Source organism: Durio zibethinus, chromosome 10 (assembly GCF_047325235.1).
Source record: "Durio zibethinus cultivar Kanyao isolate XHJ-2024 chromosome 10, ASM4732523v1, whole genome shotgun sequence".
In the NCBI taxonomy this organism is placed as follows: Eukaryota; Viridiplantae; Streptophyta; class Magnoliopsida; order Malvales; family Malvaceae; genus Durio; species Durio zibethinus.
Window position 1 is genome coordinate 5,819,345 of NC_143171.1, and position 143,414 is coordinate 5,962,758.

The following is a 143,414-nucleotide window of genomic DNA, read 5'->3' on the forward strand; positions in this document are numbered from 1 at the left end:
CCACGTATTTTTATTCTTTAACCAAATCTAGGTCAACCCTATGGGCCTTTTCATTTTTCTCTAAATTGAGTTCAATTTTCAAGCTTTAGAGATTGATTTTAATTGGCATGATGACTTTTGTCCCAAATGCTAGGTGAAAATGAGTCTCTCTATAGGGAACCTTTGTGGTAATCCTCAAGGCCTATAGTACTTCAAGAAACTTGTCGACCTACTTGCCTTTAGCCTTATCCAGTCTCTTTTTTAGAGTTATTAATATTGTCTTGTTGGCTATTACAACTTGGTCATCAGATTGGGGATGAATGATCAACGTGAACCTTAGATCAATGTGAAGGTTGGAATATCAATTTTTGAATCTCGAATTTTCAAAATGTATACCAAATTTGTAGATTATATATTTTTGTAAAAATTTTCAACTTGGGTTTCCATTATAGTTGTTAGGGCCTCGGTTTCAAGTTATTTTGTGAAGTAGTCTACTACTATTAGAACAAATCTTTTCTGCCCTATGGTAGGGGTAAATGGTCCGAAGACATCCATTCCTTATTGTATGAAAGGTTAAGGATGTGAGTTTGGTTAATGAAAAATGTTGTACGTTGGTAAATCTTTGGCATTTGTCATATCTTTTCACTAGGTCGGTTGTATCTTTCCTGATAATGGATCAATAGTAACCCTACCTAAGTACCTTATAGGCAAATGGCTAAAATCTGATGTGATTTTTACATATACTTTCATGAATTTCTCTAAAGACATAATTTATTTTTTTGTCATCCACGTACCTTAGGTAAGGTAGGATAAAACATTTTTTGTATAGCTTTTCGTTGATTATGGCATAATAAAAAGCCTTTTTCATCAAGGCTTTAGCTCAGACTTTATCTTTGATAGTTCTCTTGTGGTCAAATACACATTGGTTAGAGTCATTCAAGTTTTTTTTTCTTGATTTGTTTGACCGATTTCTCTTCAATGCTTTTTTATGTTAGTTTTTCCACTAGGACTTAGCCTAAATTTTTCATTATCATCCCTAAGGCTAGCTTGGACAAAGAGTTAGGTAGTGTGTTTTTTAATCTTGATATTTTTTCACCTTATCTTTGTAAAAGGTGGTCATAAAGGCTAGTGTTTTGTCTAAGTATTTTCATATTATTTCTTCTATAGCTCTAAACTTACCATTTATCTTGACGACCACTAGTTGAGAATCACTATATACAATTATGAGCTTTACATTCAACTCGACTATCAGTCTTAGGTCAACTATTAATGCCTCATACTCAGCCTTATTATTAAATGCTTTAAGTCTTAATATAAGGGTGTATTGATATCATAGGTCTTTGGGGCTAATCAAAATAAGGCTAGCTCTACTGTTATGGTTGGTAGTTAATTCATCGAAAAAAAGTTTTCACATCTCTTCTTTTTTTACTTCTTCATTTTTTCAAGCCACTCATCAGTTTGAGCGAACGTGCATTCTATGATGAAGTCCATCAGGACTTAAGATTTTAGGCATAACCTAAGAAGAAATATACAGGTCGAGTTCAATAAGTTTTACTGCCTACTTGATTAGTCTGCCCAATAACTTTAGTTTCTTAAGACTTGCCTGAGTGGTTGATTAGTCAATATGTTAATTGTATAAGCTTGAAAGTATGGTTTGAGTTTTCATGCTGACGTGATGATTGTGTTGGCCAACTTCTCTATCATGGCATAGTGTATTTTTGACCAATACCTTGCTTACAAAATATACTAATTTTTTCTTTTTTTTTTCTTTTCAAATCAAGATTGAACTAATAGCTTGATCAGTGGTAGCCAAATATAAGTATAATGTCTTGTCAAACCTTGGTTTGGAAAGGATGAGTGAAGAAAAGAGAAACTTTTTAAGCTCATCAATTACTTTTTAACACTAAAGGGTTTATCGAAAGTAAAAAATGTTCTTGAAGATTTTGAAAAATGGCAAGCATTGCTCTACCTACCTTAACATGAACTTGTTTAAAGTGACTATGCTTTTGGTTAACCCCTTTACCTCTTTCATTGAGATCAATGCTTTCATGTCCAAAATGGCCTACACCCACTTTGGGTTGCCTTTATCCCTCTTTTATTAAACATGTAGCCAAAAAATTTGCTTGACATGACTTCAAAAGTGCATTTACTCAGATTAAGCCTTATCTTGTATTTTATCAATGTATTGAAGATCTTTTCTAAGTCTTTTAGGTATTCAGTTTGGCTTTTGCTCTTCACTATCATGTTGTCCATGTATATTTTCATGTTTCGACCAATCTAGATTTTAAAAACTAGGTTGACTAACCTCTAATAGGTTGCTCTGCATTTTTTAGGTCAAACGGCATAACCTTGTAGCAATATAGGTTTTTTTTAGTGATTAAGGCAATTTTGATTTGATTGTAGCCAAGTAGGCATCCATGAAACTGTGAAGGTTGTGTACAGTGTTATCATCCACCAGTCAATTTTTGTCAGGGAGAGAAAAATTATCCTTTGGACAAGTTTTGTAGAGGTTGATAAAGTCAACATACATTCTTTAATTTTTATTGTGCTTCTTGATCATGACCACATTAACTATCCACTCAGAGTAATAGGCCTCTCTGATGAAACCTATCTATAATAGCTTGCTGACCTCTTTGTCGATAGCTTTTTACCTTTTTAGAGCAAAAGTTCTCTTTTTTTGCCAAATTGGTTTCATGTTCGAATTGGTGTGCAACCTATGGACTATTACCTCATGGTCAATTACTGGCATATTGGATGGTGTTCAGATAAATAGGTCAATATTATTTCTCAAGAGTTGGATTAATTGCTCTTTATATTCAAGTTTAATTCCAATTTGCATATATTTTTTTGAGGTATTCTCTCAAAATGGTACAGACATAATATCTTCTACTGTTTTAGATCGATTTTCATCTATCTCAGATCTTTGACAATTGCTTCTTTATGCTCAATTAGAGCAAAATCATTTCCTGCGAAGATAAATCCTAACATAATAGTTAGTATGTTGTTAGTGAAATGATAAGCAGTGAAAATATAAAGTTGAACAAAAAACATATTTTTATTTCAATTATTTCTTTGGTCGGGCTATTAATTAGGTCCTACTGACATGTATATGTTTGTACTAGCTTAAAAGCTCAGTTACTTGTAAATTATATTCAAAAGTTGAAAAAACTTATAAAAGTGTAGTCTATACTAGAATAGATTTAAAAGCTTTGAACAGCTTAAGAGCACGCTTTTTTCAAATAAGTTTTTTGTTGTTGTATGGCTTACTTTTGCTTTCTTGTTTCTCTTTTATCTTCGTTGCTTTTTTCTATTCTTCAATCTTCTCAGTCTTAACCAAACTATTAATCTGTTTCCCAGTCTTTCCTTTAATCATCATAATATAACATTATCATACTGTGGACTAGTCTCCTTTCACTTTTCCAACCCCAAGAGACATTGAAAACTTTACTTTCAATAAGGAGTTGAGCTTATGAGCCGCATAACATATTGACTAGGTCGGACCAATATGATGTTGTAGGTGTATGAGACATTAGTGACCATGAATTCTATGATCGATGTCATTGTCTTCAGTTCTGCTCCCAATGAGATCGATAATTTAATAGTCCCTTTAACTGGTACTTGCTCATTTTTAAATCTGATTAAAATCATGGTGATCAGTTGTAGTTGGTATTTTTTAATTCTCATCTTTTTCATGGTGGCATGATACAGGACATCGATCAAGCTTCCATTATCAAACAAGATCCTTTTGATCATATAATTGTATACCATAGCTATGATCACTATCGCATCATCAAAGGGGTATTGAATTTTTTCTAATCTTTTGAATTGAATAAGATCAGTTTATCCTTCTAGTCTTTTTCTTTCTTTGTCAAAAAATCAATGGCTATAACCATACCCTGGTTAAACTTCTTCACCTAGGTTGTTTCTCATTGTAGCTTCAACATTTATATATTTTTTTGTCATAAATAGGAGGTCAACCAATATCTTTGGTGGCTTTAAGGATAAGTAAGCTTAAGCTGGTACTCTCTATCATTGAGTCCATTTGTCAAGGTGGCTACAACAACCATCTACTTTAGGTTTTTGACCTCTAAGTCTTTCACCTATTCATTTATGCCTTTATGAATTGACATCAGGCTTAAGATCATTTTCTTGGTTCTTTGATTGTTTACAAACTAGAACATAAAAAAGTGATTGAGCTCTTTAAATGTTGTAATTTACTTCGGTTTAAGGCTACTGTACTAAGATTGGGCGATCCCTTTGAAGGTGGTAGCCAAACCTTTACACATCAAGGCCTTATTTGTACTTTACATTATCATGTTAGTTCTATAAAGTTTTAAGTGATCAAAAGGATTAGATGTACCATCATAAATTTTCAAGGTTGACATTTTAAATCCTTTTAGGGGCATAGCTCTGTCAATCTCTTCGAGATCTCTAAAAATTTAAGTTCATCCTAAAAAATAATTGCATTCCTCTTTAGCTCTTTTTCTATAACCCTTATCTGAGCCTCTGAGTTTCTACCCAGTTGGGGCTTTAATTCGGTTTGTTTTTATTTTTAGGTTGTGACGTGTGTTGAATTACGGTTAGGATAGTGGTGGGTAATTAAAGTGTCATGTTCTTCTTCCCTAAAGGCTAATGAAGCTTTTTTTTCCTTATTGCATGATTGCTTTTCCTTGGCTTGTCGGTTAAGGTGATCAGTTCAAGCATATTTGAAGCTTAGGGTGCAGTTATGGTGTGCAACATTTATTTTAAGGCTTGTATCTGATCGACTAAGGCTTCAAATTGTTTCATGGTTAGAACGATCTATTGTGGGGTAGGTTAGTTTACGGGTTGGCTATTAGGTGTTTCTATTACAACCAATGTGGCTGTCTCTCATTTCTAAGTGGCTATCTTTTTGGGTGGCATGTTTCACAGCTTGACTTGAAGAATGGATAACTCTTACCTAGTGCACCAAATGTTTGTGCCAAGCTTTAAACTGGGGGTAAACCTGAAATTATAAAAAAAAAAATGGTGAGAAACAAAGACAAAGAATATTCCCTACATTTGCTCTTCAGCGTGTAAGTCAATGATCAGTGTGAAAAAGGTCGAAAGAAAAGAAAAATAGGATGTTGAGAATAATCTGTGTTTTTTTATAGTCCTAGATGTTCACATTTATAGGTAAGAAATAGGAAACATTTGAGGGAGAAAAGTGATGTGGCCAAGCTGACGTAGCCATGAACATGTCAAATTGACCTGAATATCCAAAATTTCCTTGGTTGTCTACTAGTAGTCTTTAATGAAGGGAAAAAATGCGGTTGCCCTTTTGACCATTAAATGACCTTAACAATAGAGATTATGTGGAAACAGATTAAGGAAAATTTTGAACTAGACTTGGTTTCATGGAATGCTTTGGTTTTCGGTTACTGTTTTAATGGACTTGATAAAGAAGCATTTGGGGTTTTCAAGGAAATTCAAGGAATAGACATAAATCACTATTCTCACACCTCTTATCTTTATTCCGTGCATGTTGATACCAAAATTGTCAAAAAAGCAGTTGTTGTTTTTCATGAATCGCTCTAAGTTTGGAACTTGACAATATAATAGTTTTAAGTTTAATTTCCTCATCTATTCTAGTAAATAGCATAAATCTACTAATGGTCGCATGGTTAGCTACAAAATGCTGGACTTTTAATTTCAGTAATTAGAAATATATAAAATGTTAGAACTTGGAGTTTGAAAAAATATGAGAAATTAAGGAAAGGTTTACGACGTGTAACAATGTCACTTTGCTTAATGTTTTCCCTCATCACTTGATTAATTGGTATGCATAAAAGTTATTAGCGATATACCTTGAACATACAATAAAACCCAATGATCGACTATGTTTTGCATTGATGAAATCTATCCACTAAGTATTCACTGACATTAGAATAAAATTATATGATTTGATTATAGAAAATTTGTTGGGCTTTTTCTGGCTTTTGTTTCATGTGCAAAATATTTCTACGTACATGATTTTTTTATTATTTCTCTTCCAAAAATCAAATGAGTTTTATTTATAATTAAATAAAAGGTAAATTCCATATAATTCATTTAATTTTGAGCCAAATTCAAACAAGTTTATTAGTATTAAAAATGAACAACTCACCCCAAAATTCTTAACTTTATTAATAAATTTTGCACAATTATAAAATTACCCAAAATATTAACCTAACTAAACCTAAGTTTTTTTACAAGTTTTTCCCTTCATTATTTTTCTTTTCAACCTTTTTTTTCTTTTTTTTCCAAATTTTTCTTCAAATTTCTTTCAATTAAAGACCATCTCAATCACCTTCGTCTAAAGTTCTTTGGATTTGAGCTAATTTTACCGTTGTTAAAATTGATTTTCTCTCATTCTAATTACTATTTAGGGCTATTTTGTTCAACCTATTTTGTTTTGATTTCAATTGGTAAGTTTTTCATTTCATCTAGCATTTAATACCATGATTTAACTTTTGTTATAGCTTTCAGCTGTTGTAATTATTCTCATTTTGATATAATTGTTTATTTACTTTAAAGTTTGAAATAAAAAAATATAATTTTGTTCATTTAAAGTTTGAAATAGTTTAATAGATGCTTTGTACTTGATTATTGTGATTTGTTTGCCATTATCTTGAATTTTCAACCTAACCCAATAACCCTTCTCTATTAAAAAATTGTTTATTTATTTTAATAATACCAAGTCAAATTTATGCTTTGACGTGAAGTAAGACCAAAACAAGATGTGGGTGCAATTTATGAAAGTTAGAACTAGAAAAAATAGTATTAATTAAACAATTGTAAGAGCAATTGTTTTGTCTTTTAGCGTTGACCATTCAAAAAGAGAAACTGATGGAGGTTTTAGTCATAAAAAGGAAAATTATACAAAGGTCTTTAAAGGGGTAATGGGGAAGCAATTTGTAAAACTGGGGTTTTGCATTTGCTACAAAGAATCAAAACTTTCACTGCAAAATTAACCTTCCCCTTTTTATTCATTGTGAACACACTTTCAAAGTTATCTATGTAGGCCCCCATTTATATGTGATTTTGCTTAATTTTATTATTTTTCTACATGCATTTTTTTTTTGTTTTTAATTTTTACACGGTATGATTTTAAATAATTTCTTGATATATACTCCAATTTGCTCAAATGTGTGGATTAAATTTGGAATTTAGGGAACAAGTTATTCAATTCTAAAAGCCAAATTAACCAAAATGGTGAAATTTGCAACTACCAGAGGTTAAAGCTTAATATACATTTTATAAATTTAATAAACCAGATGATCATAATTTCAAACAATTTAAAGCTTAGTGGTCCACAAAAAAAAAAAATAGATCAATAATTCAGCTAAAATTTTATCACAATTTCACATTCTTATCAATAATGATGGGATATATTTTTAATAATAAATTAAAATTCTATATAGAGACTTTAGACTTTTAGAATTAACCAAAAGGTGGTTAAACATAATGACCAATAAAGAGCTTGTTTGTTGCTATATGGATTTACACATTGTTGAAGTCTATGTATCTTGTTTGCCTTTTCTAATAGAAAAAAACTAAAATTTTATTGGAATGGGATCAAAGATGAAAGATATTCTTGTATAAAAAAAATGCTGAGATGATTATTTTTTTATCTTATTTATCTTAATTTAACTTTACCTTATTATAAGAATGAGGAGAAATGAGATTAGGGACTATGATGACTGCAAAGGGATGTTTTTGATGTTGTGAATCATAATATAAAATAAATTATAAATTAATAATATAATTTTGTTCATTTTAAAGTTTGAAATAGTTTAATAGATGCTTTGTACTTAATTACTGTGATTTGTTTGCCATTGTCTTGAATTTCATCTGAACCCAACAACGCTTATTCATTAAAAAATTATTTCTTTGTTTTAATAATAAATTATTGATGGCAAGTTTGAAATAATTGTTAATGATGAGTTCAAAGTTGCATGACTTGGTGGTTCATTACAACTCCAATATTCAAGTGATCGAAAATGTTGATACTGATAAGTATTTTTTCTTGGAGTTGACAAATGATATATTTGAAATTATCATGGATGATTCCATTGTTGGCATAAGAATAAGGATTTGCACATTATAGAAGTCTATGCATCATGTTTGCCTTTTCTAATAGAAAAAACTAAAATTTTATTGGAATGGGATTAAAGATGAAAGATATTTATGTTTAAAAAAATATTAAGATGATTATCTTTTGATCCTAATTTAACTTTACCTTACAATAGGAATGAGGAGAAATGAGAATGGGGACTGTGATGACTACAAGGTGATGTTTTTGATGTTGTGAATCATAATATAAAATAAATTATAAAATAGTAATATAATTTTGTTCGTTTTAAAGTTTGAAATAATTTAATAGATATTTTGTACTTGATTACTATGATTTGTTTGCCATTGTCTTTAGTTCTCAACTGAATCTAACAACCCTTATTCATTAAAAAAATATTTCTTTCATTTAACAATGAATTATTAATAGTGAGTGAAACAATTGCTAATGGCGAGTTTAAAGTTGCATGACTTGGTGGTTCATTACAACTTCAATATTCGAGTGATCGAGAATGTTGATACTGATAAGTACTATTTTTTGGAGTTAACAAATAATATATTTAAAATTACCATAGATGATTCCACTGTTAGTATATAAATGAATATATGCATTTGAGGTCAGCATCCAAAGTTAGAAGAATTGTAAGAGTTGAAAAGTGATGATGTAATGCAATTATTCCAAATGCATGAAAGTGCAAAAAAAATCTATATTTACTTAAAAATTACTCTAGCAATTCCTTTTAATATAATGTTCAAATCAATGAGTTAAGGTAACTTTTTTTTCACATCTACTGTTGATATTGTTGATAAGTTATGATCTATAAAAGCTGGTTAAAATGGTAATAGTATGGGGAATGATAAGAAGTCAAATATAGAAATACGTACTAGTAGTTCACATCATGTTAGATTTGATTTTGACAATTGAATAACTAAAAATGAATCCAATAGTGAATTTAAATTGAATAATGATGAGGAAGAGCAATATGAGTATACTAGAGAGGATGTGGATTGGATGGCTGAAAGTGGTGATGAACATAGTGAATCATATGGTAATGACAATGTTGAGCTTGAAGATATGGTGGTGTCTGATAGTAATGATGAGTTATTTGACCTTGATAGTGATGTTGAATTAGGGAATCATGAAAGTTTTGATTCTGATAGAGAGGGTAAGCCAATTGATAGGGCTATAGAAGGAATACCATATTCAATTAATGATTTTAGAAAAGCAAGGCTTATTAAAGACATATTATTTTATAATGTTAATCACTTTATAGAAGTCCTTACAGACTATGTCATTCAAGAAAGGGTACAGATAGTAAATGTTAAGAATGATAAAACCAAGGTTACAACATATCGTAAGGCACATGGTTGTAATTAGAGAATCCATGCATCTATTGTTGTTGATGAAAAAAATCTAAGATAAAGATATGTGAGGGTGAAGACACTTGTATTAAAATGAGTAATAACCATAGTGCTACGTCTAGTGCTTAAATAGCAAAAAATTTAAGCTCAAAGCTGCATGTTGAACCAGATATGTACTATAACTTGATGCAACATGAATTGAATGAGAATTATGGGTTAATAGTTAATCCAAAAAAGTTGTATAGAGCTAAAAAAAATAATGGAAGAATATCAAGGGACTTATGCTAAGTCATATCTTCATTAATATGCTCAAATGGTAAGGGATACCAATCATTATAGCATTGCTATCATGCAATTAGAAAAGCCTGAAATTAGTATTAACCTTACTTTTAAAAGCTTTTTTTCTATCATTCGATGCCATGAAAAAAGGATTTATTAATAACTGCAGACCTTTCATTAGTGTGGATGGTTGCCATCTAAAAAAGCTTTATAAGAGAGCTTTGCTAACAGTTATAGCACTTAATGGGAATTGTGATCTATTTTCTGTTGTTGTTGCAATTATGAAACTTGAAAATAAAGATTCATGGGGATGATTTTTATAGTCATTGAGTTTTATTTTTGGCGATTTAAGCAGTCCACTGACAATAATGAGTGATGGCCAGAAAATATGTTATATTAAAATTTTTTCATATTTATTTCTTTTTTTTTTCTTACAATCAGTTTTGACATTGATTATTATTGTATGGTAGGGATTAGCTGAAATAATGATAGAAACCTTGCCAAATACAAGTTAAAAAAGGTGCTAGGCATTTGTATAGTAATTTTAGACAACAATTTTCAAATTTGGATTTGAAAGTCAACTTTTGGACAGTTGTCAAAGCACCTAATATGTGAGAATGGAATGAAGCAATGGGAAAAATCAAGAAAGAAAATAATGATACATACAACTAGTTGATGGATAAACCACCACATTTATAGGAAAGACATACATTTGATCTTACTATGAATAATGACCATGTTACAAACAACATGGCTAAAAGTTTCAATCAATGGATTAGTAGTGTTAGAGGTAAACCAATCTTGTCTCTCCTAAAAAATATTAGAATTAAGCTAATGAAAATATTTCATGATAGATATGAGAAAGGTTGTATATGGGAAACATAAATTACTCTAAAAATAAAAAAAAAAACTTGATACAAGCAAGCATAATGGTAGGTTTTGTAAAATTGTACCTGTTAGTAAGCATGAGTTTAATATGTTCGAAGGTGGAAGAAGTTTTGTTATGAACTTGCAAGTTGGAGTTTAAAGTTACCTTTATGGTTTTTTAAAGATAATAGGTCTACTATGTAATCATATAGCAGTTTACATAATTCATAAAAAAGCTGATATTGAATTGTAGTGTCATAACTATTATCCTAAGGAAACTTTCATGTTGGCATATAATGAGTTCATTCATCCTATCCTTAATATCACAATGGCTAAATTTAGAGGTCAAGTTGATTCGGTTGAACCTCCATTACTTCATCGTATATCTGATAAATGTAAAAAAAATAGGAGGAGAGAACTTAGAGAACCAAAAGCTAGAGAAAAAATGCAAGAAGAAAAAGTACTATTAGTGCACTTTTTATCTCAAACTTGGCCATAATAAAAGAACTTATCCAAGATCTACTATCAAAAGCAATAAAAAGGTAATTGCAAAGATAACGTCTTACAAATTTTACTTTATTAATTATGTTTGATTACTTTATACCGTGTTTGATTTTTTAAGTGAAGAAACAAATCAAAGGTGCTATATTAAGACCATAATCTATTATGAACTCTTCAAGATTGTATGTTGCTACTACTAGTGGAGGATCAAAAGTTGTTAGTAAGGGATCAAAAGCTAGTAGAAAGAGATTAAGAACTGCTAGAAGGGGATCAAGAATTACATCTATGATTGTAAATTCTATTGCTACTCTCGTTAAATCTTCAACAACTGGTTTAAAGACATAAACTACTTTTTCAAGTGAAAATCAAATGTATGGCGATGAAAGGGCTACTCAAAATAGTCAATATGCATACTAATCTTTAAAATGGAAGTATGTAACTTTTTGCCAATTGCATACTTAACTTTTGGGATGTAACTTCAAGTTAACTTTTGAGATACAAATTACTTTTGTGAAGCACATACATATACTGTTAGGTTACTTATGCACATGTACGTACTGACAGGACACAAATTTTTTTTTTATTAATTCAAAAATATAGTCATAGCTAGTTGATTTTATTATTGTTTATACTTAGTTAGTTGCTTGTTACTTATGCTTGGATTGGATTTGTAGGGTGGTAATACATGTTTAAAGAGGAAATTCTATCAAAATTTTTGAAACTTTTAAAGTACAATCAATTGAGGGAAATGGAAGATAAAATGAAACTTTAATCACTTTAAAAGTTGTATCAATTAAGGTAATAGAATTAATATATCTTGTTAGACTAACCAATTACCCTAAACCCCAACTGTTAACAACATCAAAATGATAATTTGAAATAAAATTTAAGATAACAATATGCTAACAACATTAAAATGGTAATTTGAAATAAAATGTAAGCTTACAATAGTAAATTAGCAAGCTACACAACAATTTCGTATTAATCTTTGTTTAACACTAAACATTACTTGTTAATCCTAAACACTATTTGCTAAAATTAACAACTAAAATAACTACAAACAAAGCAACAACAATTGTTTTTAATAAGTTCAAAGCATGCTCAATTTTTTTGCAATGCTCTCTTATAGCTTCGACTTCATTCTTTATTTCTATCATAAAACTTCTAATCTTTATGATATTTCTTCTTATTTCAATATCTTCTTTGGTATCATAATATATATTGATCAGATGCCACCATTAAAAAAATCCACAATTCCTTTCTTAATAAATAAAATTGTGTCTTGAATAATTATGTTTAGATTATGATAACTTTACAACAGCTCTTTGATCACATCAACTATATTTGTTTTGAAATTGAATATCAAAATTTTGTGCATGACTATTGCTTGAAAAAGGCATAGCAAAATTCTTTGAGAAATTTTTTCTAACACTTGGTGAACAATTACAAATAACCCCATAAAAATAACATGTAAATAGACCAAATATTATCAAAAACCATAACAGTAAAAAAACAAATATATATTTTTAACATAACAGAATAGGCCCTAATTATTTGATGAACAAACACATGGTAAACAACATATAAAAAAATTAAACATAAATATGCAAAACAACAAAACAAAACAACATATAGCTTCAACATCTTCATTTGTCAACATAAGAAAAAACTAAGAAAAGTTAGAATCATCACACTTTTTCAGCCATATAGATTATGCAGTAGCTTTTCAATTTTGTAGTTTCAACATCTTCATTTGTTGGGTTATTGGTAAACAAATATATTGAGTATTCAAAGGTAAAATGGTTTCAATCTTAAAGTCTTAACATATTAGTTAATGGAAGACTAATGGTAAGATTTATTTGTCATATTTATTTCAAATGTTTGGGGCATGTTGTCTATTTTTTATACTAATGGACTTGTGTTGAATTTGAATCAAATTTTAAAGACTTAGATAGAATTTACCCTTAAATAAAAATTTTTCTGTACAAGCATGATTGTCCATAAAGATGCTTATTTATATAGACATCATTCTTTGTAAGACACAACTTTTAATAAATGAATGTCTTTTAAAGAGATATAACTATTCATTATCATATGTAATTCATATGATTTATTATTTTGAAAATGTTCCAACAATCCCTCACCATTTTCAAAATAAACGAAATCTTTAATAATTTTAGATTTTTTTTTTTTGCATAAATAAAGGTATATTTTGGTTTAAACTTTCATTTAGTGAAAACAAGTTAAAGTTAACCAAAATTACATGATAAACTATGTTTTGAACTAGTTATTAGGTTTAATTAACTAAACTTATCTCACATTAAAAACTTCTACACCCAATGAATGTTCGATATCTGAAGACACTATTTTTGACTATGTATTTACATCCTCTTTTAATGAGTACTGTTAAAGCCAAGCCTTTGAACTCTTAAAAGTGACCATACTTCACACTCATATAAATAACTACTATCAAGTGTGTTCTCATAACTATAAGACTCTAACATATTTATGTTATGAGTTTATTAGAAGTATAACTTCATCTTTCTCTTATCGTTATGAGTACCAAACACTTTGCTTGGAATGAAAATATAAGATTATAGTGCTTACAGTCACATATAAATGGTGTATTTTGGGTTGTTAAACTCAAAACTTGACGTTATACCAAGCATTTAGTTGAATTTCTATTATGGGTGACTTCATGTTATAGGCTTAAACCTCATCCACAAATTTTCAACATAGCTATATTAATTTTTCATACCACATGATGAAATTTTAACTTATTTTATCTTAAAGATTTATAAACCAATACCTCACCATGTATGTATATCCATTATTTAAAGAATACTCTTCCTATAGTAATTTAACTATTATGAATATAAATTTTTTTAGTTCATAATGATCACTTTATCTTTATTCTTGTCATGATGGTTACATTTGTCCATTTTATATATTCCTTGATATCCCAATAAATTAATGCCATTGCCACCAAATGTGTGAACCATACATCATATTAATTTTTTCACCGAGTAAATTATTATAAAAAGGCTTCAAATCACTAGGTGAAACAAAATAATCATATTGTTATATTTCATAGCTTCTTATCATAATCAATTTAAAACTTAAAACTTATTGTGTGTATATAAAAAAATTAACATGACTTTTGTCAATAAATTACACATGTACATAAGGATATTTCATATATCCTTTTATAATAGTCATATTAGAATACTATTAAAGGTTTATCAAGTGACTATAAAATGTCATACATACATACATACATATATATACACATTTTACCATGGACATTATTAATTGTTTTATGCTTTTATCAAAGATATATCCATCACCCAATGGGTCATAATAATATTTTAGATATAATAAATTCAAACCTTACTCATAGCACCAATATACTTATGCGCAATTAGAGTCCGTTAATATTTTAACTATAATTTCAAGTCTTTTCACAGTCAAATTTGTTGTATAACACTATTCAAATAAAAACTTACAGCAAGTTCACAATGATAACTCATTGAATGGCCAAATCTAAGGTTTATTGCTTTGAAAAGCCAACATCATTATCTAGCCCACATATAGTACATAATCATCACACATCTTTGCCACGAAACTTATGCGTTTTTCTTTTAAATTCTATGCACATAAATGTCATATATCATTACAATTATATAAATCTTTGTTTGCATTCAAACAAACTTTATGTATTTTTAGCAAATCTTGCTCATGTTTTCCATGGAATTGCTTTCTTTCTTTTATCATTCATAAACATGGAAAGTTGGCATTGATACTTGGGATGCTTTTACTCCATTGACTTTTCTTTCAATAACTATAACCTTTGGAAGAGATCTTTTATGTTTACCTCTTCTGGGCGAGATAAAGTATTTAACTCTACTTTAGATGTCATAGCATTTAAAGCATAATTCTTTATTTGCTAATGAAAGAGGGTCACAAAAATCGAATATCTCCATTCTAACCAGTCATTGGTGGTGTGACAAACTTTCAACTTAGCAGTTTGCAAATAGCTATTTTCCTAAGCATAAAAAATTTATCTCCATAGACCTTAAAAATAGTCATGTATTAACTGGATGATAGAGGATGAAAATGCTATTTCCATCATATCTTTCTTATACATATAAGAAAAAAAACTTCATCCTATTAATTTTTACATCAAGACTTACCATAATTTTGTATCCATTCTAAGGAATTCTTGGAATTCTCAATTAATTAAATTTCGACCCAAATTATAAGAAAAGATAAACATGAAATATGATTCATCCAACAAGAAATTTCTTGATTTTATTGTATTGACATACATTATTCCATGATTTATTGACCCAAAAGAATTCATTTAAATAAATAAAACAAACATGAATAAATTTTTATTTTAATCTTGAAGATATTGTCTTTATCTACCGTCACTTTCTTCAATTTCGTATAAACTTACAAAAATAAAATCCTAAGATTGTAGGAACATAGGGTTTGGAAAAACGTGAAAAATTAAGGAAAGGTTTCAAGACATGTAACAGTGACACTTTTCTTAAGATTTTATTCACCCCCCACCTATGCAAAAAAGTTATTGACAATAAATCTCAAAGATACAATGAAGTCTAATGATTGATTACGTTTTGCGTTGATGAAATTAATCCACTGAGTATTCAACGTCATAAGAACAAAATTATATGATTTAGCTATAAAAAACTTGTAGGGCTTTTTTTGACTTTTGTTTCATATGTAGAATATTTATACGTAAATGATATTTTTTGTCTTATCTCTTTCAAAACCAGAAGAGTTCTATTTATAATTAAATAGAAGTCTCTTTATACAAATATAATTGTCCATAAATATGCCTATTTTTATAGATACCATTTTTTTGTAAGATAACTTTTAGTAAATAATTATGTCTTGTAGGAAAATATAACTATTCATCATCATATGTAATTCATATGACTTATTATTTTGAAAATGTTCCAACATAAATATAAATATAAATATATATTTATAGCATAAATCTAGCAGCTTTTGTGATGGCCTATGTGATACACATGAACTTTGACAATGATGTGGTGATTAGTAAAGATCGAATAAATTTATATGCAAGATGTGGAAACATTATAGTTGAGCGTTGCAGTTTGACTACTTGCTTAAAAAGGATGTTGTCTCTTGGAATGGGATGATTAATGGATACAGATTGAATGGTGATGCTAGAAGTGCCCTCGAACTATTCTCAAGAATGCAACTTTCAAGGGTGAACCCTTATGCCATTACTTATTTAAGTCTTTTTATCAGCTTGTAACTTGTAGCCATGTTGATTTAATTAAGGTAGGCCAGAGCGTATTGATCAATTCTATGGTTGAAGATGGGGTATCTATAAGAACAAAGCATTATGCTTGTATGATTAACCTTGAGGCTAGGCAAATTGATCACTTGTATGAAGCTTATGATATAATTCATAGACTTTCATTTAAACTTTCTCTAGCTTATAGGTACACTTGAATCTTTGTTACGTGCTTGTAAAATCCATGGGAATGCTAAACTTAGAAAGAGAATTTTTCAGATGATCTTTAAAATATACCCATAAAATTCAAAATCTTATGCTTCACATTATCTATGTAATAGTTAAAAAGTGGGAAGATATCAATATAGTTAAGTTTATCAAGGAAGGAAAACTACTACAAAAAGTCTCTGGTTTTAGTCTAGTTAGAGATTAACATCACAATTAGCTGTACTTTGAAGTATGCTAATGGTAAATGGATGTCAAGGTGAGTAAACAACACCACGTGACCATGTTGAAGGTGATCCACAAAGCTCCATGTGAACTAACAGTAGCTAAGAAGACAATTGTCTGACACAAATATGCTAAAAGTAAATAAAGGTGCACAAGTTAAAAAAAGGCTTGTCGGAGGTGATCTACTAAATCCTATGTGAACAAATGATAGCAAAAAAAAAAAAATCATGATTAGCATTTTCTTTAAGGTTTATAGAAGACAAAACCATGTTGGTCTATAAAGGTGATCCACAAGCTCTATGTGAACTAATAGTAGCCTAGAAACACCATGATTAGTAGTTGTCTCATATTTAAAATATGTTAACATTAAATGAAAGTCAATCCAGGCCATTTATAAAGTGATCTCTATTTTTCACTGAGCGTCATGTGAACTAATGCCATCAGAAGGCTTGGTCCAAAAAACAGTTTATTTTTCCATTGTTTAGAAGATTAAACAGCCCATGAAAAAAGGAGTAATTCAATTCAAATTGCCATATTTAGAGAGTTAAGAAATAGTTTTCGAGCTATCAACATCTACATTCTTGGACTAAGTTGAGAACAATTTTTGGGTTAACCAAGCCATTATTTCTTTCTAAAACTAGTAAAGTAGAAACAACCCATAATAGGAAATGACAGTTGGAGGTGAAGTGGCGACATGATATGATAAGAAAAAAGGTAATAATGATGCAACCTGATGAAAAAAAACAAAAAGCAAATGGTTACATTTTACAACACGGATTAAATGGGCAAAAGTGGTTAGGGTAGAGTAAACAGTTAGTTCAATTAATTCAATTGTAAAAATCAGATAATCGAATTAACCAACTAAGTCTATTATAAAAATCAAACTGACCAATGTATTTAAGAAAAACTGAAAAAATTAAACTAAATTAAGCTTATTGGTTTCAATCAGTTTACTTAGGTTAGTCGGTTTTGGTTTTTGTTTCCTATGTTGAACCTTCAACGTAATTCATGTAAGGGTTGTTAAGTATTCAAATACTCAATGCATAATCCAATAAGTTCAAACATTGTTAACAATATTCAAATAAAAATATAAATAAAATATAACATAAACACAAACTTAAATAACAATCCATAATTTATCTAGCACTAACAATCTATAACAATCCATAAACATAAACTTAATTTATCTAGCACTAGTAGCAATAACAATACTCAATCAATTACAATCCATAAAGTTCACGTCTCAAATAACATCAATTTATCCAGCAGATAACAACAATACTCTTTTCTTCCTGATTGAGGTACAAAGTGCAAACTAATGAACCATGATTGCATTACCTAAAAAAAAATAAAAAAATAAGAATAAAATAGAAAATAAGAAACTCAAACATGCAAGCCAGAATTTCGAGAAAACAATGATCATGCCATTACCAGTCAAGCAAAATTGGAAAAGCCATTAATTATAATTTATATTCAAGAATGCCCACTGCTAGGCGTGTGAGCTTTCTCAACACTAATCACAAGGCAGTGAGCTCCCAACCATTTTCGACCAATTAGGCTGAAAGACTCAAGCCGGTATATGCGATGTTCTAAAATTTTAATTTTTATTATTATTTTTTATTTTAATCGAAATTTACTCTGCCCTAAAAATGGCCGGCGAAGATGTAAAAAGATCAAAGCCTCCATTTTCACATGGAATGGTTTTGGCGGAGAAAAAAAAATGAAGAATGAAAGGGATGGTTGGAATATACGGTCGGACGAGGTATCAAACTTAAATTAAACCTCTGTGCTTAAGTTCTGACAGGGGGCACCAACATATTACTATACCATGACATCGGAGTACCACATTGAGGAGGCGAATGTCGGCTGGGATCGATGTTGGTGACTTGACCTCATGGCTGATGGCAGCTCCAAAGCTTTTGGCTTAATATGCCTGATTCGACTTTGTTTGGAAGACTTCAAATTCATTTTCAAATTTGATTAATGCCACTTGATTAATTTAATATTTGATTAAGCCAATGAATATATTACTTAAGTCAAATGACGAGTCAGGAATTTCATATAACAGCATAGGCTGCGCTGTCAAGCACAAGTTGAGCCACGACATATTTTTCTGGCAAAGCCGCTTAAAAGGAGCGTGCCTGAAGATGACGCAAGCGAAAAGATCATTTATGGCATTAACTGGCCCCAACTAACCCAAATCCTTAAAAGAAAGTGTCTCACGTGCCTCAATTCGCGTGTGAGTAACTTACAGCTGGCATTCCCTCCCTCCCTATATAAGCATTTTCCCTCGACAGAGCGCTCTTCTGTAGTTGCAATTTGCAAATCCAATTCAACAGCTGTTAGTTTCCCAAAGCACCTTTTACGTCATGGAAAATTACAACAAAACCCACCAAAGAGCTTTGGCATTGACTCGTGATCAGGAACATGAAATCATGGTCTCTACCCTTATGCAAGTAATCAACGGAGGACAGCCTTCCACGTCTGTGTTAAGTTCAGGTACTAGGACCAACAATGGGTTTACTTTTAACGACACGTGTCTTCCACTGAAAGTTAACGGCTATAATGAATATTTCAACAGTATTTTCCCGCCAAGCCAACAACAAGAAGTACAACCAGTTGGAGTCTCAACAAACAGGAACAACTACAACAACAGGAAGCATTACAGGGGAGTACGGCGCAGGCCATGGGGGAAATGGGCGGCGGAGATTCGAGACCCGAAAAGGGCAGTTCGGGTTTGGCTGGGGACGTTCGACACGGCGGAAGTTGCTGCCAGGGCTTATGACAGGGCGGCTATTAGGTTCCGTGGAGATAAAGCAAAGGTCAATTTCCCATTATCAGATTACAAAATGGAGCAACAAGAAGAAGAGGGAGAAAAGAAGAAAGAAACTCAGGAAGAGGAAGACAAGAGCAATGGAGAAAAAGGAGAGAGTAGTAAAGAAAAAGATGAAGAAGCATGGGAAATATTTTCAGAGAAGGAGTTAAGGGAGCTAATGATGATGGATTAATGGCTGCTACCTTCCTCCCCTGTATATAATTTTGGCATATAATAATTAATGAAATAAAACAAAATTTTGGTAAGTTTACTCACTTTTGTAAGGGAGGCAGCGGGGACGAGGATTAATGTAAACTGTTTTTAATTAGTTTAATAAATCACTTCTTAGTATATAATGTTTGTTTACGCTAAATGGATGGAAACATTCCTTTTTATGTATGGGTAATTACCAAAATCATGTTTCAAATTCTAAATTCTTAGACTATGTAAGCGTTATGCTTAAGGAAAGCAAATCCCACTAATTCACATGTTCTAGAAAAAAAAACAGCAGGTTAAGAAAAGGAGAAGAAGCAGCCGCAGCAGCTGAAGCGTAAGGTACGAGCATGCCACGTGTAAGGGAGCTTTGCTGACTGAATGTCTCAAAACAAAGTATAGGTGTCAGATGAAGGACTGCTTCTCTTTTTTTTTTATTAATTTCTTAGCATGATGCACGTACAAAGCGTGTAAAGATGTAGGGATCAAAGCGCAAAGAGAGGCCGACAGGTCTTACTGTTTGACTCCTCAATTTTCATTCGAGTCTCCGCGTAACAGTTGATTAGAAGAAAAATATTGAACTTACTTTCCAGATTAAATTGTTGGATTACAGATGGTTGACAGTACACATTGCAATTAAAGAAAAAGAGAAAATAATGAATGAAGGGACTTAGATGGAAAGAACATCAGTTGGATCCTTCATATATAGAGCTTTAATACATGATTAAATCCCAAAGAGACATTTATGTACCTAACAAAATTACACTTTAAGAGTGTTCGAGCAACGAGTGAACCGATCAATTCATCGAGAGCCCCTTTACACAAAAACACTACATCGCGTCCATAAGGCCAATTGAAACTAACATACCACCCCAAAAGACCAAATATCCATATCTTCCTAACTAGAAAACTCAAAACCAAAACTGCTCTTCACCAACCGGTAGTGCAATTTTTCATCAGGAAAACTCAGTACTCACCAGTCCCATACTAACCCAAGCGATTTTCCCAGAAAGATGAAAAAAAAAAAAAAAGTTGCATCTGGTGAAAAAAAATGCTCCGCTCTTTGATTTTCTCTTTCCACTTGAGTCCGAGAAGCTTGTTTTTCCTAACATCATGATGACGTTGAAGTACCATTATTGGTCTGTTTAGCCACATAAATCTGCTTCGTCTTTAAAGCGGGAAAGTTCTTGTCTCCACTCATGGATTGGTTTCTTCCTTGGAAACCCATTCTACGATGGGTCCATTCACTGGAGTTGTTCTTGTGCGAAACCCCACTTCCTCTCTGATGATTATACCCGGAAGAGTTACCGTAATGCTGGAAAGATGATATATTCTTTTGCTGGGAAGACTGAGCCTTGAATGCAGGATTTGTGCTCTGGCCATTACTTTTAACACCACTATTGTTTTGGACATCAATCTTGCCAGCATCTGCAACTGTGGTGAGGGACGGGCTCTCAGCAATATGTTGTGCTGAAGCTTCAGTAATGGTGGAGCTAGATGGTTCCACCAACCCTAGTTCATCAGGCAACTGAGTGATGGTTGCACCAGTTTCCACAGGAAATTTCCGACTGCTATTGGAGGATGTTGATGTTCGGGACTCAGGGAACCTGTTGCTAGTCAATGGCTGGTCAACAGGAGAACCCTGACTGAACTGAGAAGGTAGTACACCTTCTGCCTGTTGCTGCAATGGCATTGATGGTGCAACAGACTGCAGAGGTGAAGCAGGAACATGAGACCAATGAGCTTGGACCGACATGTCTGGAGTGGACTGAAGGAGAAGTTTCAAGATATGTATTAGTCAGATCAGAGGAAAAGTGGGGCAAGAGAAAAAGGAGAGGGGGATTTAAAGTCTAAACTGTCATAAATCCAACAACACATGCCAAAACAAAAACTCTGATAATTCTTATCATCCGCCTATCCAATAAAATCCAGTTTAAAAGCACTGATGACTACACCATATAGACCACAAACTTTTGAATAGAAAACAATTTAATTTGGGAAAAAAGGACTAGGACTCCCAAATAAAAAGCACCCTGGTGATAATTCATGATGCTGGCAGTTTAATAGCTTTAGGTTTGCTAAAACTTTTACCTGGAAAGGAGAAACATCAAACATAGCGAGTGGTGATGCCATGGGCAGAAGAGGTGACCCAGGGCCAGGGGCAAGATGCTGGATTTGAGCAGGCATGTTGTTAGAATTACACTGCGAAACTGCCATATTCAAATTGTTCATATCTCCTTCACCAATTGCAGAAGAAGCAGGGTTGTGCTTCCAGTCAGGTTGCTTTCCAGATGGGATGTAGGTTGTACCCATGAAACTTAGTCCAAACTGTCCAACTGGAGCAAAATGGTTGTACACAACCATATGTGGTGGGCCTTGAACCCCGGGGATACCTCCAGGTGGGGTGATAAAATGGCCAGTGAAACCTGTTGGAGGACCATAGAATGAATCTACTCCAGAATGGCATTGTTGCCAGGTTCCTAAGGCACCCAAAGGAGGTGTGCTACTCTTCTGGGACTGCGATTGGGTAGATGAAGATTCCTCATGTGGTCCAAAGGCAAAGATTGGACCCCCCATCATAGGATTCATTTCATAGAAAGGGAAGTGAGAAGGGCCTCCTGGAAAATGAGAAATCATCTGGCTTGAAGAGTTCTGTGGATGAGGTATTGGTGACCATAAAGAAATTGGTGGGTTCTCAACAGAAAGATCCGCAGGAAGAGAAACACTGAGTGACTCTTCTGCCTTTGATTGACTTGCTAGCTGCCGACCACCATCATCTGCAAAATAGTTGAAAAAAAAAAAAAAAGAAGCCAACACGGTTATTAACATCTACACAAGCAAAAACATAAAGGGCTCTTACTGTGATAGCAGATTTTTTTGTTAACCACCTGTAGTGATAACATCAATGTCTGCACCTTCAAAACCTTTATTATCTGAAGCAGAAACAGTGCAAGTACTCATTCCATTCCCTAAAATCTCATCACTAGTTATGGCTGCAACAGCAACAGCTGAAGCAGCTGCTTCAGCTTCAGCTTCACAGTCTTCCAAATAAACACAAGATTCATTTGAGTGTTTCTCTTTTTCAAAGAAAAGGGAGCAATCATTCTCTGTTGCAGAAAGATTGTGGGGGGTTTGGATTTCTGATCGAGATGGACCTGGAGGGCCAATCCCATGTGAAACAGCACGGCTGCTAGGAGGGAGAACTGTCGAAGATGTTACTGCTCCTGTATAAAGTGATGATATCATTCAGATACAAGGCAACAGTAATTCTAAGAAGCTAAATAATACCAGAAAGAAAGAAAACACCAACCGAGTTTTATTTTCTCCCCAGCAAGCAAAGAATTTACTGGACTTGCCACAGAAGAAAACGACTTGTCCTTCAATAATATGGATGAGGATGGCATGCTGGGGTCAGCAACTGAGCTAGTGCGCTCTCCAATAGGAGCACAAGTATCAAATTGAACAGGCTTCATAGCATCATCAAGTTGGGTCTGTGTCAGTGCCATTACCTACAAGATGCAACCAAATCAGTTTCGGACTATCTCAGATTTATAGTCCAAATAATTAGAAGAAAGAATACCAGCATCTACAAGCCCAATAATTTAGAATAAACTCAGACAAAAACATAAAACTAAATAAATAAACCCAGAATAACAAGCCTGAAAATACATGATGGTTCAATCATAATCAATCTAGAATGGAGAATATAACAGCCTGAAGTTAGAAGGTAAAATGATACAAAACAAAGTCAGCAACAGATTAAAGTTTGCAGCACCATAGTATCAAATATGCCTATATGCATCCTGGAAACACAACATAACAAAGTGCAGCAATACACAGACACAATTGCATGCAGATGTGCACAAACACATATAAAAAGATAAATCCAGGCACCACACATACTGAAGTCTAGTCCCAAGTTAAAGATGTTCAAGTAAGAGAACGAAAGCAACCATAAAAAGTAGGAACTGAGCATGTTAACAGGGAATGTATGTAAATCAAACTGATTCCAAAGTGAAGATAAAATTAACATAGGCACTAGGAGCAATGTTGTCAGATCACTCAGAATATAAAACATGGGGGAAAAGGATTCAATATGAGAAGATGCACAAAAAGGCAAAAATGAGTAACCATCAGAACCTCATGAGTCTTGCAGATCTACTAAAAACAGAGGGCAGTATTAAACTGCTACCAAAAGTTACTAAGTAAATGCAGTTATTCATACCTGTTGATTAATGCATGAATTACTCCACGATCCCAAAGATGTCTGAACATTATCCAGAACCTTATTCTTGCCCTCAAACATGAAGTCTGAAACCATGTTTGGTCCACCGCCTGAGGCGGCCGGTAGGGGGGTTATCTGGAGTGACCTGTAGAAAATATCAGATTTAGCAATCTGTATGCATATTTTTTAAATGTACATTAGCCATTTTTGGAGAGGTATATACTTCACTGCCTGTGTTCTTATATCAGCCTGTACATCAGTTTTAATAGCAGGAGTACCAATTGGGGCCAAGGGTTGGGATACTATAGTTGCACCAAATCCTGCAGAAAATTCACTATTTGCCAGATTACGTCCCTCAATGGCAACAAAATCAGAGGGAACATTGTCCATTACTTCTCCACTTCCTGAAGCAGAAATTCTGTTTAAGCTTCCTGAGACAGTGGAAGTTTGTGGAATTGAACGAGCTTTTCGTGGTGGCTGTCATAAAAAGAAAATAAATGATGTTAAAAGACATGGTCTTATTGAACTGAAAAAGCAAAAAGAAAGGGGAAAAACATCTTATTGCAAAGTAAGTCATGAAAAAGTTTTAGTTCAAAGTGCATTACAACCTTTGCAACCCGGGACTTTGCTTTAATTTCTTTTTCTCTCTGCTCGCGCCTGTCATTCAGCATTTGCCTCTTTGATCTAACCTGAATGAAATCATCTTCATCACTGGCTGCTTCTATTCCAGGTTGCTCAAAAACCCGCACAATGCCACTTTGCAAAGAAGCATCCACATCTTCTTCAATATTCCTCTTAAGATTACCTTCCCCTGGGTGTGGGATATTCTGATTCCTCACCAATGATTCTTTTCTCAATCCCTTTTCATTCCTGTTCCCAGAATCCATCTCCCAGGAAATGCCCAGAGCTGAATTTGAGCATTCTGATTCAATTGTCCGTTTCGATTTATTCACCACAACTTTCCTCACCCCAATTCTTTCAGAAAATCCGCTACTCCTTCCATTGGCAATTGAGCTTTCATCCAGCCCTACTTGATTGGGGTGGTTTGAAGAAGCCATTGCAGAAGACTGCTTCTTATCAGAATTTTCCCTAATTCTAAACTCTGTTGGAGGACGCCGGGGCCTCCTTTGATATCCAGTAGACTCTTGGTGAGAGGCCTCAGAAGCAAGAAAAGGTGATCTTAAGTTGGAACCTTTAACCGTAAAGACATACTTTTTCCCCCTATTACTATAATTTTGGCCCCTTAATCCACTTAAATCTTTCTCTTTCAAGACTGACTGAGATGATATCAGAACAGTTTGCAGTTCACCTTCTGATTGTTTACTAGACATAACTTTGAAGTTTCTACGAACTGAATTCTGGTGCCCCTGGTCTTCTGAAGGGAAACCTGACTCGGACCTAGTTCTGCTATCACCAATATTTGATATCTCTACATGACCATGCTCTGTCACAACGCTTTTTCTTCTTTCTCTGGCTAGTGTGGAACTTTCCTCTTTCAACACATTCCCGTGTGATAAATCCATGGACCTTGGAAGACCTGACTGATTATCCAAGAGAGAAGAAACTTTGTTTTTCATCAGATTATACCCAGCAGTGTCTTGACTAGGCTGAACAGGCTGAGGGACTCCAGGGTTCTGGTTCATGGAGAAGTTGGCCGGAACATTGGGCTGGACAAAAGACAAAGATTGAGGAGCCAATGGCAACACTCCCTGGGAAATAGGAGATGTATACCTTAACTGACCAAACTGAAAGAGAGGAGGTTGTGATGGGTGCATTTGGGTGAGGGATGGGCCAACCTGAGGATGCAAATGAAGAGGCATCTGTATAGAACCAATCTGTATGGCTGGAACTGGAGATGGTATTAAAGAAGGACCTGAAAACAGCCCAAATTGGAGCTTAATAGGTACTTCAGCCTGATTAGGAACAGAAGAAGCAGTAGGCATGCCACTCTGACCAGAAGATGACTGGGAAGCCATGCTGACAGAATAGGGGAGGTTATGCTCTGCCAACACACCAGTGCTACCAGTAGCTTCCACATTATCCATTAGCTCAGACGCAGCTGATGCTTGAGGTGCAGTATTAGGCTGAATAACCAGATCCTGCATTGGCTTCTCAGTTTCCCGAAAGATTCTAGAAGGACTATCTAAACTCCCTTGGGAAGGAGCATCCATGGACGGAAGGGTTTTTCTATCAGTATGCATCCCATTGAAAGATACCTTTTCTTCTACAGAGCCAACAGAAATCTGTGTTGTTGCATATGCAGAGTCCTCCTTCCTCGAGCTTCTTTCAAACTCATCATTTGGCATGCCAACCTCAACCCCCTCATTGAAACCTAAGACCAAATTGTCCATCATGTCACGCGACTCCTTATTCTCTAGATGCATTTCATCAAACTGTCGGGTCATGTCAATATTGCCATCACCTCCTTCATGCACGTCATCTTCTTCCTGGTATCCATCGTCATCTTCGTCATATTCTTCTTGCCCCTGCGACCGATCATTGTTATCAACAGTCCATTCCTCGTCATCACCAGCTGAAATAGAGCTTGAGGCAGTCCGAACATTATCTTTCCTAGCTTCAGTAGATAACAGAAGGGGTTCGGACCCCTCTGACAAGTTAACCTGTTTACCCTCTTCCGCTGATAACACTGTAGAATCTCCAGACTCATCCAAATCATCATGAGAAAGATGAATTGGGGAATCTGGGGGGCTTGAAACAGATAGGGATGACTGTGAGTCACACCTTGCTGCATTGCCATCCACTTTCTGCGTTTCATTATCAGTATTCTCAGGCTGAGTATCTATAATTACATGCTGTCCAAGATCATCTTGATGACCACTATCATAAACTCTCTCAATGCCAGATGCACCTCTTGTTGCATGATTGTACCGTATCTCATTCTCTAGGAATGTTGATGGACCAGGACGCTCATTCTCACCTCTATATGAGGTTTTCTGAATTGAAGACAAAGATGGAGGAGGTAAAACACGAGGCTGCCTCACAGAACATCGTGACCTCCCAAAGGAATAAAGCCCATCAGCCTCAGGGTTGTGATAGAATCTTTCAGGGTAAGGTGGATAAATATTACCAGGAGAACGCTGGCCCCATGTCACATCACCATAATTCTCAGCTAGATTCTCATGGTATTCAGATTCATTTTCAGCATTTCTGCCATAATGATCACCATCCCCAGAAACGTTCCACCTCTGACCCTTTGTCTGATCAAAATCATCTATATGGAGTTCTGGAACCCCTGCTCTATAGTAGGGCCTGGAAGACACGTATGGAGGTGCTCCATTAAACTCTTTCCTTGGAAATGGTCCACCCCCAATAGATCCATCACGCCTTGGGCTATGGTGCCCACTCTCCGTCTCATGCCCAGCGAAGGCTGAGCTGTTTCCATTCTCAAATACATCTCTCCTCCATGAATTAAGGGGCTTACCTCTATCTGAAAATGTAAAAGAAGCATTAGAGAATTGAGACCTAGAACTCATTTCAAAGGGTCTGTTGCGACCAGAAGAATCAGAAGATGCTGAAGTTGTGATTCTTTCCACCATCCTTTCACCATCTTCCCAATCACCCACATCTGTTGCTTTTGATACATCTCTCTCTTTTGCCGTCACCGGAATTTTCTCATCTGCTCCAGTAGAAAAATTACTACCACCCTTCGCTGCTTCAGCCTGCCTCTTGGCAATCCTTTCCTCCAACTCTAAGAGTTTTTGTTTAGCAGCCTGCTTTCTCCTTTCCTCCTCCATAACAATCCTGCGTTTTTCCTCTTCTCTGGCTATTCTCTGTTCTTCTGCCCTTCGCAAGGTTTCCAACCCCTCTTGTTCTGCTCTCCATGCAGCTTCCCTTGCTTCTTCTTCTAACCTTATCCGCTGCTCTTCTTGTTCCCTTGCCAACCTTAGTCTCTCCTCTTCTTCTCTACGAGCTTGCTTCAATGCTCTTTCCTGTTCTTCAATAATTCGCTGCCGCTCCTGTTCCTGCATCTTCTGCACCCTCTCTAGTTCAGCCTCAAATGATTCCCTGACAGGGTCATGAAAATCAGTTTGTTTAAGCATATCCTTCTTCCTCTTAACGACCCCAACAAGATTTCCAGAAAAAGGATCCCGTACATCAAATTCAGAAGCCCCAAAGTCCTTCATGAAAGGGTCTTCTAGATAAGGATTTTCATTCTTGGACAAAGGACGTTTCTCCCTACTGAAATTTAGTATAGGATCATTAACAGGAAGTCCTTTACCACCCAAAGGAAAAGACGGTTTTGATAAAGAGCTATTCTGGAAACAATCAACTTTGTATCTATTGTACTTTTCATTGCCATAACGCTCCCTTGTATTCCTCTCAAATTCTCTATAATTAAATGAATCTGTTGAGTGGTTCCAAGCTTGTCTTCCTCCAGTTCCATAACCCACATCCTTCCTTTCAATATCATCCCGAGCATTGTCTCGGAAAGGGGAAGGAATGTACTTAATCTCCTTTTCTCTATTCATACTTGAAAACCTTGTGCCAATATTATTTCTGTCACTTGCAATCTCTTGAGAACCAATTCCCTCTTTAGGAAGAGGGGAAGATGCTCTCCATGAATTTCCTTCCCGCCCTTCTCTGCCTGGTAGTTTTGCATCTCTACCATAAAGGTCCAATTTAGCGACTTCACTGGAAGGAGTTCGTCCAGTTTCATTGTCACTCTGTCCCCACCCGTCAAAAAGACTATGTGCTGGTTTGTGTGGCAGCACACCAGCCCTTGGCATATCAAAATCTTTATCCCAGTAAGCTTCACTTTTCAAATACCCATGATCCCTCCCGCGGTCTACAACCTGACCTGTATCACGTTCATCATCAGCCCAATCAGATCTTGGGTTCAAGCGAACCAATGGAAGTGGCCCCGGGAAGTGCTCATCCTGTTTCCTGCCTGGCGCAAATAAACGAGAACCACCTACTCCATGACCTTCACCACCATTCTCACTCAATCCATTGCCAACAGCAATTCTTCCCGACTGCAATTGAGGACGCATATCAATAACTGAACTCGAGCGAGAACCATCCCTATGCTCATTAGACAACTCAACTGCCAATTGCTTCTGTTTCTGATTCAAACCATCCTTCTGTTTCTTTTCAGCCCCGGATACGACAGGCAAAGCTGCTTGCAACGAAGGAAAATCCTCTCCCCTCAACACTGTCGCTTTATCCAAAGGCGGAAAACCTTGAGATGAAGCAGGCACCGAGGACGTTGGTCCTGCCACACCTGACCTAGCCGAAGGCGGCAAATAAACACCACTACTTCCCCTACTGACCCCATCACCAGTATTCAAGCCCTGATCAAACCCATCATTGACATGATCACCACCCCCAACCAACCCTTCTTTCTCCTGCAGAGCAACTGTAACGGGTTTAGTCCATCCCATCCCGGACGAAGTAGGCCTTGGCCCACTCCCAGAAATCCCTGCACTGGCAGGCACGCCACTGGAGCCCAACGAATCAAACCGCTCATGTTCCTTTCGCAAGGATGGTAAATTCAAGGGGGGTGGAACAGATAATTTGGGCCCAGCCTTTTGGGAGCTACGAGGCCGTGAAAGAACCACCATTCCTCCCCCTCCTCCACCGCCAGCACCCGGTCGTGCCCGATTTGACCCATAAGAACCCGAATGATGTGATTGGTACAGATGTTTAGATGGTTGTTGGCCATAGGACTTGTTCAAATTGACTGAAACAAACTTATTCCCAACTCCGGAATTTGCCATCGGAGGGTCCGACCCGAACTGTTAACCTGTTCGACGGCCGATGATCCCCGCCAAAGCATCAAAACCCTAAGCCTAGATTTCACTTCCCTCAGCAGATCTCTCGTAGCAAATTGATGATCAGATAATAAAATCAATCCAAACCAGCAAAACTCCCTGATCAAAATAATTTTTTAAAAAACTAATAAATTGACAAAATAGATCAATCTTACTGTAGGTACGGAATGAGAAGGGGAATATTAAATGGCTAGAGAGAGCGAGAGAGAGATTCTAGTTTCTAATTAGGGTTTATGCTAATTTTTATTTTTATTTTTATTTTCAAAAGAAAAAAATAGAAGAAAGGGGCGTGCAGGTTTAGGACTTACCTCTGGGGCGTAGGCTAGAGACGGCGGCAGCTAACGTGCGCCGCACGAATTACAAATCAAATGCCTATCAACTCCGTACAACAGAAGAACACGAGCAGCGAGTCAAAAAGCAGGAGAGAAAACATAAAAAAGGAATGGTTTCTTTTTTGTCCCCTCTATTTATATTTATTTATATTTTAGCCCCGATTATTTATCGCCTTTGCTTGCATGTGTTTTACCGACTTTGAAAGTGCATATATGTTCTTTTTTCTACACGTTCGCTGATTGTACTTCGGACCGTAGATTACTAAATTTCGGTTGTTGGTCGAAAGTGTTTATTATTGTCATTTTTTTAAAAATATTAATGTTTAATTTGATAAACTGAAAAATTAAGTATTAAATTTGAATTATACAAATTATTTGATATTTTATTAAAAATTAAAAATTGAATATAAATATATACGAAGGGATTAATTTACATAATATAAATTTTTTTATTTTGTATTTTTTTAATTATTAATTTCAATAAATCTTAAAAAATGAGATTAATTTTTTTTTTATTTTTATTTGTTTCTCTCATTTATTCGGTCTATTAAAATAAAGGATTACAAAATCTGTAAAAAAATTTTTAGTTTTATATTACGTAAATTGATCCACATTTGAATATATTATTTGATACTTGTAAAATATTAAATTCTGAAAATTTATCATTTCATTTTTATTTTTATTTTTATTGCAAATAATGAAACAGTATTAGTAGGAGATAATAATTCAATAAAATTTCAAAGAAAATTTTACTCAACATTTTCTGTATTAAGTGATAAATAAGTTTATATCTACTTATCTTATTCAATATTTTTTATTAAAAAAAATTAAAGTGAATTTTAAAACGTGTTATCAACCATATTGAAAGAATTAAAAGTGTTTTATTTTCAATGTAATAAAAATTTTCAGTGGTTTATAAATAAGACCTAAGTTACATTAATCTAAAAAAAAAAAAAAACTAATTAACATAAACAAACTATGCATCCTATTATGCTATGCTCTTTTGTTATCTAAGAAACTTTTTCCTCTTTTATCAGTTTTATTATAGAGGTAAGATACTATTGATTTATGATTGTTGGATAAACTATAGATTATACCCAGTGATTTGAGGCACTATGAAATTGTGCTTTTTTAATATTTAACACATAACTTCCTTGCAGTGTGTTTTCGTTAGCAATCCTTCGGTGCCCTTATTTTTTGAGTTGTCTGAACTTCAAGTGGTATGCTTCTTCCTCGATTCTTTCCATTTTCCTTTTCAATTTCTTTTCTATTTCTCCATTTTCAAACATTTTGACGTGGGTGAAATTTTTACTTTTAATCCTTGAAATAGCTTAGGTTAACAAAGATGCCCAACGGTTTGCACTTTACATCAGGGATCAGTAAATATTGTTGTTCCAAGTGAAAATGGTAATCTATGGCATTGCTGGTTGCATTTTAGAACTCTTTACAGCATTTACGGTGCTCAACATATCATGTAGCGGATGAGTTGTTGTTGGGACATTGACATTGAACATCATTCATGTAATAGTTTATGGCAATCTCGTGTTTTTAGATATAGCCTTCTTACCATCTTTGCATACTCAATTTGGAAAGGGTTCAAGTGTGCATCCAGGAATGCACCCCCCGCAGCTTCATGATTCTTATAATTTTCAGTTGCAAGGACCAAAGCCATCTTAGGCGGCATGTGGATCACCAATGGATCCCAACATGGTATGATTCATACCTTCAATCGTCAGTGAAAATTGTTTAGATCACCTATCCAGCACGATTCAATTTTTTTTCATCCTACTGAAGCCTTTAATCCCAACTAGAGCTTAAAGGTTTGGTGGAAAATCAACAACACCATTGCATCTCTTCTTTCCTCTTATGCCTCTACTATCCTTTTTCTTTTTTTTTACCCTCCAATGTATAGTGTAGATAGGAGATTACCCTATGTCTTTTTTTTGTTATTTATAGTTTTCATTTTTTATTTAAAGTTTTTCATATAACATTATTATAATTATATAATAAATCATTTATATATTTCAATAAAAATTTTAAAATGTTAAACGTTAAATATATTAAAATATATATAAGAATAATTTATTATTATATTTTTAGATTAATATTTTTAATAGTTATTGTTTCTTCTAATAATAATTTATCTCACTGTTATCACTATTTTTATATTTAAATTTATATTTTATCATTATAATAATTAATTTTATTTCTATGATTATTTTTAATTTTATTAAAATTAATTTCACCGTTTATTCAAATTAATCTTTATTATTTCTTTCCTTGTAAAATGCAGTTCGAAAGATTTATGGTTGGGCTGGGCCGCCATGTAATAATTGTTTGTCTGCAAGTTTCAAATCGGTCGTCCTTGAATTTAAGGATTAGCTGATTTAAGGCCCCCTGATATATATTTAGCTAAAGTCATGCCATTGGGCCGCAGTTCGAATGGATGTTGGCTTTGCCCCACTTGCCATAAGCAAGGACTGTCAGGGAACAAATGAGTAGCTATGCAAAGAAGAGGCTGAGAAATTGATTGCAATGACACTATGATGTTCCATTTTCATTATGGGCCCAAAAACATTAGCAATAAAAATAACTTAAGGGGTAAAAAATTGCACTCAGATAGTAGTAGTAGATTCTATGCTTCTTTCTTTTTCTTTCTTGGCCATTCATGCATTAGGTTTATGCTTCTCTAACCTAACATTAGGTCTTTGATGGCCAAGCTTTATCTCAGGACCCATTGATCATTTGCCCATTTTCTAGAGAAATTAATTTTGTGCGTCTCATTTGCCCTGCCAGGGATATTTGAATTACATTCCCTAGATCTAACTACTTTACAAATTTTGAGAGTTTTATTTAAAATACTTTTTTATATAGCTCAACACTTTCATGTTATATTATAACTTAATTTATTTTCAATATTTGAGATGATTAAGGATTGAATTTTGATTATTAAAATTAAATGTTTAGTATTTTATAAATAAGTTATATTATGACTTTCGTTACCCATATAAAAAAAAATCAGTAGCTTATATTACATAATAAATGTTAATAACTTAATATGATGGGAAGCACTAAATATGGAAAACAGAAATATTCTTCTGAAAAGAAGAAGAATCAAGCAATATTAATTCATTTGAAAGCTCTTTAAAAAGGTAGTTACCCTTACTAATAAGTTTTCCATAGGTTAGATTAAGAATATGGAAGTAACGCAAGATGAAGGAACTTATCATCTGTTTAATTCATTAGCTCTAATCATTGTAAAAAAAAGAGCCATGGCAGATATGTTGGTGAACCAACTCCATCCTTATCTCAAACTTCAAAGTATTATAGAAGCTTTAAATGAAGGCAATTCCCTTCATTAAGTAAGTAAACAGGTCGGCATATCCCAACATGTAAAAGAAGGAAATATCTTAGTTTGTAGTACTGATGCAAATTTTTGAAACTAAGAAGAAAGGTCAAGACAACAGGAATAAGTTACTGTGGCAAAAGAAAAGAAAATCTAAAAGCCCCAAATTATGATTGAATTAACTATTAAAATACAGATTAAGATTCCCTAAAATTTACTCAAACAAAACAGCAGTGAAGGAGGGGGATCAATTGGCTTTTGCCTGGGATCTCATGTGGCAGGGTCCCAACAGCAAGAGCTTTGGAAATTGGGAATTGAATGAATCAGGGAAATTGTGGGTCACCCTCTTTATAGCTAGAAGTTTCAATTGGATATCATCAGTCAGTCAAGAAATATCTTTCCCATTTTGCGCAATAAGAACCCATTTTGAGGGAGTTCCAATCAAAGAAACAACTTTTTTTATATATGATAAAGGACTGAGGCCATGTCTAATAGAGGGGAAGAAAGGAGACAGAAATGACTCTTGCATTTGTATAATATTAAGAGCCTTTTCTTTGTCCCTACACCATGCTATCCTATTTACCAGCAATGGAAAGATTGAAAGAAATCAACTAACCCAAAAATCAAAGAGGGGTCATGGCCTGGCTGTTGTGGCCATTTTTTCGTGGTCCCTATTGCTTTATTTGAAGACCATGGTTTAATTTGTAGGCGCCTACGGTCGATTAATTAGCAAGAATGATTATACATGAATAGGGACCATAAAAGAATGATTAATTTCTTGGTTGATATCATGATTCATAAATGAAATTATAAATATAAATGCTTTAACTCAATATAATTGTGACATTTCTAATCAAAATGAATAATATTTTATAAATTAAATGTATGTCTCAACGAAAAAATTTATTTATTTTTTTGTTTTTAGTTCTCTTAATTTGTCTCGTTTTCAGAATAAATAATTCACTCTATAGTGAAACAATAGGTGTATTTTTACTCTCATTTGCTGGAAACAATTAGCAGCTCTCTTATATTGTAATAGTAATACATATACAGTAGATACATATTTGGTACGAGGAATAGAAATATACGAGAATAAAAAATTTGTTAATCTAATAACCATTCATAATTACTTTTATAATCATTAGAAAACAAAATTAAAAAATAAAAATAATTTTAAAAAAAAATAAAAACAAAAAACATTTTCTTACACCAAATGGAATTTTTTTTCTCTTTTTCTACAATTATATTTCCTCAAATGTAATTTTCTTTTCTAGTTTTATCACCATCGATGGTCATGCCACAAAGAAATAAAATATAATATATATATATAATTAAGAAATGAAAATGGTAATTGGTAGCCCATAATTTGATCACATTTTACACTCATTTGGGGACATGCGGGGGCTATAGATAATGAAGACCTTGGAACGGTGCAAAGTGCCTAAAATGAATAGAAATATATGAATGAGATATATATGTCAATAATGTAGGAACTAAGGGGTCCTGAATTTTTCTTGAATTTGTCAAATACTTTCACCAACAACAAGCAATATCCATTTAATTAAAAATATTCTTCCAGCTTTTATTTAATGAAAGATGATTACTTTGGATTATGGATGATTAATCCACTCATATATACCACGTTTAAATATACCAACAGAAGATTTATTCTAAAAGCTTCACTCACATGGAATAAAATAATTATAATATAAATATATTATAAAAAAAAAAATCAAGTCTTCAGCTGCTTGGCCGGCCAAGTAAGCCTTAAAAAAGACATAGAACCCCATCCTCTCTCCTCCTATTGATGTAGGGCTTTATCCCCCTTGAAACCAAAAAAAAAAAAAATGAAAGTAATTAAGATATCAATCAAAAGGATGGCTTTATGGATAAGTTTGTTCGGCTTTATGTAAATGTTGTTAGAGTAGTTATTAATTGGTGTTAATCTTGAATACATGATTTTTGTGAGTATAACACGTTATCTTGATTTAAAGGATTGAGTAGTCTATATTTGTATATATTAGCCAATCATTGAATTCCAAATTTAATGTACCTTAAAAAGAGTAATATTAATAATATTAAATTAGTTATTCATTTTATATGACCTAGCTCCATATACACACATACAAAAGGAAGAGAAAAAAAAAGAAAGGGAGAAACGAAAGGGATAGAAGCTAGATTTAAATCTAAGCAGATAATATATTCATATAGATGATGATAATATGAATATATAAAAGTAGTCAGAATTATAGAAATAAAATTGTAAGTGATTTTTTCCCCTCAAGATCTCATCCATGCACAGTCGTCTCATGGCAGGCATGTTCGATAAATGGCCCTCCACACTAAGCATGCAATGCAAATGCGAAGAGCAAAATTTTGTTCTAAAATCCCAATTCCTCCAACTCCAAAGCAAGAAAAATGAAAAACAAAGGCATGCAAGCTTTTGTAAAAGCCACGTGGGAAACCCTCATCATTTCGCCCTCCAAAATTTTACTCAATACTTTCCGTCTCTAACTTGACTTTTTCTTTTTGTTCTTTCTCTCGTCATTATTGAGGGATTGCCAATATTATCATTGATTTCTTTTTCTTTGGCAAGAGATAAATTTTGAAATTTATTCATTTAACAGATTTCAATAAATATTTCAACTAAAAATTCCACTGATTCTATCTGGTGCCTATGTACTTTCTTTCTTTCTTTCTTTCTAACTCCAAACATTTCAAATTAAGTTAATTACTATAACAATATATACGTCTCCCATATAAAGAAAAAATTTGTATTGCAACTTCTTTTTTTTTCTTCTTGTTGAGACAGATGCTTAACTTTTAATAAAACTAGAGAAATTCTAACAAGGGTTCTAAAAACTTAAAAATACATATTAATTACAAAGGCGTGGTTTTCCATTAATTGAATGAAATATATTTTTTATGAATGATATTTTAAATAATTTGACGTATGAGAATCTTTATCCAATGCAATTATTTGGCATTAGATTTAATAAATGATAAATTTTATTGTTCATCCGAATAAATGTTTAATAGTATAATTTAAAATTTATTTGGTTGAATGACACGATAAGGTTCAAAAAAAAAAAAAAAAAGAATGGTACGGTTCAATGAGAGGATCTCCCATCGCAAGGAATCCAATTTTCCACTATAACATATATATTCAGGTTGTAAAATGCATTGTTCTGTTCAAAATACTAACTGTAACAAGTACTGTTAGTACATTGACATTGAAAATTTCACCCAAACCTTCAGCGTATTTAGCATGTAATGAGTAGGAAGGGAAGGAAAAGGAAGTGCACAGTGCACGTGCTGAGTGAGAGTAGGTACTCTAAAGTCCAAAGAAAAGACCTAAAAAGAAGAAGAAAAAGGAAAATTGGTACTGTTGGAGGCACCTCTGGATTAATGAACAAGGGAAGAGAAAGAAGGGAAGTGGGGGGAGGGGCGGGGCAAAAGGGACCATGGGCATGGAGAGACAAAACAGTGGATGTTTTGGAGATTTATAGAGAGTTTGATGATGTGTTGACAGCTTTCCATGTTTGGCATTTGGAGGGACTGCCAGCATTTTGTTTCCAAAACAAAAGCTCCTTTTTTCTTTGTGCGTACCGACGCGCCCTTTCAAAGAAAAGGACGAATCACCCGCATGGCCTCCTCCTCTCCCTTATCCTCCCCACACCACACTCGTCCATATCTCACCACCAAACCCTAACTAACCCAAACCCCCTCCCCTCTCTCTCCCCTCCACTCTCTTCTCATTTTCTCAACAAAAAAGGAACACCCCGAAGAAAAATAAAGGAAAGGAAAAACACTCAAAACACAGCTCTAGCAGTAGTCTAGCTAGCTAGTGGTATATACACTTAATTCTACTATTAGAAAGGAGAGGAAGCTTGGATTGATTAAGCCTTTTTTTCTAGTTTTTTCTAATCCAAGACCCTTATCCTTTTTGTTTTTTGCATGTTTTTTTGAAGAAATATCCTTCAGGTTTAATTTTGATTAAAATGAGTGATCAGGGAGTTGCAGCTTATTGCAGTTCTACTACTCCATTGTTGCTCAATGAGGATATTAACGATAGATTATCTCAAGAATGTGTTAAGGATGTTTCACCAGAGAAGCAAGATTCCTTTCAGTGCCAGTGTAAAGCTTGGCGACCGTCACTTTCAAAGGTTAGTTCCATAGTGACGCCACCATTCCTTGTTTTTTGTTTTCTTTGGTGTTCTTTGTACTTGGTTTTTGTTTTTACTTTTTAGTAGGTAAGAGAGAGGGGAGAGAGAGAGAAAGAGAGAGATAAATCCAATGCCAAATAATATCTTTTCTCTTAATTTGTTTATCTCTCAGGTTGTTGAAGAGATCAAGCAGCTTTATGCCATAGCCCTGCCTATGATCATTACTGGTATTCTTATCTATGGAAAATCAGCAATATCAATTTTTTTGATGGGCAAATTGGGCAAAGAATCATTGGCAGGAGGGTCTCTGTCGATTGGTATTGCTAATATTACTGGCTATTCTGTCATTTCTGGCCTTGCAATGGGAATGGAAGCCATTTCTTCTCAAGCCTGTGGAGCCAAGCAGTGGCCTCTTATGGGCCAAACCCTACAACGCACCATAGCCATTCTGACAATAGCCTGTTTGCCCATTTCAGTGTTGTGGCTAAACATTGAGCCTATCCTTCTCTTTTGTGGACAAGACCCCGTAATCTCCTCAGTTGCCTCAACTTATCTTGCATTCTCTCTCCCAGATCTGCTCTTCCAATCTCTAATAAACCCTCTTAGAATTTACCTAAGAACCCAAAACATAACCCTCCCTCTTATGTTAACTGCAGCTTTTGCCCTTGCTTTACATGCTCCTATCAACTACATCCTCGTCTATCATCTTAGCCTTGGCATTCAAGGTATAGCTGTAGCAGTTGCCTTAACAGATTTGAATTTGCTTATAACCCTTTTGCTTTACCTATGCTTCTCTGGCATTTGTGATAAAACATGGCAAGGTTGGTCCCTGGAATGCTTTTATGAATGGAAACCAATACTTTCCCTAGCTATACCTAGTTGCATATCTGTTTGCTTGGAATGGTGGTGGTATGAGCTTATGATAGTCCTTTCAGGGCTTCTTACCAATGCCCCAGAGGCAGTTGCTACAATGGGGATCCTAATACAAGCAACTTCACTTATCTATATCTTCCCTTCATCTTTGAGTCTAGCCGTGTCGACACTGGTTGGTATTGAGTTGGGAGCAAACCAGCCAAGCAAAGCTAAAACCTCGTCCATGATTGCATTGTCATGTTCCATTTTCACTAGTTTCCTGGCTATGTCGTTCATGACAACGATGAGAAATGGTTGGGGACAAATTTTCACTAATGATAAAGCGATTTTGTCGTTGACTGCAATGGTAATGCCTGTGGCAGGGTTCTGTGAGCTAGGGAACTGCCCACAAACCACTGGCTGTGGGTTGTTAAGAGGAAGTGCTAGGCCAACTTTGGGTGCCAACATAAATTTGGGATCCTTCTACGGTGTAGGATTGCCTATCGCTGTTTTAATGGGTTTTGTCATGGATATAGACTTGTTGGGCCTTTGGTTCGGCTTATTAGCAGCCCAAGTTGTGTGTGCTATGGTCATGATCATAGTGGTGGCGAGAACAGATTGGTTACTGCAAGCAAAAAGAGCCAGGCAGCTGACTGGAGTTAATGCGGGACAGGAGGAGGAAGAACAGAGCAAAATCCAGGGATTAATATCAGTAATGCTGGTGAAGTAGCTTGTTTTCAAGCTATAAATTACTTAAATGGTTTGTAGTACATGTCTTTTTTTTCCACCTTTTTGGAGTTCAATGTATTAAAATTTTGTATATATTTGGGTTGTGAGAGACCGTTTTGTATAGGCTTACTACATTTTGGGCCTGCTGTCTGGTTGAGTGTTTTTAATATGAAAACCACAATTGTATCATGCAGAAGACCCTAGTTTCTGCAATGGTTTTAAAGGAACAAAAACAAATTCCATGGTTTTTGCATCCTAAATCACTAAACTTGTTTACTCTAGACAGCTTTCATCTATAACACATGTAGATGAAGAAAAATCTCTCTTACAAATTCTGGAAAACTTTTTTTTTTTTTTGAGTCACAGCTATTATAATTTTGCAAGAAATGGGAGGTAAGTGTTTGATCTTCAAACAATGTCCTAGAACACTACAAAGTCCATTGTTTCCCTGAACTGTTTGTCTTCCTTTTTCAGTCTTTTCTTTTGAACTATCGGGTTTCAAGCAAAGAATAAAGTCTTCCTAGCTAGATTCCTTCTTCGCGTCCTACTCTGCACCTAAAATTCACGGTTGACAATCTTGCATCAATCAACATCATTGCATTTATGTGTAGTAAATCCTTCAGGCTTTTGGAAATTTTGTTTGCAAAGAACTTAAAACTGGTTCCGATTCATTCTCACTCACAGTTTCATATTCCTCCTTTCTGTTAATGGTATATCCGTGTGCTAGAGAATTAGTCAGAAAAGCCACGGTCGATTATGTAGTCACCCTTCAGTCGGTTCATGTAGTCATTGTTAAGAAATAATAAGTTTGAGATTCAAATTCTAGCGCCTGCAATCATTTTTTTATCTCTAGATTGCAATCTCTTTTTTAAATAAAAAGAGATTTCAGTTTTAACCTTAGCACTGGTAACCTTTCCTTATCTCTGTCCTGTGATCTCTTTTGTAAATAAAAACTAGCCATAGTTTGCAAATCCTCTGTTCCATAACTATTTTTTCTTACGTGAAACAGTTCCAATAATCTGTACGTAATTCCTCCTTTAGGAATACATATTCTAAACGTATCTTTCACTTTTGTATAATTAACATTGATCTTGCCGAAAGGTGAGTCGAATTGGAATATCTTGTATGGTAGTGCCTATGATTCAACTTGTAATGAAAGAACACCTTATTTATGCTTTAGCTTGGCCTAGTAAGTATTAACCCTTTTTTGTTACGCCATGGCTTCCGCGTAGAATCTCGAGTTGTATGGATGGAAATGATCACTTTGGAATAAGAATATCAAACCCAATGGTGACATCTTTTTTTTTTCTTTTAGATCCTGAAATTAAAGGAGAGATTCCACTTGATCTTGCAATTTGATTCCTTGTTAGATAACAAGGATAAGAAATTATGTAAAATTGTCGAAGGTTATATATAGAGAGGTGCCTGACATAGGAGATTGTATCAGACTATCAGTTTTACATTGCATTTCCTATACAGCAACATCGTACAATATGTCAAAATTGGGTTTTATCGGGTTCAAATGTGGAGGATTTCTGAGGAAGTTGTCAAGAAAACCAAAACAGTTGAACATCAACAAGGAAAGACAAAAATCGAACGTGACATCAAGGACTTATCAGCCAAATGTGGAAGAGATGAAATGGGTGTTCGACAAATTAGACACCAACAAAGATGGTAAGATCTCGAAGGAAGAGTACGAGTCAGCATTAAAAGTACTAGGCAAAGGAGTGGCAGAAACAGAAGGGGCAAAGGCATTTAGCGCTATTGACACCGATGGGGATGGCTTCATCGATTACAAGGAGTTCATTGAGATGATGCGTAACATAGGAGAAGGGATCAATGCCAGTGATATCCAAAGTGCATTTCGGCTGTATGATTTGGATGGCAATGGGAAAATAAGTGCCGAAGAATTGATGCAGGTGCTTAAGAAGATGGGAGAGAGGTGTAGCTTGGACGCTTGTCGCAAAATGATTCGAGGGGTGGATGCCGATGGAGATGGTCTGATTGACATGAATGAATTTATGACCATGATGACTTGCACCATGAGGCCATCTCAGTGATCTGGTGTTGTTATGCCCTACAAAAATGGGAAGCGAATTCCCCAATATTTTACGGTTAATTTCTTGGCAGGTTGATCAAAATTCTTGTTTTCCCATTTTTTCTAGAGTTCTAGTTACTATATAATGCCTAACATGGTTATTGGTTAGACTACCAATTTCCAATCTGATCTATTGGCACTTCCAAGGGGAATGACTAATTTGCAGTTTTCAGCGTAAAAAGCACATATCAAAATAAGCATAAACTAAATACTACACAAGCCGGATCATGGTGTATAAAATAGAACAGATACAGATGAACATTTAATTGAAGATGTTGCAGGAGTAGGAGTTTCTGTATCATCGATCATCGGGCCATACTTCCTACAACAGGAGCAACTGTAATCCCTCTGCCCTTTCGATCCATGTTTGCTTTCCAACCTTGAAAATTTGATTAATCAGTAAATAAAAAGGAACAACTTCAAAATAGACGAGAAAAATAAATAAAAATGTTGTAAATTTGTGCCACTAGTTTTCTATCACTATGCTGACCATGGAATTGAAGTCAAATTATAACTTTATTCTGATCTCTTCGATCAATATTGTAACTTATTCTGATCAGTTAAACACAGGGCAGGTAACGATGACAGTGGGCTAATGCCAATCAGATAGCATAAAGACAAAACCCGAGCCAACTTACCAATCCCCATATCAAATCCACGGTTCTTGAGCTCTCTGTGTTCTTGACAAAGTGAACAAGTCTCACAGCAAAAATGAACCAAGCAATCTGCACAAGGAGCCTCTTCCAAGTCATATTGTCATCTCAATCTTGACCTGTAAACACAAGAGTACAAGCAGGACATGCCTGTAGGAGCCAGCAGTCCATAAACCGCACCACTTGCTACACAAGCTGCATACCAAAAATTAAGACCAAGATTATTTTTTCAGTACTTCAGAATCACAGAATGGGGGAAAATGTACTTAAATTGGTGTTTTAGAAGCTTACATATAGACCCTTGCTAACTATCTCAGCAATTTGTCCAAAGGTAACACATGGAGAGAAACAAGTAATCAGACAATTGGCAGGGTCATCACAACAATGGCAAAGACCAGTAGACCACCGTGTAGCACTTGCTGTTCCATGGAAGGGTGAGACATGGGAAGGAGGTATATTCATGGCAGTTGTCGGATACCCTGCTGGTGCACGTTTTGCATTGCCATGAGATGAATTATACATTTCTTTCTTGTTAATTTTAGTTGAAGGTTTCTGATTATAACTTGGAATTTGTGGTAAGAAACCATTGTAGTTGAAAAAGAACTCATAGGTTTGCTAAGAGCTTGAATTCCATTTCCTAGAAAGTACTGTTCCCCAGGTCAAAATGAAAGGCTTTGAAATGAATGACCCAATGCAAGTAACCCTCCCCAAGAAGGAAAAAAAAATGGTTTCACATGTCTGCAAAAATCTAGGTTTTTACTGATTTCTAATCAAATTGTCATTTAAACTCAAATATGATTTTCAATGTTTTTTGGAGTTCTTTACATGCAATAATTTAGACTTTTTTCCCTCAAAAACTAGCTAGTACTGAATTTATATGAACATGTTAGCATTGGCCCCTGAATCTAGGACCCCACCTAGATTTTTTTTTTTTTTACTGTTTTTGAGAAAAGTGGTAAGACTTCCTATTAACCATGTGGATGAAAATCATACCATAATATTTTTAAGTACTGAGGAGCTGTTTTCATTCTCGATTTCCAATGGTCCCTTTAGATATATTTTATTCTTTTTTGATAAGTCAAATTTTTAACTTTAAAATTAAAAATTTGTCATATTTTTCACTTTAAATTTTAATAGACTTTTGACCCACCGAATAAAATTTGTAGCTGTGACCACTGCTAAAATCTAAACTTAAGTTAAACATGATGCATTTAGATAGAACCTCAAGGCTAGCAGTTAAAACTCAAAAAGGAAATGCTGTATTTCTTTGGTCCCATGATTGCAGAATAAAGTTGCATGAATTTGAACAAAGAAAATATCATCTAAAGATATGCTAAAAGATGCCAATAGCAATAGGAAAGAACGTGCCTTGCCACCCATGGCTGGTAGATTCTTTTTGCCACTAAAATCAATCTATTCGAAGCATCACCTTTAAGAGAAATTCAACTAATACCATAAAAAGCACATCAATATCACCTTTCATTTTCAGAGTTCTTCCATCAAAGAAAGAGATGGCGATCATGCGGTGTATTGAGGTCCATCCCAGCAGGGAAATGACGGTGGATGAATTCAAAGCCTGGCTCCGCCACTTCGATGCTGATCATGACGGACGGATCAGCCAGGAAGAGCTGAAAGATGCTCTACATAGCCTGAGAGTTTGGTTTAGATGGTGGAAGGCACGTGAAGGAATGAAAGAGGCAGATATCAATCATGATGGCCAAATTGAGAATGCCAAGGAGATTGAAAAGCTGGTGAATTATGCTCAACAACGCTTGCATATGAAAATTTGTCAAAGTGATTGGTGATCTTCAGTGTGTTGCAGCCATGCAGGCAAGTATAACTAATTCTACAAATATGTGTGTGTTTGATAATGAAGCTTAATTCTAGGCTTCCTTGTGGGTTTTCTGCTTATTTCAATCCAGCTTCTGTAATAATTTTTATGTCTTTTTCTGCAAATTGATGGATAGAATTTTAAAATTTCCTTGCATTCTGATTTTTCAAGCTGATGGCTTGGTTCCTTCATCTGAAAAGCAACTACATATACAGCCTATACCAGGCTTTGCAGGAAGCCCAAAAATTGTAAAGCTGGTTTAACATTACATATAGACTCAAATGGTTGGGCCTTGAATTTTGTATAAAATTTTCAATGTTGGTACAAAAGATTTCATTATCCTTATAGTAAATGATACGATATAAAATATAAACTTACTATAAAATATATATATAAACTTAGAAATAGATTCCATAAATGTTTAAAGAACAAGTTGGAAGCCAGAGCCAGTGTTGCTGTAAAACTAGGAAGGAGAATGAAGGATTTGTGATTGCTCTAAAACTAGGGAGGAGAATGAAGGATTTGGGATTTTAACCATAGTGAAAGGGAAGCAAAACGAAATTTGATTGCAAATTTGGCAGCTCCCACGGATGAAGAATAACACATAACAAATATAGCAAGACCTGACCCACATGTATTCCTCTACTCCAAAATTGGCTATATGCTCATTTCGGAGTAAATATTTGGATGATTATTTAATTCAAAATTAAATATTTTATTTTATACAAATAAATATTAAATACTATCTATTTATAATGATATAAAATTTTTTAAGAGATTAGGTATACACGTTAACTTTTTTAATAATAACAAATGACAAAAAAACAAAGTTGAGTCATAAAAAATAAAAAATGTTTAAATAAAAATTTACTATTAATTTTTTTTTTTTTCATTTTCTCTCTACCAGCTAACTCTCTCTCTTTTTCCACTCTCTTCCATACTTCTTCTTGTTCTTCAGATACCCATACTCTTCCACCATTTTTTTTTATCAAATCTGCTTCATGAGTTCTAGTTATTTAAATATCTATAGCCTTCCAGTCTTCTAATTCTTCAAATATTCATAGCCTTTCACTAAAAACTCTTCACTATTTTGCCATTTTCTCTACTAACCTGAAACCCATCTTCCTTATCATTTTCAATATATGTCTTTGTTTCTTTTTAATTTTTTATTTTTGCTGAATTTATGCTTTTATTTTATTTATTTGTTATTGATTTGAGTATGAAGATTTATATTTTTGTGAGGTAGACATTTTTGCTAAAATTGGGTTTTGATGTTTGATAGAAATTTAGGAATTGAAAATTATTGATAATTGTTTTGGTATTAAGATAAAGCAGGTGTCTAAGAACAGAGACATTGAATTTTCTTGAACACACAAAATGGAAACCATTTAGCAAATCCAAGCTAGCAACATGAGAAATGCGGGACCTTATTTTTTTTTTTCATTCTCTTATCTTCATAATAGACAAATACTTAGTGTCTTTTCTTTTTATTTTTTATTTTTTTAAAAAAAATTTAAAGATAAATAGATTGTTTAATCTCTCAAATTAAAATAAAATATATTGTATTTGATAATTTAAGATAAATGATTATAAATCATATATTCAAAATTATCCAAATAAATGATCACCAACAAGATTCAAATTCAAGACTTCTTCTTTATCAATAAAAATAAACATTAATCAATTAAATCAATCACTTCTCTCTCTTACTTTAAAATTATAAAACTCTAAACTTTTATTGTCTATTTTTTATTGTTTTGTAGCAAAGTTGCTATGTTGTCGACGAAAAAAAAAAGTTAGAGATTACTTTTATATACTAATTCAATCATATACAATAAAAACACAAATTTCACTTTCATATATGTACGGAATTCTTATTTGATAGTATTTAGAAAAATATGATTTGAAAAACAAAAGAGAGTGGATGTGAGAGAAAAAGAATGAAGTGATAGATAAAACAGTGAAAAAAAGATTAAAGTAAAAGGTCCTTCGGACCATTGGATAGTCAAATTAACAAAAAAAAAAAATCAAATTAACTTGATATTAAATTTTTAATACATGCGTTTCACTTAAATTTTTTTATCTAATAAGATTTTGTTATTAGATATCAATAACATGTAATTTTTATTTTTATAAAATAAAATATTTAATTTTAAATTCAATAATTACACAAATATTTAATTTAGATTAAACATTTAGCCCAAATTACATGAAAGGTGCAACAACAATACTTAACTAAAGAACTGCATTTTCCTTGTGATCCAACTTTGGGAAACGAGCAAATATATTTTTGACACATTAAACCATGTCTCTCATGGGAGAGATCAGAGAAAAAAATCCCTACACTCAAAAAGACGAAAGAAAAATAGGGTTTTCTTAAAGTTTTGTAATACTCTAAAAAAAATTCTATGATAAAATTTCAAGCTGTTACTGGCAAGAAAGGACGCCACCACCCGGAATAGAGACGGTGAAGCTTAGATGAAGGCATGAAGCCCTAAAAGCGACAGCTTCACCCAAAAACGACTGTGTGTGTTTTGGACTCAATGTCAGTTTTGACTGGTCCTCTTTTGCAGGCACTCATTCATGAGAATACACCGCGCGTCATAACCCCATTTGGCTGAATCTACAAAAAAAAAAAAAAGCTTTTTTGAGTGATGTGAGTGACAACCATGTCCTTTTTATGGGTAAAAATTCAATTCAACTTTTAAAAGCATACCAGTCTTCTTTCTTTTCCTCTTCTCCACCCCCCCCCCCCAACATGTTACTCAGACCTCCCAGCTCACACATGATCTTTGAAACTGTCTCTTTTTATCTGTCTTTTGCTCAGTAAAAAAAAACCCTAAAAAACCTGATCATCAGAGTACTCCTAAATCCAAATGAATCTGTGCCGTTTGCCAGATTCTAGACCAAACCAAATTGTTGATATTTAATCAGATACTCAACATCTAGGGTGTTGTTGATATGTTAAAGAAGCAAACAATTGTTTATTAATATCAATAGATAAAGAATTCCTAGTATAAGCTAAAAAATTTAACAGCTCCAAGAAGAGACAAAGGGTTGGTGGGGATTTTTTATCTTCTGGCCAAAAGAATATGTGCATTATTTTATTTCTATTCCAAAATTCATGATAAAACTAATAGACTATTGCATCTCATGCCAATGTTTTTTGATAGTGTAATGTCTCTTTATCAAATGAATTTCCATGTTCAGAGCAGAGAAAAAGTTTGAAAAAAGAAAAATGAAGCATAGGAAGATAATCCTCAATGTCATATTTAACATGTTGACATAAATTGTGATATCAAAATTTTTATTTTTTTATACATATTTGACATAAATAAACATGATATAAATATACGAATTATTAAAATTTACCTCAAATTCTCTTTGTTAGAGCATTAAAAAAATCTATGAATTATCATTAAAAATCCAAGTCTTTTTTTTAATTAAAATCAATTAACCCCTCCAATATATATTTGTATCCAATTAAATTCTTATTTGAAAGAAAAATTAATACCATTAATTTTTTTGTCAACTAAAATAAAATTTCATGTGACAAAAATAAAATGAATTAAAGTTTACCACATGACATAAATAATATATATAAAAATAAAAATAAAAAACTTTCTTTTTTTCTTTATTTTTTTCTCTCTCTCAAAATCCTTTTAAAATTTTAATTGATTACAATTCAAAGGTTGATTGATTAAAATTTACCACATGACTTGATTCTATCAATTTAAAAATTTAATTAAATCGAAATAGATGATTAAATATTTGATTAATTACAATAAAAAATTATGAATTTAAATAATTATTAAATTATTATTCAAGATATTTTTAACCCTTTAACCAATTCTTTTTTGTACATTGAACTATATAATAAAAAATAACACATAACACTTTCTTTCTTCGAATTTGAATCCTAAATTTTAAAGTTAAAATAGAAGTTAAAACATCAGGGGAGTTTTTCCCCACTGTTATAAATCTTTTATTCCCAAAATAAAGTTCTTTTATACTTATTTCCTAAAATAAGGCACCTTTAATAAATGAGTGCCATGTCATCACTCATCACGTTCTTCCTTCTTCACTCATGTTTCTTTTTCCTTGTATGAAATTTCAACAAAAGCTCATTCATGAATCATTTCAAAAAACATTGAAGAGAATAAAAAAAAAAATTATTAAAGCCTTTTTTTATTGTTATGGAATACAATCAGGAAATAGATCAACCCTGAGAAAAAACAACCCAAACAATATTTTTTTTCAAAAAAAGAAATAAAATAAGAAAACAAATATTTTTCATGAAACTTTCATTGAAACTCAAAATAATTACAATTTATCTAATATTGTTTGGTAATGAAATGAAATGAGAGTACAATCCATTTCCAAGATTTTAAGAAAATTAAAAGGATGGTTAACTAAAAAAATTGTTAAAATTAAATAATAAATTTTTGTACTCTTTGCAATCTAGACTAAGCATATGCAGTGGGATAAACCTTTTGGGAGCTACTTAGAGAAGGTATGAAATAAAATGTGAAGGAATTTGAAGAAAGGGAGTTGAGTGGCTCGCTTTACTGATTGAAGTGCTAGTGGCTTCAAGTACTCTTATAAAATAAAAAATATTAAAAGTACCCCTTTTGAATATTTTAATTTACCTTATCTTCAGAAAAAAAAAAAAATCAACATTAGGGTGTCTAACCTTGGTATCGACCGGCTAACCGCAATTATTACAAAAAAGATGACCTCTTCCGACTTCTGATTACATATCCCAAGATTGCATAAAAAGCTTAAACCAGGATTTTAGGAGATAAACTAATCACAGGGGCACCCAAAAAGAAGTGAAAATGATCTCTTACAACATGTACAAAATCTGAATAAAGACTTAAAATTTGTTTTCAAGTTATTTTAAAGAAAAAGCAAACCCCAGATCACGTGGTCCTTTTGATCCGTCGGCATCGCCAGCTCATTCACTGGTTTTTTATTTACAAGTCAAAGCATGCCAGGGTCAAGGAGAAGCAAATGCAATACACTCCCCTAACTTGGCAGTTGCTTATCTCTCTGGCCTCTGCAAGACTTTTTCTTGTTTTCTCAAAAGGAACATTAAAAGCCCAACACCCTATATGCCTTAAAAAACACTGCTGTTGCTTTCTATGCCAGCAATAGAAACTGTTTCCACATCCCTAAATCTGGCTACATGACACCCATTTCTTCGCAAAAACCCATCCATTATTAAAAAAAAAAAAACTATAAATTTAGTCACTGTCTTCTTAATTAGTGATGCCTCAGCTATCTCTCTGCATTTGACCCCACCGAACCACAAGTTTGAAAAACAATAAAAAGTAAAAAAAATGGTTAAGTTTGTAAACTGTGCATCTATGCATGTATATTGCTTATCAGTGCCAGATGCTATTCTTGTGAAAATATAATTCAGTCTTTGCAACCAAATGTAATGAAAGAGACAGCTGCATTGGACGCTACCCAGGCCAATACCCACTTTACTTTTAGCCACTGGATTAATTAAATGTTCAAAATTATCATATGAAGTATCTTTGTAGTTGAAACTAAAAAGAAGTGTAAGAGTGAGATAAATGGTAGTGGAAAAATTAGTGTGATGTTCATAAATGTACATATATATAGTATATAATAAAATTCTAGAAAGGAAAAGGGAAAAGAATTCACTGGTGTGGAAAAACAAAGGATTGTTTCTTGGAATCTTCATAGAAAGTTTTCCAAGTCTATTTCAGAAAATTGAAGCATAAGCGGATTGATTTTAGAAAAGAGTGTTAGTGGTTTATCTATTTATTATTTTATCGATTCTGGTAGAAGTAGAACTTTGGAGGAAAAGAAAGCTTCCTAGTAACTTCACCTCAGTCTTGTCCAAGAGAAAATAGTAAAAAAACCAATTAATACTTGGAGGATTCTGTCTTCAAATTTTTTATTTCTGGGTCAGGATTCTGTCTTCAAAATTGTTCATCATTGAATGCCAATTAACATGTCATGACAAAAAACATCACATCATGCGCATGACATGCGTGGATTCAAATAAATCATACATTAAGCTCCCTTACTTCCTTGGATATAAATACAAACATCTACTTGGTAAGTTGTAACAGTGTAAGAGGGTCCCTATAGAATTTATTAGGGTTTCTTTTTGGTTTTCCTTCTTTTCTATGTTGTTTTGAAAGCTCATGGCATGCTTAGACATGTATAATTCCGAGCACAAAAGGCATCATCACTGCGCTCCAATGAGTCCAAGAATCTCTTTCTCAAATGATTTTGTTGAGACTCAGCAGATTATGAAGCCAGAAAGGAGCACAAGAGAGGCTCCAGTGTCCTCAGACTTTGAATTCTCAGTGTCAAACTACTCCATGATGAGTGCTGATGAGCTTTTCTTTAAGGGTAAGCTTTTGCCATTTAAAGATAATTTTAGCAATCAAATGCAAAGGACTTTGAGAGAAGAGCTTCTTGTTGAGGATGACGATGATAATGTGACCCTGAGGCCTCCTAAGGGTTCTACAAGGTGGAAGGGATTTCTGGGCCTCAAGAGAACCCACATTGGTTCCAAAAAGGCTGACAAAAGCGAAGGGGATAGTAAAAGGTCCGGCTTTGTTTATGAGGAGACCCACGTTAGCAAGACTTCACAGGTAAAAAGATCAACTAAAAGGATATAAAGGGTAACAAAATGCGAAAAACAACTTTTTTTCCCTTTATGAAGCTAACTATTTGACTCTTTGTTTGATCTGATTTTATAAATGTTCTTTGTTGCAGGACCTTTTAACTGAAGGAGGGTCAAGTTGCAGGGATGTAGAAATTGGACTATAGTTACATTTCTTGGAGGGGATAACTTGTAGAGATGTGGACCATTTTTTTTTTGTTGGAGGGGAGATTGGGGGTGGCTTTCTTATTTTTGGAGGAGGTTAGGATAATTTGAAGGTCTTTAAAATTGTATTAATGGAGTTGGTTTTGATCTCTCTTTTTTTTTTTCTCTTCTTGCTTCGGGGTTTAGTCATTAGTATTCTTATTTTTCATTTTATCTCCTCGGAGTTGGTGTTCGGCTGTTCGTTTGTACAAAATGTTCTCAGTTCAAGAACTTATTTCTAATGTTGAGCAAGTCATGGGTGTTTTTTTGCCTCGGATCTACCACTCATATAATTTTCACTTTAACTTGGATCTGTTCATGTCTTTCACTATCTTTTGGAAGGTATAGTAACCCTTCCCCCACCCCCCACCCCTTTTTTTGGCATATTGTTTGTGTTCGGATGATGGAGATCCTTAAACCATATGTGAATTCATATTATATTAATTCATTTTTTTTTAAAAAAAAGAGATAGCATGAGGGATAGAGATCCTTTGAATGTGGCCTAATTAAATTACAATGTTGAAACTAATTTCCCCCTAATTTAATTTTTGACGTCTTCCCTCTTCCGAAATGAAGCTAATGTCTATGAATTAATGCAGAAAAAAAGATAAACAAGAATGGCAGTATTTTAATCAAAAACATTTTAAAAAATGTTTCATAGGGAGGTGGGGCGGAGGACCGGACGAGGTTTGAATCTGGGGACACGGTGACTGACAGGCGAGTGATCAGCTGTGAGTGTGACAGCTAATGCACTAGTGTCCATATATGTTTATATGATTGTTGACTATTTGCTTATGATATTCTGGTTTGAGTATTTGTAGAGAATTAAGATTTTTTTTTTCCGAAAAAATTCACTTATAATATATATATATATATAAATTAACCAATGAATTTATAAATTTTATAAACGAAAAAAAAAAGTTCATAACGAATTTTTTTCAAAAATGTTCACTTATAATACATATATAAAAATTAGTCAATGAATTTATAAATTTTATAAACAAAAAAATATTCATAAATATTTTTTTCAAAAATATCACTTAAAAATCTATAAAAATTAGTCAATGAATTTATAAATTTTATAAAGAAAAAAATGTTCATATCAAAATTTTAAAATGTTCGGTGCAAATTTTCTTTTAAAATTTTTTATTTTTCAATTGTTTGAGATATCTATAGAAAAATTTTAAAAATGATCAATGAAAATCTTTTGTTCAAATTTTCTTATTTTTAAACTTTGAGAATGTTCATGAACACCCTAAATAAATGAGTAGATCCGCCCGTTTTGAGTTACTTTCTAAGTATTCATTAAACCAGTAAGAAAGTGTTCAATTCATGAACTAAATGCATGAAAATAAAAACTGCAAGCAGGACACACTTGCCTCACAGAGTATTCCTGTCCGTATGGTCTCAAATTATAATCTCGATTGTCTCCTTGCGATGAAGCAGACTCTTCTTGTTGATCCTTCCTATTTGCCATCCTCAATCACGATCTCAGAAAATTTTCCTTTACCTGATCACAATTTTTCCCATTAACTTTGACACAGAGGAAGACATAAGCAATTAAGCCTCATTCAAGCGAGCAGTACTATGACTATCAATCCTCCAATGTCACAGAATCATCCAAGTTCTTCAGAAAAAACAAGTAATAAAGAAACCACAACAATCAATGAAAGCTAAGTGACTACAAATCTCACTACAGTTTACAGATTTCGTACTACCTCCTGTCAATATCTTTGATGCAAACTAGGGTTGTCATCTTGCTAGACTCACAGAGATTATGCATAAGGGCAACAAAATAGCTGCAGATATGAACCATCGGTACATCTTAAAGGCAATCTCACCATGGAGCCTTAACTTCTTCCTCGAATCTGAGCTTATAGGTTTCTGCTTTAGATTGCAAACTCTCAATTTCGACTCCAAAAGTTTTACAGGCACCCTTCAACTCAGCAAGTTTTGCTTCAAGATTTCTTATCTCATCCTGTGTCTGAGCTTGTTCTGTTTGAGCTTCAATGTACCTCCTCGTGTCAGCAGCACCTGCTGATTCAAACGCAAGGTTTACAAGCCGGCGTAGTCGAGTTAGTAAGAATCCAACATTCATGCCCAACAGCTCAAAAGCTTTCAAGGTCTTATCCCAACCATCAAATTCATCCCGAGATGTTGTAAGCTTGCAAGCTCTTATTGCATCAGAAATATTGACAGTCTCCAAAATAGTTCCAACTATCAATTTAAAATTTATACCCTGGATAATATTTTCATGAAGGAAAGAATTTTGACTACAGCACAGCTTGTAGTATTTAATGCGAATATCTTCAGAGAGCTCTGAATCTATAACCAAGCCATCCACCAAAATTTTGAAGTTCTCAAAACTTGTTATGTCTTTGAATTGAATGGTAGGGACAGATTGCTTGAAACCTTCCAAAACTTCAGACCCAACTTCTTCACTATCATTTTCAGATTGCTCTGCTGGAATCCCAATATTACAAGCCAATCTCTGTAGGCCAGATCTCTTATTCTTCTTTTGAACAACAACTAGTGAGAGAGATATTGGACGTTTCCTCTTTATACTTCTAAAGACCGTTGTATCTCTTTCTGCATCATCTATTTTTTTTTCCAGAAATTCAGTTATAATGCAAACCTTCTGACATGCAAGCATGATATTTAAGATACCAAACAAAGACACCAATCAACTTGCCTGCATCACTTTGTTTTGTATGAGCATTTTTAGATTGCTCTGCCAGCATCCCAATATTACAAGCCAATCTCTGTAGGCCAGATCTCTTATTCTTCTTTTGAACAACAGCTAGTGGAAGAGAGTTTGGACGTTTCCTCTTTGTACTTCTAAAGACCGTTGTATCGTTTTCTGCATCATCTATTTTTTTTCCATAAATTCAGTTATAATGCAAACCTTCTGACATGCAAGCATGATATTTAAGATACCAAACAAAGACACCAATAAACTTGCCTGCATCACTTTGTTTTGTATGAGCATCCAAATTTAGGAGGCCAAGGGCCCCATCCAATTCAGTCAAATCATTTGCCCTTATTATGTATACCTACAGAAAAAGGTTGATATATGTTAGAGATAATAGTAATTACTAATGTAAATGACTGAATTTAAGCAAGAATACATGCATTTAAGAGAAAAAGAAGATAATCTTCATTCAAACAGAGGAAGAAACCTGATGCACAAGCATCCCCTTAAGTAAATGCAGTCTCAGGTTTTATAATTTTACTGATGGGCCATGTTAGAAACACTATCAAGCAGTCCTTTGTTTCACTGGTATAATGACCTGGAATAAACCTAATATGAACTCTGCACTAGTTTTCTATCACCCATTGTTCCTATACAAACTTTTAAAGCTCTGGTGTAGTTGGCTGGAACTAAGTCTCTTTCTCTCTCCACTCCTGCAAATCAAACAAACTTCAAAAACACAACATGAAGGTCCTTGAAGAGTGATAAATTGGCTTGCTTAAGTGCCGTAGATCAATCTTGATAAAACAGTAAATTCTGCTAGTAAGATGTCTAACCCTCATTGCAATGTTATAGACCAACCCCTGACATTTTTTTCCACCCTTCTTAGGCTTCCAACATGTGGCATCTTAATCAAGCACATAAATATTTAGAATCTTTAAGAGTCAGGTTTCATACATTCACCCTAACTACATCTAGATTGCTTTTCCGGCAATCTGTTCCTCTTAGCATTTCTTCCCAAGCTATCACAGCACTGCAATTCTAAAAGGAACTAAGGTTCTTAACATCTTTGTTAACAAACCCCGCTATGCATTCTCAGAGTTATATGGCAGTCAATTAAACATAAGCCTATTGTGTTTCAGATAACATTTTACCAAGGTCTAACCTTGATAACTTGGATTTAAAATACATGAGAAATAACATCTTAAGTTAGTGCAAGAATTTGTGAGCTTTTGTTCCACAGCTGATGGTTTATCAGCTCTTATATAACTAGTTAGTGGCATAAACCATATGATCAGAAACAGTTTTCTAAAGCAAGTTTAGACACAAAAATAATTAGAACTATTAAGCAGATCCTTTTGTACTGGTTGGAGTCTCAGAATTTAATAATTTCCAGGCTTACTGAAGCACTGAAAGAGATCTTAGGGAGAAAGGAAGAGAAAGAGGCTTCAGTCTCTCTCAGACCATCAATGAAAAAACTCATCATAGTAAAGGTTGCTCTTTGGTATAAAATTACTCAGCCAACTTCTTTGATTCCAAAATGGTTTCTATTTTGCTGAACAAGGTTTTCACTAGCATTGTTTCTAAATGCAGGTGGATTTCCAGGACAAGGCAGTAAAAATTTGTGAATCATCTATTTTTCCGATAAAAGTGTAAGAGCTATGTTACATGCTAAGCTATATGCAGTGTAACAAAGTTTATGCAGCCGCTAATGAAAGAAACTGACAACATTTAATGGGATCACAGTGGCCTTAAGATGAACAATCCTTAGGTAGCCTTGATAAGGTGAATTTTAAAACTAACATCTAATTATACCAGGACAGCAGCAAAGAATTGAACTTTTCTTTCCTCAGCTTTAAAATTATTAGGGCACTTGCACTTGAACTTCATAGGCATAATACATGCATGATCATGTAAAACTTTATTATTTATCAGGAGATGGAGATATTGTCACATCTGGCAACACTTTTAACACATGACAATGATCCACGATAAGAATTTTGTCACACAAGGATGGTCAATTTGATCAAACCACATAAGTAGCAAGTGCCCTTGCACCTAGATCATTAAATATCTTCATTTGATCATGTGGATAACATGCTGAGTTTCAAATTTCTAATTCCTTTTTTTTCTAGAGAGAAAAAGGCCAAATTCTAGACACATACCCAGTTCCTCATCTATCTTATAGAAAGATATATGTACAATGTTTGACAACCCAGCCAATCCAACACGGCAATCAACCCTCTTCCTGATAGAACAATCACCTAAATTTCCATTAACAGATATATACTTCTACCCCTTCGTTGTTTTTTGTAAGATGTAGTGAAGGGAAAACAAATAGGGCTGCCACAAGATTGTAGCTAATACAAGCAAAGAAACTCCATTCTCACAATGCTTGGAATTGTTTCTGATTTTCTAATATATATACCATACATACAAGATGAAGCAAAAACTCTTTTATGGACATGAATTGGTTTTACTTTTACATAGTAAATCCATTTTTCCAAACTACTCCTTATATGTTCCAACAAACTAGTAACATAAAATGATGATAAGGACCATATATATATGATCCACAGATCCGATGCTGAACTTTTTACAAATGTCAACATGACAAGTACAGGGCAAGGAGTACACTCCGAAATGGATGGCATCCCCACCCTCACCTTCTCTATCTTATTTTTCTTGCATTGCATTTTCTTCATTTGACCTTTCAAATATAAGCATTTGTTTTACCAGCAATTTTTTATCAATATTAATATTATAACACATACTATTATAGAACATCCCATTTTTAGTAGGGGCATTGATCTCCAATCCCCAAATTAAACCCCCCAATCATAGTGGATGCCCATCAAGGATTGGGGCATGGAGAAATTTGGCATACCTAGAACTGTCTTCTTAATATTGAACTCCAATGACTAGGCAAAAATGTCAACATAAATATAATCACATATTAAACTTAATAAAAATAAACCTCAGAGCTCAGGAAAAGTTGAAGACCAAGAAGAATTGCTATTGGAAATATAACTTAAACCATCACCTTGAACTTGGTTGGTTCAACTAACTGGAAGACCAAAACATCACCCTCGAGCAAATTATGGGCACTACAAAACTGTCTCCAACCAGCACTCAATCCCGTTTTATGAGCGTAGTATTTTACATGAAATTGGTGCCCACTCTCGTCTTCCAAAGTGATTGTGGTATCTTTCCTTGGTAAATGGACTCTACAGAACATCCCAGGAAGCCCCTATCAAGAGAAAAAAAAAAGGTCACAGAAAAGAAAAGTACACCTCAAATTCTCTCTTAATAAAATTATCCAAAGTGGAATTGAGGCATTTAACAAAGCTAACCATCCAAAAACAGCTTCCAACATGTGATCTGACCAAAGATTTTGCAAAACTGGGAAATTCAGGTTCTAGGTTTGATTGAACCTCCTCTGCCCGAATCATAGCTGGTGACTTAATTTCAGGGTTGCATTTTCCATCATCTACACTCTTATTTTTCTTAGAGCTTCAAAACAAAAAGCCAAACATCATCAAACAATGAATCCACAGGCAGTAAAACAGCATACGTAGATGCATCTCTTTTAGATACTTCACTAACCTTCTTAGCTTCCCTTCAGAATCTGAGACTGCCTGTCCAAAAATCTATTTGTTAGAGATAATTCCAATTTAATTTGAGCTATAAAAGACACAGTTCTTGCTGGAAGTTTGAATTTAGAAATACTCTGGTTGCATTCCCAGTCCATAAGGCAACCAATTTGACCGTGGAAAATCAGTTTACCCTCTGTATCCTTGAATAGTTGAATTTTTGCTTTTTAGTTGCCAGTTTTGTTTAATCTATTAGCATTATTCTACAAAGTGTTTCTTTTGATACTTTCAAAACAATCTTTGAAATTCAAACTTAGAACCAAAACAACCATTCAAATAATGGTTCCCCTAACAATGAATTTGAAATTTTGAAACCACAGTTCAGTCATTGGACAATAAATATTTCAAATAACCGTGACGAAAATATTTAACAATTTAATACAATAAGAGTAAAGAAAGAATGAGAGATAGAAGTTATACATGTTCAATTATGGATTCGGATTGACTCTTCATTCGCTTCTGTTTTCTCTCAGTTAACCTCTTCGCTTTCTTCTTTTTTCCCCGCAAAAGTTTAAAAAAAATGCAATGAAAATTATTATCAATAGAGCAAAGAAAGTATGGAACCTTCTAAAGATTTTTTTTTTTTTTGAAAAATCCTACAGCTACAAATAGGAGATCTAACATATTTCCTATAGTTTCTATTGTTTTCTTTCAAATTCCAGGTAACCAAACAGAAAGCGAGAGAGAGAAGAAGAGATAGACCGAAGAAGAAGGCTTGAATATAGGAGTGTGGGATAACTGAGCGAGAGTTAAATCTTCTTCGCCAGCAGATTTAAGTCTCCGATCAGCAAACGACGTCGTTCTCTGCTGTATCTCTTCAGCTTCCTTCTTCACTCTTTGATCCTCCATAATCGGCAATACGGTCAAAAATCAGGGAATCCGAAGAAGAAGCAGAAGCTGCCTCACTCGTATTTCCCTCCTTCGAAAGTAAGGGCTTTTTTTCTTTATTTTTTACCCCTTCTTTTATGGTTTCTTTACATAAAATTATGCTAGAGGTCCACTACTCTGCCAAAATTAAGAATTTAACCCCTGCATTAGGGAAAAAATTTTTGAAAAAATCAAAAGTCAATTTAAGATTGTATTATTTAATTAGGTTTAGATCAATTTTTTTTATTTGATTCAAATTAAATTCAACGATTAAATATATATTAGATTTGGATAAAAAAGTTAAAATTAAAAAAAAATGAATTGAATTAAATCATATTTTTTACTAATTTTATATATATTTTAAAGTTTTATAAAATAAAAATAATTATTTTATATCAAAAACCTATTTAAATATATTAAAAGTTTATATTAAAATAATATATAAAAATAAAAAGATTTTAAATTTTAAAAATAAATAAATCGAACTAAACTGATAAAATTTAATTTAAATTGAATCTTATGAAAGCTCAAATCAAATTCAAATCAAAATTTAAAAATTTATAATAACATATAATATCTTAAAAAATTAAATTAAATTTCATATGATACGAAAAATTATCACTCTTACCATGTATTATAATTCATATAAATTTAATTCTTATATTATTTGATATGTTCATTTTAATTTAATTACTAATTTTATCAAATTGTTGCTTTTAAAAATACAAAAGTGGTCGTTAACTCAATAATATAAGCATTAACTTTATCAAAGTGGTATTGACTTTATTAAACAATTTAAATTAGTAAAAACAGTTGTCAAATTAAACAAATGATCTATATATTCACACGAAAATTTAAACTTTATTGCTTTTAATATGATTCATAAAAATTTCATCTTCATACAAGTTGAATTTGATAATTTTGATTCAATTATTAAAAAATATATTATTTTACATTTTATAAAAATCAAATTTTCATTTTTTTTAAAACCAATATTTCAAATTGTTTAGAATTTTTTATATTTTAAAATATTAAATTTAATATTTTTTAAATATTTTAATTTTGAAAAATCATTTTTTTAAATTCAATATTTTGAATTATTTTGAAATTTTCTTTATTTGTTAAAACACATTAATTTTATTTTTTTCAATATTTTTAATTTTTTAAATAAATTTCATTTTTTAATGTTTATACATTTTCAAATTTTAACATTTTTATTTAATCACAATATCTAATTTTTTGTTTTTAAAATTTTAAAAGTTTTATAAAAATTTCAATATTTTTTTAATATATTTTAGAAAATTTTCATATATTTTAATATTTATGTGAAAAATAAATAAATTATAGAGATGATACGAGTTTTTAGAATTTATTTTGTTTCAATATATTTGAAGTGGAACAATATAAAAATTCAAGATAAAACAGAATAATGACAAAATATGAAGAGTTTTTGATTATGATTTATTTTTCACTTGAATTGCATAAAAAAACATATAAAAAATTTTAAAATTTATAAACACTTTTTAAAAAATAAAAAATTTAAATATATATTTTAAATAAAATTTTAAAATATAGAAATTTTATAGAAATTACAAAATAAAATTAATAAAATTAAATATTTTAATTAAATAAAAATGTTAAAATTTTAAAAATACAAAAACTTTCAAAAAATGAAATAAAAAATTATACTAAAAATAAATTAAATATTTATAAAAAATCAAAATATTGATTTTTAAAAGATAAATAAAATTTGATTTTAAAATGAAAATATGACTTTTTAAAAAAATAAAATATTTAATATAACAAATTTAATATTTTAAGAAATATGAAAATTTTCTAAAAAATTTGAAATATTAATTTAAAAAGATAAAATTTTATTTTTAAAAAATATTATTTTTATTAATAATTAGATTAATATTATTAAATTTAATTTATATAAAATTGAAATTTTTATAAATTATATTAAAAATATTAAAAGTCAATTTTCAAATGAATATAAAAAATATTTTTATAATTTGACAATTAATTTCACTCATTTTAATTATTACATCAACAAATTTAATATCATATCAATAAAATTAATATTCACTTTATCAAGTTAACTGTAAATCTTTTTAATAATTAAAGTAAAATAATCAAAAAAAATTTTTATGAAAATTAAATTTATATAAATTATAATATAATAAATAAACTTTAAATTTTGAGAGAATATATAAACTTCTGCTATAATTTGGTCGAGGATAAAGGTTGAATTAATTTTGACGGAGACGACTAAATTGACCGTTTATAACTGTTTATTTTTTATAAGATTCTTTTATTATTATTAGCATTTTGGTTTTTCGTCTCATTTACGCGCCCATTGAAAAGTTTTGTCTTTCGACATCGAAATCGAAAGGACCACCACCACCACGTAAAGGTTCAGGCGGAATAAGTGATCTCTCACGTGGGCTCCACGTGTCACGGATTCTTCTAGGCCTCAATTACTGTTTTGGGCTGGGCTGGGCTTTTGCTTTGACCATTTTCTTTTCGTTTGGCACTTACTGGACTTAACAGGTAAAAAATATGCTAAAGGCCAAGATATTTTTTATAGAATGAACCTTTTTGAACAAAGTTCCACAAGATTTGGAGTCGAGGTATGTCTAAATAAAAATAATAATGTCTCATTTTTTTATAAAAAAATTGCAAGTCTAATAAAAAAAATTATAATAGTATAATTTGTTGGTAAAATATTAGATTTTTAATTTTAATGATTAAAGTTTAAATTTTGATTATATTAAATATTAAAAAATTTTAAAATTTAAATTTATTAGATATTTTTTAAAAAATAATAATTAAATGAACTAATTAAATTAAATTATAAACCACATTTGACAACTTACGATATCGTACACATTTCAAAATTTTCACCAAATATTGGACCTAAAGGGACCTACATGGCAAAATTTCTCCTTTCATACATGGTTTTGGTTTCAGATTTTTGTGTTGAAACAAAGCAAGCACACATGTTATGTGAAGATTCATATTTAATTTGTGAAATATTATCAGTTTTAACTCAAAAGTTTTATTATTATCTCATAAAAAATATTTCATAAATTTGAGGTTAAATTTTTGTTTATATATATCATAGCATATCATTAAAATCTTTTTATATGAGATTAGGATATCACAAAATTTTTTGTTAAAACTTGACGTTCTTGTCCAATCTAATATAAAATGTAAAGAGAATCATAAAATTGAAATTACACCAAATGTTTGAATTTTAAATATGACTCATACCGTGTAGCACTTAGTTTCATCAGAATTTTAAAAGGAGCTCTCATGATATAACACTTATTTCTCGTCTAATTGATAACCATTCTGATATAATATGTGAAAATTTACACTTAATCTATGAGATATTGTCCATTTTAACATGAAAGTTTCATGATTTTTATCCTATAAAAAATATCTCATAACTTTAAATTTAAGTCTCTAGGTTGATTGCCCTAACTATGGCGGAATATTTTCAAGATGTTAATAAACAAAACGTACTTCTATTTATAGATTATCTTCTGTTTTGTCCAAGCGGGATCCGAAGTATCTGCCTTATCGGGTAGAATGCCTTCCGCTGTGGGTTATCAACTCACCTTTACTACCGAAATAGGTTTTTTACAAGAAAGAATTACTTCTACCAAGGAAGGATCCATAACTTTTATTCAAGCAGTTTATGTACCCGCGGATGATTTGACCGACCCTACCCCTGCCACAATATTTGTGCATTTAGATGCTATTACCGTACTATCAAGAGGATTAGTTGCCAAAGGTATCTATCCGGCGGTAGATCCTTTATATGAAATTGGGATGTCATATGTTAAAGTTAGTATCATCTATATTCATTCAAGAGTATAAGAAATCGGCTCATTAAGGATAATAACAGTTTGGATCGGATTGAATTCAGTTTAATTTTTCAGATATTATATAATATTATAAATTTTTAAAATCTAATTTAATTTCAAACGGTCATTCATATGATCCAATCTGTATTGAATTGAATTTTACAAATTCGATCAAATTTATCAATTTTTGAAATTTAATTTTTTAATTTTTATATATTATTTTCATATAAAACTTTAATATATTTAAATAAATTTTGATATAAAATTATTATTTTTATTTTATAAAAATTTAAAATATATATAAAAATTAATAAAAATATATAATTTAATTTGATTTTTTTTTTATTTTTTATCTCTTGATCTTAAATTTGATCCAAATTTAATATATATATTTAATTTTTTAACCAAGTAAAAAAATTCATCTAAACCAAACCAAATACTATAAATTTAAATTAATTTTTTATTTTCTCAAATATTTTCAACTCCTACTGCTCACCAAGAAATCGTGACAACCTTATTATTGTCATCTTCCCAGGGTTAATTAATATGTATAAGGAGTTGTTAAAAAGATGATTGAATCCTTTCTGTCTTGCATGTGAATAAGATGATAAGAGGGCGTTAAAATATATTTTCTGTATTTTGTTAGTGACGTGTGATACAGACCTTCGCCATCTTCCCACTATGTTCTGTTCTAGCAATGTTGTTTTTATTTCTACCCGAGACAAGCAGCACATGTGTATATTCTTCACATTTGTCATCGTTGAAAACATATCTTCTTTTACAAAGTAGATTGTAATTTGAAAATAAAAAAATATATTATAAATGTTAAATTTTAAAATTATTAAATAATATATTTTAAAAATAATTATATGAATAAATCGTATTAAATTATGAATTCAAGAACATGCCTCTTCTTAATTATTAATGCATTCTTTTAACATAATGATAATCTTAGTCTTGCGCACATTAGTAATCCTATTTACAACGTTAAAATGATTATAAACACAAAGGGTTTGGATGGATGAATTAACCATGCGTGTCATTGTTATGATATAAATATAAAACAAAACTAATCTAGGAAATCCATAAATCATAATTGATACATCATATTACACAAATTCAATTAAACTTTTTCCATAATTTACTGACCCACATGTCCGTTCTTGAAATCATTATTTATAAATTTGTTGAAAAATATTAACAGTTTTTATCATATGACGAGGCATGAGCATCACATGAACATTACACATATTATTATAATCACAAATATACATAGTTAAATAATGTCACAAGATCCAAAAATAGAGAAAATGATTTGTCTAAAAGGATAATTATTAAGTATATATACTATCATATACTACACAAAATGTATAATAAAGAAAAAAAAATTGACCAGAATGGTGAACGTATTTTGTTTGACCATGGGTGTTGGTAAACGGGAAAGGTCAGCAGCCTTTGAGGTCGGCATAAGCCCCACGCTGAAACCAGAAAAAAAAAAAAAAAAAAGAAAGAAAATTATTACCCGCGGATTATACTGTTATCAGTACCCTACCTTGTAGTCTACGGTTATTCCATGCAACTTTAAACGAAATCTCCTGGATTGGAAGATCTAAACCATTGCAAGACGTGGCATAGTTTTGTTTCTTTGTTTGTCAGTGTCTTTTCGAGGTCCTATTTCTATGTATGACCCAAGTCTCAGGTAAAAACAGCAACGAGTAACTCCCTCTCTCTTAGGACTTTTTGGTTGGACTTTGAACATTTCTTTATGATTCCTATCATCTGTTGATTGATTTTTTTAAATTTATTTTTGGTTGGATTTTGAGTCTTCGTGTTCTATTTGAATTTCTTGTCAGCTGTCACCTTCTTCTTGAGGGGCACGAATATTAATTCTCTGGAACCTTTTTTCTATCCCAATTGTTTGGTTGGCCTTATGGTTGTCTAGTTTTCATGGTATTCTGAGATGGAAGCAGGTTGGCTAAAGATCGTTTATGTAGTGTTTGCTTTCTGTTCTGCTCTCTTTCTTGGTGCTCTCAAAGGTTCCTTTTTTTTTTCCCTTTTCTCTTAATGTTCTTTGGGAACATGATGTTTCTTTTGTTTAAGTTAATTTGGGTTGTTCTTGATGTTCTCAGTATGATTTTTCATTGAATCATTCCAGGTTTGCTTGTTGGACCTGTCGCTGGTTTGATACTGATAATAGGGAATGTGGGGGTCATCCTGGGACTGTTACCTGCACATGTAGCCTGGACTGTATACACAATCATAAGGTAATCATCCAATCCAAGATATTAATATCTTTCTTCAAATAGTTTTGAAGGGTTGTTTCTTTGCGTAGTTATTTTGGTTGTGGGCTCTCTGGATTTGATTTTCTTGACTTGTTTGACAAAGAGTCGGTAATTGCAGGACTAATAGATTTGATGCACCCCTTAGAGTTGCTATATTGATTGCTTTGCCTGCGTTATTTGGTATATGGTTGGCTTTAAGCATAGCCGGAAGTGTTATTATTGGAGTTTGCTACGGCTTCTTCACTCCCTGGGTTTCATCTTTTGAAGCCTTTAGACATGAGAATGAGTCCAAGAGATTCTTTCATTGTGTTGTGGTAATTTATAGTTTTTTCATCAGTTTGTTGTCTGAATTTATTTTCCGTTTCTTTTTTCTTATATCCCATTGTTTGATTCTGGTTAATTTTCTGCTTTTTATTACCTATCAGGATGGAACATGGGAAACTGTGAAAGGAAGTAGCACTGCAGTTAGAGATTTTGCAGATTTATGCTTTCATTCATATCTGCTCTACTTGAAGGAATTACGTGAATTCCCTGTTTCCAATGAGCTCCGAACTCTGCGGTAATGTTGGTTTTACTGATAGCTGCCATTCAATATTGTTTTGCTTGCAAATTTGAGTTAAGAAAATGAAACTACTCATTTTATCATTACATTGTAGGACTAGTGATCAGTTTGCCTCAAACAATATATATACCCTTTTGTTTTTGAATCTGTCTTGCAGGTTCATTCATGTGCCAGGACTTATCATTGTTGGATTGCTGGGACTAATTGTGGATATTCCCTTTTACACTATAATTGCTGTAGTTAAGAGTCCATACTTGTTATTTAAGGGATGGTTTCGACTGACGCATGATCTAATTAGCAGAGAAGGACCATTTCTTGAAACAGTTTGCATCCCCATTGCTGGTTTAACAATCCTTTTCTGGCCAATTGTTGTCATTGGGAGCATATTAGCTGCTATTTTTTCAAGTTTCTTCATCGGATTGTACGGATCAGTCATTGTGTATCAGGTAGGTTTATGCTTTGTTATGCTTTAACTGTTCTTATTTTGATATTGTCGATTTTAAAGAATTTTATGGATGCAGGAAAGATCTTTCCGGAGAGGTGTTGCATATGTGATTGCAATGGTTGCTGAATTTGATGAGTACACAAATGACTGGCTCTATCTCAGAGAGGGGACAATCTTCCCAAAGTAATTAGCTTTCCTAATAATTTGAACTTTTTGGCTCTGATGGAACATTATGCTAGTATATTTTTACAGTTCAAATTGCATTTTTTTCACAGCCAGGCCCCGTTATCGAAAGAAAAGTGGTTCTGAATCTGACTATTCTGTTGGAGTACTCGGTCGCAGATTCAATTCTACTTCCGGCGAAGCACCTGCAATGCTCATGCCAAGCTTAGTTCATTCGATATCCGTTAGAGAGGCAATACATGAAGTGAAAATGGTTCAGGTTGGTTTCCATTATGCAACAGTTTTTGGTCATCTCTGAATCCATTATTGCAACGTGGCTGTTGTTTTGGTTTTATACTGCAACATATCTTAATCAACTATGCAACATTTTGATGGGGAAAAAAAAAAAAAAACTATGCGACCTCTTTGGTTGGATAATCGTCAGCTTTTGAACAACTCTGCACTGACCTACAATGATTTCTTTCATTCTTTAAATGTAACAGATATGGACGAATATGATGAAATTATGTGAAATAAGGGGCAAGGAACTATTGGATGCTGATGTAATAACTCCAGTAGACATTTGTGAATGGTTAAAGGCAAAGAGCGGTAATGAAGCAGCAATTATTGGTGTCGGCTTACCGTGTTATTGTTTCTTGCAGACTCTCCTCAACTCTATCAGATCAGGTTCTAATGGCTTGTTAGTGCTTGATGATGTTGAAATAAACCATCTGAATAGGCCAAAAGACAAACTGTTTGATTGGTTCTTTAACCCAATAATGGTCCTGAAGGAACAAATCAGGGTCATAAAACTGGGAGACAATGAAGTTAGGCTGCTGGAAAAATTGGTTCTTTTTGGCAGCAATACAGAACGGATGGATGCCTGGGACAATGGTAGTTCAATCCCTCAAGATTCTCTCAGAGCTGCTCAAATTGAGGGCATAAGTAGAAGGTTTGCATTTCATTACCCTGCTATTTTCTATTTACTACTGATTGCAACTTGTTTTGTTCAATAAGCTGAAATGAATATTGCTTTGATGATGTAATTTTGATGTAAAAAACAAACCGGCAGGATGGTTGGAATGGCGAGAAGTGCATCAAAATTGCCAACTTACAGAAGGAGATTTCGCCAAGTTGTGAAGGATTTGATGGCATATGCTTCGGAGAAACAGGATATAGCTAGATGTAATTCCTTGGCATCAACCTCTAGGTCTGAAGAAGTGTAGAAGTCATTTACACTACAAAGAAAAAGAAGCTTTAGCTTTTTTTATGTAAAGGTATGGCTTTATATGAATTTAAAAAATTTTATATTGTATTAAAACAAACTTTTTCAAATAATGTATGTATAATTTATATTGACGTGAAATCGAGAAGCTGTACTTTAAAAGATTAAGGTTCCGTTTGGTGTGAGAAAATGTTTTTTGTTTTTTAAAAAATGTATTCAATAAACAAAAATAAAAGTTGTTTTCTAACAATAAAAAAATAAATAAATTATTCAATGATATTATTATTAATATCATCTAATTAAAAATATAGTATATATTTATTAGTTAATAACATTAAAAAATGTTCAAATATGATAACTTGTAAAACCTAAAAAAAAAAAAAAAAAGGAATATCCATCCTTTGTTTTAATAAATGAAAACATATTTTTTTATTTTTACATTTCAACTCATTTTCATTTTTGCTTTTCAAAAATTAGTTTTCATTTTCAATCACTAATAACATTTTCATTTATAATTTTTATTTTTTTAAAAAATAAAAAATAAAATTATTTTTAGAAACTAAATACTACCTAAAGTTGTCTTCAATGAAAAAATCAGAATTTTTTTCATTAAATTTTAAGCAAAGATATGAAGTTTCAAGTTCAAATCTTCGTCTTCAACTTGAAAATTCGAAGGAAAAGATAAATAATAAAAAAAAGGTTGTAGGATTTGGGTTAAGATTGGATCAGGCCCAGAATCAATTTGGGCCCAAAGGCTATGTTTTACTCAAGGGACAATAATAGCTTCGTGATGGCTAGGCCAAAGGAGAGGGAAGGTCCTCATGCTTTTTTCTTTTTTTTCCATGAAATCTCTCATTGCTTATTATGTATGTGTAAGAGAGGCTAAATGATCTATACTATCAAAATTTTTAAAAAAATTCTATACCAGTGGAAAAAATGAAGAAAGAAAAATACCCTATTTAATAGTTTTAATTAATATTAAAATTACCATTACATATATAATCAATATCCATCCATCTATCTATATTATAAACTTTGATCCCCTTTGACTTGCTCTAAAATGTACTACGTGGTGCAATCCTATGCTCCTCTTTTTTTTTTCTCTTTTTTTTTTTTTTTCTTTTTGTATTTTTATTTTTATTTTAATTTATTTTTATACATATTTAATAAATTATCTTATTTTTTAAATAAATTATTGTGAATCAAATTTGATTTTATTATTGGGTTTTTTTCTTTTTTGGTTTTTAATACTTTTTCCTTTTTAATATTTAATTAATTTCGTTAGAAATTGCCAAAAAATAAAAAATATTTTTTAAAAGATTTTTTTTTTGTGTGTGTAGGTTCTACTTATACCAAACTTTTTTTCTTTTTTTTTTTTTTTTTTACCTCTGTTTTATTTTTCCTTTTTTTGTTTTCTTTTTCTTTTTTTAATTTAATAAACTTCTTTTAAATTTTAAGTTTTTTTGTTGGTGAATAAAAATGAAAAAACAAAAAAATTTTGACCGGCGGCAAGGCGGGTATTCACTTAGTCATTTTTAAATTTCACAATAAATTAAATATTATAACATGTTTTTATTTTTTATTAATTAATTTATTTTAAATAAACTTTAATAGAATATGTAATACAGTAGTTTTTTAATTTTATTGATGAAAATTAAAAATTTTATCTATGATATGTTAAATAATTTTTTTTCTGATATTATTACATGAATATAAAGCTGTCAATGCCAAACCTCACATGCAAATATTAAGGTGAAAAGAATTCAATATGTTAGGTTAGTTAGTTTATTAGTTTTTCTTTTCTTTTCTTTTTTCTTATAATAATTTTTGAGATGTCCTTTTTTTTTTTCTTTTAATGGCAAGGCCAATTCTTGGTCGAGACTATTTGTGGTGAGTTTTTTCTTAAATGAGGGTACTTTTTTAACTTTAATTTCTATTTTTTTTTTCAAAATGAAAATATTTTGACTTCTTTCATCAATTCTTTGCATTATTATCTTTTTCATTTTATTTAAGAAACTTGAATACAATCAGCATGAAAGATGTTGATAAGAAAGTCAGGACAATCTTCTATCCATATCCTATCCTCTAGATTACATACTGCGTCCTAGGCTAACTAATTGGCCGCAGAGTTCTCTTCTCTTGTTGTACGCACACACTTGCAATCATGAAACTTCTCCGTACATCTCTGGTATCTTCAATAATCACTTCTATAGGAGATAGTTCTGGCTCTCGAGCTTGTAGTCTATTGATCACACAAAGGGCATCTCCTTAAACTATTATTCTGTTTAACCCCAGATCATAAGCAAACTCCGTTGCCTTGGCTGCTACCCTTGCGTCCACTGTGCGCGCATCTGCAACATTTTCAATTTTAAAATTAGCTGTCCCTATCACTTACCCCTCATGATCTCTCATAAATGTTGCTGTGCCCCCCGTATTTTGATGTAAATTCAATGAACCATCAAAATTAACCTTGTAATACCTAGACAAAACAGGCATCCACTTGTTGTCATTTGGCCTGTTCTGCATTCCACCCTTTTGTTGAGCTAAGTTATATACCGTTTGGTATCTCTTGATAAAGTTGACTATTTCTTACAAGTTTCTCCTTCTTCCCCATACAGCGATGCATTCATGCCTATCCATGTGGAACAAACTATCACCACGAAAGTTTGTTATCTTGATAATTAAGCCTTGTTTGTTCTGTTTTACCCAATTAGTCAATGTCATGCCTTCATTCCCATCAGTTTCAATCAAAAGAGCCAGTTGGTGCCAAATATTTTTAACATAAGAGCACTTGTGGATTGCATAAAGTTCTGTTTCCTCCTCTTCTTCACATCTGAAACAGGTTCTTGCTGCATTCATTTCCCTCTTATTAAGGTCTACCATGACTGGCAATGCACCATGATAAAGTCTCCATATTGAAATTTTATCTTGTTTGGCACTTCAACAAAGCAAAATTTTTTCCACGTTGCTCTATTGCTATTGTCAGCTGGCTCTACGGTGTTTTCAATGGGACACAGTAGATTGTATCAACTCTTGACCATCTACCTCCGTCCCTTATCATAGTGCCAAACCAGAATGTCTGGTTTTCCCTTTCCGCTTACTGGTATTGAGCATATCTCCTTAACCATTCCTTCCCCAAACAAAGAATAGACTAGTTCCCGATTCCATCGTCTTATGTTTTCATCCAGCAGTTCCTTAACCAAGCTGTAAGGATTCATGGTTTTGCATATTGAAAGTTGCCTATTTATGAGTTAACCCCAGAAAAGAAGAGTTTGGTTATTATGAGTTGACACCAGAAAAGAAGAGTTTGATTTCACTATTTAATGGAATTTTGATAATTTTAGAATAATTAAAAAAAATACAGTGAAAAAAAAAAAAAACGAGATTATTGAAGAACAGATTAATGAAAGAGCGAGATGGACCTCTTAATAATCAATGTAAAAATCCATACTACTGTAAATTAGGGAGAAAGAATTCAGAACTAAAAACAGAAACAAGAGAAAGGAATGAGGAAATTGGGGAAAAGAAAAAAAGGTTATTGAATAAAATCGGAAGATCATGTTTGTGTTGGAAGGTAAATGAACAACGAATGATTTGAAGAGTTTGGCAAATGGGTACTTATTTCACTTCAAGCTCACAAGAAATTTCGAATTTGAAGTAGCCAGGAAAAAATGGAAGAGATATGAAGATAATTGCAGGCTTACCCATACACAGAGGAGAAAGAGAGGAGAATTGGAAGAAAAAGAGTGACATGGAATTGCCAGGCTGACATTGAGTGCAGTTGTACAAAATTACTTGCTTTTATGAATAAAGTTTGAAAATACTCCAGCTAAGGAAATAAGATTATAAACTAAAAACTTCTATTGTGGCATTTTGCCTTTTTGGAGACAAGATAGTTACCGGAAAAGAAAGCAAATAACACCCTTATTATTCTGTCAATGACTAATGTCCCTCCCTATGAGGAAAATCTATCTCATCTTTCTTAATTTTATAGACATTTATGTACACATTTACACACTGTTGATGCCTAATTCTAAGGTTTTAATTTCTTATTTTTTTCATATATATAATGTTTTAATATATATACAAAATAATATATTTAAGTGACAAATATATATGATATTAAAACGATCACAGTTGTATCAATGAATTATTTGCTTAATAAATATTAAAAATGATTCTAAAATTAAAATTTTAAATTCAAATCTAAATCGTAAATCAAATAAAAAAACAAAAAGGATGAAAATTTAAGAATTTTAAATTAAACCATCACCGTTCCTAATAAATTCTCCATCATAGTCTCATCATTGGCATTCGGTAATTCCTAGTGTTTGGTAGCAATGAAATTTGTTGACACGACAACATTATGTGATTTGAGTGAAAATTGTTCATTAGGAGCTCTAAATAACATAACAAGACATAAAAGATAGAATATAGGTTTGGTTGGTGATTCCGTGTCTCGGAAAATGGTGGCAAAAGTCTACTTCTCCGTCGCATTTATCATTTTAACTTGCTTGGCATAATGTGTCATTGGGTCGTCTTCGATTAAACATTACTATATTTTCAAAGGGAAATTAGGTCTTCACGTTTTTGAAATACCATTCCACAATACAACGTGGAAAGGACAACCAAGTTATAAACAACTTTTTATTAAACATACAAAAACTTTAGTAATTATTTAATTTTCCTATTAGTTAATGAGAGTTTAAATTATTATGAGTAAAGATTCATTTATATTAATATAAGTTTTATATTTTTTTTATTTTTGAATAAAAATTAAATTTATAACACTTACAATTAACTATTTTAATCTAAAGATAAAATAAATGTAACATTTACACTGATATATACATATATATAAATCCCTTCTCAATTATTATATCAATTATTATTGTAAAAATTATTCTATCGTTCCTACATACATTAAACATATTAATAATATTTTTTTAATAAGTCCAATCATATGTAACGAGCGATATGAAAATTGATTTAATAATTCATTCCTTTATCCAATAATATATATATTACTTTGCATGACCCATTCATTCATCGCCATAGTGATCTATCACACTCAGCAATAAGGTTATTGACCTACTTATCAATTTTCACATTTATATTAATGGACATTAGATTTTTATTGAATAAAAATGATAATATACACATATATTATATAAAAGCATATTATAAGAGGAATAAATTCTAAAAATAAATAAATCTCTTATACATAAAAAAACTATATGAGGAATAAATTCTAAAATAAAATAAATCTCATACATAAAAAAGTATCATTCAAATTTTATTCGCCATAGAAATAAATAAGGTGAAATAGAGACAAAAATAATTATCAGAGGAAAAATAATTAAATGGGAATGAAATGAACTCGCAAAGTCTGAATTTGGAGAACTTAGAGCTTTGTTTAAAGAATTCACCAGCAACTTTTAAAAGATGAAATTTCAAAAATTAAGATTCCATTTTAAGTTTTTACATTTCTTTTTTTTTTTCCTTTCTCCTAACTTCGTTATCTTTAATAAAAAAAATTCCTAATTCGGAATAAGATCAGCATTCCAATACTAAGCACGTGTCCCTAACTTACTCGGCAATCAGCATGATGCGTACAGTTGCCTCTCCTGTGCTCTACATTAGCACCATTGACTCTTTCCTTATCTGATTATTTTCCTTTTCTCTCTTTCTTTCTTTTTCGTTTTTCTTTCGTTTTTTTGTTTAATTAAAATACTATATTTATATTTGACGGTATTTCCAAAATATATTAAAAAAAAACAGTTATACAATATAATTGAAAAAAAGAAAAGGAAAAAAATAAAAAAAAAAGAGTTTTCAGTTAGTATTAGTAAATTTTATTGAATTAAATTAATGCAAAAAAAGAAATTAATACATAAGCTACTAATAATGACTACAACTGACGAAAAGAAAGAAGTAGCCGTACCAGAGAAGAGGGAAGAAAGAAGCAGCGTAGCAGCAGACTTTAGCAGAAAAACAGACACGAATTTCGGGGACTGAAAATTTCCTAAAACCAGCAAAATATGTACTCCAAACAGAATTTCGTTATTCAATAACTGTTTCGTTCTTTGTTTTTTTTTTCTTCCAAAGAAGCCTCTTTCTCATTCCCAATCAACAGCTTCTCCCTTCTTCTTCGTCATTCTATACGAATGCAAAGAGAAACTAAAATTTTAAATTAGTAGTAGTACCTAAGAGAAATCGCCTGGTTGATCTTTTGTTTTCTTCTTTTAAATAAATTATTCCTTGCTTTTTCCTTTCTTTTTTTTTTTTTTTTTTGGTTTTGGCTTTTTCTTCATGGCTTTAATCGAACCCACTCATAACGTCCTTCCAACGGTTCATCCTTGGCAATATCGTAGTTGTACCTAAAAACAGTGAACGAAAAGAAAATTTTACTTTTTAGTTTCAAATTACCGTTTGGTTGCTAAGAAAATGTAAAAACAGTAAAGAAAATATTGGTTTTTAAGAGATTGTGCATGACCATACTTTTCAGCAAACTGTTTTTGAAGTTTTTTCTCGGCAGTTGCAAAGAATTCTTCGAGTTCAGCTTCGGTTGACATCATCTCCACCGTTGATCTACGGTGAGAGTTCGCCTCTGATGGCCTCGACGTTGAATCCAGGTCTTCTGGTTCTGGTCCGAGCTCACTGGACGGCGTCGTTTCTCTTCTGCTACAATTCACCGAATGGACAAAGAAGAGCAAAAGAATTTGAGAGGAATATATATATAAGAAAAAGAGAAATTTAAAAAGGAAAAAGAAGAAAATTTAGATCGGCTGCTTTTGAAATTCGAATTCAAGAGACGTGACAAAGTAAGTTACAGTAACTTAAATATTAAAATAAAAACAATAAAATTTATACAGACCTTTCTCTGCTGCTAAAATGCGTGGATGTTTCAACTTCGATACTCTCATCCTGCAAAATGTATTAAAAATGAAAAAAAAAATTAAAATTCTCTAATTTAATAGCAGCAATTAAAGCTGGACAAACTGAAATTCCAAGAATCCATAAAGACAAAGCTTATTAAATTTTTCAAAAAAAAAAAAAAGAACTTTCAAAATTCACCTCCAGATCTGGCAATTCGATAATCCTTTTCTCGCTCGGTCCGATATTACTTGAACAGCATGACACGTCATCATCATGATCCGAGTTAGGGCTCAAACAACGATTTTCATTACGACGATGATGATCCACCAAAATTTTCCGGCTTCTTAACTGGATATACGTCATCCTCGAGGTGTTTGAAGAAGTTAGTTTAAATTCAGCTTCTTCGTCGTCGTTTAATCTTCTGCGTTTCTTCTGAATTGTTTCGGTTGCCATGGCTCGCGTTCGAACTCGAACGTCAGCTAGCTCCATAACAGCAATTTCTCCAATTCTACACTTTCTCCTCATAATTAGAAAGGAAATAAAAATTCTTGATCTCTTTTTTGAGAGAGAGCGAGAGAGATAATTCAATTTTGTTGGTTTTGAGCGTTCGTTTTGTGTGTTTCTTTTTTTTTTAGCTTTTCATGATGATGATGATGATAATGGCGATGATGAGAGAGGGGAGAGTACGTTGAACGGTGAGGATTTGTTTGCGGTTTTAAAGGGGGTGGTTGTGGCTTGTGGGTGATGGTAGCGGTCCTTCTAACAGCGACGGGGAATCTGTAACGGGGAAATTTGACGGCGCCGTAACGCAGATCTGGAACTTAAGCGAATCGCCCAACTTTGGACTAATTAGATAATGCCACGTATATTATTCCCCTATTATTCCCACTATTGTGGTACGGACTTTGAATAACGGGAGGGTAATGTTTGGGAAAGTCCGTTTGGGAAGGAGAGTTAGGCCAAATTATTGTGCTGTGGATGGAAGTACTATTTCACCCTTATTATTACTTATGTGGATAAATAATGGTATTAAACAATTTGCCATGCCATTAATAATGCTTTGTTCTATTTATTGCTTTCCATAAATATTTTTTAACTTAATTTTGAGTGGTAAATTATTTTATGCTAATAAAAGTCTAATATTTTATAAAAAAATTATTATTTGAAAGTAAAAAATTATAAATACTAAAATTTATTTATATTTATTTAATAATATTTTTAAAAAATAACTGCATTAATCGAATGAGATAAATTTGAATTCAATATACAAAAAATTGTAATTTCTTTTAAATTTACACATGATAAAGTCAAAGGAAAAGATGCAAAAGAAATTTCACCTATACGAGAAAATCTCAACTAGCACATGGCATTAGGTCTACAATGAGTTTAATTAAGATGGGTCGTTGAATATCTTAAATTCAATTTTCAATATATATATTAAATCAACCAAGATGGTTTTCTTATTCTTCTTTAATTTTCTTTTAGAAAAAGTAGTTTTCAAGCTACTACTACCATAAAAGTAAGTATGAACTTATATACAAATTTCTTTTCAAATATATTCCATTTGGTTGTTATTTTGTTTCACTTTTAAAAGTTATAAAAGCAAAATGCTTTTGCCTATTGACTATAGAAAAGCATACATTGGTATTTTTTGTATAATTAATTTTATTTTTACAGCTAAATGCATGAGTTTGTTTTTATGTATATCCAACAAACAATTATGTTGGAGATTGTTTAGAAAGAAAATTTGTGTTAGATTCTAATGATTTTTTAAATAGGAATTTATGTGATGTTTGGACCTAAATAACACAATGTTTGTATAGGATGTTGACTACTAGCTAGGGACGGCAATCAAACCCGTCCCCGACGGGTTTTGGTCCGACCCGATCCTATAGGATTGGGTTTTTTTTTTAATTTCGGGTTTAAGGTCGAGTCGGGTCGGGTATAGTTAGGGAGTAGTCGGGGTCGGGTCGGGTTTGGGTATGCCTAAAACCCGACCCGATATTATATAAAAAATTATTTTTTAATTAATTAATTATATATATTTATATAATTATATTTTTAAATATTTACATTTAAAAAATAATATTTTATATTTAAAAAATAATATTTTATTAATTTCGAGTCGGTCGGGTCGGATTCGGGTTTAATAAACCATAAAAATGGGTCAGGTTCGGGCGAGTCCCTACTACTAGCAGCCTGCTGTACTTTATAGCAATTTTACTGATTTATTTGGATAATACAAATACTACTTATCCAAAAGAGGGAGAGTGAGAGAAAATGTGTTTTAGAAATCTTATTCAATTATTCAATTTTTTATATTTTTATTCTTTGCTTAATTTTAATCAATTATGATGAATTTATATTTTAATGTCTTAATTACTCATTAAGTAACTTGTTTAAAAATAAAAAATAAATAACAATCATGAACTTAATTTGCTAGCTCCTAATTCAACTATTTATTATTACATAATATTGATAGTTTAGATTTATTACCTAGTAAGCAGTTAACTAATTTAATAGATGTGGGATAATACCTTTTAGCAGATCTTATCACGTATAGTCGAAGAAAAAAAAACCTATCATATGATAATCACAAAAGAAATAATAGGCCTTGAGCTTACCATGTTAAACATATAATTTAAAATCGATTGATAATAAATAAAAAATTTTAATTTAAATATAAAATTATAAAAAATATAAAATCGTAATAGAAGTGGGGTAATATTGCTTAACAATTTACATGTTAATACTTTAGATATTATGGTATGACATTGTCATAATGATTTTATGTCCGTATGACGAATTTAAAAAAGAAATAAAAAAAGAGTCGCCATCAATCTTTTTTGGTCAGGTACGATTGACCACCTATTAAAACATATATTTTTAATGAAATCTTAAAATTAATTAAAATTTATTAAAAAAATAATTTTATGGTCTGCGAAACAATCTAGGTTCGGGAGTTGGCTACGCGTGGGGAATGATTAGCACCCTCACAATGTCCGACTACAACGATACTAATTAACTACGTGTTATCCTTTGATTTTGATAAAAAATAGTCCTATTTTTTATGTTTGAAAATTAACTTTCTTGATTTTTTTATTTTTTATTTATTATCTTTATATTCAAATATTATTCGAGAAAAATAAATTAGAGTTTTTTTATTGAAATAATTCTTAAAATGTTTCAGTACGTCGGTAACATTAGAAGAACTCTTTCTCACCTAGAGATTTCTTAGGCATTACTTTTTGAAATACCTTAGAATCTCATCTTTGGAGGCTCAAATTTATCTTTTTCACAAAAGATTACGCCATGTATGCAATACAAATAATAATATGTTAATGCACGCATTTTATTCATTTTTCTAGAAATTTTATTAATTGTTTTATTAATTTTGAAGAAAAAAAATTATTGTATTAAAGTTTTTCTATAAATATTTCAATACACTGGTAATATTTTTTTAAAAAAATCTTCTAACATAGGAATTTCGTAAAGCATCACTACTCGAAATACTTTTAAAATTTCATCATTGGATAAAATTTCTTTTTTCCTTATTTATATTATTTTTTTAATATATTAATTAATTTTTTGTTATTTTATAAAAAAAAATTTATTGTATTGAAAATTTTTTTATAAATACTCCAATATACTGATAGTATTAAAAAAAATCTTCTCACTTAGAGATTTCATGGGTATCATTGCTTGAAGTACCTTTAAATCTCATTGTCAGAAAAAATTTATTTGTTTTATTTTTTATTATATTAATTAATATTATAAAATAATAAAAATTTATTTTGATAAATTTAAATATTTTTACATGCATAAATTATAATAATAATAATAAAAATAATATATAAAAAAATCTAAAAAAATTTTATTTTACTTAAACCGGATCGATCAACGATCCGGTCAACAAGGGTCTGGACCGATTCGATCGATTCGACGCTGGTCTGGTCTAGGCGATTTGATGGTTCAACGACGGTCTGGTCCGATTCACCTGGACTGGTCTAGGGTCAGAAGGGAGAACGGGTCGTTAGGTCAATTGTGCGGATCTCGAATCAGGTTGCGGGTCGACGCGCCGATCCTCAGGTCTCAAAACGGCGTTGTTTTGAGCATTATTGAAATGACATCGTTTTGGGTTTAGTCTTCTATATAAAAGTAAAAAAAATTTTTTTTCATTCATTCTTTTCCTTCAGCAGAAAACAAAAACTTTTTTTTTTTACTTAACCAGAAAAAGAAAAAAAAATCGTCGGCCGGCAGCGCCTTTTCCTCCGTCTTTTGTTGGTCATCGACCGTCGTTGTCGGTTGTTGAAAAATTTCACAATCTCCTAAAAGCTTCCTTTTTTCGTCCTCATTCTAGATCTGACCTTATTTTCGTCGCTAGATTTTTCATTTTAGGGGACTGTTTTTTATTTTATTTTTTTTTGTTTCTATAAATTTTTTTTTTGTTGACAGAAAGGTCTGTTTTTTTTTTTGTAAATTTTTTTTTTGTAGTTTTTTGTTTCGATTTCTTCATCCTTTTTGTTTGCAGATTACAAGCTCTATTTATAAAGTTTGTTGGGATTCAAATCCTAAATCTTCTAAGATTCGAATCTCATTTTTTAATCGAAAATTCACATTTGCCACACGTGTTAGGCGGTTTGTCGGTTGATCTCTGACAGCTAGCAATGACGATTTTAGACTTTAATGATTGTGCATTTAATGCACTATATTTAAGCCGGATAATGAAGAAGAAAAAAGAAGAAAAAAGAAACAGAAGAAAAATAAAAAATAATAATAATAATAATAATAACAATTAAAAAAAAATAGTGTTTACAGACATCCTACCGTGATTATAGAACGAGTTATATCCATCAGAGTGCAGACTGCAAAGTTTAGGCTAATAATTTAGAGGGAATTTACAGCGAATGTTGCGCCTTGCACTATTCAAAAAATAAAATAGTCTTTGCGAGCTTTCGCATACATAGAGTCTTGGAATAAACCTGCTAGGGATCGATCCTCTCTCTTTTACAGTTTTAGAGCCATGCCGGCAACGAATACCCCCGGCATCGATAACCGTGGATGGCCTGTGAGAGCCAGCCAATTAAGCGACCCTACTACTAAAAACTGCTTCATATCACTTTCTTGAACGTTCGAGCGCAAGAAGACATGGCACATATGGTCATTAATTAAGGGCCATAACGGCATAGCAGTCAAGGTAATACAGAAATGAATACTGAAACGTAGGAGATGATGATCTTGATGCATACATATACATGTGTGCAAGCATGCATACATATACATGTGTGTATAGCCTCTTCACACGTGGGGCTCGATCGGTCCCAACATAAGCAGCATGGACCATTTCCCAAGAAATATTCAGTGTTAATTTCTAGCTATAATGTCATGGGTTTTTTCACAGCATCCATCAAACATCCAAGCTCCTTTATATCCTATACTACTAGTGTTACTAAGTAATGGTAATTGATTGAAATACTTGCCTATTTAGTTATAAAATAGTTGAATTGTACAACACAAAAAAGAAATTACCTTCTTTGTTCAATATAAAGCTTAGTTTAATTGATTTATATAATTATTTTTAAAATATGACATTCAATATATTTAAAATTTAAATTTCAACATTTATAATTTTTTTTTTATGTTCATGCTGTTGTCTTTATGTAAAAAAAAAAATTATTTTTGTACATATATATATATATATTCCATCTTTAATGGAATAATACTTAATTTGATATTATAAATGGATCGATCTAAGTATTAGTATTAGCACAATCGTCAAAAGCTGGTTATTCATGATGGATCGCTGAGATTTTCAAATCAAAAGATATATGTTAAGTGCTTTGGGATTTGTAGTGCTGATGAATAAATTACGTAACTAAGATAAATTTTCATGATGTTGATCACATTAATTATATTGCAACTGTTTGCTAGGAAAAAATGAGACTGCTGGTCCAAAAAGCATTGCATATAATTAGTAGTTAAAAACGAACTCCTATTTCCTGATATTCTCATGCAACGGAAAGTTGGTTGGGAGGGAATCATATTTCTTGCCATCATATTTTCTAGTGCTCCATCTTTGGAGTATATAAGAATTTTTCTAGATTGGTGGGGGGTCCACGAATTTCATATGTATTTTTATGAACAATTTGCAAGTACAAGGCAATGATTTCTATAGTGAATGATTGCATTTTGTTTACGCATAAAATTCTTAATAAGAAAAACAAAATAGAGAAAAGCTAGCTAGGGTGATTTTGATTTGCACTTCATCCTTGATTTCAAACATTTTCTGCATCATTTGGTGGGCTCAACATCATATAGTTGGGGAAAAAATTTTACTCCTAGATACAGTACTAACAGGGAATTATCTGTTTGTTAATGGAAATTAAACCCTTTCAAGAGAATTTTCAATCAAATTGTATTTAATTCCAGAGATATGAAGGACTTTTAGAATGTTTTCAGGAAAGAGAAATTTTCAATTCCACTAATGACGGATAATCAATGAGCTGTTTGATTTGAGAAAAAAAATAAAATGACCCTCCACCTATACTTAAACCCTAATCATTACTCTTGAACTAATGTGACATGATGGACTAACTAAATGTGAGGTTAAGAGTTAAGACTTATATATAAGCATATATAAGGTCCCCGTTAATTACGATTCACAAGAAAATAAGGCTCCCTGATGAGAGAAAATAGAAATGTAATCATTTTTATCTCCTTTAATTAACACTACTACTATTTTACTAATTGATGTATGCCATGACATTAGCCTTCTTCAATTGCATAAAATTGATCTCACCAGAATTATCGTAGAATCTTTACGTGATTTAAACATAATCATAAAATTTTAATACATAATAAATAAATAAATTTTGTTTTAAAGGTTTTAATTGAATAAATCGAATGTTTTATTACTTAATAAATTTAATTTCAGATAAAATTTTATAATTAAATCACGTCATAATTTCACGATCAAACTCAAAAAAATTTCAAATGCTAAATGAAAATTAGTTTTAGGGATATGCTAAAACAAGTAATTAAGTAACACCTTTAATTTCAAATTAATTCATATAATAATTTTATGAAAATGAACAGTAAATTAATCGATGAATATGAAGCTAGATTCCTTTGAAGTAAGGTAATTAAAAGAAAGGGGTGAGGGGAGTGGGAGGTGGCGGGTAATAGACGAAGGGCACATGGAGCTTAGGTAAGGGGAGGCACGGAAAACTAGAACAGATTTTGCCCACCTATAAAAAACATTGGGGCGGCAGTCACTTAAAAGAGTGACTCCGCCCCTCGCCTATAATGGCTAAGGTTTTCAACTTTAATCTGAAAGTGCTTTTGCCTTAACTTTAATTGAATTTTTGCATATTAGTATATATAATTATAAAAGTTGATTGAATGATTAATCATGGGTGCCGGTGATCTCACCAATTATTCCAACTTACCCTAAGCTATTTTGTAAAATCCGCTCATTATTTTCCTCTGTTTCCGGTTAAAACTAAAGAAATTTCACCACTATTAATCAAAGCTCTAATTAAGTTGAACTTTTACATACAGATTCAACATTCATTAGCAGCGTGTTTATAGATTTTTAAAATTATAAAAATTATTTAATTGTGATTGTAATTTTTATTAATATGTGTAATTTGATAAAAGAAATTAAGCAGAAATTTTTTGGTATGTTTTACACTCACATATATATATATATGTCATTCATAAATAGTTCCTGACCCAATGTAATCAAAATTTACCATCTCCATGTAAGATTTATCAACAAATTCTTCCTAATTTTGAATTTGAAAGTTAAAGAGAAAAGGGAAATGAAATAGGTATAAATGAATATATCCAAGCTTAATAAAGGAAGCACTACTTGATTAGGCCTTAACGAGGAGAGTCCTACTTTGACTAGCGCAATCGCTTTTTTTCCCTTAATAAAGATGAATTTGTGGTGTTTTAGCATATAGTACTACAACTTAAAACATGTATAGTTAAAAGTGGAGAGTTGTAAACAATGTCTAGGGAAGAGATTGTTTGTGGGAATATTTCTATAAAAAATGATTGAGAATGCTCGGAAACCCATGTACTTCAAAGGGGAATTAAAAGCAAAATATGACAATGAAGACCCACTCTCCTGTAAGGGGGTCCCATCAGGTCAAAACTATTAAATGGTGGTGGATCTAATTGGAGGTAAAGAATGAAAGAAAAGGTGGTAATAAAAGGCTATAATTGGTAAAATACTTTTGCAATTTTCATAGGCTATTCTTATTTACTTTCAATCCATGCAAAAGGATCAATAAAGAACTTTAGGTTTTGCACTCTGTTTATGGTACCAAACAGTAGAAAAAAGAAGATCTGTTAAAAAAATGGAAAAGAAAGAGTGATAGGAGAGAGAAAAAAAGGAGGGAAAAATTTTAGAAAAAAAAAGTTAAAAAGCAAATTAATGAAGAATCTCAAGGCATGTAGGAGTAAAATGGAAGCAATATGAAATGTATGTGAAATCAAAAATAAATAAATAAAAAATCAAATCTTTTGATTTGAGCTTTCATAAATGTGAAATGTGCATGATTCCTTTCATGTCCTCCCTTTAGAAATTTGATTAATGCTCAAGAAAAAATGGGTCCTCACAATTTCCAAAAGCAATCCTTTTTTCTTTCTAAAGTCAGGCCTTTCAACTTTGTTATGAGACAATGTTGAGGACCCTCACTCCCTCTATCTTTCCTTTTAAAAGTAAGACTTTTGGGGCTTACATCTTTTGCTTCTTTTTAAAGTCATACGAAAAAAATTAAACTTCATGGTGGAAAAAGAGTGGGACTAATGCCTACGTTCTTTTTTTTACATGGGATTTTTATTTGAAACCAAGCTAGCTCAATTCATAAATTTTAACTTTATCAAAGTCTAGTTTCTTACCTTTAGAAGATTTTTTCTTTTGCTAAGTCTAGTTTCTTACCTTTGGAAGATTGCCATGTTTCTTTCATGAAATGGGATTGGGATGCTCCAATTTTGGTTGGTGAATTGTGGAGTAGTGGGGGCACAAACAATGCCAAATGGTCAAGAAAGGGTTGGCCTGATTGATTAAGACAAAATAAAGGGTAATGGCAATTGGACAATATGCGAAAGCACCCATTTGTCTTGAAAGAATAGAGAGGAATGTACCAGTTCCAAACTTTGAATAAGTAGTGCAATGAATTTTACAGGCTTGTGTTAATGTACTTGTACTATTTGGAAGGTGTTTCATCATCAAAGTTACACAAGTTTTTGTCTTGTAATTAAAATGGCAATGGTGATCGGATGGGGAAAAAACAAAAAACACCGGCCCCAAAGATAAAGAAAAAATATGTACTACTAAATTGAAAGAACTTTTTTTATATGTTTCCATCAAAACAAAATTTCCTTTCATTGTTTGGTTTAATAGAACTAATTCCCTCCGGAAGATCTTAGTTAATTAAGTGCACTCTTTCACATTAGCATGATGCATTCAGAAATATTTTTATAAATTATTCTAACTCATATAGATTGAGTAAAGATAAGATAATTAAAGATATATAACCTAAACGAATCAAAAGTTCTATAAAAAAGCAATTTCAATATACTAATAATTATTATCTTTTCAAATAAGTTATAATGAATTTTTAAGAACAATTGCAATATTCACATCCTATAGTAAATAATCTATATATATCTTTTTTTGAAATCTACTATTTTTTTTATCGACAAACCGAGACAAACACAAGGCTCCAGCTTGATTCAACGAAATCCATATTTGATACTTTGATAGCTATCTTGGAGCCTGTGGAATCAAGCATTTTGAAGATTGTGCAAAAAAAAAAAAAAAAAGCGTTCCATCAATCATCACCCAACTTGAAAAACCTTATCAAATTTGTATAAGATAAAGTAGTTGTACCAAAAAGAAAATTTAAACAAAAGGGTTTGTTTTTTTTTTTCCAATAAACACTCAGCAACCGAAATAGAAATACTTTAATGGAAGTGTGTCCGATAGTTGAAGTCTTTGTTAAAAATGGTCCATTGAAGAAAAAATAAAACTGATCAGAAACCCAAATTAATTGTGGAATGGAATTGAACAAGAGATGGAGATAGCTCACATTGTTTGCCCTTGAAGGGGTGTGGTCCAATGGGGCTAATTATTGCCTTTGTCCTTTTGCTCAATTAACCTCAATACCTACAAGCTTTCGGAACACTGATCTGCCTCAAACAATAGAAAAGCATCAGTTTCTGCCATTGTACAGTGCTTACCCACAAACGTTTTTACATGTACTACTGGTTAATATTTTGATAGTTTCCTAAACACGAGGATCACTATGACACCATATAGAAGTTGGATTCTTTCTTTTAAAAAAAATACAATTATTTGTAAATCACTTCACTCTAAAATTTTTTTAAAATTTTATGTTGTTAACAATTTATATATATATATATATATATATATATAAGTCTAGGAATGTACTAAAAAACCATAAGTATGGTTTATAGTCTCCAGCTCTTTTCCATCATCCTATCTCGTGTATGCTTCCCATCTTCTTTGTTTCTCTTCTCCTTTATATATGCTTTATATATATATAGGGCTTGAGATCATGTATAAGCCAGGGTTGAACGTGAATGGATGAATTGAGATTGCATTATAATGAGAAAATTGAGAACCGATCAATAAGCACGACAAGAAATAGTGTTTTAAGTGGAGAAAAAAATTGTTACTAAAAAAGTAAAATTTAATTACTTAAATTTATAGTGACACATTTTAAAGTTGTCACAAATAACTTCACCACTATTGTATTAATGAATATTTTTATTAAGTAGACACAATAGCTATTTTTTGGTGACACAAATTTTGACACTAAAAGTATTAAAATATGTGACTAAAATAATTTGTCACAATAGCTCACTTTATTGTGATAAATTTTCAACTTTAAAAAATTAAAATAGTGACAAAAAAGGTTTTCACAATAATATATATTTTTTTGTTACGATAATATCGACTTTAAAAGTATTGCAATAGTTACAAAACTATAATTACTAATGTTAATTTTATTAGTGACAAAATTTTCCTCACTAGTGTTTATTGAAATAGTATTGAATGCATAATGTCACAAATATTTAAATTATTTATTGTAATAATTATTGTCACTAATAAATTAGTTATTATTACAATAAAATTTGTCAATTTGTAAAAAGACTATCATTAGTGACTACAAAAAATAAATTGTTGTAGAAAATTGCACTTATAATCACAAAATAATAAAACCTAAAAAGTTGTTTCAAAATAAAATATGATTATAGTGACATAAAAATGTGGTCACCTCAACTATTTTAAAAATAAAAGAAAATGATGACAATAATTATAAATAAAGTACCAATATATATCATGTTTCTAATTTCCTAAATCCAATATCAAAATTACGTAATATCCAAAATACAATTATCAATAAAACTATACTAGTCTTTTACTACCTAAAAACTAAATAATTACTAAAAAAAATTTTAGTCCACAAATATGATAATGTCCAAGTGGAAATCAAAGCTAGAAGTCCATAGTTGATTCCAATAGAGTTTACTCTTCATTATTTTCTTACAAAACAAACAAAAATAAAAAATAATAAGTTAATGACTAGTAAAAAATTATCTTATATAATTGTTATTTGACATTAATTATTGAACTATTGTAGTTATATCATTACTAGTGACTTGAAGAGGTCCATTTTGCCGAATGCAATTTGTTACTTCTGCATTGAAAAGGTTAGCATTGTTACAACATACCTTGTAGTATGGAGGAGGAAATAGGACATCAAGCTTTTTAACTTTGGCTTTCTTTTTGGTTAGTTTTGTATTTTTGGATGGTCCTCTTTCTTTTTTATTAAAAGTTTCATTCCCTATTAAAAAAATTTACAATTAGAGAACATATATCATTATATACAGTCATATTTATCACTTAATTTAATAAAAACATTGTTACATATGTTTTTTGAAATCACAAAATTAGTGGAAGCAAAAAATTGTCCATCTAGACTTATATCAGTATTTGAATTGTCAAGTAGAGTATTAGGTAGTTGATTAGGCACATGGGCAACTTTGAGACTTATCTACAGTATGGAGAGTATCATGTTGTGCATCACTTTAATTTGCCAAAGATTTGGATAATAAAATATTAGCCATTTTATTCTTGAAAACTAATTAATATTTTAATTAGAATACATAATCATAATCATAATTCTTAAAATTCAAAAGTTTTACAATATCCCTCAATAATACTCGATTAATTTACTTAGGATAAATAAACAAATAAATAAATAAGGGTATAAAAAAATAGAGTTAATTATAAACAAGGGTATCAAAGATAAATTTGTTATTTGCAAAATCAAACAAGTCAAGAATAAATGAAAACTATATCTATGCAAATCATCCAAAATAGTGAAGCAACATAAATCCGGAACAAAGATTTTAAATTCTTATTCTACCCCCTAAACCATATCTTGCAATAGAGTGAATACACAACTACCTATATTTTAATTATGTAATGATTAAAAAACTTATATTTTTAAATCATAAAAGATCATAAACTACAAATTTCTAAAAAAATAATTAATTGTTTAAATCAAAGTAAAACTAAAATATAAATATTTTAATAATATTGGAGAAAAGATTTTTAAATAAAAAACTTACCTCAGAACTTCAACAACAATACATGTGAGGTTTGACGACAAAAAGAGGTGTCTCTTAAATAGTATGAATATTTTAATCATATTAGAGACAACATTTTTAGGTAAAAAAAAATTACCTTAGAAATTCAACAATCGTGAGAGGTTTGACGGCAAAGAGTTGTTTTTTTTACTATTATTTTAGACATGAAATTAAAATCAGGTTTTTTTTTTCTATTATTTTAGACGTGAGGACTTGATGCTACTGTAAAAAAAATAATTAAAAACATTTTTTACACATATTCTTTTAATTTTTAAATTTATTTAATGCAAATAAAAAATTATTAATTATAATAATAAAATAGAAGCAATATTTATTTTTAAAATAGTTTATTATCATATATATAAGTAATATAACTTTTTTATAAGTAAAATTAATAAATCAAATGACCCATTTATTTGTGCAATTAACTTTTGATTTTATGAATCTGAACATGAACAAAACAAAAACATTATGGATTTCAAATGAATAAATCAAATTGAATAACTCCATTTCAATTCCATGATAAAAATAAAATTTAAATTTTCATAAAATTTTCTAATAGTGGTAATTTCAATTGTTATAGTGATAAATTTGTAATTATGATGACATATAATTGATAGTATTATGTTATGTTTAATGGTGATAAAAATTTTCAAAACAAAAAGTAAAGTATTATGTGAGAAATTAATTTTTTTTGTCACAACAATGTTTAATAGTAGCAACTACTTTCAATGTTGTCACTAGTATATTATTTTTTTCCAAAATTCACCTGCTACCATTTTTATGCACTTTATCTATGATAATTTTATAATGACAGATAATTTTGTATCACAAAAACATATTTAGAGTGAGGATTTAATTATGAAAAAATTTAAACCGTTACAGTTACTATTATATTAATGACCGACAAACAATACATTATAATTACTTATTAAAATAGTATCATAAGAAAATTTCATCACAAAAAACTTAATATTTATGACAAAATTATTTATAATCATAAAAAATTGTCACTAAAAATTTTAATTGTTGTAGTGAAAACTCAACATATCAGAATTTTTTTTTCCCAAACCATATTTAACAAATATAGATCAATTTTAATGAAAATTAATATTATGTAATTTTATTAATTCTATTTATAAAATTTTCAAATTTAAAAATTTCATCATCAAAGATAATTTTATATATATTTACCCTTTTAAAAGCATCCAAATTCCATTGAATTTAATATACTACATAACATCATAAAATTAAGTTGGTTCACATGGTGCGAGCCTTAAAAATTTTTCCTATAGTTTTCTTGTTTGAGGAATCAAGGATTCACATTCGTTAATAATCATTCAATATCAAAACCCCATCATCAACCTATGCTGACAAAGGATACCCCAATGATAATGGGACCTTCCAAACCCTCCGTTCTCACTGCTCAGCCTCTGACAAACTTAGACGAAATAACTGCTTTTTGGCGTCACAATAATAATGCTGCAAAAATACTGTTTTTGTTTGGTCTTTCTGAGAGGACATTGTACCAGTTCCTCTTAAAATTGGGGTCCTAAGAAATTCAACAACCCCAAGCATGACGTTTAAACAACCAGGTTCTTATAATTATCATTACTCTTTCTTTCGTTTGGGCCCTGAAAGAAAAAAAAAAAAAAAGCATTGAGTCAGGTCCTTTGGTTGCCTTCTTTTTGCCTGGAGAAATGCTTTAGATCAATTTGCTGGTAAGTAGTCGATAGGGGATGGACCTATTGGCCTGGCTACGGCCCGATTTTGAGGACATTTGCTTATTTTCTAGATGGATAAGGTTTACTAGGATTCCCCTTCATTTTGTCCTCTCACTTAACTTGCCAAGATCACCAACTAAAGTACAGTTTTTAGTAAGAAAAAGGGGGTAATCTTTGTTCTAGTTAAATGGATATTCCCCATTAACAAATTCTTTTTAATTTTTTAAAGAAAATTTTGAATTCGTTCATGGAGTGAAAGAACATATATACATAATATTGAGTCAAATGCTTTGGACGTTCGATTTTGCATAAAATAGAACAATAAAAAGGGTAAAATCTAGAAAGCAAGCTCTGTTAATTCTCAAATTTGTTGCTGATCTTTTCTCCTCTTTGAGATGTGATCATATCTCACATTTTCCACAATGACAGTTTTCCTCTTCTCCCATTGCATTCGCAAATGAAAGCCTAGTCATACTCCTTTCAATTATGCTCTATATATTTATGGTCAATCCTTCTCATGGAAAGCATTTCCAATGCGGATTGATCACTGTATTACTCTCTCACATTCTAACACCTGGTGTGTAGGACCCTCAACGTTCTCTTAATTAATTTTCTCAAATTTTCTTTTTTTACTATATTTCCACAAATTTATAATTTTATAATTGATTGAAAATTATAAAAAAATGCAAAGGAAAATTACAATATTTCTAAAATTATATTTCTCAAATTTTCTTAAAAAGAGTGAGTTTCATATGTTATTTTTATGATCTTAAATGATTGTAAATTTTTTTGATAGAAATAAATAATTAATGAGGAAAAGAAGAGAAAGAATGGAAGAATATAGGGGGCACAGGATAGGGCCAGAGCTCATTGTCAGTGAAGAGGGGCTGACCAACCAAACCAAACCAAACCAAACTAAACCAAAGAGCATTGGATTCCAAAAATTTGTCGTCAAGAGGGGCACTGGAAAACGACAGGTCGTCCTGGCTTGAACATCAGCGCATTTTATGCGCGCAGGCCGTAGCCCTGACAAAAACCAGTCTCCCCCACCCGTCCAGAAAGAAAAAAAAAGATTCTTATATTATCATCTTTGCTCCTTTTTTGTGTCTTTGCAATAGAATTTATGATCATGCAAGTCAGATCGAAGTTTAATGCTCAGAATTGTAGCCATCCTTTTTCTTGTGATTTGTCTTTTGCATATTCCATTGCTTGTTTTTGTTGCCTTCAAAGTTAAAACCAGAAGAAAAAATCAATATTAAAATTTAAATTTTAAATTTATTAAAAATTATTTTTTAAAAATAATTATATAAATAATTTTATTTAAACATTAAAGTTTTTTCCCTTTTGTTTTTATTTATTACTATATGGACAAAATAATATGAGATAACTAACCTGACCTAATTAAAACACAACCCCACAAATGAAAGGATTTGTACTGAAATAAGCTGGATTTGTACTGAAATAAGCTGGAGATCGTGTAAGCAGGAATTCAACAGGAATTAAATTTGGTTTTCGTGAAAGCATTCTTTAATGCGAGTCAAGTTGTACCATTGCTAACCCACATGTTATATGCACATAATTTTGTTTTGAACAAATATATAAAAATAATTTTATAACATAGTCATATGTACCTAAGAATAGTCTTGCTTGCTGTTCATTTTAAATTGGTTTTCCTTTGTTTTGTTCAATTCATTTACTAGGTATAGGTTAGTGGACCCATAGTAGGTTTAGACCACATATAGTGGTAAATAGTAAAATTATTATTATTTCACTAAGGTAGATTCCAAATCATACTTTTTAATTAAAAAAATATACATTAATTAATGAATTAAATATTTCAATGATTGATAATGGAGTTTTTAAATTTTATATATATACGAAATTAAAATGATTACCATGTGCCAGGTTTTTTATTATATAAATTTTTTAATATTTTATATATCATAAAAATATCTGTCAATATTTTAATTTTATTAGTGAAATTTAACAAATACATTAAAACGAGATAATATTTCGTGAACTTATTCCACATTTTACTCTATCAAATTTCGAACTTGAGAGTCCAAAAAAATTAAAATGACAAGATCATAGGCTTAATTTGAGAAATCAACCCCCGTCTAGCCAATTCAAAGCAATTTGAAGGCCTCTTTTAGGCCAATTTTGACTGTAGGTATAGGACAAATTCATCAATATCTAGGCTAAAGCCCAAATAGAATTGGGCTCCCTACATTCCAATAAAATGAGAAAAAATTAAAATGAAAAGAGGGAAAGGAAAATGGGTTAACAGTAAACACTTAACAGATAACAAAGCGGAAGAGGACAGAAAAACTGTGAAAGAAAAGAAGAATGGTTGGGGCTTCTTCTTTGCAGCCAAGAATCCTCTCTTCTTTTGTGGGTGATCGTTTAATTCAACCAAGACAACCTCTTTCTCAGTTTTCTAATTACAACCCAGGTTTTGATTTTCTTCAGCTTTTTATTTGCTTTTAAGTTTCGCTGTTTCAAAATTTTCATTGCAGTTTTAGTGACTACTTTTTTTAATGGATCCAAAGGTTGGAATTTGATAAATTTTAGTTAAGAATAAGTTGAGATGATAAAAACCCAGATGGAAATAAATGGTATTTCAATGGGAAGAAGACTGCTTTGAGCTTGAAAAGATGAATTTAAGTATATTAGTTTAATAAACAGGTATTTGGATTAGGGAAATTGCATTGGATGTTAAAGGTGGAAAATGATGCTTCTTTTAGTATCAGTATTCTCAATATCTTTTTTGGTATTATCATTCTATCTTAATAGTGGAAGAGATTTTAGGTCACAATCCGATTTGTCAAATGAAGAAGTTTTTAACTAATCAGGAATCAGTATAGTCCCAGGCTGTCCCAGCTTGGTCTTTTTGATAATTTGAAACTCTGTGGCAGCAGTGACTTTGGCTGTAGCAAAGCTATACGCCTATACCTGTATGTCAAAAGGTATGCTTTTGCTGGAATAAAACTAATTATATTCTTCTTAGCCATTGGTTGAGTACGAATATATGACTGAATTGTTGCATTTGTATGAAAAAACTTAGTTTTATGATACAGGAACTATTTTGCAATATGATGATTAGGCTGAAGATGGTTCATCGTTTACCATTTATTCACTTTTTTCCCATTTTTTATTTGCATTCTCAGGTCATAACCATCTGTCAATGCAATTATCTAGAACACTTTCTGGCTTAACAAATCTCTTGTTCAATAGAAGGTATGGTGGAAAACTCTCTGATTGGACATGTTTGCTATTTGATACACAGTTGCCAGAAACAGAGCCTCACTTTTTTCCTTTGATTCTGCATTTTCATGATTATACTTTTGGTATGATAATATAATGCTTTATATAGTGTTTCACTATATGTTTCTGTTGCTTACAAATCTTATCTGGCAAGATGAAGTGGCAATATATGCCATATGTCATGGGTGATTGGATGACAGCCATGTCATTGTCCTAAGTTAATGGTGTTAAGCCCAAGTACCACATTGATAGATGGAATCGTAGTACAGGTGTCACATTATACATTTTAAAAGCGGAGGTACCACATTGGAAAATTTAGCAAAGTACAAGGGCCAAATATGACATTAACCCAATCGTCTATCTATTTTCCTTTTGATAATTTGTTACATATTTCATGTCTTAAAAGGTGATATAGGAGAAAGATATTCTCATATTTAATGTATGAAAAGGTGATATTGGGAAAAGATACTCTCATATTTCATTTATATTCCTGAAAGATATTCTAATATATTATGTATTAAAAAGTGATATTGATGAAAGGCATCTTGTTAGTTGTTACCTTGTAGCTTGCTCCTTGGTAATCTATATGCTTTGCTAATAGCAACTATATAAGAATGTTTCTCTAATAGCATGTTAAGCAACGTGTATAAGCAGGAACATGTAGATGCATACACTACATATTTGACAGTTAAATGGTCATAACAGGAGCAATTTGGATGAAGTTCCAAACAGCAAGCGCAAATGTCTGAGACCTGGAAAGTTATCTCCTCGTCGACCTGTTCCAAATCATATTCAAAGGCCACCTTATGTCAAAAGACAGATGGCTCCTGGAATTGCCAGTGGACCTGAGGTGCATGATATAAAGGGCATAGAACACATGAGAGCTTCTGGAAAGCTTGCAGCACAGGTTCTAAATTATGCTGGGACCTTAGTGAAGGTAATGCTGTATTTCCTTATGGCTGTATGTCTTCTTAATTGTTCTTTCAAACTTTTCTTGTCATTGTAAAATCCTATACTTAAAAGCTGCATTCATGGTACAAAGCAGCTTTGCAATCTGTCTTTTCCCTCTGTTGTTAGTTTGCTTAATAGACAGTTCCAGGGCTGCGTGCGTACATGAATAACATAGGATTTGGCAGTTTCTCTGAAAGGCTTAGATCTTTACTCTGTTGGCAGCCGGGCATAACAACAGATGAAATTGACCAAGCCGTTCACCAAATGATTATTGATAATGGAGCATATCCTTCGCCTCTTGGCTATGGTGGATTTCCAAAAAGTGTCTGCACATCAGTGAATGAATGCATTTGCCATGGAATACCAGATTCTCGTCCACTTGAGGTCCTTTCAATTTAGGTTCTTAAACTGCTTCCCATGGTTGCCATTGTTTGTCTGAATATAGAAAATCACTAGTACACATTTTCATTTGCAGGATGGTGATATAATCAATATCGATGTCACAGTGTATCTAAATGTAAGTAACGTTTTCTACTTGCAGTTTTTGAGTGAAATGAAGAGGCATGTTCCTAAGTGGTTTTCTTGTGGAATTCTCCCATAGGTTATGTCTGATCACATATTCAAGTTGTTTTCTCTATGGTTTGAGCATTGGAGATCATCCCAAGTATCCATTGACTTGTTAAATTATGTTGAACTTGTGTTTTTGCTGATAATTGTTCACTGCAATTCTGTAACCTCTGATCTTTATGTTTTGGAGCACTCATATATGGGATAAAGGTTGTGTAGGGTTATCATGGTGATACATCAGCAACTTTCTTTTGTGGAGATGTTGACGAGGAAGCAAGGAACCTTGTGAAGGTAACAACTATCTTTAGTTTAATCCATAAAGAGTAACATGAAGATTCTTTATATATGCAGTCGTTGCAATATTTAGATAAACATGTTGTTTTCACTTAAAAGATGATTTACTTTTTAAATTGTAGGATCTTGTCATGGTTGGGCAGATGCATAAATGCATTCCTATTCCACAAGATTTTCTTCTTTTAAATTATAGAAAAAGACAATGGCTGTTGATGATAGAATATGATTGAAGTAATAAAATAGTCATTGTCATCTTTAGAGATTTAATCGGCTTGCTTGCAATCTGATCGGAGAAAAGATTTAAGCTCCTTAGGATGCTGATTATAGTTTGGTCACTAGTTGATATGACCTAATATATTTGTGTTATGGTTGTAAAGAAAGAAAAAAGAATCCCTTGTTTTTTTGGATTTTCATTTTGCAACGGTATTTCTTGAGACTTAAATTTAAAAGTAAATAGTTTGTTTCACCTGTAGTTTTCTGTCTCCATTACATTTTACTAGAATTGTTATTGGATGCATGATTAGGTAACCAAGGAATGCCTTGATAAAGCAATATTGATATGTGCACCAGGAGTGGAGTTCAAGAAAATTGGCAAAACTATTCAGTAAGTCACCCAATATAGCTTTTGTGTGTCTGTTTATACAAATTCCGTATCATCTGCATTCTTTAACAGCAAAATCCTGTGGTAATATTCTGAACTTGAGGCTTGTTATACTTCTCATGTTTGCGTTTACCTTTTTTTTTTTTTTGCACATGGTGGATGTTATAACTAGCTTTCTTACCTTTCCTGATAGTGTAGTTAGTCTAAACCTTTGATACTTCAGGATTTAGTTATGGAGAGTATGGTGTGTATCTTATTACGATGAAAACTCGAAGATTTCCACTGATGTTTTTTCTCCTTTTGTTTTGTTTTGTTTTAATCAAAGAATTTAATTTTTCTGTCATTAGATCCTGTTCTCAGTTAAATAAGGCCAACTGGTTTTGCTTTCTGGATAAATACATATCTGTTTACTCCTCTCTCTGATGCTCACTTGTTAGTTATTTTTTTTTCAAGTGACCATGCAGATAAATTCCGTTATGGTGTTGTTCGGCAATTTGTTGGCCATGGGGTTGGACGGGTTTTTCATGCTGATCCTGTTGTTCTACACTTCAGTAATTATGCTTACCTCAATTTTTTACCTTTGCTATTTGATTTCCTTTTAATATTGTCATTGAGGGTGGGAGAAGGGGGATATTTAGCTCTAAAAGGAGATTTTCAATATTTTATATTTTGAGTAAATAAATTAGCAAGAAGCAGATACTTTCTGAAATTATATGGGAAGGTCAATATGTCAAATGTCAGAAAATAAATTCTTCAACTGTGCTTATTTTTAAGCCATGCAAGCTGGTTGGTAAAATCAATAGTATAGCAATTTTCAGTTAAGACTTTCCAAAATGAAGTACTGGCAGCAGAAGTTTATTGCTGAATAGTTATGAAAACATGTAGCTTGATACTTAATAACTTTCCTTCTGTGGCCCGTTGGACGGGAAACTTTTCTTCTCTAGATGGCCATGCTCTTTCTCTCTACTTATGCATATATACACAATCATTTTCTACTCTCTCTACTTGTGCATACATATGCAAGCATTTTCTACTGGAAGAACATGTCTTCTGAATATCATTTTGTCTTAATGTCAGGGAATAATGATAGTGGATGCATGGTTTTGAATCAGACCTTCACTATTGGTAATGTAATTCATGAATTTATGTTCTAAAAGATGGTTGATCAGCATTCATTTTGTGATATGCATGTCCTGAGTACTGAGTTTGCCTAACATGATCATCTTTTAACTCTAATTTCTAGTAGTTATTATAAACCGGAGTGAATGATATACACTTTACATGATCATATGGTACCACTAGGTTATTGATTCTTTTCTTTTCTCATTTTACAGAACCAATGCTCACTATAGGCAGCATTAATCCGGTAATGTGGGATGATAACTGGACGGTAGTCACGGAAGATGGGAGCCTGTCAGCACAGTTTGAGCACACAATTCTAATAACCGAAGATGGGGCCGAAATTTTGACCCAATGTGAAGGTTGAAATTGCATGTTGCGGCAATAACCAGGGCATCCTCCCCTTTGGAATTGTTATCATCCACATATGATTTAAGTCCTTAACCAAAATTTTTGCACAAGGCACTCCATTTTTTTATGTGTTTTAAAATCTCTGACATTCATCAGCATAATTTCATCTTCTACATGGTACTTTTTGTCTCCCATTATGCACTGCAGATTAAAAATAATTTAATCATTGCCTTGTATTTGAGGTTGCATGATCTTTTTTTTTTTTTCTTCTGTTTATTCAGATTAAAACTCTAGCTAAATACGACTGTAATTAACCAACTATTTATTCTATTTTATGATTTATCAATAAAATCTCCTAGGTGATTATAGTTTTTGTGACTATTAAAACTATCCCATTTTTTTTTATCAAAGATTTAATCATGTATCAACTGCAATAAGTTCATGCTCGAGCTGGTTTTTCTCTTTTTTTTTTTTTTTTTTTTTTTTTCAATCTTTATTTAAGGTTAGAAAATGATTTATGAATCAGCTTAGCTGAGACCGTAGTTATGTTCAATTTTCAAAACTTTACTATTTGAAGATCTCGAATTTGAATCTTGGACTACTGTCTAGGTTTACCAAATAAGAAAATAACATGTACAAGGAGCATGATGCAATTTGGTCTTTATTCATTAATGAATGATTGGTGATCATAAAAAATAAAGAAAATAATATGGTTGATTAACATTCAATTCTGAGCATGTTCTTGCTTTTTTCTCAACCGTCGGATTTCTAGTTTTAGGCAAATTTAGAATACATCAGGATCCAAGAAATAATTTTTCTTGGGGCATGATCTAAGAGAAAGGTGCTTTCAACAAACTATATTTCCATTTTGAATCGGAACAAATGAAAGGGCATTCCCATTTTCAAAGAATTATATTGGGAGATCAAATTAGTGATCAGCAGCAATTTACGGTTGAAATCTTTTGATTTTATGGTTGAAATCGTTTGATTGATCAATTAAACTGAAAACAGATAAAAGACGAGCACATAACAAAGACATGGTGGCTATGAGGACAATTCATGTGAAAAAGACCTCTCAATTAATTTTTTTTTTTTTTTAAAGATGCAAGCAACCGTCAAATGGATCAAAGTCGCCAAATGAAAAAACAGCTAGGAGCACTCTTTCCATGTCAATCCTTATGGAAACAGTTTGAAAAAAAATATCTTGAATACATCAATGTGGGAGAATGCTTCTTAAAATTGTTGGAAGAGAAGATTATATTCAAGCTTTAGGGATATCCTGATGGCATTAAAAAAAAAAAAACAGCTACTTAAAAACTATTGAGTTTGTGAGAATGGATAGAAGTTGCGTTTCAAGGAGTATAAAGCAGATTTTGCCTAATACTAATATTTTTTGTGCCTAATTGTAAGCAAGGCCAACCTTGCCCAACCTCAAACTTGTGAGTTGTGAGTACCGCGAGCATTGATGAGGAGCTATTTAATCACAACTTGACAAGGCCAAGCTTCCATTATTATATTCAGGACAAATTAATTGATTGAAGCTAAATTTTATACCATGGAGAGCCCTGCAGTTATGCCATCAAGCTATGGTAAAAAAATAACAGTTTTAAGCATTGATGGGGGAGGAATTAGGGGTATAATACCAGCAATTATCTTGAGTTTCCTTGAACTCAAGTTACAAGTATGCAGACTAATCATTCAACAACTCACAGTCCTTTGTTTTTATTTTGCCATTTTCTTCCTTTTTTCAACTATATTAAGCATCCATTACTACCGTTATTTTTGGCTACATGCATGATTAACAAAGTAAACAGAAGGGGTTGCATGCAAACAGAAAACATAAATGGAAAGTGTTTTCAATTTGTTGAAAAGTAGAATAGATGATAAAAAGCAATTGAATCTTAATTTTTTCTGTTTTTTCAGGAACTAGATGGAGAAAATGCTAGGATTGCAGATTATTTTGATGTGATTGCAGGAACTAGCACAGGGGGTCTCATGACAGCCATGTTAACAACTCCCGACGACAATGGGCGTCCTCTTTTTAGGGGAAAAGATATTGCTCCATTCTATCTCAAACATGGCCCTAAAATATTTCCTCGCACCAACTTCAAGTACCAGTATTATTATATAACAGCATCATTTTCTCGAAGGAAAAAAAATAGTTTGCTTTGATTTCAAAGAATTTGTTGAAATTGTTTAGAATTCACCCTACTGGACATTGGATATAATTTATAGTTCTATCTCTCTTGATTTAACAGGATGACAATGAAAATGAAAGCTCTAGTGAGACCTAAATACGATGGAAAGTATCTGAGGAAGATAATTTGCAGAGTACTAGGAAGTCGAAGGCTTCACGAGACTTTAACCCGTGTTGTTGTACCAACGTTTGACATCAAATTGCTTCAACCCACTGTTTTCACAACCTTTGAGGTGGATAAATATGCACTTCAGAACTTGAAAAAAATGTTACATTATTGACAAATGACAGTGAAAAATTTTGGAATGATGCAGGCAAAGATAGACCGTTCTAAAGATGCTTTGCTATCAGATATTTGTATTGGTACTTCTTCAGCTCCGACTTATTTTCCACCTTATACATTTAAAACCAAAGACTCAGAAGGAAATGATAGGGAATTTCACCTTGTTGATGGAGGGATAGCAGCAAATAACCCTGTGAGGAACAATTCAGTGTTCTGTTCAAGTTTTTCCTTTATTTCTGATCTTGTTTTTTAGATTTGGTTATCTAAAATAGAGAACAAAACTTGTTGTGTTTTTTTTATTTTGAAGGCACTGCTCGCATTGATGCCAACAGGACCAGCTTTTCCAAGTGATGAAGAAATTTCGCTGGGACGAGCCCTTAACTATGAGAATTATTTGATAATTTCACTAGGCACAGGAACTAGCAAGATGGAAAAGAAATACAATGCAAAAATGGCCGCAAAATGGGGAATTCTTGGGTGGCTTTACAATGAAGGAAGTTCTCCATTAGTGGATGCATTCACCTTTGCTGGAGCGGATATGGTTGACCTTCACATGTCATTCATTTTCAGGTCTATTAAATCTGAGCAAAGCTATCTTCGTATCCAGGTACCAATTTTAATTCCATTAATCCTCATGACCTTACTAATCAGAAATAAATATTTTCTGAAAGCACGAAGCGATCATGTTTGAATGAATTTCATCAACTTTTAGGATGACAAATTAAGAGGGGATGAATCATCAACTGATAAAGCTACAAAAAAAAAAATGAAGAACCTTGTACAGATAGGTGAAAGGCTCTTGCAGAAACCTGTTTCAAGGATGAATCTTGACAGTGGAAGTTTTGAACCAGTTGACAATGAAGGAACCAATGAACAAGCTCTCTCCAGGTTGTAACCGATCTCTTCTGGAACAAAATCCATAGTTTCATACAGGGTTATTGACTAGTGTTTTGGTCAGTGTAGATTTGCAAAGCTGCTGTCCGAGGAGAGGAAGCTGCGCAGGGCAGAGATTGCAAAGCAGCTTGACATAAAGGAATTCTGCCCCTGAAAGCTGATGATAACCACAAGTTCTTACTCTGTCTGCAAACCTTATGTTAAAAACATGTTACTTAGTGTTTTTATCAATATTAATATAGGTGCTGTTATTAAAAACATGTATATTTGATGATTAATAATGATATGTTCAATAAAAATTTTATGTTCTTGTTTGGTTGGAAGGCTGACATAAATGCTTTGATCAAGTTCAATGTTACAAAGGTGAAGTAATACCCAGCATTACAAAATAAGAAAAATTAAATGCTAAAAACAGACATGAATCCTTGATTAGGCTTGCTTAAGAATTGTGCCTTGCCTGTTTGCTTGTTTAATGAGAAATGGGAAGTCTTTCAATCAAAGTATAAAATTATTTTAATTAAGAGAAAAAGGTTTATTATCTATTTTTGATAGGATATACATTTAAGGGTGTAATCGAATTGGATATAAATAAACGCATATTTGTTTATTAATTTTAAGATATATTTGAGTTCCATAAAAAAAAATTATTTTATTTGTTCAAGTTCATTTTATTTAACATGATAAAATATTTACGTTTGGTTTGTGTTTGATTAAATTAAGTTAAATGAATTCGTTCATAAATATTAAAAAAACATATACATGAATATATATATATATATAAACGAACATATTCATGAATAATAATCAAACTATAACCAAACGAATTTAAATAAATAAACTTTAAATGAATATAAATAAATACAAATTAATATAAATTAACTTTAAAATAAGATTATAATAAAAAATAAAAATATACTTTTGTTATTATTATAACTGGATAATAAATAAACGTATTTTAAATAAATCTTGAACGATTTTATTTGTGAATATAAAATCCAAACAAATTTTTTTTTTTTGTATTTGATTTATTTAATAAGTGAACTTAAAAATATTATTTAAAATTGTTTATTAAACTTAATAAGTAAATATGAAAAAAAAAATTGAATATTTTTATGAAATATTTATCGAAAACTCTATGTTTACATCTCTACGCACTCTTAACCAAATTTCTTTATTTAATTAGTTATTACACACATCAAATTACTTAATTAATGATAAAAAAAAATTAAATTTTCTCATAAAAATAAATGTTTATAGTTTTATTATTTTTAAAAAAAAAATCGTAATTTAATAATAAAATACGGAATTACAAGTAATACACTTATAATTTTGTTAGTATTAAAAAAATTATTATTATTATCGATATTTTACTGTAATACCATAATTATAAATTGCAAGGATTACAACAATTTAAGTTTAATCTACTATGATTACTATTTTTAGGGGGATTTTTTACGGTTTAATGTTCAAAATTTTTTGGAATTTTTCATATATATATATATTTAAAATTATAAAAATTCATATATTTTAAATTTATTTATTAATATAAAAAACACGAGAAGAATAAAATTTAATCATAAAATGTAGACATTCCTCCCAGTCAAATGATCCTATATAAATTGAATTAGTACTTCATCAACAATGATAGAGCTAGTATAATATTTCTTATATAACTTTATTAAAGATATAATCACGCTGACGTCATTGACGTGTCAGTTTCAATCACAGGAGATAACACTATAACAAAACTCATCAAACTTACCCGACATCTGGCACCTATATAACCCCCAAATTTCACTTTCTTCAATTTATTTACCTCATATCGCCGCCTTTCTTGCTTTCGGGGGGAAGTTTTCCGCTTCCGCCTTCCCAAATAAACACGAAAATTGAAAAAGAAAAACAGAGCCCGAATTTGCAATTTACACCATCACTTTCTTTCTCTCAAAAAACTTTTTTGAGAAAATTAACCAAACACATGGACTCTTCGCCTGTCAACTGGGAAGCACTGGACGCTCTCATAATCGATTTCGCCAAATCAGAAAACTTGATCGAGGACTCTTCGCCACCGTCTTCGCCTTCTCTCACCTCTCCTTCTCTCTCTTCCTCTTCTTATCATTCGAGGTTAATCATTCGCCAGATCAGACGCTCGTTAGAGACTGGTGACATTGACGCCGCCATCGATCTCTTCGGAGCTCATGCTTCTTTTGTGCTAGAGGATCACCGCCTTCTCTTTCGATTACAGAAACAGGTTAATATCTTAGTCCTCTCTAGTTTTTATTAATACAAATGTGTTTACGTGCAATTAATTCTTTTGTTTCTGGAGTTTGAATTTTACATCGTTGATTTTTTTTTCCTTATGAAGAAATTTATTGAGTTGCTGAGGAGAGGAACAACGGAGGATCGTGTCGACGCAATTGATTACTTAAGGAAGTCTCTTGCTCCTTGTGCTCTCAATGCCTATCCGGTAATTTTAGCTTCTTTTTTTTTAAAATTAATTTTCATGTTTTTATTGATTACTTTTCGAATTTGGAATTTGATATGGTATCAATAAACAACTATTTGGACGCCCACCTTGCTAATTTTTAAATGCTGATCCTTGAATTATTGTTATTACTGTTCATTTATTCATCTGCATTTTTTATTTGCATTAATTTTATGAAAATAGTTCAAAATAGAGTTGGTAATAAAATTCGTGGAAAAATGGAGCGAGAGGCGTTTCATTTTTTTTGATTCTGGAGAAATAATGGAGAAAGACGAATAATGAGTTACCATGCTTACAACTTTAAGATAGAATGATGAGTTACCGTGCTTACAATCTTTAAGATAGGAATAATGAGTTACCATGCTTACAATCGTTAAGATTCAATTTAATAAGTGCCATCTTGTTGTCAACTCAAGTGCTTATGTTGTGTCATTGCTCAATGCTTAATCTGGTTTGAAAAGGTTGTGCTATTCTTTAGATGGTAGGTTGTTATTTGATTTGGGGAAATAATGGATAAAGACGAATAATGAGTTACCATGCTCACAATCTTTAAGATAGGAATAATGAGTTACCTTGCTTACAATCTTTAAGATTCATTTTAATAAGTGCCATCTTGTTGTCAACTCAAGTGCTTGTGTTGTGTCATTGCTAAATGCTTAATCTGGTTTGAAAAGGTTGTGCTATTCTTTAGATGGTAGGTTGTTATTTGATTTGGGGAAGTAATGGATAAAGAGGAATAGTAAGACACTGTGCTGCAATGATGTTGGAAATTCCTTTCTTAAGTGTCATTTAGTAATCTGTAATGAGAAGCCTTCTTTTTGTAGTTGTCCTAAATTGCATTGCAGCTACCTTATATACTTGTGTTACTGAATGCTTAATTGATATTTAAGGCTTGATTCATTAAAACCTTCAGGCAATGGATATTTTTATTGGAAGATAAATAACTTCTAAGATATGTGTCAATTTTATTGACTGTATGGAATGTGTGTAAATTCATAAAAATTACTATAAACATTTGCTCTTAGATTCAGAGTGCTGGTGTGTTTGAGAATTGATCTTAAAATGTTGATTTTACAATCAGGGATAGGGAGATACATATCTTTGCATGGTGCTACAAGTCTTCTGTCATTGAAGTTGGTATCTTTTTTTGGATGGTTTTGGCAGTCTAACTGCTGCTTATAGGATTATTTTTAGAATCGATTTTATGCTTCTAAATCATAGCTATCAAACAATTAATTGAATTCAAATATATTCTGTTCACATGGGGTTTCTGATAGATTTGTGCATTTGTATTTAAGGAAGCATATGAGGAATTCAAGCATGTTCTTCTTGCCTTTATATATGAAAAAGATGATCAAACTTCCCCTGTGGCAAATGAGGTGAGTTGGAATTTGTTCTTATAAATATCTTTTGTATGATTGCTGAAGAAGATATATTGTGCTTATGGAATCTTGTGATTTATGTGTACAGTGGGCTGAGAAGAGGAGGTATGAGATTGCTGGATTAATGTCTTCTGTTTTAAGAGCTCATTTACATGCATATAATCCACTCTTCTCAATGACATTGAGATATTTGATAAGGTATTACTGCAACTTTTGATAGATGTAATTTCATGGAATACTTTCTGTGAGATGGTGTGCTCATTTGTATTGATTTGCAATGGTTTCCCGCATTTTTCAGCATACATAAAGGATTTTGCTTTCGACAAGGAATTGTATCACCCATTTCAAATCTTACTGAGAGATTGCTCCTTGAGGAACGTGACCCCCCTGCAATACCTCAAGAGAGCTTGTATGAGGCACAACCATTTGATGAGGTGTGGATTTTTCCTAGCTAGTGTGTTTTTAGATGTTTCTTGGGGATAAAATGAGTCATATATTAGTTGGATTGATGCATGAATTTGTGGTGCTATGTCTTTATTTGTTAGGTCGCATGGATGCCTCTTATATTTGTGTGCTGATTTTGAAATTCAGGTGGATGTACAAGCTCTTGCACATGCTGTAGAGCTTACAAGACAAGGGGCTATTGATAGCTTGAGATTTGCGAAGGGTGATCTGTTTCAGGCATTTCAGGTTGTTGAAACATTTGCCAATCTAATCCCTCCCTCCCCCTAATACCTTTCTTTTGGAAGTTGGGACTTTTTGCATCGTCTCTATACTTTGATCAATGCTGTACCTGATTTTTAACTTTAAATCAGTCCATGGAAAATTGGCAATTGTGCCTCCCTTTTAGTGTTTGTGTAACTAATATCTTCAGATATATACTGGATCATGAGGATATCCATTTAATATTTCACATTCTAAAGACCTCTCACATGCTTGCATCACTAAAATGTTTCTGGGGTCTGAGCCTAGAGTCTATTTTTTATTTTGGGTTGTTCATTGTTAATGCTATGACTATGCATGCAGAATGAAATATGTCGAATGAGAATGGATGCTGCCATGCTTGATGAACTTGTTCGTGAGTACTGTGTTTACAGGGGAATTGTGGAATCTGGTATTCTCATCACATCTAGTGAAACTCTAACATCAACTTGTTTTTACTATATGCTTCTTCACGGGAATGCTGATCAACTTGTCCTTCCTCAGGAATGCAAACACTTTCTGAACCTTTGAAAGTTAATCCACCAGAGTCTAGGTGTTGTTCATCACGAGACTCTTCTCTTGATGTGGATTGTAGCAGTGCTAAGTGTTCAAATAGTGAAAATTCTGCTACTACTGATCTGAGTAGCATGCAAGGAACTGATGTCGAATCAAGATATGCTTCTGAGCCAACCAACAACCTCAAAGATTGTAGCACCAGTGGGTCACATCAGTCTGAAAATTCAAGGTCAAGTCTCCTGAGAAACAGAAGCCATGGAGCTGGTGAAAGAAGTAAACGTAAGCGATGGAGGGGAAGACATGATGAACTAGATTTTATTTCTGATATTCATTTTAGCCGATGTGGCAAGCAAGAGGTTAGCACTGCAATGCAAGTTGCCAGCACAACTATATCAAAGGTACAACAGGTATATTTGGGATTTTTTTTCATTAATTTTTTTATGATATATAAGAGTGTAGTTTATTCTGCAGGGAGTGGAAAATACCAATGGAGAAGACAAATATGAAATTGTTCTGGGGATGAAGGAACTAGCTAGCAGAGGAATGGCTGCTGAGGTTGTGAAGGAAATTAACGAATTGGATCCAAACTTCTTTGCGGAAAATCCTGTTTTGCTGTTCCAACTCAAGCAGGTCAGTTGATTTTACACTGGCAGTGGCTTCATTAATTAAAAATTCAGGGGAAATTTCTGTTTAAATTGCACTTTCAAAGAATGTTATTTTCATTGTTATGGTTGTTTTAGGTTGAATTTCTAAAACTAGTTGGATTGGGTGATCATTCCGGTGCTCTAAGGGTTGCATGCTCCCATTTAGGTCCCTTAGCTGCCAGTGACCCCAATTTACTGAAGCCCTTGAAGGAGACTCTGTTGTTTCTGCTTCGACCAAATGAGGATGCACTTGTGACTGGCTTGCCTTTGCATGCTCTTGCAACTTCACTTCAGGTGCATTAGAATTTTTAATTTGGCAGATTATACTCTGGATTGTAGCCTTAGATTATGTTTAATTACTTCATTCTCTCTGGATCAATGGTAAATCGTGCATAGAAATATTAGAAATATTTTCTTTTTCTTTTGTATAAAACTTAAGTGTATGGTTTTAATACCTTGGTTAGGTTGCTTTTGGGAAGAGGCTTGGTATTGAGGAGCCTCAGCTTATGAGGATAATGAGAGCAACGCTTCACACGCACTCTGAATGGTTCAAACTTCAAATGTGGAAAGATTGCTTTGAAAGTCTCTTGAGAATTGATTCTTTGAAGGAAAATAACACTCCTGTGCTAACTTCCTTAGCTACATCAAAATCAAACACCGATAGTTGCACCCTTGGGTCTTCACAAGTTACTATCTCATCAACTACCCGTGTGTCCGATGATGGTGGTAGTCCAAATCAAGCGTCATCAAGAGATGTTATTCATGATGAGAATGCAATACTTCAAGTAATGGTAAGTTAACTCTGTTCCTCTCATGCATGATCGGTCATGTATAGATTCTTTAGAAAAAAAAAAGATCATTTCTTCCCCCTCTACTATCGATTCCAAGGAAGTTAAGAACTTGAATTCCTTACCAGAGGGGGTCTAAATTCTGTCACTCTGGTTTAACCAGTACATTCTTAAAACTTGACTTTCACAATGACTCTTATTTATGGTCTCGTCTGTTATTGTACTGAACCTGTACTATCCTCTTGCTATCAAAGCTTGTCACGCAATCAGCCTCTGTAACTTTTTCAGGATGGATAGTAATTAAAAGTATTACTTTTACTGGTATTCAACAAGCATTATGATTTTTCTTAACCTACCCCATATTCTATCGTATTCCGTTGATGCAGGAATTTCTTGCTTTGCCAAGGGCTGATGCAATCCATCTCCTAGCACAGTACAATGGAAATGCTGAGACGGCAATCCAGCAAATATTTACATACCTGTAAAGCACTGTAGAAATCTGATGATTTTTTTAATTTTTAATATTATTTTTATTCAATTTATATCAGTTATAGATATATAATTAAACTTCAAAAGGGTTTCTGTTGTAGTCGTCGGATTTTGTACACTACCATAAGTTTCCCTTCATTTGCAGGAAAAAGGGGTTCATTATTATTAAATTTATTGGATTGTTGTAGAGGTAATAAATCGAATTTCTTACTTTTCTGAGGCAAAATTTTGAAATCATTCTCCGTATTTACATAATATATTCGTAGTCAATACTTGCATATTTTATTTAGGATGTGTTTAGTGTATGATGTTATAATAGATAAAATAATATTATGAATAAAATTAAATTAAATAATATTATTTTATTTTATATTTGATGTGTGTGAGAATTAAGATAAAATAATTTATTTATCAAAATTATTTTTTTAAAGTTAATATAATTTAAATTAGTGATGTAATTTTTAAAAAATATAAGAGAATATGTAAGTTTAATTTCATGAATTAAAAATAATTTTATTTATTTTAGGAGGATTGAATTATCTATATTATGAGTATGATTAATTTTTCTTGTAATTTTATCTCTTTTTTAGAAACAAATTGTTATAATGTATAAATTTGTAGATTTATCATTATACATTATTTTAGGAGTTGTCATCAATTAACTTTTTTTTTTTTGTTTAGATGCTATTGTCAACTTAATTGAATGTGTCTATTTTAAAGAGATATCCCCAATTTGATTAAAGGTAAATTTTAGTTTATAAAATTAAGATTAGGTTCGAAAGTTTGGTTAGACTTGAGAAATGTTATAACACTTTTATAATGTTTATTCAAAGGATGATATTGGTTTGATTTCGTGTTATGCAAACTTTAAAATATGTTAGTAATTTATCAATAATTTAATTATTGAAAATTGCTTTTAAAATTCCTTAAATAGTTTGATTGTAATTTAAAATAATTTTCTCAATTCAAAAGTATTCATAAAACTAATATCTTATTCTGAAAAAGCTCCATCATTTGAATTCATTAATGAGTTAATTATTATTCTTTTTAGAAAAATAATTAATAAAATATTCCAACAATTTAGTAGGATTTTATTTCAATGCACATCACTTTAAAGTTTGGTGAAATTTTTATTCAAAAATTTATTCATAAAATTTTGGAAAGAATCATTAGATCTTTCAATAATTTGATAAGATTTAATTTAAAATTTAAATATTTCAATAGTTTAGTAGGATTTAAAAAAAATATATTTTTTTAAAAAATTCATTAAGTTCTCTAATAGTTTGATAAAATTTAATTTGAGATTTAAATCTTCTAATAATTTTGATAGGATTAAAAAATTTATTTTTTATAAATTTTATTATGAAATTCTTCAATAGTTTAGTATAATTCATAATTTTGAAATAAATCTTTACTTATAAAAATTCTCTAATTGTTTCGTAGAATTCATAAATTTTATTTTTTAAAAATATTTTTTAGCATAATAAAAATTTATTTTTATATAATGAGTAAATAAAATTTAAATAAAAAAAATAAATAAATAAAAAGAAAAAAAGAAAAAAAAACCAAAGATTGGTCGATTTAGCTTTGGTTTAGAAACAACTTTGCTGAAGGAACAAAAAATGGTTGACACATGTTGGATCACTGTTTATATTGTGGCTTAACTCGGTTTGGTTGAGGATTGCTATAGACAGGTTGCAAGTCAGGTTGCAAAACGGTCGAGTCAAGTTAGTACATGGTAAAACACGTAAATTTTGGTAAGTTAAAAAAACCCCAAAATAACGTCATTCTCAACTCGGTATATAAGGTTGAATTTTGTTTTTTTTTCTTTTAGAATTGATTCAAATCTCTCTCCTCTTTTTAGCTTCTATCCCTAAAAGTAAAAATCAATAATTGGGTTCTGCAAAGTTTCTTCGAAAGTTTGTTGGAGTTCCACCAGGATCTAGGTATGTTTCCTGAAGCTAGAAAACATGTTGAAAGGTTGTCGAAAACTGAAAAACTTGAATCTTATTGGAAAATTCAACTGAAGAACTGAAATTTCTAGAAAATTTCCCAAAAAAAAAAATTACAAAAAATTTTCAACAATTCCCTCTTGACAAATTTTGATTTCCCAGATTTGTTTAACAATGATTTTTCCCAAAAATCACTTTTAAAATCCATCAAATTTGAGAATCAAAGTGCTCACTAAATTATGCCCTACTTCTAAAGAATTGGCTTTTGAATTCTTGCCTTTTGTTTATGTATTTCTTCTCATCGATTTTTGTCTAATTTCTCTATCTTTTTCCACTATAAATATCAATCTATTTATAAGGCAAAACTAAAAGAGTTTCAGATGACTTCCAATTCAGTTCAAAAAGCTAAGAATTAATGCCTAATCTCATACTTTTTTAACAACAATTATCACAAGCCTAATTTCAAATTTTCAATTTTTTTTCTTGTTTTTTAAGTAGTCAGATAAATGTATGAAAAAAAAGATAAATAGAATGGACAAATATAAATGAAAATAATCTATAAGTAAAAACTAGTTTAAGCTCTGAATTAAATAGGATATCTATACAAATCAAATGTTATCTTATCTAACCTATGTATAATTTGTCTATAGATTTATTGTAGACATTTGTATGGCTATTACCATCCAATAAATGATACAAATGAAAATTTTAAAGTTATTAAAGGTATTATTGAGAACTAACATCTTATGTTTTTAAATTTTCTTTCTTTATTCTTCATGTACTCAAAAGCTCTTTCCTTCTTTTATTTTTTTTATTTTTTTTACTGCGCCTTAAAATTATTTAACTTTTTTCTTATTTTGAATTTCGCTTGGTCTTTTTCTCACTTTTTTTCCCTTTTTTTCCATCAATCATGAATGTTGTATTTTACATCTTTTTAATTGAAAGTAAAGCACCGGAAGGAAAAGCTTGAAGCATCAAGGGAAAATCGTTACGTGAAGGTTTAGCTTCAAAGGGTAAAGATAAAATATGATTTTTATGTTCAAAATGATAAAATTTATGTGTTATGTTGGTTTTTTATGCTATTTTCAATTATTAGGTGAGGGGGCCATTTACTTGTTTAGCATTTCAAATATGTTTATAGACTGACACATTTGGATAATAATGGTTTTTTTTTTTTGGTTGGGTTAGTGTTTGCTCTTTTTTTTGCCTTTGTTTTTTTGTTTTTTGCATATATTTTCTTTCTTTTCCTGACTAAATTTTTGGTGTTTGAATGAACAATTTTTTTTTCTGAAGTAAAATTATTTCTATACAAGTAAAATCGAAACAAAACCTAAGAAACTGTTCATTGATCTGGATAGTATTGGCAGGGTATTGTGGTCTAATGCTTTTTTTTTTTTAAATATTTTTTTAATGTTGGTAAAAATTAGACTTTAGGTTATTATTGTAGTAGTTGAGATTTTTTAAATCAAGTTGGCCTTTAATAGTCAATTGGGTTTTTTGAAAAACTTTATGCATTTAATTTTATAATCTTTAGTACTTGATTATATATATATATTTCTTAGAACTTGTTAGACGTAACTAACAAGATTGATGAATGTTAAAATAGATATAAAAATATAATCTTGCTAATGTGTAACTAATTAGTTTCATGGACTAACCATGTTACCTTCTTAGCTTGGTAAAAGATGTGATAGACTCAATTTTTTATATTCTGACAGTGTTTGTACATACAACTAGTGATATCTGATGAAAATTTATGGTGCACTTGAAAAACTATGCTTTTCTAGATTGTTCCTCATCATTTTTTTTTTTTTGTTTTTATTTGCTTTGAGTTGTTATTATCCTTTCATACTCTCTTGATGTCTAATTGTGTTGTGTTTATTGTTTTATTTTTTTGTTCTTTACAAACAACATATTCTGGTATTTGGTTTTTCTTTTGTTAGCTAAAGGTTAAACAGTCATATGATTTTACTTTTACATTTGCTAACTTTTATTTATGGTTTTTCCTGTTTTGATAATTATTGTTGGAATAGTTTTTCCTTAATTAAATGCTTATATTTGTTTATATCCTTTAGAATATTTTCCCCTGTATAATAGTTTTCTATAATTTTTTTTATTGCCAACATGTTTTCTTTCTATCTTTATCATGTTTTTTTTTTTTTTTTTTTTACAAAAAAATCTTTATTTTTAAGTTTAGCATCAATGTTAGTAGAATTAATTGATTAGGAAGTGTTCTTTTATTCACTTCATTAATTGTGAAGTTTGTTTTACTTTGTGTTATGATGGTTGTTAGTTTTCAAGTGAATTTTTTTGGTATTTATTATTAGAATAGTTTTTTTTCTTGGTTAAATGCTTATATTTGCTTACATCCTTTAGGATTTTTTTCCATGCACAATAGTTTTCTATAATTTTTTTATTGCCAACAAGTTTGCCCTTTATCTTTACCATGTTTTGTTCTTTTTTTATTTACAAAAAATATTATCTATTTTTAAGTTTATCTTCAATGTTAGTAGAATTAATTGATTACGAAGTGTTCATTAATTGTGAAGTTTATTTTACTTTGTGTTATGATGATTGTTAGTTTTTAACTTAAGTTTTCTTTTAATTTTTCTTACTGTTTGTCAATAACTTAATTTTTGAATTCTTTATCATTAAAGTACATAGTCTATCACAGTTATAAATGCGATTTAATGTTTGAGTTTCTTTTTCTTTCTTTGGTATGTGGTAGGATTTTAATTCTCTTTGGTTATTTTGTGCCTCATGTGTGAAACATGTATCATTTTATTCATAATTATAGCTTATTTATCATGTTTCTTTTCTCTTAGTTTAGGCTGTGGTGGCATTTAGATTGTATTTACTTTATTAACTATCATTTACTTTTATTATCTTAGTTTTTATATGAATGAGCATTAAAATGCTTTATCTTTTGACTATTTATGATTTCGTATGTACTCTAAGAAATAAATGCGATTTGTTCTATGAATAAAGTTGAATTGATGGTTCTTCTCTTTTTTATGGCTCATATGTAGTTTTTTTATTTACTTTTTTTGTATCAATTTCTATTTATGACTTTTTTTTATCAGTTATAAAAATGTGTTTGTTATGTTTTCAATGTTGATACTGTAATTGTTATATTATATGCACTATGGATGAGAAATGGAATTTAGTTTTGACTTACTATTTGTTTTTTGCTAAGATTTCAAGTTAATTTTATAGAACTCAATTTGCGTGATACGTTATCAATTATTTATTGAGATTTTCCCTCATTCAAATTATCCTTTTCATGTTCAATGACAACGGATGATCATGATACAAATTAAACTAGAGAAAATACTAAGATTTTGAGATAAAATAAAATAAGATAAGAATAGGATCATCTTCTTATAGACCAACTAAGAAACGAAGGAGAGTTCACCATATAAATGCTGATTTTAATATTAATGTTGAATGCAACTAAGAAACTGTTAAAATGGTGTTTGCTGATGTAATTGAATGCAAAAAGTGATCTCATTCTTTCATCAACCAATAAAAGACATATATCTCATCTAATGCATCTTCAAGTTTCGACAGAGCTTTTGTACCATCGAGTCCTCATGTTAATGCATGTAATTTGAGTCTTGGCCCAATAGTTATTATCCAAGGTTTGGATTAGCCTTTTAATTATTATTTAGCCTTATTATTTTTTGTTAACTTTAGTGTTTAGCATTTGTGTATTTGTGTATTTTCTTTCTTTTTCAATACTATTCTTTTCCTAAGCCTTCTATTCTTCCTTTGCCTATAGATAATGAGATTGGTAGATATGTTAATGAATTTGGTAGTCTGTTCTAAAAAATTTCACAATCTAACTACTATATATTTTTGTCTCCAAGCTTGCTCTTGCGTGACACCCGTCTAAAAAAGGTATAAAAGTAATTTTATTTGTTTGTTAAAGTTGTTTGACTAAGATGGAGAAAGGAAATATCTAGAAGAAAGATAAGATAAAAGAAAAAAAAAAAGAGATTGAAAGAGATTGAAAGGTAGAGGAAAGGTCTAGAAAAAGATTAGGTCAAAAAAAAAAAAGAGATCAAAGGAGATAAGAAAGGGTTTTCTTTTCTTGAGAGTTTCTAGAATGGCAAACAATTTCATGAGAGAAACCTGAGAGAGAGTGAGAGATCGAAAAAAAAAAAAGCCAATTAGTAAGGAAAAGTTTGTTGAAGGTGGTTAATTGTGATTTTAGCTTATATATTTTCATTTTTAGTTTTTTTTTCCCTTTTTTCTTTTTGTTTTGGTGTTTCTGCAATAGTTTTTTTTTTTATTAAATTACCGAATTTAAACAACAAACTTTTTATTTTCTATTTTTTGTGCAAGTTTCTTTCATTTTTTTTAGGTGAAACTTCATCTTTTTGGTTGTCTTTTTAGGTCTTTTTGAAATTTTTTTTATTCTTTATTTGGGTTGGTTTTGGGTTTATATTGTTTTTTGGTTATTTGCATTAGTTATTTTCTATTTCCATACATGAATTTTTTTATATGCATTTGGAAATGATTAGTAAAAAATAGTTGGTTGTGTAAATGTCATTTGATTTTTAGTTTGACATTGGAGGAGGTGTCTACTGAATATTTTAGGTTTCTATTTGTTTAGTTTGTTGGTTTGTGCATTAATTGTTTTCCTATTTTCATGCATGAACTTTCTAATGAAAAGGGATATATGTACAACTCGTGGGGAATCTTTGAATGATACTTATTTTGTAGGTTTTTTGCATCAAGTTCGTTTATCTTTATTAAATATTAGTTTTTTAAAATATTATTTTTTAAATATCTTCTGCAGTTACTACCATACAATCAACCAATACTAGAGTTGACGGCATTAATGTCCATGAACTTGATGATTTTATTATCAATGGAAGCATGTATGCGGTAGGTAATCTTTTAGTGTGATTTTATATTCCTTTTAGTCCAAAGATTTACTTCATATAGATATGCTTTAGCTATTGAACAGACTTGAAAGGAATTAGAGATCTAATATTTTACTTTTTTATTTGAAAGATGATTTTCATTCAGTTCATGGTCTATAAAAGAATCATCCTATTATTTATGCATCATGCCTAATTTTTTGGGGGTTAAGTTTAAATGGTGGATTTTCATTAAACACATGGCACACCAAAAAAGCATCTTTGATATATCTTATATCACACTTCATATGTTTTGCTTTTCAAACATATACCTATAACCATATGAATGGTCATATAATGTTTGTACCTAAGGCTTGAGATCAAACTTTGCTTTCATCAAGGGAGGGAAGAATATTGTCCTGTATTATAGGTATAGTCGTCATGTGTCCTAAAAAAAAACTAAATTAATATGTGTACTATAATTTTTCTCCCTTTTTGATTTTTTTATATTAAAATTAAGGTATGAGACCCTCAACCATAGAGCCAAATTCAGTACCACTGAACTAACATTTCATTCTTTTTAATCTAATTGTGCTCCCCTTCTTTTTAATCTGTTTTTTATACCCTAAATGCCTGCCTTCACATAGGTGTTTTACTTTTAAGAGGGAGAGGTTGATTGACTCTTAAAGAAAGCAAGTTGTATCACAGTTGAACTGAAAGTCTACCAATTATTCTTTTTTTTTTTAACCTATTTGCTAGGTTATAGTTAGACAAAAACTAGATCAACTATGAAGATGTTTTAAGGTATGAACTTGCAGTCTTTATGTATCAAGTTTTTTTACTTTCTATTTTTTTTTCATGGCTTAATGAAGTTTCTAATATTTTTCATGGAAGGCACAATTTGTTATTGGAAGGGATTTGATCATAAGACAACATGAGAGTATGATACAAACACTATCAAACTAGTAACATCTTTGGATTTAGTGGAGCATGTGATTAAGTCCTCTATCCATGCTACAACCATAGTTGCTACTATTTGATTTCATATTATTTTTTGATTTTGTTCATCAAAGATAAAGAATTATTTTAATCAGTTGCAATCAATGGATAGGGTACTAAGAATAACTTGAATGTTATAATCAAATGCAATGGTCTTTCTTTATTTTACTGCATTAGTGATAAAAAAAAAAAAACTCGGGGAAACCATAACACTACAACAAATTTGGTCATTAGTGGCGCATTGAATAATGTCACTAAATATTTGTTTATTGTCACTATATATATTTTGTGACAAAAAAAATTAAATGTCATGACATTTGTCACGTTTACATCATCGTTAAAGGTTTAATGTGATGATACCAAAATATCGTCACCTATTACGAATCTATTGTGACAATAAAATTAAACATCAACTTATACTTTTTTTTTGTGACATTGGTTTTCGTCAATTATTTATGAAAAAAAAAGGTCATTAAAAGCTATAATCATTATAAAATAAATGATAAAATATGATATATTAGTGATGAAAGGCAAATCATCATAGTATTGGTAACACATTTATCGTCACTAATGATTGTAAGATAACATCAAATGTGACAATAAAATCAAATGTCACCTTATAAATTTTTTTTTGTGATGTTAGTTTTCATTAGCTATTTATGAAAAATATTTATTAAAAGTTATAATCGTCACAAAATAAATAATAAAATTTAATATATTAATGACGAAAAGTAAATCATCACAGTATTGGTGACACAACTATCATCACCAATAATTGTAAAATAATGTCAAACGTGATAATAAAATCAAATGTCACTTTATGTTTTTTTTTTTTTTTTTTTGTGATGTTAGGTTTCGTCAGCTATTTATGAAAAAAAGTCATCAATGGCTATAATTGTCACAAAATAAATAATAAAATTTGATATATTAGTGAAGAAAGGTAAATTGTCATAGTATTGGTGACACAATTAATGTTATCAATGATTATAAGATAATGTCAAATGTGATAATAAAATCAAGCGTCACCTTATATATATTTTTTTGTGACATTAGGTTTTGTCAACTATATATAAAAAAAATGTCATAAAATAAATGATAAAATTTGATATATTAATGAGGAATGGTAAATCATCACAATATTGATAATACAATTAACGTCATTAAATGCTATATATAAAATAAAATCTCCACAGTCATTTTTGTAGAATAATCCATGTCGTAACGGTTTTGCATCCGCCCGACGAATTTGAAAACAAAATAAAAAATAATGGAGTCGCCACCAATCTTTTTTGGCTAGGTGCGATTGGTTACCTATTAAAACATATCCTTTTAATGAAATCTTAAAATTAATTAAAATTTATTAAAAAGATAATTTTACGGTCTGCGAAACAGTCTAGGTTCGGGAGTCGATTACGTATGGGGAAGGATTAGCACCCCCACAACGCCGGTTAAAAACGGTACCAATTAACAACATGTTATCCTTTGATTTTGATACAAACAGTCTTATTTTCAATATTCGAAAAATAATTTCTTTGATTTTTTATTTATTAAAAAAATTATTCTCGAGAAAAATAAATCAAAACCTTTTTATTGAAATAATTCTTAAAATGTTCCAGTACGTTGGTAACATTAAAAGAACTCTTTCTCACCTAGAGATTTCTTAAAGCATCTCTACTCGGAATACTTTTAGAATCTCATCTTTGGAGGCTCGAATTTATTTTTCATAAGAAATCATGTCATGCATACCTTGCAAAATATTTTCATGTTTATGCACACATTTTATTCTCATTCAAAAATTTTATTAATTTTTTTATTAATTTTTTTTATTTTAATTGAAATTTTGAAGAGAAAAAAAGAATTTAATCATATTGAAGATTTTTTATAAATATTCCAATACGCTGGTAATATTTTACAAAAAAATCTTCTCACCTAGAGATTTCTTAAAGCATCTCTACTCGGAATACTTTTAAAATCCCATCATTGGATTAAATTTTTTTTCTTTCTATTTTTATTACTTATATTTTTTAATTTATTAATCAATTTTTATTTATTATTTAAAAAAAAAAATCCTTACTGTATTGAAAATTTTTTATAAATACTCCAATACGCTGGTAGTACTTAAAAAAATCTTCTCACCTAGAGATTTCATAGGCATCACTACTCGGAATACCTTTGAATCTCATCATCGGATAAAAATTTCCTTTTCTCTTATTTTTTATTAGTTTAGTATTATTATTAAATTTATTTTTATATTATTGTTTTTAAAGTTTATTAACATAATCACATAAAAAAAATTTAATTCACAATTTCATCATTTAATCTAACAAATATAAATATTTTAATATACATAAATATTAATAAAATAATATATAAAAAAATAAGAAAAATTAAAAAAAAATTTTTTTAACCTGAATCGGACCGGTCAACGGTTCGGTCAACGCACGGTTCGGTTCGACGGTTCGGTCCGGTGGTTCGGCTCGGTCTGGGCGGTTCGGTTTCGGTCCAGTCAGACCGGTCTGAGCTGATGAAAGAAACGGGTCGTGGGTCGGGTGCGCGGATCCGGATCGGATTGCAGGTTGAAGCGCGGATCCTTTAATGAAACGACGTCGTTTTGGGCCTTTAATGAAACGACGTCGTTTTGGTTCTGAGCGTTTATATAAAAGGTTCAAAATTTTTTTTTCACTCATTCTTTCCTTCCTCCAAAAAAAAAAAACTTTTCTTCCCCTTTTTTTTTTATTTCAGGCGACCTGGGTCCGGTGGCCGTCCATCGTGACGGCCGCCGTGGTCCTCGCCGACGGTGAACTCCGGCCATCGTCAGCGGTGCCGAAAAATTCTAAAAAAATTCTCACGAACTCTTCTCGACCTCATGAGTATAGATCTGACCTCTTTTTCACTAAAAAAAATCCTCACTTCCCTAGATCTGCTTTCAAAGTTTCGATAAAAAAAAAAACTTTTTTTTTTGTGTTTTCTGGTTTGTTTTTGTTGAGTGTCTTTGTAGGTGTAGTTTGGTGCTGGGTTCCCCGTTCCAGGGGACTACTTTTTTTTTTTGTTTCTGTAAATTTTTTTCGGTAGAATCTCTCTTTTTTTTTTGTTGCTTCTTGCTTCCCCTCCCTTTTGGTCTGGTTTACAAGCTCTATTTATAGAGCTTGTTGGGATTCAAATTTCAGATTTTCTGAGATTCGAATCTCATTTTTTAACTGAAAAATCACACCTACCGTCCGTGATTGGTGGCTTGTCGGTCGTTGGCAGCTATCGGTGGTGCTTTTGACTTTAGGGATTGTGTACTAGATTTGAACCAGATAAGGATGAAGAAAAAAGAAAAAGAAAGGAAGAAGAAGACAAACGCAAAAATGGAGAAAAAAATAATAATAAAATTTAAATAATAAAAAATAAAAATTAAAAAAAAATGGTGTTTACAGTTGTCCCTCTTTGCCTATTTCTGTGAAACAGGAATAAGGCAAAGACAAATAAACAACCATTTTGCTTGGAAAGATGAAACATTGAGAAAAAAAAAAATTTTTTTTTTGGTTCGACAGAAAATGGCTCCTCTCAATAGAAATTCAATCGATATTTTTGAAAGTTTAAAAGGCTCCTCTCAGTAGAGGCTCAACAACTTTAAAATTCTCTTGAAAAGGTTCCTCTCAGTAGAGGCTCAATGACTTTAAAATTCTCTTGAAAAGGCTCCTTTCAGTAGAGGCTCAACGACTTTAAAATTCTCTTGAAAGGGCTCCTTTCAGCAGAGGCTCAACAACTTTAAAATTTCATGAAAAGGCTCCTCTCAGCAGAGGCTCAATGACTTTAAAATTCTCTTGAAAAGGCTCCTCTCAGCAGAGGCTCAATGACTTTAAAATTCTTTTGAAAAGGCTCCTCTCAGCAGAGGCTCAACAACTTTAAAATCTCATGAAAAAACTCCTCTCAGTAGAGGCTCAACGACTATAAAATTCTCTTGAAAAGGCTCATCTCAGCAGAGGCTCAACAACTTTAAAATTCTCTTGAAAACGCTCCTCTCAGTAGAGGCTCAACAACTTTAAAATTTCATGAAAAGGCTCCTCTTAGCAGAGGCTCAATGACTTTAAAATTCTCATGAAAAGGCTCCTCTCAACAGTGGCTCAACAACTTTAAAATTCTCTTGAAAATGCTCCTCTCAGTAGAGGCTCAACAACTTTAAAATTTCATGAAAAAGCTCCTCTCAGCAGAGGCTCAACAACTTTAAAATTTCATGAAAAGGCTCCTCTTAGCAGAGGCTCAACAACTTTAAAATTCTCTTGAAAAGGCTCCTCTCAGCAGAGGCTCAACAACTTTAAAATTTCATGAAAAAGCTCCTCTCAGCAGAGGCTCAACAACTTTAAAATTCATCTTCTGTTTTCAAATTTGAGTTCTCATCTTTGAACAAGTAAATTTCCTCTTTTGAATTCTTTTGTTTGATCATTGTCTTTACCAAAATCTTGTTTTTCATTAAGAAATGGAAAATTTCTATCTTTGTTACAACTTATCATGGATGCATGTACTGAGTGCTTATAATGCAATGCATGTAATGCAATCAAAATCGCTCATTGTAGTAAAAGGTTCTTGAAATCTCTTGCTTTCGACTTCTTTTATCCGAATTTTTATATGACCAATTTGTTTTCAACATCTGACCACAATATTTTTTTTTTCAAAAGTCTGCAACATCAATGTCTTGTCATGCTTTTCTCATCCTTTTTCATTTGTCTTTGTCAACTTTAAAAGTAATGCTGAGATCTTTCATGTTTGTTTTTCTTTTCATCATTTTAAGTTCAAGACAAATAAAATGCAATTACACATTTCTCTAATTCACTTGTACGATGAACAAAAATATCAGATAAGGATAAAAGAAAGAATAGGCATTATTTTCAAAAGAAAGATAATGTATTTCATATGGCTGGTAACAAGTGCATGTCAAAGTGTTTGAATTGAAACAAAGGTACCCAAATAATGATCACAAGATAATCATGAACAAAATATTCTCAGATTCTTTCTTTAAAACTAAATCAGATGACTTTCTTGATTATTCAGAGTTCGTCAAACTACATTTGCCCCTGCATTGTGGGATCTTTTCTTAATGATGCTTTTGTTTCACATCTAAGCCGTCTTTTCAGGTTTTCAACTTAGATAAGTCATCATTTTTTCTTTCTTTTTTTTTTAAGCAAAATATTTCTTCACAACATCTGAATTTATTGGGGTAGGTAAATCACCTCCGTCCATTTCTGCCAAAATTAATGCCCCACCAGAAAAAGCCTTTTTCACCACATACGGGCTTTCCCAATTTGGTGTCCATTTCCCTCGATTATCATGTTGATTTGGAAGGAATCTTTTTAACACTAAGTCTCCTTCCCTAAAGCAACGGGGATGAATTTTCTTGTCATGTGCTCTCATCATCCTCTTTTGATATAATTGACCATGACAAAGTGCTGACAGTCTTTTCTCTTCTATGAGGTTTAACTGCTCGTAGCGATTTCGAACCCATTCTGCTTCCTCTAACTTTACCTCCATCAGGACTCTAAGTGAGGGAATTTTTACTTCGACCGGTAGCACAGCTTTCATTCCATATACCAAAGAGAACGGTGTGGCCCCAGTAGATGTTCTGACTGACGTTTTATAAGCATGTAAGGCAAAAGGCAACTTCTCATGCCAATCTTTGTAATTTTCAGTCATTTTCTCCAGGATTCTTTTGATATTCTTATTCGTAGCCTCCACTGCCCCATTCATTTTCAGACGATATGGTGCCGAATTATGATGGCGGATCTTGAACTGAGTGCATACTTCATTTATCATTTTGTTGTTCAAGTTTTTGGCATTATCAGAAATAATTGTCTCTGAAAGCCCATATCTGCATATTATCTCTCTTTTTATGAACTTACATACCACAGATCGGGTCACGCTAGCATATGATACAGCCTCTACCCATTTGGTGAAGTAATCAATCATCACAAAAATGAATCTATGCCCATTCGAAGCTTTTGGAGTGATGGGACCAATGACATCCATACCCCACATTGAAAATGGCCAGTGACGAGCTAGAACGTGTAATGTTAATGGTGGAGCATGAATCTTGTCAGCATAAATCTGACATTTATGACATCTCCTAGCATAATCAATACAGTCACTCTCCATTGTCAACCAATAATAGCCAGCCCTCATAATTTGTCTAGCCATCATATGACCATTTGCATGTGCCCCACAAACTCTATCATGCACGTGCCCCACAAACTCTATCATGCACTTCTTCAATAATCTTCTTTGCTTCAACTGCATTTACACATCTTAAGAGCACTTGATCTCGACCTCTTTTGTAAAGGATATCTCCATCAATGAAGAAACTCATAGCCAATCTTCTGATAGTCCTCTTATCATTTTCAGTTGCATGTTCTGGGTATTACTGGCTTTTAATGTATTGCATGATATCATGATACCATGGCCTTCCATCAATTTTTTTTTCAACACCTGAGTAATGTGCTGGTACATCTTTCACATCCAGCTTGATGGGTTAGATTTCAGTATTTACATCTATTTTGATCATTATAGCTAGAGTAGCCAGTGCATCAGCAATTTGGTTTTCCTCTCTAGGTAGATGCTCAAACTGAACTTCTTTAAATTGCTTGACCAACTCAGAGATGTATTTATGGTATCGAATCAACTTAGAGTCTCTTGTTTCCCATTCACCTCGTAACTGATAGATGACTAAGGCTGAATCTCCAAACACATCTAACACTTTGATCTTCTTTTCAATTGCTGTTTGTAGACCCATAACACAGGCCTCATATTCAACCACATTGTTTGTGCAATTAAAATTTAATCTAGCTGTGATGGGGTAATAATGTCCATTAGGAGATATCAAAATTGCCCCAATACCATGACCCAAAGTATTAGCAGCTCCATCAAAATACATCCTCCATGATTTTTCAACAGGTTCATTTTCTTTAATGGCCATCACATCCTTATCAGGAAAATCTAATTTCATTGGCTCATAATCTTCAACTGCACGATCAGCAAGAAATTCAGCTATTGCACTCCCTTTAATAGCTTTTTGAGTCACGTAAATGATATCATATTCTGAAAGCATAACTTGCCACCGTGCTATTCTTCCTGTCAATGAGGGCTTTTCGAAGATATACTTAATAGGATCCAGCTTTACTATGAGCCAAGTAGTGTGATAAAGCATGTATTGTCTAAGCCTTTGAGCTTTCCAGGTTAATGCACAACACATCTTCTCTAATGGTGAATACTTTGACTCATAATCAGTGAACTTCTTGCTCAAGTAGTAAATTACTCGTTCTTTCTTATCAGTTTCATCTCTTTATCCCAGCACACATCTCATTGAATTTTCATGCACTGTCAAGTACAAAATCAAAAGTTTTCCTGGCATTGGTGGCACCAACACATGTGGATTTGACAAGTATTCTTTGATCTTATCAAAAGTTTCTTGGCATTCATCATTCCATTCTTCAGGATCATGTTTTCTGAGAAGCTTGAAAATAGGATCACACTTATAAGTGAATTAAGAGATGAAACGAGTAATATAATTTAATCTCCCTAAGAAGCCTCACACTTCTTTTGAGGTATGAGGAGGAGATAAGTTTTGGATGGCTTGTATCTTATCTGGATCAACTTCGATTCCTTTTTCACTGACTACAAAGCCTAATAGTTTTTTTGATTTGGCTCCAAATGTACATTTGATAGGATTCAACTTCAACTGAAATCTTTTCAATCTGTCAAACAACTTTTTGAGATTGACTATATGATCCTCTCCTTCATGAGATTTTACGATCATATCATCCACATACACTTCTATCTCTTTATGCATCATGTCATAAAAAAGAGTCACCATTGCTCTTTGATAAGTAGCACCAGCATTTTTTAACCCAAAAGGCATAATTTTGTAATAGAATGTTCTTCACATGGTCACAAATGTAGTTTTTTCCATATCATCTCGAGCCATTTTGATCTGATTATAGCTTGAGAAACCATCCATAAAGGAAAATGTGGAGTGCCTAGCAGTATTATCCACTAGAGTATCGATGTGAGGTAAAGGAAAGTTATCCTTAGGGCTTGCTCTATTCAAATCTCGATAATCAACACACATTCTCACTTTTCCATCCTTCTTAGGAACTGGCACTATGTTGGCTACCCATTCAGGATATTTTGTCACTTCTAAAAATCCAGCATTGAATTGTTTCTTCACTTCCTCTTTAATTTTTAACAGCATCTCTGGTTTCATGCGCCTTAGCTTTTGCTGCATCGGTTTACATCCTGGTTTTAAAGGTAACTTGTTCTCTACAATATTAGTGTTGAGTCCTGGCATATCCTGGTAAGTCCATACGAACACATCTACATATTCTCGGAGCAGCTCTTCTAGCTTCTTTCTTTCAGTTAGTAAAAGAGATGTACCAATTTTGACCTCTCTTTTATTCTCATCATCTTTCAAATTTACTGATTCAATAATTTCTTGGTGGGGTTCACTTGGCTTATCTTTATGTTCTATTAATTTTAACAAATCAGGAGGCAGTGTGTAGTTATCTGAATCTTCCTCATTATCAAGTTCATCAACATGAATTAAGTTTTCAAAATCAAATCCGAGATTATTGCCATGATTATCTTCATGTTCATTGTTTGGGACCTTGCAAAGGGTAAGATGAAGAGAATATTGGCACACAAAAATGGAATGGCAAAAAAATGTAGGAAAGAAAAGAATGAAAGGTAAAATAGAGATAAAAATAATAGAAGAAATGTGGATGCATCTTCTAAGTCTTTTATTAAAATGACAAACATAAACACACCATAAAAGATCTCCTAATACTCGTAAAAAGTAATTAGGGATTTAAAGTTGTCACATTACTTTCCCAAAGTTTTAAAAACAACAGGCAGCTTTGTAACTTTCCAATTATCCAGCTCAAAATCTGAGGGACAAGGGTACACGAACAGCTCTTCACTTCGACTCTTCTTTTCTTCATCATCCACTATTTGAATGGCCAGCTTTGAAAATTTTTCCATGAATTCTGCACTTAAGGCTCACGGTAAATCTGAATAAATGTATCCTCCCGAGTGAAAAGAATCATAGAGGTATGGAATGACTATGGGCTCTGACTTCGACTCATATCCCTTAAGATTAGCTATCCTTTTATCTCTTTTCTCATTCACCATTCTTACTCTGTCCCCTTTTGTTGGTTTATATCCCAAGCCAAATCTGTCTCTCTTTTCATATATGGTTGATGGCTTCGTGATTCCTTACAAGTTCTTCCCAAGTCTGGCTTCAGGTTGCCATCCCATCTTGGTAAGCTGTTTGACTATCATTTTAGTAGTCGTAGATAAGTGTGGCAAATATAATTTAGCTCATTCAGCTATATATGTTGCATTGGCAATCTCGAAGGATCTATAAGAACATTCTAGAGCTTCACCTGTCGATTCCACATAAGGAGTATTTATCGGTTGAGTTACTAATAAATCTTTTTCTCCTGCCACACATGTTAGCTTCCCTTCAACAATTAATTTGAGTTTTTGATGTAATGAGGATGGAACAGCACCCGTCATATGGATACACGGCCTACCCAATAAATAACTGTATGAAGGAGAGATGTCTATAACTTGAAATTTCACATTGAAAATGCATGGGCCAATTTGCAATGGCATTTCTATATCTCCTAGCACCTCTTTTTTGGTTTCATCAAAAGCTCTCACTATCATATGACTAGGTTTCATATAAGATCCATCAACAGGGAGTTTTGCCAAAGTAGTCACGGGCATAACATTAATGGATGAACCATTATCAATCAAAACCTTAGCCATTATATGATTTTTACATTTCATAGTAATGTGAAGAGCCTTGGTACTTCCTCTACCTTCAAGAGGAATCTCTTCATCACTGAAAGAGATATAGTTTGAAATCGTCAGATTGCCAACGAGCTGTTCCACATATTCAACAGAAGCATTGCGAGACACATATGCTTGATTTAACACTTTCAGCAAAGCATTACGGTGTGACTCTGAACTGAGCAATAATGACAATAGCAAAATTCTAGCTGGCATCTTGTTAAGCTGTTTAACCACGCTATACTCGCTATGTTTTATTAACTTTAAAAATTCTCTTGCTTCACTTTCAGATACTGGTTTCTGTCATTCTTTTTCTAGGGTTGTGTCAAGACCACTCTGACTTTCATTTTCTTCTCCTACCTTGGCTTTCTCTTTTCTAGCTTTTTTTAGAGCTTCTGGGGTATAACACCTCCTACTTCGAGTTATGCCTCCTACACCCGTTATGTTGGCAGTGTTTAGGTTAACTACGCCATCATAATCATACTTTCAAGGTACTGCTTTATCATTTTGATATGGAAAAGGGCCAGGAACTTTAATTGTCACCACTGGTCGAGAGACGGGCTTTTCTAGCTTTGATGTTGGCTTCTCATCATAATAGATAGTTATCGATCTACATATAAACTTATTCTTTGAATCAATGGTAGACACTTCAGCTTTCACCAATTCTTTTCTTTCTTGGTAAAACTCCATTCGACCTTCATTCATCAATTTTTACACCTCCTGACGGAATTGGTGACAATTCTCGATAGAATGCCCCAGAACACCTTTGTGATAATTACAACTTTCAGTTGAGTTAATTATTTCAAAGTAATTTTGAGGTTCTATTGGCTTTAACATGTTAGCTTTGACCAATACTTCGAACACTTTAGCCATAAGAATTTTGACCTCTTTTATTCTTCTTTTCACATAGCTTGTTTGCCCATCAACCAAAGCATTTATTGATGGTCTGGTATGATTTGGTAGAGGGTTCCCATTGACATTTGGAGTCCCTTGTTGGCTGGTATCAAAATTTAATACTCCTTCATTGATTAACCCCTGCACTTTACTTTTCAAAGTAGTACAGTTCTCAGTGGAATGACCTGGATTCCCATAATGATAATCACAATGTGCATTGGGGTCATACCATTTGGGAAATGAAGGTTTCATAGGTTCAATGATAATAGGAGCAAACAGATGTTTCTCAACAAGTCTGGGATACAAATCTGTGTATGTCATGGGAATGTGATCAAAAGTGGTTTTTTCTTGGGTATTTCTCGGGGCTCTCAAACTAATATTAGGACTAGGTTTCCATCCTGGTCTGATGGTGCAGCAGGATGATTGTAGGTGGGTATCTGAAAGGATGGTTGAAAACGATGTGGATAAGTTGGTTGTGATAATGACTGGTATGGTTGATATGAATGAGGGATGGATGTAACATGATTTACAAAAAGGTAATGGGTCTAGTATACTGGTGTAGGATAAGGTGTGAAACCTCTGAATTGTTGGCCCATATAGTTCATTGCTTGAGCCTCATTCTCTTTCTTTTTGGGAGCTCCAGCTTTTCTTGCTCCACTTATCTCTCCTGTATTGAGCTTACCATTCTTTATGGCATTTTCAATGATTTCACCTGATATCACCATATCTGTAAAATTCTTGGTTGCATTGCCTATCAATCTTTCATAATACGATACTTTCAAGGTGTTCACAAATAAAACAGTTGTTTCTTTCTCAGTGAGAGGAGGTTGAACTTGTGCAGCCATGTCTCTCCATCTTTGTGCATACTCTTTGAAGTTTTCAGTTACTTTTTTTTCATGCTTTGAAGAGACAGACGATCTGGAACCATATCCATAACATGCCGATATTGTGTAAGAAATGCCTTTGTAAGCTCTTACCAAGAACGAATATGAGTCCTATCTAACTGAACATACCATCTAGCTGCAGAACCCATAAGACTATCTTAAAATATGTGCATTAACAACTTTTCGTCTCGAGCATATGCTGCCATTTTTTGACAATACATGGTGATGTGGGTCATAGGGCATTTTGTGCCATCATATTTTTCAAATTCAGGGATCTTGAATTTAGACGAAATTACCACATCTGAAACTAAACAAAGGTCAGCCGCATCTATGGAGCCATAAAAATTCATTCCCTCTACAGCCTTAAGCCTTTCTTTCAATAACTTCATCTTCTCTCGGGCACTGATATCTTCTACCTTTTCAGGTGTCTTCATCCCTAGTTTTTCTCTTTCCTTGGGATCATCCAAATCAAGAACTAAAATTGGCTCAGGTGGTTTTTCCATCATAATGGGATTAACAAAATTTTGAAATTATCCTGGAACAGGTGTGGATGTCATTCCTGGATAAGGATTAGGATATCCATCGGGAGTAGAAATTGGTACTCTAGTTCCTTGTGAATGTTGGTTCAGTCGTGGCTCAAACCCTGGAGGATAGACAGGATCTACCATATCTGGCGATTGTTCTTGAAAGCTAGGATTTTCTTCCACTACTTTTCCTTTGTCAGGTTTCCTGAGCATATCTATTATTGTACTAAGATCTCCTTTTAATTCTTCTTGAGCTTTCTTAATTCTCTCAAATCGACTGGCCTGTTCTTGCTCCATGATTCTTGTCTGTGTTTTGGTATTGTATGAATGACGAGTGGGTTGGGCCAAAATTTTTGATGGGCGAGCTATTCTTGAACCTTTATTATCACAAAATTTTTATTTTGACAAAAAAAAATTAGAATGCTATGTGTTAAAAATTTGTTTTATGAAAAATGATGTATATGATGCATGAATGCAAGTGAGAGATATTTGTTCTTGGACGAATTTCAACATAAAAAATTTTTATTAATCCCATACAACTTTTATTACATTGGATTCAACACCCTAGAGTTATATCCATAGAAGCATTTTACTTGCTCATAATGGTCATTCGCCTCATCTAGAAAGTTCACTAGGCGCTGTCCATATTCTCCTATGGGATTGACTTCTCTTTTTAATGCTTCTACCTTTTCAACCATCTTCCATGCTTTCCTTACTGCCTTGCAAACTTGATTAGTCAAGTGCTCTATGTATGTATTATTGCCTCCCTAAGCTTTCTGCCTTCCATCTCATGTGAGCATCCCTTTCTGAATCATATGTGAAGATCCAATCTTTTTCCCTTCTATGCCACTCATCTATCATTGCTGAAATATGACTTTTGTGGTCTTGCAGTTGTAGCTCTAACCTTTGGATCACCTGGTGAAGTGATTCTTTTTTGTTCAGTACTTTGAAGTGCTTTCTTCTCTCTTTTACGAGCATGACTTTTAATTTTTCCTTTTCATTTTGGCATTCCACCAATCTTGCTGAGGTTGTAGAGTATAATCCCTTCCAATTCTGACATTCTTGAGAAATTTTGGTGGTCTCCTCTTGCTTTTCTTGAGCTTTGCTCTTCCATTGGTTTATTCCCTCTCGGAGCTCATCCATTTCACGTTGTCGGCCAATGTAAGACTTGGTAACTTTTTCAGTTTTGAATTGAACTCGTAACCTCTTATTTTCTTGGTGTAGATATTTCAAGTCACTATTAACCAAATCTCGCTCTTTTATGACTTTTTCTAATCTGCTCCCTTGTATCTCTGCTTCATATTTTAATTGCCCTACTTTCTCGCGAAGTCTCAAATTTTTTCTTCTTATTTTTTCTTTTTCAGCTTCTAATTCTTTCTTGATAAGCTCAACTTCTGATAATTGCACCTCTTTTGAAAGATTAACCAATTGATATGAGCTATCATCAGGAGGGAGTATTATGTCTCTGGGCCGTATTACTTTCCAAATTTGGTAGTCAGAAGTGACTTTGTCGATGAGAGGCCCTAACCTCATTCTTTGTGTTCTCTTCCATGCTTGGATCAAATGCTTCGAAGTTCTTAATGGATTCGATTTCCCATAAATGAATTCTACTTGGACCAGGTCATGAGTAGCAGGAACAAACTGTTTTGCACCAAATTGCCTAAGTGCCATCAATGGAGCGTAACTTACAACGCCCCATAGCCCTAATAACGAAATCCATGGCTCATTTCCTCCACGATACAACAAGGGCACACGAGGCATCCAATGCGCCATCCATTCGATTTCATCTTCAGTAATCCTTCGCAAGAAAAGAACCCATTCTTTCTTAGTCTTTAATGTCGGCCATTGGCTTTTGCAAAATTTTTCAAGTGGTGCTTTATTTTGAAGATATGGTTTCGAGAATGCACTCTTCCCACATTTGAAATGACTTCTGACCCATACGTATAATAGAGATGCACATCCTATGAATCGACCTTTCCCATTTCATCGACAGAAATTCAATGACCTGATGGTTTCGGCTAGGACTGCTGGAGCGAGATTAATTGTTTGGGTTTTAATTTGCTCGAAAAAGTCTACCACAGTTATCTCAATGTAACCCAAAATCTTCGAAAAGATTACCATGCCATACAATGCTAGAGCAAACACATCCATACCTTGATCATTATCCAAATGCTCCTGAATGAAATTTCGAAGAAAGTCCCAACGAATGCCGAGATGTTCACCTTTAAACTTCACAAATGAATCAATGGTTTCTATTTTAACCTCCATAAGCTTGGCTAACTTTTTACGATAACCTGATTTTGGCTTTCGGGTAAATACTTTATCTGGACATTGTAGTTCTATCCCGAGCAAAATCGAATACTCTTCGATGGTTGGCACCAAATCTTTCTGATTAAAAGTGAAGCATCTATAGGATGGATCCCAAAATTGTATAGCTGCTTTGACCAGCTGTTCATCAACCACTACTGAAATGAGGGATGCAATCTGCCCATACTTTTTGCAAAAGCTTTCTTTTCTTCCCTCACTTAACTGACCCCAGACAGCAGCTAACTCTTTTAAATAATTTTGTGTGAGATTTAAATGCACTTTCTCGGATAACTCAGACATATAACTGGTAGGCAAACAATCTCTGTTCTTTTGTTGAGCCTCTTTCGACCAAACATGTACTTCATTATACGACTCACATGGCACATTGACTGAGGATGAACAAATTTGTAGTTCTATGGGATCCATGAAAACTTCTTGGGAGAAATGTCCTAGAGCAAATATCTCGATACAAAACTGTATGATATGATTAATGTAACAAAATTGAGTTAGTGTGAGGATGTGGTTTAAGAAAAAAAAACATTTTTTTTTGTTTTGTTTTTGTGTTTTGAGATTTTTTTGTTTGTTTTGTTTTGTTTCGTATTATACACAACTTTTGTTTTTGGATATTTTCTACAAGAAGGTGGGTGGAGCTCTACATAAGGTTGGTTTCTTAGGCTTATTATATGCTGGGTTTGGATTGACAGGGTCTAAAAGTTCTCAAATTGTTCCTTACTGTCGTCCATGATGGACTAGTAAGGCACCCCGATCCTCACCCATTACAGGCTACGAACGGAAAGGGTTCAATTCGAGTGAAAGTATTTCGCTTGCCATTACGGAGGTTATCACCTCACGAGAGCATAGATACTTTACTTCCTCCTATAAAGGACGGAGCCCGGGTATAGAGCTCATGTATGAGATGCATCGTGCCATTGTGTGCAAATATATCCTAATTTATTGACAGTAATATATATAAAAAATAAAACATAAGAGGCATAGTAAGAGAAATGTGTGAATTTTTTTGCTTTTTATTTTTTGATTTGTTTTTATTTTTTATTTTTTTGTTTTTTTTGTTTTTACTAAAAATGAAAAATAAAGATTTAAGAAATTGATTAAGACTGTTTTAAATCAAAATTTAAGGATAACAAGTAGTTAATTTTGGCCTGACTCTCGAAAACAAAAGGCATTCCCCAGTGGAGTCGCCAAGCTGTCGTAATGATTTTGCGTCCGCCCGACGAATTTGGAAACAAAATAAAAAATAATGGAGTCGCCACCAATCTTTTTTGGCTAGGTGCGATTGGTCACCTATTAAAACATATCTTTTTAATGAAATCTTAAAATTAATTAAAATTTATTAAAAAGATAATTTTACGGTCTGCGAAACAGTCTGGGTTCGGGAGTCGATTACGTATGGGGAAAGATTAGCACCCCCACAACGCCCGTTAAAAACGGTACCAATTAACAACATGTTATCCTTTGATTTTGATACAAACAGTTTTATTTTCAATATTCGAAAAATAGTTTCTTTGATTTTTTATTTATTAAAAAAATTATTCTCGAGAAAAATAAATTAAAACCTTTTTATTGAAATAATTCTTAAAATGTTCCAGTACGTTGGTAACATTAAAAGAACTCTTTCTCACCTAGAGATTTCTTAAAGCATCTCTACTCAGAATACTTTTAGAATCTCATCTTTTGAGGCTCGAATTTATTTTTCGTAAGAAATTATGTCATGCATGTCATGCAAAATATTTTCATGTTTATGCACACATTTTATTCTCATTCAAAAATTTTATTAATTTTTTTATTAATTTTTTTTTATTTTAATTGAAATTTTGAAGAGAAAAAAAGAATTTAATCATATTGAAGATTTTTAATAAATATTCCAATACACTGGTAATATTTTACAAAAAAATCTTCTCACCTAGAGATTTCTTAAAGCATCTCTACTCGGAATACTTTTAGAATCCCATCATTGGATTAAATTTTTTTTCTTCCTATTTTTATTACTTATATTTTTTAATTTATTAATCAATTTTTATTTATTATTTTAAAAAAAGAAAATCCTTACTGTATTGAAATTTTTTTATAAATACTCCAATACGCTGGTAGTACTTAAAAAAATCTTCTCACCTAGAGATTTCGTAGGCATCACTACTCGGAATACCTTTGAATCTCATCATCGGATAAAAATTTCTTTTTCTCTTATTTTTTATTAGTTTAGTATTATTATTAAATTTATTTTTATATTATTGTTTTTAAAGTTTATTAACATAATCACATAAAAAAAATTTAATCACAATTTCATCATTTAATCTAACAAATATAAATATTTTAATATACATAAATATTAATAAAATAATATATAAAAAAATAAGAAAAATTAAAAAAAAAATTTTTTTTTACCTGAACCGGACCGGTCAACGGTCCGGTCAACGCGCGGTTCGGTTTGACGGTTCGGTCCGGTGGTTCAGCTCGGTCTGGGCGGTTCAATACCGATTCGGTTCGATCTGGGCGGTTCAGTTCCGGTCCAGTCAGACCGGTCTGAGCTGATGAAGGAAGCGGATCGTGGGTCGGGTGCGTGGATCCCGGATCGGATCGCGGGTTGAAGCGCGGATCCTGTGCTCAAAACGGCGTCGTTTTGGGCCTTTAATGAAACGACATCGTTTTGGTTCTGAGCGTTTATATAAAAGGTTCAAAAATTTTTTTTTCACTCATTCTTTCCTTCCTAAAAAAAAAAAAACTTTTCTTCCCTTTTTTTTTATTTCAGGCGACCTGGGTCCGGTGGCCGTCCGTCGTGACGGCCGTCATGGTCCTCACCGGCGGTGAACTCTGGCCACCGTCAGCGGTGTCGAAAAATTCCAAAAAAATTCTCACGAACTCCTCTCGACCTCCTGAGTATAGATCTGACCTCTTTTTCACCAAAAAAAATCCTCACTTCCCTAGATCTGCTTTCAAAGTTTCGGTAAAAAAAAAAACTTTTTTTTTGTGTCTTCTGGTTTGTTTTTGTTGAGTGTCTTTGTAGGTGTAGTTTGGTGCTGGGTTCCCTGTTCTAGGGGACTGCTTTTGTTTTTTTTTTTTTGTTTTTGCAAATTTTTTTTCGACAGAATCTCTCTTTTTTTTTGTTGCTTCTTGCTTCCCTTCCCTTTTGGTCTGGTTTACAAGCTCTATTTATAGAGCTTGTTGGGATTCAAATTTCAGATTTTCTGAGATTCGAATCCCATTTTTCAACTGAAAAATTACACCTACCGTCCGTGATTGGTGGCTTGTCGGTCGTTGGCAGCTATCGGTGGTGCTTTTGACTTTAGGGATTGTGTACTAGTTTTGAACCAGATAAGGATGAAGAAAAAAGAAAAAGAAATGAAGAAGAAGACAAACGCAGAAATGGAGAAAAAAATAATAATAAAATTTAAACAATAAAAAATAAAAATTTTTTAAAAAATGGTGTTTACAATCCATTATAGTGTTCAGACAAAGTCATCGAATATTTGAATCGGTTTTTAAATGTAGTTCATTTTTTAAAGGCTATCCTAAAATTATATAGAAATAAAATTGTTTAAAAAATAAAGAGTATCATAATTACGAAAAAGTAGTCATTGAAATTTTGTCTTTAAGCTCTCAATCCAAATATTGTGTCGAAGGTGATTGTGTTGATGGTGAGTTTATGTCACTTGAAATTACAATAAATAATTAATAGCAAATATCAAAACAAGGCATAATATATATAATAAAATTAAAACAAATATGAAAAAACAAATAATTCATTTTAGGCATATCAAAATTTTAAATTAGATCTTATCTTATATTAAAGAATAGACCTTGTTAAGAAATTGATAAGTAAATTTCATAAAAACTCAGTAAATAAATAAAAATCAATTGACTTTTAAAAACAAAGTAACAAAAAAAAGTATTAATTTTCACTTTTGAATTAGGTATCAAACAAAGCCTTACAGCAGAGTGAAACACCTCAAGGATGCTTCATATAATGAGTTCTTAAGTACTTCATTAGTTGACATCACCAATGACATGATTCACACAAAAAGGCCATTGTTTTTAAAAATTATAAACAAATAAATCATACGAGATTGTTCTTACAATAGTTTTTTTTTGTGATATAAAACATAAGAAAACATTTAACAATAGAAAATCGTATAACATTGTTCTTACAACAATTTTTTGTAAGATAAAATTTTTCAAGAATTATGTCCATATTTAGTTTTAGTTGTATTGTCTAATATCAACTTATGTCGTCAAATTAATAAAATATGATTACCTATATGGGATGTAGTTGAAGAGTTCTTTCTTGCAGTTTAAGGCTAACGAATGATGCCTCAGTTGGACATGTATTGAAGATAACCACAATATATGAAAAGTTGTAAAAAAAATAAAGAATGAAAATTATGACAGATAATATCATCATTATTATATTATATATATATACACACACATATTGTTCAATACCCACATGGGATCTAATTGAGATAACTTTATGACACCTTTGTTACCATTTTCAATGCTCATCATAATGATGCTAGGGACCCATGATGGACAAGTGTTGTGGAACCATACGCATTCCTAGAAACATAAACCATGTCATAGTATTTGATGTTAGGATTCTAATTTGATCAAAATAGGCTATCCTAGCTAGTCTAACATTTATTTATAAAAGGGTTGGCTGAGTTTGGTGTCACATGTCAAGCAACACAAACTTAGCTTGTGCATTTGTCAAAAAAAAAAATCATAATATCAAATAATAAAATAGGGGTACTAATGTTTTTTTACCTGTATGTAACTTTTTTTTTTTTTTTATCTTTTAAAACATTATTTACTTCCACCTACTTAGTGGGTATGCATATTTCTAGTCACATTTAATCATGTAACTTTTTAAAAACTGAAACCTAAGCTATTTAATCATGTAGCTTGTCTCATTCTTTTATTTTTGACAACTAAACATAGTCACACTGACTTTTATACCCAAATAAAATATAAAAGCTAGATGCACATTTTGAGCAACTGATTTTTGCAACTTACACTTGAGAAGAAGCTTGAATTGACTTTTAGTTGGTTGAAGAAGTGCTTGAAGTTGGTGTTTTTTTTTTGGAAAAGGTGGATTTAACTTTACAATTGTAATTATAATAAAATGAAATATAAAATCCACATTAATCAGGAATGCCAAAATTAAATATGCATATTATTTACTTTAAAAAAAAGATAAGAGACAATAAAAATGTTTTTCTCCCTGTTTTAACCAACTTGAATTTCATGCAATGTGAATTTTTTATTAAAAATTTTATTTCGATTCATTAATTCACAGCTTGCGATTGAAACTCCAATTTTTGAAACAGATGTGCTTATTTATAAGTATTCGTCGGATCCCTCAAAATAACTTTACTACTATATTACTTCTTCATGTGTACATATTGCTAAGCAAGAATAGTAAAAAATGAGGGTTCCCATCCATCTCTACCATTGAGCCATAGGTTGCTTGTTATACATTCATTGCTTGGGTTCAATTTACTAGACTTGATAGCTGCATTAACCGTATTTTTTACCATGCTAAAACTAATTCTAGTAAGCATAAAAACTTATGCCAAAAAGAAAACAAAGACGGAAAGAAAGCAGATTAATAGAACAAGATTCCATGCTCCAAAATCAAGGAATCCAGAGTATGTATATCCCTAGATCTGTAGTTCAACAATTGGAACTATACTCATAATTTTCACTTGATGTTAAGTTCAACAGTAGTCCATCAAGACAAACTCAGCTCTTATGGACTATTGTAAACCACCATTACAACTAATACTAGCAACCGTGTATCAAGAAATAGCCCTAACATATCTAGCTACTTCAAAAGAAAATTTAGCAAAATAAAAGTAAATATTACCTTCGATATGTAATCAAATTTCCACCAGTAATTGTGACCAAACTAGGATAATCTTTAGAAACAACATGATCTCTAGAGATACTCTTAGTATTCTTTATATTAGGATCCACTGCCAATAGATGAATACCGGTCCATGCAAAAGGAACATTTGCATGTTGTATCTAAAGTTTTCCACTGTAATTTTAATAAAAAATTAGATTGAACCATTTACCAAAAAATCAGACTGAATGAGAAATAAAGTAGAAAGTTAAATAATTAAACATTGATAAATCCATGTTATACCTTGACATTAATGTAACCCTTAAATTGATAAATAATCTAATAGAAATATACAGTTGCCTTAAATAGAACTCTTAAGACTTTTTTTTTCTAGTAGAAATATATAGCTCACATTTGTGCCATCAACAATCATGTGATAGTTTTTGGTATCTTATTGGTAATTTATACAAGAAACAACCAAGTGATGGAGATGTCCTAATCTAAACCTATATTCAAATTTAGATTCCTGAACCTATAAACAAATGTATAAAATAAAAAAAAAAAGAAGAAACCAAACTATGGATTTGCATTTTTTAAAATTTGCTATTTTAAAATTTGCTAAAACAACAGCCAAACAACCACTGCTAAATAGCCAAACAAAAAAATAAAAAAAATGAAAGAAATCAGCTTAATGGAAGAAATGTGATACATTAGCATCATCCAACATAAAAAATATGTATACAACATTGATCTTGGCCGAGAAATTTACAACCAAAACAGAAGATTTCTTAAAACTCAAGATTTCCTAAACTAGGATTATTTTTCAGAAACTTTTTATCCCTCATTTTGATTTTCAAATAAAAATAAGACAACACAAATTCTTTACATTCAAAACAAAGCCTAAAACCAAAGATTAACAATGTTGCCCAATCAATCAATGTGTAAAAGAGATGAATACAAACCTAGGCTTCTAGTCGATTAACATTGGCTAAATTTGCTTCATTTAACTATGGTCGACAATGGTTTGAGAAAAGCAAATGAGAGTGGCTTTCAGTCTACAACCTACGGTTTCAACGTTATTAACCCACGAGAGCAGTGGAAAATGGAGGAAAGTCTAATGGTGAGATGGTAAGACAATGCCAATGCACCAAAATAGTTACTAATGGTAGTACTCCATTAATTATTAAATGGTGAAGTAAGATTGTAAGTTTTAAAGTTGTTAGATCATGGATAGACTCTATTCTAGCTTTTAAAGAATATGTAGTAAGATTTAAAAAGCATTCCATAACTTAAAATGTGGAGTTATTTTTTAGTTGCAATCAGTATCATCTTGGTACTCTTAAGAACTTGGCTATAAGATGGGAAAGTGTCGAAATGGCATTGGACCCTTTTAGGCTTTTAAGGAGCAAACATTCTGAGTCTATGTCAATTAGTATCATTTTTCTTAGAGTGTAGTTTAAGAAAACTTCAATTAAAATTATATTTTTGTATGGATATTAATAACTATTTAAAATTCAATTTTTTACTTAAAAGTTACTAGTATGATTAAGTATAGTTAATTTTTTTTATTTAAGATTCATTTTTTACTTTAAAAATTTTCTTTTAACAAAAATTTTTAATTAGAAAATTTTAAAATTTATTTTCAAATTCTAAACAAATTACGTATTTTAAAATTTTAATTATATGTAATATTTAATCCATTTTCTCTAATTATAAAATTTTCATATATGAATATATACTTAAATAAATTGTGCTCAATAAAAATTAAAAAATATATTCTTAAATAGATACATATAATCTAAGTAAAATCATTACTTATAAATTATATACATTAATTTGAACTTATTAGTGATGGATAAATAATATCATAACATTATTTAAAAGTTTATGACATTTATGTTATCATCATAGTATATTGACGTAATGAAATTGTAATATCATTAATAATTAACTAAAGTATTCAATTTATGATAAAAACTAATAACATCACCTAAAATCTATCACAAAAAATTCTTCACAAATAAATTTTACATTGGTGACGAAATTATATTGCCATGTAAAATCCAAAATGTCACAAAAAATTTCCCACCAAATAAATTTGGTGGTAAAAATTTATGATAGTTATATTATTGTCATATAACACCATACATTGATGTGACAAAATTGCAATGTCATTAATAGATAAGTAAAGTGTTAAATTTGTGATATAAATTAATAACATCACCTAAAATCTATTAGAACAAATTCATCACAGATAAAATTTTAAATAGGTGATAAAATTATAACGGTACATAAACTCCAAAATGTCACAAAAAAATTTAAAAGTTTATGACATATATTATTGTCATATAATACTATTCATCGACGAGACAAAATTGTAATGTTATATAATACTAAAGTGTTCAATTTGTGACATAAATTAATAATGTCACCAAAAATCTATCGTAACTTGTCTCCAATAAAATTTTAAATCAGTGAGAAAATTATAACACCACTTAAACTTCAAAACATCACAAAAATTTTTCACCAAATAAATTTCATGGTAAAAGTTTGTGATATTTATGTTGTTGTCCTATAACATCATATATTGACATGACAAAATTGTAATGTCATTAATAGTTAACTAAAGTGTTCAATTTCTGATAAAATTAATAATGTTACCTAAAATCTATTAGAAAAAATTCATCATAATTAAAATTTTAAATCGGTGATAAAATTATAACGTCATCTAAAATCCAAAACATCATAAAAAAAATTTTCACCAAATAAATTTGATGGTAAAATTTAGTGGCAAGATTTTGGTGATGTTATCATATGACAATTTTATATATTGTCATATAAATTATCAAAAAAATATAAGTGTGATGAAATATATTATTGGTGACCTTTTACATAATTTGTGTAAAGAAATATAATGTGTCACCTAGAAAAATTCTCACAAATTACCATATTTGTTGTAGTGAAATTTAGGAGTTAAACTTAGTTAAAGAAGTAAAAAAAAAATGGAAGGTCCTTTTAAAGGCAAGAAAATTGAATGAATCCACCTAAGACAATGGGTACATAATAACTTATGCATTGGAATAAAACAAAAAAAATAGAAGATTTTGATTTTTAAAATATTACTATATATAATAGGACATTTTATATAACTGAACTATACATAAAAACTTTACTTTCGGCTGTGAAAAAATGTCAAACTATGAAATTTTGTTTTAACAAAATTGATAGCACAACCTTTTAAAACTATTGGACTACACATAAATAATGAATCTTCATAATATTAATGGCCTATTTATGTTATAATGCTTCTCAAATTGAATAAGTCCACCTATAGGTGAGATTCTAAAGCCTTTTCTTAACTTTCTAAAATAAGTTTACAATATAATTTTTAATTGATGTCTGTTACCATAAATTAACTTTTTTAAATTTCTAACTACAGAATATGTGACAATTGTGGCTTACACAGGCAACAACACTTAGGAAAATGAACATAACTATAGGGAAATACTATAAAAAAATCACCTTAGATGTACATAATCTTTCATTTTATTTTTGATATGAAGCAAATATATGTGTATTTAAAGTAATGCTTAAATGTTTGTTATTATTTCTTTAGATTGACATATAAATTTTTAAACATAATCATATTAATTTTGAATCCTATACAAATATACCACATCATAACACATAATAATTTTTTTTATGCAAAGGAAAGAAAAAAATATAGAGTTGAGAATATACTACACCATGAACTCTATCCCAACTTAACAACTTGCTAATTTTTGGTTATACATCCAATGAAATACTAAACACCAATGATCATTTTTGTACTAAATGTTTAAAAGCAATCTAACATTTTTGTTTGGGTACATTTTGAACTCCTTATGATCATTTATTTATATTTGGAAGTGATATTTTGAGCTTTCTTATGCTTAACTATTTATATTCTTATCTTATCTATTTAACTCCCAAATAGCTAATAATTTATGTTTGTTGATTTGATTTCCAACATCATTATGATATTTTTAGTAATTTTTTATACACATTAAGTTCTATTTACATTAATAATTGAATAAATACATTTTTTATGAAAAAAACTCAACCCCAGGTGAAGTTGGTAATGATTTCTAGTAATATATTATTTTTATCAGCATGTTGTTATATGAGTGACACGTGGACTTTTAATGATGAGTAAAAAGAATGTTCAGTTTGACTATTAGACTTTTCATTTGATGGCTATTTATTTTTGTGATGAAAAGAGAGGTTTGTTTTTTAACCTAAAAACAATGAACTAACTTTTCTCATTCTAAGGATAATTACAAGGAACATTTTTCATGTATTTGTATTTGGAAATATGTATGACTCATTGGTTGCCTCCTCTTATTAATGTTTTTATTAAATTTTGAAAGCAAAAATATGATGAATATCTCAAGCCCAAATCTTTAACGAAAAAAATCTTTGCAAAATTTCCACCTTATTTCTCCCTCGTCTCATTAACAAAATCTATTGGCTTTTTATAATCTCTTTCAAAAATAAATCAAAAGATACTAAAAAACAATTGAACACAGGGATTTTATCAGTGGGTTTGATAAAGGATCGAGGCAAGCAGATTTTAATCTATGTATATACCTAATCTTTTTGCTACTTTGAAACTATCTTTGTATATACCCAGATTAGATTTTCTTTTTGGTAAGATTCATGTTTGGTTGGTTTAGAAAGTCCATTTCCCTTTTTTAATTTTACCGATATGTTTTGAAAAATTATGCAGAGAATTTATGTTACTATTTTGTTTTGGATGGGAAGAAATATGTGATTGTTTAAAGAGAAAAATTATATGTTTGAACTATTAAAAAGTAATGACACAAGTATTGTGTTTTGCTTCATTTTCAATTCTTTAATTTCCTTTAATTTTATACATATAATCAACTCTATGTGTGTTTTTAAAAATGCAGGTGACATCTAGCACTTTCCACGAAATCTCGTATTTCAACTATTAGGTAAGCATCTCTAAATTTCCTTTGCTTTTTGCATTCCTTTTACTTTTGTTATGTATGTTCTGATAAGTTTATTAATCATAATTACTATTGTTATGCATGTTCTTATTAATGATTGTTTGAGAGTAGAAATGAAAATTGTTGAGATTTTAAGATTGTTGTTGACTATAAACTTTTTTTTATAATTGTTTGAATTGCTTTTAGGTGATTGATTTTAGATGAAAATGAAAATGTTTAAATTTTAATCTCAATTTTGACTATCAATTCCTTTCATAACTATTTGAATTGTTAGTCCCATGTTTACATTTATGTCTCTATTTCTTATTACATAGTTAAGTTTTCTGTTAATCAATTTTAATTTATATTTTATGTCTAAATTATCAATATATGTTTGCTAGTAGATAAATGCTAACGACTATCATAATAATATGATCACATATGAACAAACTATTATTGGCTTCTATAAAATATATTATAACGTATACAAAAGGTCTAATTTATTTGAATTGAAAATACTATGATCGAGTGTTTAAGATTTCTTGCTTGCAAGAAATTGTTGGCATGATTGTTTTAAATCTAACTTATGCTCTTAAGTGTAAGCTTTCTTTTCATACAAAAAAAAAAAGAATTAGCATTGTAATGTGTTTTAATTAATTTCTTGGTAACTATACATATATTTTTGCTTATTTTACACAATTATAGATATTCATTTCTTGCTATATAAATTTGACTCACGTTTGAAAAAAAAGTTGATTCTTGGTAAAACTTTCATGTAGTCCATTAGAATTGTGTACTGCAGTTAATGGTAAGATGTTAAAACAACCTTTAAATTTTTACTGTGTTCCATATGTCTAAAAAAAAGATTCAATAGATAGGCTATGTGTGCAATTCATTAACTATTGATATCATTAAAATTTGCATGACCAATGGTTTGTGTGTTAGATTTGATATTATAATGTAATATGTTTATGAGTCCATGAATTAATGTGTCCTTTTTATCATAAGATACTATTCTAATTAATTTGTCATTAGAAACATATATTTGAATTTTTTGATATCAAAATTATTATTGATTGTATGGTGTTAATGGACCTTTGTAAATGAGCATACAACATATACTAAGCTGTTGTTAACTTAATAATAAAATAACTAAAATTGTTGATTGTGCTCTTTAGTGGCAATGAAAATTATTGATATTTTTCAAGGTAGAGAAAATACACTTAAAAAAATTAAAATTTTAATCCTATAAAGAAATGTAATAGATTTGAAACAGTTGTGTTACATAGTTAATAGCTAGACATAGATAAGGGAGTAAGGAATACATACGTTTTGCTATAATAATGGTTAAAATGCCTCACATATCTAGGATAAGAGATAATTGAGCATGCTGTAATGTTAGGATTTTATATAGCCATTAATGACCTAAGCTTGTAAATGAACCCTTTTAAGCATTTAAACTATCTTATAGCCCATGTATAATTTACCAATTGGTCTTAAGCGATTGAAAAAAATATGAACTTTAAAACTACTTATTATTGTCAATAATACCAAATTTATTTCTAATATGTGGAATTCAATGAAACATGTATGATTTTATAGTATGAAAGTTTTATTTTGTGTTTTTGGTTCTCTATTACCAATTACTACCCATAACTATTTTTGTTTCTATATGTAATAGAAATGCACTTATATGTGCTATATTATTGAGGTTGTTCATTGCATAATAAATAATGGTATAATGAACTTACTTTTGTTAAATGATGTAATAGGTTGCTAATCTTTCTACCGTTGTTTGCATCAAAATTTAAGGTATATTTCTTTATAAATCTAATTGTTTACTTAAATGAATCAATATTAGACCTTTTTAGGAAAGATGAAAAAGCTTAATTTTGTATTGTTATCATATATAGAGCTATTAAATACAATTGTGATGAAATTTCCTTATAATGTTGCTCTTAATTTTGAATTTTACCTTATTGTACTATTCATTTGAAAATTTTTATATTATTAATTTAGAAATTACAATTTATTGTTATATTTAAATTTATTTTCTTACATTTTAATTTGTTATAATAATTTGAAAAAAAAAGAAAATAATTATCTGTAACAATGTGTGGGATGTGAACTTACAATGGAAAAAGAAAAGTAAGAAATTTACAGGCAGGCATTAATCAATAATCTTATACCTTTGCAGTGCTTCTTCATTGGAGCCACCATTCTGAACTGCTTCATATTGGCCGGCGTCGAGATTCATGCATGAAAAAGTTTCCTTGAGCAAATTCTTACCTCCTTTGACAAGGTTTTCCAAATTCTTCTTGGTAGCTAAATCCATGGAGGCCGAATCGCCAATTAGCCTGTTTTCCCCACGGAGGCCATACTTAAAATGGGCCTAAAAAACTACTACTGATTAGACAACCATTGGCATTTCCTGGCCCTAACAAAACTCATACGGCTGGTAGATGGGCCTCAAGGCCCATGGGTTGGCTTGAAGAAGCAACAACTCTAAACAGGCTTTACAAGCCCAATTACTTTAGTTGATCTTCGCAACTCCAGAAGTCCTGGAGATAATATTATGTATATGCTAAATTATATATTTACCAATGATGAAGAAGCTCTAAGATTATTGGATCTTTAATACTAACTTAATATTTGTCATGGCAGGCTACCCTGGTTGTAACAAATACTATATATTGAAAGGCATAATGTATAAATTGGAATTTAAATGAATTAAATCATATAATCACTTTTGAAATGTGATATTTAAATAGATGTGATGTTAAAATTTTAAGACCTGTAATAAGTCTACAACCCTTTTTGCTAGAAATTGTATATAGTAAAATTAATTTTATTTTTTTTTTATTTTCAAATTGTGATATCTTTTATATAAAAAAAAAATTTATATGTACACTAATTATCTTTCTGCCAACAATAATGATTGCATATAGCAAAAATTTGCAAGTGGGTTTTAGCTTCTAAAACCTAGCTAGAGATTAGTTCACTTTTAAAAGCTACAAATTTAAGCTATACAAAAGAGGGAGAATGGGGTTAAAAACAGCTAGGATTTCCAGTTGGAAAGCTTAACGCCTTGTCCAATCAAAAAATGTTCATGGTACACATAAAATTAAAGAATAAAATATTCTAGACACAAAATGTTTTATAAACCTTAATTAATTAAGTACTCCATTACTTCTCCATAGTTTAATTATGTATTTAAATCATATATACATATAACTCTTACAATAAATCATATATATATCTACAGTCCGACCATGATGTTCAATATTAATTAATTTTCCGTCGTAACCTCAATCATCTCAACTTTGAATAGATTCTTGGTTGTAGTAATTAGTCTACAAGAAAAAATATAAGGGTCATTTTGCATTATATCACTCTTTAAATGTTAAGAGACCAAAAGAAGACTAAAATAAACAAGAACAGTTGCATGGCCCTTGCAAATTGTTGGGAGAGTGTAACCATAACCATAAGCTCTATTATTATGTGCGCATGCCTGTACACAAAGAAATCCTATTTAATTTGTTAGTTTTTTTAGCCGTAAGGGTTATTAATTATTAGGTTTCATTCAATACATACTATGATCTTCAAATTGATTTAAAGCTTCAAACATGTTTATATCGGTCGAATTTAACAAATTTATAAAAAATTATTTTCAGACGGTCTTTCAACAAATTCAAACTCAAATAACAAAAAAAAAAAAAAAAAAATCAAACTCATTTTATTATTTGAACCAACCAAGCGATCAGTCTATTTGTAAGTTTTTTGGCACCTCGTTTGGCTTGCTCTCTCTTATCCTCTATAAATAGCACCTTCGGGGAGAAGAGGTCTATATGCAAAGTTGCTAATTAGGTGTCTTCTTCCCTTGTTTTCCATACTTCAACCAAAGCTTTTGCTTAGTTATTGCTTGGCTATCTTGCTTTCTTTTCTCCTACTCACATTATGGCCCAAAACAAACTACTTTGGATTCTTGGTCTTCTTTTGCTTGTTTTCTTCCTGGAAATTCAGTGCATTCGAGGAAGGCATTTGATGTTGGACCAAAACCAGAATTTCCAGAAGGTTCAAACTTACGGTAGAATCCTAGCAAAGGAAACAGGGATTACTATTTTTGATCCCAAAATTAACTTGCACGGTCATGGTCTTAACATTAATAAAGCAACTGTTGCCAACGCGCAGTCTCCACCTCCACCAACAAGTGTTGTTATTGAAGAAGCCCAAGCCACACCAACCAAAAACGTAGACGACTTCAGGCCCACAGATCCTGGCCATAGTCCTGGCGTCGGCCATTCCATTCAAAACTAGGTCAAAAGTTTCTTACAAAATGCTGCACCAGTACTGCTCCATCTCCATGCTCGTTGCAAACAGATGGTATTTTAATATGGTGACAGAAACTTCGGTCCTTGAAAGACTTCGGCTTTAATTGGCTTGGTTTCACTATTTGTCATGTCTAGGTTTCAATTTCAGTTTGATGTGGTATTGTTTGGAAGGGAGGAAATAATCATTTGCATTCTGTGTGTTGTAGGTAAAGCTGTAATCTCGAAAAAAATAAATTGGGCTTACGGGACTAGAGAGACCACCCCCTCGTTGTGTATTCCAAGAAAAAAAAAACAATTTATTATCTCCTCAATTAGTGTTTGTAAAAATAAATTTGTGTAGTCAACTAGCCAATGAAATTCAAGGGTTTTTATAGCTCGTTCTTTGCCCTTTTTTCTTTTTTAGTTCTCCGTCGGCTTATTGTCAAAACAATTTTAAAAATATGACTCACAGGGAAAGTGAAAGGGAAACAGAAAAGCGTAGTTATAATTTTTTAAGTGAAGTTTATAAAGTTTTTTATTAAAAATAATTTAATAAAAAATAAAATTAAAAATTAAAATTGATAGATTAAAATGTTTTGTTATATAGATTGAATGTGCAAATTTTGAAAAAAAAATTGATATATTTTTTTGATAGATAATTTTAGTAAAAATTTTAACATTAAATAAGTACTCATCAAATTTAAAATATAAATT

General features: G+C 31.6%; 12 protein-coding genes and 1 pseudogene across 32 annotated transcripts; 9 read left to right on the forward strand and 4 right to left on the reverse strand.

The window, feature by feature from the left end:
- The first annotated feature begins 19,090 nt into the window (after positions 1–19,090).
- LOC111292005 (ethylene-responsive transcription factor ERF109-like) lies at positions 19,091–20,352 on the forward strand. 2 transcript variants are annotated; one of them, XM_089766567.1, is made up of 2 exons: positions 19,091–19,875; positions 20,110–20,352. In XM_089766567.1, exon 1 carries the CDS (start codon positions 19,168–19,170, stop codon positions 19,804–19,806), a length of 639 nt encoding a protein of 212 aa, XP_089622693.1. In that variant the 5' UTR covers positions 19,091–19,167; the 3' UTR covers positions 19,807–19,875; positions 20,110–20,352. The 2 variants fall into 2 exon arrangements, with proteins under 2 accessions (XP_089622693.1, XP_089622692.1); XM_089766566.1 differs by having other exon boundaries at positions 20,122–20,352.
- Positions 20,353–20,501: 149 nt separating this feature from the next.
- On the reverse strand, positions 20,502–30,309 carry LOC111292004 (uncharacterized). Its single transcript, XM_022884178.2, has 8 exons — positions 30,152–30,309; positions 24,660–29,942; positions 24,275–24,528; positions 24,052–24,196; positions 23,137–23,335; positions 22,715–23,050; positions 21,918–22,603; positions 20,502–21,594 (listed from the first exon to the last, which is right to left on the reverse strand). The coding sequence occupies exons 2-8, from the start codon at positions 29,787–29,789 to the stop codon at positions 20,938–20,940; spliced, it is 7,407 nt and encodes a 2,468-aa protein (XP_022739913.1). The 5' UTR covers positions 29,790–29,942; positions 30,152–30,309; the 3' UTR covers positions 20,502–20,937.
- A 7,081-nt stretch (positions 30,310–37,390) lies between these two features.
- LOC111292161 (protein DETOXIFICATION 49-like) lies at positions 37,391–40,075 on the forward strand. The gene is made up of 2 exons (XM_022884404.2): positions 37,391–37,687; positions 37,860–40,075. The coding sequence occupies exons 1-2, from the start codon at positions 37,523–37,525 to the stop codon at positions 39,267–39,269; spliced, it is 1,575 nt and encodes a 524-aa protein (XP_022740139.1). The 5' UTR covers positions 37,391–37,522; the 3' UTR covers positions 39,270–40,075.
- Positions 40,076–40,696: 621 nt separating this feature from the next.
- On the forward strand, positions 40,697–41,474 carry LOC111292163 (uncharacterized). Its single transcript, XM_022884405.2, has one exon. The coding sequence runs from the start codon at positions 40,762–40,764 to the stop codon at positions 41,326–41,328; it is 567 nt and encodes a 188-aa protein (XP_022740140.1). The 5' UTR covers positions 40,697–40,761; the 3' UTR covers positions 41,329–41,474.
- Positions 41,475–41,671: 197 nt separating this feature from the next.
- Positions 41,672–43,276, reverse strand: LOC111292164 (cell number regulator 1-like; annotated as a pseudogene). Its single transcript, XR_016345654.1, has 3 exons — positions 42,286–43,276; positions 42,005–42,214; positions 41,672–41,745 (listed from the first exon to the last, which is right to left on the reverse strand). The product of XR_016345654.1 is annotated as a cell number regulator 1-like (transcript).
- A 106-nt stretch (positions 43,277–43,382) lies between these two features.
- Positions 43,383–44,020, forward strand: LOC149516378 (uncharacterized). The gene has a single exon (XM_089766568.1). The coding sequence runs from the start codon at positions 43,531–43,533 to the stop codon at positions 43,822–43,824; it is 294 nt and encodes a 97-aa protein (XP_089622694.1). The 5' UTR covers positions 43,383–43,530; the 3' UTR covers positions 43,825–44,020.
- Positions 44,021–48,071: 4,051 nt separating this feature from the next.
- LOC111293255 (membrane-associated kinase regulator-like protein) lies at positions 48,072–50,972 on the forward strand. The gene is made up of 2 exons (XM_089767276.1): positions 48,072–50,488; positions 50,613–50,972. The coding sequence occupies exons 1-2, from the start codon at positions 50,033–50,035 to the stop codon at positions 50,664–50,666; spliced, it is 510 nt and encodes a 169-aa protein (XP_089623402.1). The 5' UTR covers positions 48,072–50,032; the 3' UTR covers positions 50,667–50,972.
- Positions 50,973–52,258: 1,286 nt separating this feature from the next.
- Positions 52,259–58,014, reverse strand: LOC111292449 (B3 domain-containing protein Os01g0234100-like). Of its 4 annotated transcripts, none has more exons than XM_089766575.1 (8): positions 57,751–58,014; positions 57,469–57,540; positions 57,002–57,033; positions 56,749–56,908; positions 56,439–56,645; positions 53,675–53,756; positions 53,396–53,572; positions 52,259–53,301 (listed from the first exon to the last, which is right to left on the reverse strand). In XM_089766575.1, exons 1-8 carry the CDS (start codon positions 57,895–57,897, stop codon positions 52,541–52,543), a joined length of 1,638 nt encoding a protein of 545 aa, XP_089622701.1. In that variant the 5' UTR covers positions 57,898–58,014; the 3' UTR covers positions 52,259–52,540. The 4 variants fall into 4 exon arrangements, with proteins under 4 accessions (XP_089622701.1, XP_022740583.2, XP_022740582.2 ...); XM_022884848.2 differs by having other exon boundaries at positions 53,666–53,756; positions 57,469–57,537; positions 57,751–58,012; XM_022884847.2 differs by having other exon boundaries at positions 53,666–53,756; positions 57,751–58,012.
- Positions 58,015–63,460: 5,446 nt separating this feature from the next.
- LOC111292711 (putative membrane protein At3g27390) lies at positions 63,461–66,639 on the forward strand. 10 transcript variants are annotated; one of them, XM_089766573.1, is made up of 10 exons: positions 63,461–63,489; positions 63,644–63,826; positions 63,946–64,054; positions 64,191–64,386; positions 64,498–64,631; positions 64,792–65,080; positions 65,156–65,262; positions 65,359–65,521; positions 65,745–66,193; positions 66,314–66,639. In XM_089766573.1, exons 2-10 carry the CDS (start codon positions 63,751–63,753, stop codon positions 66,465–66,467), a joined length of 1,677 nt encoding a protein of 558 aa, XP_089622699.1. In that variant the 5' UTR covers positions 63,461–63,489; positions 63,644–63,750; the 3' UTR covers positions 66,468–66,639. The 10 variants fall into 10 exon arrangements, with proteins under 10 accessions (XP_089622699.1, XP_089622698.1, XP_089622700.1 ...); XM_089766572.1 differs by lacking the exon at positions 63,461–63,489 and having other exon boundaries at positions 63,580–63,826; positions 64,176–64,386; positions 64,729–65,080; ... (1 more) ...; positions 65,745–65,804; positions 65,904–66,193; XM_089766574.1 differs by lacking the exon at positions 63,461–63,489 and having other exon boundaries at positions 63,580–63,826; positions 64,176–64,386; positions 64,729–65,080; positions 65,332–65,521; positions 65,904–66,193.
- A 5,668-nt stretch (positions 66,640–72,307) lies between these two features.
- LOC111292259 (cyclin-dependent kinase inhibitor 5-like) lies at positions 72,308–74,037 on the reverse strand. Of its 2 annotated transcripts, none has more exons than XM_022884541.2 (4): positions 73,544–74,037; positions 73,344–73,393; positions 72,968–73,147; positions 72,308–72,846 (listed from the first exon to the last, which is right to left on the reverse strand). In XM_022884541.2, the coding sequence occupies exons 1-4, from the start codon at positions 73,868–73,870 to the stop codon at positions 72,777–72,779; spliced, it is 627 nt and encodes a 208-aa protein (XP_022740276.1). In that variant the 5' UTR covers positions 73,871–74,037; the 3' UTR covers positions 72,308–72,776. The 2 variants fall into 2 exon arrangements, with proteins under 2 accessions (XP_022740276.1, XP_022740275.1); XM_022884540.2 differs by having other exon boundaries at positions 72,968–73,150.
- Positions 74,038–90,026: 15,989 nt separating this feature from the next.
- MAP1D (methionine aminopeptidase 1D) lies at positions 90,027–95,145 on the forward strand. 3 transcript variants are annotated; one of them, XM_089766576.1, is made up of 11 exons: positions 90,027–90,214; positions 90,930–90,999; positions 91,732–91,963; positions 92,200–92,361; positions 92,453–92,494; positions 92,579–92,641; positions 92,764–92,835; positions 93,363–93,442; positions 93,893–93,990; positions 94,517–94,564; positions 94,774–95,145. In XM_089766576.1, exons 1-11 carry the CDS (start codon positions 90,109–90,111, stop codon positions 94,923–94,925), a joined length of 1,125 nt encoding a protein of 374 aa, XP_089622702.1. In that variant the 5' UTR covers positions 90,027–90,108; the 3' UTR covers positions 94,926–95,145. The 3 variants fall into 3 exon arrangements, with proteins under 3 accessions (XP_089622702.1, XP_022741325.2, XP_089622703.1); XM_022885590.2 differs by lacking the exon at positions 92,579–92,641; XM_089766577.1 differs by lacking the exon at positions 94,517–94,564 and having other exon boundaries at positions 90,035–90,214.
- A 1,265-nt stretch (positions 95,146–96,410) lies between these two features.
- LOC111293256 (patatin-like protein 1) lies at positions 96,411–98,625 on the forward strand. Of its 3 annotated transcripts, none has more exons than XM_089767278.1 (7): positions 96,411–96,590; positions 96,833–97,026; positions 97,168–97,339; positions 97,421–97,582; positions 97,697–97,996; positions 98,102–98,277; positions 98,348–98,625. In XM_089767278.1, exons 1-7 carry the CDS (start codon positions 96,465–96,467, stop codon positions 98,418–98,420), a joined length of 1,203 nt encoding a protein of 400 aa, XP_089623404.1. In that variant the 5' UTR covers positions 96,411–96,464; the 3' UTR covers positions 98,421–98,625. The 3 variants fall into 3 exon arrangements, with proteins under 3 accessions (XP_089623404.1, XP_022741793.2, XP_089623403.1); XM_022886058.2 differs by having other exon boundaries at positions 98,353–98,625; XM_089767277.1 differs by having other exon boundaries at positions 96,833–97,020; positions 98,353–98,625.
- Positions 98,626–100,096: 1,471 nt separating this feature from the next.
- Positions 100,097–105,512, forward strand: LOC111292053 (Ran-binding protein in the microtubule-organising centre protein). Of its 2 annotated transcripts, none has more exons than XM_022884237.2 (12): positions 100,097–100,531; positions 100,646–100,747; positions 102,064–102,144; positions 102,236–102,345; positions 102,446–102,581; positions 102,739–102,837; positions 103,174–103,261; positions 103,354–103,763; positions 103,825–103,995; positions 104,106–104,303; positions 104,474–104,800; positions 105,184–105,512. In XM_022884237.2, the coding sequence occupies exons 1-12, from the start codon at positions 100,259–100,261 to the stop codon at positions 105,280–105,282; spliced, it is 2,094 nt and encodes a 697-aa protein (XP_022739972.1). In that variant the 5' UTR covers positions 100,097–100,258; the 3' UTR covers positions 105,283–105,512. The 2 variants fall into 2 exon arrangements, with proteins under 2 accessions (XP_022739972.1, XP_022739973.1); XM_022884238.2 differs by having other exon boundaries at positions 100,098–100,531; positions 103,837–103,995.
- The last annotated feature ends 37,902 nt before the right edge of the window (positions 105,513–143,414 follow it).

Coding starts and splice junctions, on each gene's coding strand:
- MAP1D (XM_089766576.1), top strand. CDS start 90,109: ATGGTTGGGGCTTCTTCTTTGCAGCCAAGAATCCTCTCTTCTTTTGTG. Junction 91,964..92,199: donor ATGCTGGGACCTTAGTGAAG/GTAATGCTGTAT, acceptor CTCTGTTGGCAG/CCGGGCATAACAACAGATGA. Junction 93,443..93,892: donor AAAATTGGCAAAACTATTCA/GTAAGTCACCCA, acceptor TTTTTTTTCAAG/TGACCATGCAGATAAATTCC.
- LOC111292163 (XM_022884405.2), top strand. CDS start 40,762: ATGTCAAAATTGGGTTTTATCGGGTTCAAATGTGGAGGATTTCTGAGG.
- LOC111292711 (XM_022885219.2), top strand. CDS start 63,751: ATGGAAGCAGGTTGGCTAAAGATCGTTTATGTAGTGTTTGCTTTCTGT. Junction 64,055..64,175: donor ACTGTATACACAATCATAAG/GTAATCATCCAA, acceptor TGTTTGACAAAG/AGTCGGTAATTGCAGGACTA. Junction 65,522..65,744: donor ATGAAGTGAAAATGGTTCAG/GTTGGTTTCCAT, acceptor TAAATGTAACAG/ATATGGACGAATATGATGAA.
- LOC111292004 (XM_022884178.2), bottom strand. CDS start 29,789: ATGGCAAATTCCGGAGTTGGGAATAAGTTTGTTTCAGTCAATTTGAAC. Junction 23,051..23,136: donor TGGGGAGAAAATAAAACTCG/GTTGGTGTTTTC, acceptor CACTTTATACAG/GAGCAGTAACATCTTCGACA. Junction 21,595..21,917: donor TTGATGTTTCTCCTTTCCAG/GTAAAAGTTTTA, acceptor CTTCTCCTTCAG/TCCACTCCAGACATGTCGGT.
- LOC149516378 (XM_089766568.1), top strand. CDS start 43,531: ATGGCGATCATGCGGTGTATTGAGGTCCATCCCAGCAGGGAAATGACG.
- LOC111292259 (XM_022884540.2), bottom strand. CDS start 73,870: ATGAGGAGAAAGTGTAGAATTGGAGAAATTGCTGTTATGGAGCTAGCT. Junction 73,151..73,343: donor CATTTTAGCAGCAGAGAAAG/GTCTGTATAAAT, acceptor GGTGAATTGTAG/CAGAAGAGAAACGACGCCGT. Junction 72,847..72,967: donor CAAAAACAGTTTGCTGAAAA/GTATGGTCATGC, acceptor CACTGTTTTTAG/GTACAACTACGATATTGCCA.
- LOC111293256 (XM_022886058.2), top strand. CDS start 96,465: ATGGAGAGCCCTGCAGTTATGCCATCAAGCTATGGTAAAAAAATAACA. Junction 97,027..97,167: donor CGCACCAACTTCAAGTACCA/GTATTATTATAT, acceptor TTGATTTAACAG/GATGACAATGAAAATGAAAG. Junction 97,340..97,420: donor CTGTTTTCACAACCTTTGAG/GTGGATAAATAT, acceptor GGAATGATGCAG/GCAAAGATAGACCGTTCTAA.
- LOC111292053 (XM_022884237.2), top strand. CDS start 100,259: ATGGACTCTTCGCCTGTCAACTGGGAAGCACTGGACGCTCTCATAATC. Junction 102,145..102,235: donor CTTCCCCTGTGGCAAATGAG/GTGAGTTGGAAT, acceptor TTATGTGTACAG/TGGGCTGAGAAGAGGAGGTA. Junction 104,304..104,473: donor CTCTTGCAACTTCACTTCAG/GTGCATTAGAAT, acceptor TACCTTGGTTAG/GTTGCTTTTGGGAAGAGGCT.
- LOC111292161 (XM_022884404.2), top strand. CDS start 37,523: ATGAGTGATCAGGGAGTTGCAGCTTATTGCAGTTCTACTACTCCATTG. Junction 37,688..37,859: donor GGCGACCGTCACTTTCAAAG/GTTAGTTCCATA, acceptor TTTATCTCTCAG/GTTGTTGAAGAGATCAAGCA.
- LOC111292005 (XM_089766567.1), top strand. CDS start 19,168: ATGGAAAATTACAACAAAACCCACCAAAGAGCTTTGGCATTGACTCGT.
- LOC111293255 (XM_089767276.1), top strand. CDS start 50,033: ATGGCATGCTTAGACATGTATAATTCCGAGCACAAAAGGCATCATCAC. Junction 50,489..50,612: donor ACGTTAGCAAGACTTCACAG/GTAAAAAGATCA, acceptor TCTTTGTTGCAG/GACCTTTTAACTGAAGGAGG.
- LOC111292449 (XM_022884847.2), bottom strand. CDS start 57,897: ATGGAGGATCAAAGAGTGAAGAAGGAAGCTGAAGAGATACAGCAGAGA. Junction 57,034..57,468: donor CCGAATCCATAATTGAACAT/GTATAACTTCTA, acceptor ATTTTTGGACAG/GCAGTCTCAGATTCTGAAGG. Junction 53,302..53,395: donor TACAAAACAAAGTGATGCAG/GCAAGTTGATTG, acceptor AAAAAAAAATAG/ATGATGCAGAAAGAGATACA.